General features: G+C 44.7%; 1 protein-coding gene across 8 annotated transcripts; it reads left to right on the top strand.

Annotated features, from left to right (window-relative positions):
* The first annotated feature begins 28956 nt into the window (after positions 1-28956).
* LOC129199619 (metalloprotease TIKI1-like) lies at positions 28957-126679 on the top strand. 8 transcript variants are annotated; one of them, XR_008574700.1, is made up of 8 exons: positions 28957-29583; positions 38376-38936; positions 83501-83647; positions 85806-85980; positions 101460-101550; positions 106689-106949; positions 110665-111278; positions 119330-119375. XR_008574700.1 is itself a non-coding variant. In XM_054810393.1 (7 exons), the coding sequence occupies exons 1-7, from the start codon at positions 29071-29073 to the stop codon at positions 126513-126515; spliced, it is 1752 nt and encodes a 583-aa protein (XP_054666368.1). In that variant the 5' UTR covers positions 28957-29070; the 3' UTR covers positions 126516-126679. The 8 variants fall into 8 exon arrangements, 7 of the variants coding, with proteins under 7 accessions (XP_054666368.1, XP_054666366.1, XP_054666365.1 ...); XM_054810393.1 differs by lacking the exons at positions 110665-111278; positions 119330-119375 and adding an exon at positions 126512-126679; XM_054810391.1 differs by lacking the exon at positions 119330-119375 and having other exon boundaries at positions 83537-83647; positions 110665-111398.
* Positions 126680-144179: the final 17500 nt, after the last annotated feature.

Raw genomic sequence — 144179 nt, 5'->3', positions numbered from 1 at the left:
GACACAGAAGGAGAAAGCATGAGGTTTATTGCCATGTGGGAAGCTGCAAATGAATGAGGGAATAACGAGTCCTTAGGGTGAAGCCTGTGAACAGTGACATAACCTGAACAAAGCAAGGGACGAGCTGAGGAGCCAAAAATGGCAATGCCCATTGAAACTTAGCATGCAAAAAATGACCAGGCTGAACTTCAGCAGTTACCAGAGGGTTGTTCACTCATCAGAAAACCCTTGGGTCGGTATTGCAATGCAGATGCCCTAGACACAACAGGGTAGACCACCCTGAAAGGGAGCATGACTAGGGTCTGTATGCAAAGATGGGCTTGGCATAGCTGTGACACAAAAGGGCAGAGGTGTGCTAGGATGGAAATAACAGGCCACTGCAGGCTTCCCATAACGTGGAAGGGGGTTATATCTGCCTTTTGAGATACACAGGTCTGGGAAAACTCTGGCTCTGCTTGCTGCTGCTGAAAGGATGCACAAACTTAGAAGGCAGGAGATAATGGGAGCAATGCTATTTTGTCCCCAGCTTTTACTTTTTACTGTCCTGCTGCCTCTCATCTTTTCCCATCAGGGCTCAGCAGTAAGAGCTATCCTGCTTACAGAATGTACCCTAAGATCAAGCAGGATCTGCAGGCTGATGGATGTCATTGTGTCCCCCTAGAGGAGAGCTGGGCTCAGGCCTACTATGGCTCATCCAAATGATGGTTTTGATCCTGGTCTAGTAGCTGGATGAGGTAGGTGGGCTCCCACTGAGAGCAATGGTGTCTGCCTTGCCAGTTGAAGGAGAGACCTATAAAAAGGTTTATGAGTAACTGTGGGAGTTGGCAGAAGCTACTGTAGGTGGAAAAGACATCAGTCCCTGGGTGGAGTTAAATCCAAACCTAGAAGGACAGGGACTGAAAAGCACTGTTTGTAGACTGGGAGAAGGGCAGGGGAAAAAGTATAGCAGCCTGACCTTCTGGGAAGCCAAGACTGCATAAATTGCAGTCTTAGCTCCAGCAGACATTCAGCTGCCTCCATGCAAGCAATGAAAATAGAGAATTAACTGCTGGATCCGTCGTAGAGATTCAGAGTAAAACAGAGACATCCTGCAAATATTCACTAAAAACAAATGCAGGCTGTCGATGCAAATACAGCTTCCATTGTCAGAAACAAAGCAGGAGAGCCCAGCAACTGCTCCAAAGATGTTGGCAAAAATGATGCAGCTGAAGCCAGGTTATCTTTCTAAAGCATGTTATTGATTTGTTGTCCCCTGAAAATGAGATTTTCTTCCAGAAGTCCACCTCCAGCCAGGAGCCTTCCCTCAGCACACAGGGAGCAGGCACTGGTCTCAGCAGGCACCTGGCTGTGAGGGTAATTGAATAGTGCAGCAGAGCAGGTTTGGGACTCACCAGCACTCGAGGGCTTTAAAATGAGATTAGACAGTTCTTTAAAAAAATCAGCTATAATCTAGCCTCTAAGGAAAATGCTATTGCTGGATGAAATTTTTCTGGCTGTTTAACAGGCAAGGAGGTAGAGCAAACATATCATCTCTGCTGCCCAGTGTGGTATTGGCAAGTCTTGACTATGTGCTTGGAGGCCTGGTGATCACCACAGGTAGGAAGGAGAATTAATTAATGTCATAGGCCACTCACATTCTGTTATTAAAACTTCCTTAGAGTAAAGTTTCATTAAAGCTTCCTTAGGGTAAAGTTTCCAAGTGCAAGAGAGAAGGTCAGATGAGAACTGGACTTGGTAAAACCCTCCTCTGTACTTAGAGAGGTTATCAATGGTCCTCCACACCATCACACGAGATGTGAGCTCTTTCCACTCAGGAAAGGGCAAGTAACTCTCTTCCTTCCCAGTTGGTGAAGCTAACTAGTTGGTAGTATGTTTTGTGCGTATGACCAGAACTTGGCATCAGACTTGTGAGTTTGCCCTTTATTGCTGATAAGCTAGGATCAGATAACTCATTGGAAGAGGAATTATCATGGTAGATGTTGGGGAATTTTTTTGGTACCCTTCAAGGCAAATTAAATACGTTTGTGCATAAATATGAAAGAAAATTTTAATGAACAATGCACTAGGCAGAGTCCTATAGCAATGAGCAATTCTACACGGAGTTTACAAAAACGCACCACAAGCAGATTCCTTGTATCGACTTGCACCAGCACCAATCCTGAGAGCAGTCACATGGGGCACCTTAGCTCAGCTCTAGGTCCATCTCCCAGCCCAGCTCTGCTGCCCAAAGGTGGCCCCTGAGCTTGGGCCTGAGCTCAGGGAGTGCTCCCATTCCAGGATGGCAACGAGACAATGCTGAGGCTGTTTCTTAGCTCATTACCAAAGGAAACTTCACTCCCTTGCAAGGAGTCCTTCTGTCTCTGGCCTTCCTGCTTCCAGCCAGTTTAACCCCTTCTCGTAGCTGGACCTTCTTGTCCTCCATGCTGCATCATTCTTTGGTCACAAATTACCACTGCTAAATTAGATTAGATTTTTCCCTTCATAGCTCAAACCAGCTGATAAGGGGACTTGTTAGACCCTTAAAGAATATTCCTGAGTGGCATTTTAAATATGGGGACAGAGATTCTGAAATGACTTTTGTGTCAAGAGAAGAGCCATGTTTTGACCGGTACTGTCAAGAAGACGGGCTGCAGCCATTCACAGTTTCAGGCCTGGTTTGGAAAAGGGGAGCTAAGGCCAGACTGTCGCAATTGTTTGGGAGGCACTAGACACAGCACGTGCAAATCAGCAGAGGCTGTGACATGTCATGTGCCCCCACCTCTGACCCCTGCGGTGTAAAATGGCACTGACATAAGCCTCAGAGAGGCTGTGTGCATTGCCCAAGGTCACACAGGACGTGTGTCTTAGCTGGAAATGGTGTCCTAGTCCCCTGGGACACCACATCTTAACAATACCAGCCTTCCAGATACCCTTAGCCTGGCTTTTCTCTGCTTAGGCAATAGTGCATGTTCCCATTTCCACTGTAATTAATTAGCAGGAAATAATTTATTCTCTGAGAGAAAAACCATCTTTCTCAGCCTTCTGTGTGTTTAGACAACTGTCAATCTCCTGAATAAATTGATACAATGACTATGCCGAATTTTTAAATCCGTATGGAAAATAACCATTACAGTTTTTATATGTGCGTGTGTGTCTATTAACTCAACACCTCCCCAAGTAATACGGGAGCTGTTGGCCCTGAAGAGGCACTGGACTTCCAGGTGGTGAGAGAGAGAGCTGCTGGTGGCTTGCTGGCTTCACATGTTTCTCTACCACCTTGCAGGTGAGGAAATTCTGTTATGGAGCGTGCTATCCGGGGCCATACTCTCATCCTCCCATGGGCAAGGGCAATGTAGCCCATGGTGTCCCCAGGCAAGGAACTGATCTGCCAGGAGGGGGTTTGAAGAGCACAGGACAGAGCCCTGCCCACGCAGCCATCCCTGTGGTACACAGAATACATCTGCTTTTACATGCTGTTACCTTCTTCATGGCTATGCTGTTTTAAAAGCTGTTGCATCTTCATTCTGTCAAAGGTGTGGTATGCCTGTGCTGATCCTGGTTTGCTGTGCTGTCATGCCAGTCTCCAGTAAAGGCCAGAGCTGATGGTTTCTATGACCACTAAGCTCTTGCTCTGCAGGCTCCATTGCCTGTGAGCTGCTGTCGCACTAACCATAAAAAAATTCAGTGGAACAGGTGGTGCCATCTACTGGGAATCAGGATTTTTGCTGCTGTTTGATTCACAGACAAGACCATGGAATCTAATCTAGTGCATCAGTCAGACTCTCTTCCAGGCTTTATCTGGCACCTGTGCAGCAGGATGGTCATGGGCAGGAGGCGAAAGAGTCAGGATCTGAATTCAGTCTGTCTGCATAGAAATTTCTGTGGGACTCTGGTGAGGCATCTCCCTACCACAAATTACTGATGCAAGAGCCCATGAAAAGGCCAGAAAGAACTGCTTCTGGCTTTTCGACCTGGGGGGAGAAAATACTCATGCTGCTGTGGCAGAGTGGAGATTAAATGCCCTGCAGCTGTGACAAATAGATGCAGGGTGTTGTGGAGGGCTGATAGCAGGGGAAAGCATTGAGTTTGCAAAAGAGCTTTTGGACAGATTCTCTGTTGTGTTTTTACTGAAAGTGTTTTCCAAAAAGCTTGGTAGAACACCCTTATAAAACAGGGTATCATTTTGTCACTAACCTCTGCCTCAGCGCCTAATGCGTCCAAAGGGAGCTCTGGACCCTGGAGCCTGGGGAGAAACCTTTTTGGAGTCTCCCTGTCCAAACACCTGAGTTATTGGATGTGGCCACAGTTTTGGTTATGAAACAGATTGGTTCAGACTGCTCAGCAGCCCCAGTGTCCTTCTGAGCAGCAACTTCTCTTTGCAGTTCAATGAGATACATGTTTTCTAGTCCATAATACACATAGCCAAACATTGAGTCAGGCTTTGCTGCAGCACACTGGCATTTTGTCAGATCCCTAGGTAGATAGAAACTTGAACAAACCATTTGCTGCTGGCCTCAGTCTGTCTCCATTTAATTCAGTGGGAGTTTAATCTCTGATTTCTATGGGAGAATTATGATAAATATCTTAGAAAAATCCCTTCTGAACTTTCTCTTTTTGTAATATTCGGCGCCTCCCTCCCTCCTCCATGTATTGCTACCAGCTTTTGTCTAACAAACAAGAAAACAATTAATTCCTAATATTTTAAATGCATTCTCCATAAGTGATTTTAGATGAAGTATATGTTGTATTAAAGCTGCAGCCCTCTGTTTTGCTCTCTATAAAAAGTCACAAACTAATCAGGCTGGCCTAGGCACAGGAATTCATCAAGGCCACACAAATGCTTAAATGCCCTGCCAAATAGACCTGAGACATTTTCAGAACAACAGATTAATATATGGTTTGGATCCTGACTGGATCTGCAAGGCAGATACAGCATGGAGGTATGAAGGATCTCTCCAAACTCTAGCTTAGCAAACTTATGTTTAAGTGAAATACAGTCCTGTTAATGGGGGGGACTTGAGAGCAGACCTTTCCAAGATGCTCTGCTGTGAACTGGGATGTGTGAGCTTCTTGCCATGTTCAGTGTCCCTTTGCCAGAGCAGGACCTTGAAGCTGGATTTCCTCATCAATGCGCTCTTGTTTAAAAATGGACCATTCATCCTCCTCTCTGTTTTGCACGGTTTGTTAGGCTCGGCATTTTTTTAATCCAGCTGTCTATCCTTCCTGCTCTTACCTGTGCCTGAAATAGGTCCCTGATGTCAAAAAGGCTGTTTTGTGTTTGGGTAGGAAAAAGAAAATGAAAAACCACATTAAATTTCTCTGACTCCAAGAGGTCTTCTTTATTCTGAGACAAGCTTCACACATTCAATGGCCAAGATAAAACCTGAGCTGTCTCCTGGTCTGTAAATCTTCATTCTTGTGACTTTTTTATGTATATGTGGGAAAAAAGCCCTTTCAAAATGTCTTACCTCAAAATCCCAGCCTGAAACACTACTGTTTCTGGAAGAAGCCACAAGCATCTGTAGGAAAATTGCCTTTGGATCTCTTTTGCAACTGTTTGATGTGAATGGCTGCTTAATGGGAATTCCCGTGCTGCCAGGCCATTCTGAGAGCTTTAGGAATTTTTATACCTAAGACTGGTTTATACCTAAGACTGGTTTTCCTCAAAAATACTGAGACTTGTAGCCTCGACCCCTCCCCTTAGGAGCATCCAAACGCATACTCCCGTGCATGTAAACCCCTTTAATGTTCTTCCTGTTCTTGATCCTCGACTTTGAGAGGGTTTAAGTGCCCCTTTGAAAGAAAGACCTGGGAAAAATTCTTGATTTTGAGAAGAAATGTAATGCTTCCAGTCTTACAAAGCAGAAATATACTGCTCTTCTGAAAATCATGCGTAAGAGGGAGAGGAGACAGGGGTGAGAGGAAGTTAAGGGGGTGAGAAGTCTGGGAAGTGGGGACGTGACACTTAAAATTATTTCCTGCTTAACCATGATGTCAGTCTGTGTGTCACAAAGCCTCTTTAGATAGAATTTTAAGTGAAAACATGTCTGAATAATTTGTGTGCTTTCTTTCAAGAGGATAAGTAGTGTCAGGAAAAAAAATATTTTTTTTTCTGCTAGAAGTGTTTTATTTTAGAACTGTGAGGCCTGATACCATTCTTATTTACATGGCTTTCAACATTCATTAAAATACTTTCACCGGCTCTAACAAAGTTGCTCCTGATTTGCACCAGAGTCCACCATCCCACTCAAAGGAGAGTAAGAAGACTTAGAGGGGAGGGAGCCCAGCACGGAACAAGAATGTCCCCACAGGCTTCAGAGCTGGAGCTTAAAGCAATGTAAAGCATATGTCATATCACTTGCCCTGTGTGCCAGTGACCTCAGAAACTCTGGTTTATACACCTTCACCCTTCGTTTGCTAAAAGGAAAGGGAAAAGATTGTCATGGTACATTAACATGAAGGCTGTGCGTGCAAGTGGCTCCAGAGAGATTTATAACCATGGAGCTTTCTTTACAAATAGCCCTTGAAATAGTGCTTTGGGAGGGGAGAAGTCAAACCCTTCTCTAGCACCAGATGGAATAAGCAGCTGAGATTTTTTTTCTCCTCTTTTTGTGATCCAAGAAGAGTAGATCTGGACTTATCTGAGTTGCCTCACAGAGGCAGTGGTAATACTTACCTGCTGACATTGGCTTGTTCCTATGTATCCCTGGATGATTTGCTAGGGGCAGAGGGGGATATTCCCTCCTCCTTCCCCTCTGTGAGGAACAACTTTTACTATATGTTGCTAGCGGGCAGTGGATCAGCTCTGAAAAAGATGGTATAGGTTATTAGGAGCAACGGAGAGACTTGTACCGGTTTCAACTGCTTTTGGGCCAATGACCCAATTCAGCCCAGTATAGGCTGAATTTTGCATGCGTATTGAAGCCCTGGCAGTGTGGAAGCAACAGTGCTTTTCAGCAGCAGCCTGGTTATAAGCATGTGCTAACAAAGCCCATGTGCCCTAACTCGAATGATTAACTCTGCATCTCCCCAGGCCATGCGGACCATATGCCTTTGCTGGCTCTGGGAACACAGTATTCATCTCCCTTACCTCTCCTGACTCTGCCTGAGATGTGACTCTTAACGCTGCTTTCATGAAGGCTTTTGCTGAAGGTGGCCTTGTTGGAGAGTGAGCTCCGCTCTGCCACGCATGGGGGTCACCAGGAGCTGCTGACACGTGCACAGACCAGGCTTTTTGCCACAGGAGCCCCCTCATCTGGTGACATAAGGAATATCAAGCAGAGAGCTGAGTGCACGACCCTGTTTCAACAACATGCTTTATCGTGGCAAATGACAGCACAGGTTGCACACACTCCCTGCTGCTACTGCTGACTCTGGGTGGCACCTGTGCCCTCTCTGACAGACAAGGCTTCTCTGGAACCAGCTCACTGCTGGCACCACTTTGGGGAAAACATGATGAAGAGAGAGTGCAACGACAACATAAACACTATATCTGAGTCGCACAGAAAAAGTCATGCAGGAATTGCATGATCAAAGGAGCAGTAGGCTGACAGTAATCTAATACACACCTCGGAAGTGTTCTCCCTTCGGCTGGTGAGTAACTCTACATACTTGATGTGGTACAACAGAGGGGAAGGGAGGCTGGTGACATGTATCTGCTGTGCCTCCCCAAGTACACTTTCCTGGAACCAGAAACACTGTTCACCAAGCCTACGTGAAGCTGTGTCAGACTAGCAACATTTCCATGCTGTACCTGTAAATTATGCTGTGCCTTCTGGTACCTCTGCACAGTAAGTGTCTGCATAATTTAAAAAGCAGTAGGGAGATCCCAGCTTAAACCCTTCCCTGCTCCTTCTTCTCCATATGACATCTTTTGGTGGAGCCCCGTGCAGTCCTGCCCATTCCCCAGCTGGCCATGCTCAGAGCACCCTGGAGACCCTGGGATGTGATTTCTGGCAGAATTGGGTGAGATGGGTGCCTTGGAACTTGAACTCAGGCTGGAAGCATCATGGGACCAATTTGTAAGTATTGTGTTCAAGTGGCAAATAAGCTTTATTTCAAATGCAGTGGCTTATGGCATCCTTTGGCTGTGAAGATACCTGGCTATGAAACTCCACCTCCATGTGAAGCCTCTCTTCTTCCACTGAGTGCTTATTTCTGTCTCCCTGTAGCTCTGTCCATGCACCAATGTCTCTGCCACCTCCCCCATCTTCAGGTCAGCTGGTGGTCCTTCATGCCCTCCAGTGGGGGCAAGAGGGAGGCAGACACAGCTGTAAAGATGCAGTAACTCCCTCTCATAACTGCAAAATGACTTCAAGGATCTTTCCCATCCTCCTTCTTTGGCAGTGAGGGCAGCACTAAATGGAAATCAGTAAAGGACCAAATGGCAGAGACCTGGTTGCCCACCACCATGCACTGAGTATATTCCATATGGAAGGAGTTTGAGTGCTTCAGCTTGTCCTCTGTGACATCTCTGTGATGAACAGGTGAAGTCTGATGGTCAACAAATGTTCAAATGCTTATTGAAAATTCCAGGAAAAAGAGATCAGATTACTTGGTCCTTGCCAAAAGGAGATTATCCAACAGTTCTCTGAAATGGTTTAATTTCTGCATGGTAGCATGAATGCAGGTTGTGCAGGGCTGAAGATTAGCTTCACTTCGGCTGATGGTGGCCTTTGGCTATGCCCAGTTGTGTCAAGAAGGGTACGTATACCTTTGAGAGGTATCTGTCTGAAATGGATGTACTGCATGTTTGAAGGAGAAAGGGCAAGATGGATCACTTCTCTGAACGACACACTGGCTATTTCAGTGAGGACCAAAGTGGCCTGCTTTTGACCCTTGCAAGCCAGGAAGGGCAAGAGTTGAGTTTACATCTGAGTCTGCTATGTGAGTGTCATGGGTGTGGGGAAGGTCAGCCACCTACCACTTGGAGAGCACAAATGGCAGGAGGCATGCTGTATGAGGCTCCTGAGATGGTCAGTGTCCCTGCAGCTAGTGAGTATCATTGTTCCCTGCCACAGACAAATAGTTTTCATGAGATTTTTTGCCTTCAGAAGTTTTTTGGTGCAGGATTTGATAGCTCCCATGGAGGTAAATAGGACTTTGTGTACTTATTCTACATATTGTCTTCCCAAGCCCAGAGTCACATAGTCCTTGGTGACAACTACAGTTTTCACAAAGCAGGCACTGTTAACACCTGTGATTACAAACAAGAATGTGAAAAATGGATTCATCAAGTACTCAAAAACATACAAAACAGATTCCACATCTATTTATTTTTCTATCTGATATTTTTAGGCCTGTCCCATGATTTTTCAGGAACCAGAACTGATGGTGCAGATACTGTCAATGCTAAGCTAAAGAGTTTAATGCTTTTAGTACCACTGCCAGGCCAGTGGTGTGTGTCACCCCAGCTGCAGCCTTTAGTGTAGCTGCCCCTTGACTACACAGACCCTTGTACATGCTCTCCAACGGGCTAGTTGAATCTCTTCACTGAATGAAAAAGCCAGTTTAGCAGCTGTGACTTTGATTTCAAATACAGCCCTCAGTGTGGGTAATAGTCAAAGGTATCTTTTGAACAGCTAAAACAAAGTTCCCCATGCTTCAGAAATGGCTTCAGGGATTTTCCTTTCAAAGGAGCAACATCTACCGTGCAGCCAATTGCAAAACTCCACCATCCTAACTGAGAGTCCCACTTTGCTTTCCATAGGACACTGATGCTGTGGCTGGCCAAAAGTAAAAGGTATAAATTTATTTGCAGTGGATGGAGAAATTTCTTTCTTTTTGCAACATCTGCGAGTGATCAGCATCAGGATTCTGTCTGATTGCTGGATAGCTAGCAAATCCAAGTTGAAACATCTGTGCGTCAGATATGCATCGTTGATGATCCATCTGCAAAACACATCAGATGTCAGTTGATTGACTTGCACTTGATTGGGCTGTGTAAGCAACCAGTAGGAAAACAGAAACTGCATAGCACAGTGAGAGTTGTTCCCCCTCACCCCTCCTTCCTTTTAGCTCTACATTTTTGTTCCTCCGCTCACGTTTTTGCAGTTGTTTTTCTTACATGGTGCAGTTATGGTGTTGAATATGGATAGGAGAGTGAAAGCCCACGTTTCAAAAAGGTGGGAACACAGCTGTCCCTGCCAAAAATAACTGTATTTGTGATTACCATCACCAAAAGCATAAATGAAACATGTAATGAAATCTTCCAGAAACTGCTTTGGGATCTCAGCAGGCATACTGGGGAGTGTTTTGGTGCGTTTCTGTAACAGAGATTTGAACACTTTTGGGTGTCTTCTTCTTTGACTTTTAAATCATGTTGAATCACAGTTGTGATACCAGAGTTTCTCATTTGAAGCTGAAGTCGTATTTGCTGTCTTGCTAATCCCTAATGGCATTTACTGGTCACCCTCACTCCTCATTGCTTCCTGCTGCCCACTTCCCCAGGTAACATGCATGTGCAGTTTTTGCACTCTTCATTGGAAATACTCTTGCTCTTCTGGCTGCTTCTTTAGTGGCCTCTGGAAGTGCAGACATGCATGACGATGATTAAGAAGACTCTCGCTGTTAGTTTTTTAATGTGATGTGCAAGGTGATGCGGCCTGGTTTATGACTTTGTATATTTGTCATAGCAACCACTATATCACTCGGTACTGCAAAGTCAGCCTGGACTTGGGGCTTATCTCTGCCCTTCCAGCAAATAGTGAAGGATTCAGCCATTCTCACTTCAGTAGCTCGTCTCCTAACAGTGCCTGAGAGGACAAAATAAAAATCTGTCTCACTTACCTCCACATTGCTTCTGCATCGCTGTGGGAAGCGATAGCAGTGTATTGCTGTGAGGTCTTCAGGCAGATGTGGTCACCCAGACATGTTACAGGTAGCAGCTAGTAAGTTAGAAGATGAGAGCTTTATACAGACATCTTTCTGACTCTGACTGCTGTTGGTGTGCCATGTCTGAAGAGCCAGCAACCAAATCCTCTGCTGAGATCATGTCATGCTCTAGTTCTTTATGCAGTTCTGAGAGCAATGGGAATGCATTCTTTCTGCACAGGCAGTATTGGTAAAACCCCAACATTTCTGAGACAGAGGGAGATGAAGGCTTGCTTTAACAGCCTTGTGGGACTCTGTGGCTATTATAGCCAACAGAAGGGATCTGCCACACAGTTTAAAATCAGAGCCATCACCCCTTTAATGATCTTCCCTCTGCAACTTGAGGATAGCTTGTTAGCACAGTAGTTCAAACTTCCCAGTATGACTGTGATGTCTGGGTAAGTGCTTTGCAGACTGCCTTTTAATCCTGGTAGGAGCAGAGCAGTCATTCAGCAGCTGGCTGGCTTAGCAAATGAATCCCCTCTTCTGTAGTCATCCCCTGCATGAGATCACAGGTGTCTACATGGGAAAGGAAATCTTCTCATCAAAGGATGTGGCTCAGGTAAGTATGCATGAGCTGGTTTATTTGTATGTAAGCTGGAGTGTGAAGTGTCCTTTGGAGGAAAGGTCTTTCTGCATCAAAAAAACCCAACAGAAAAACACAAATGGGGAGAAAAGTGTGGATCTCATCTATGTATACAAATATGTGAAGGGAGGGTGCAAATAAGTTGGAGCTAGTCTCTTTTCAGTGGTGCCGAGTGACAGGACCAGAGACAGTGGGTACAGGGCACAGGAAGCTCGCTCTGAACATCAGGAAACACTTTTTCACTGTGAGGGTGACAGAGCACTGGCACAAGTTGCCCAGGGAGGTGGTGGATCTCCCTCCCTGGAGATATTCGAAAGCCTGGTCCTGGGTAAGTGTCTCTGCTGGACCAGGGGAGTTGGACCAGATGACCTTCAGAGGTCCTTTCAACTTCAGCCAGTCTATGATTCTGTGACAGTGAATGAGGGGATCTCTTCAGACAAGTCTGATGTGAGCATGCTGTCCACGCAGGTATTACAAGCAGAGTCCACCAGCTCAGTGGCACATGGCAGTGAAATGCCTTAGCCATAATACCGTATTAGTAGCAATGCTTACTTTTGTGCAGCTGCTCTCTGTTGGGGACATGGAAGCACATTAACATTGGCTTAGACAGGTGCACTCTTCGCTGGGTAAGAAACTGGCTGAAAGGCCAAGCACAGAGAGTAGTGGTGAATGGAGTTAAATCCAGTTGGTGGCCGGTCACAAGTGGTGTTCCGTAAGGCTCAGTCTTGGGGCCGGTCTTGTTTAGTATCTTTATTAATGATCTGGATGAGGGGATTGAATGCACCCTCAGTAAGTTTGCAGATGACACTAAGTTGGGAGGGACTGTCGATCTGCTTGAAGGGTAGGAAGGCTCTGCAGAGGGATCTGGACAGGCTGGATCAATGGGCCAAGGCCAACTGTATGAGGTTCAACAAGGCTCAGTTCTGGGTCCTGCACTTGGGTCACAACAACCCCAGGCAGTGCTACAGGCCTGGGGAAGAGTGGCTGGAAAGCTGCCTGGTGGAAAAGGACCTGGGGGTGTTGGTTGACAGCCGGCTGAATATGATCCAGCAGTGTGCCTGGGTGGCCAAGAAGGCCAACAGCATCCTGGCTTGTACCAGAAATAGTGTGGCCAGCAGGACTAGGGAAGTGATTGTGACCCTGTACTCAGCTCTGGTGAGGCTGCACCTTGAGTCCTGTGTTCAGTTTTGGGCCCCTCACTACAAGAAGGACATTGAGGTGCTGGAGCATGTCCAGAGAAGGGCAACGAAGCTGGTGAAGGGTCTGGAGCACAAGGCTTATGAAGAGCCACTGAGGGAACTGGGGTTGTTTAGTCTGGAGAAGAGGAGGCTGAGGAGAGACCTCCTCGCTCTCTACAACTACCTGAAAAGAGGTTGTGGTGAGGTGGGTGTTGGTCTCTTCTCCCAAGCAACAAGTGATAGGACAAGAAGAAGCGGCCTCCAATTGCTCCAGGGGAGGTTTAGGTTGGATATTAGGAAAAATTTCTTCACTGAAAGGGTGGTCAGACATTGGAAGAGGCTCCCCAGAGAGGTGGTTGAGTCACCATCCCTGGAGATGTTCAAAAAGCATGTAGACATGGCACTTTGGGAGATGGTCTAGTAGACATGGTGGTGTTGGGTTGACGGTTGGACTTGATGATCCTAGACGTCTTTTCCAACCTTAAAGATTCTATGATTCTGTGATTAACAACAACCCACATTTAACAACCATGGAAAAATGAAGCACTGGAAAGTTGATATGAGGTCATCTAGATCTAAGACAGCTTCATAGGCCAACGCACTAGGCAATACCACTTAGTGCATGAGGTGGGTTTGGAATGCTGTCCTTGGGAACAAAGCATCAATGCATTCCAGCATTTTCTCCCAGAAAAACTCTGAGACATGTTCAGTTTGCTACTGCCCTTTATGCCTGGGGACTGTTTGACTTGTACCTGACAAAGGTGAAAAGCACCTGAAAGCGTGCCCGGCTCAGGTCTAATAAATCACATAAAAATAAAAGAGGAACAGAACTGGAAATGAATAATCAGCAGTAGTAACAACCTGTTACAATCTATTAAACTTGAAACACAAGCAAAGATTTGGTCAGTTTTGTTTCAGACCTAAGTAATTATGAGGTATAAACTAAATGAAAAGCCAGCAAGAACATTTCCCTTCCCACTGGGGAAATGTGCTCCAGATGCTTGCAGTCTGTTGGTAACGAACAGCAGTGCGATGGACCGGATGGGTTTTGAAATGATGCCTCAAACTGATCTAACAATTAAGTAATGATAAAATGTCCAGCAACTGGCTAGGTGGAAATAACAAATGGAAGATTGTCATCCAGGCCTCAGAGATGGCTCTCACTGTGCTTCATTTGGGGGGGAATTTTTGGAGGCCAGACCCAAAACCAGCCCCTAAAGTTGAATGATTCATTCTTTAGATGTACTGATAGACACAGAGGGAATTTTCCAGTGTCTGTCCGGTCTAAATCCTACTCACTGTTTTGAGCATGCAGCACTGGAAATGAAGATCAGCAACATTACTGCTGAGACAGTTTGCTGCCTGTGGAAGTCAACCTTGGCTTTGTGAGAGTTCTTGGGATTTTCTCCGGCAACAATAATCTACTCTTTAGGAAGAACACAGACACTGAGAAGAACAGTGCAAAGCATCTAAAACCATGCTGATCCAAAAGTGAATTTGGACTTAGAGCACATGTTACGTGAGATACCAATGCCATTTTGGAGGGATCTTCTGCCTTCTGCTGCCACAGCAGAGATAGTTTGGGATTTTGGTGCCAGGGTCAACCTAGGCTGTGCATAACCAGTTGCATAGCAAGACCCTACCTGAGATCCTATGTTCTCACTGTTGGTATTAACAGACTACCTTTAAGGTAACCATGCCTCAGAATTAGCAGAGGCTTTATGGCTAGAAGACATGCAAATGTGCACATGGAACAGCATGGTGACTTTAGCTGAAGAAAAGCCCTATTACCACTGAGCTGACCACTAGAGCATGGATGTCCCACGTCTCCAGAGGTTTCTGTGGTGACTGATCTCTGCTGCTCTCATCTGTGTTATTCATGCTTGTAGGGGTGCAAGGTGGGAAACTTTTTGGTACTATAGTTATCACCTAATGATTTTGCTGTTAAAAAATGTCAGTTCCCTGGGGGAATGCTGGGAAGACACTGGAATATTTAGTGACATAAGACAGAGAGTTTGTCTTGCCTAGCTTTTACCAACTGAAAGTCAACCTTCTTGTGTGAGCTGCTATGAGTGTCTGGGCTTCTTTGTACACAGCACAGAGACAGTGCCATAAGATGATTCCTCTCAGCCAAAGATTTACTCCTTAAACCAGAGGAATTTCTTCTCAGTCCTTGTCCTTGCTAAATGAAACGGGCATTATTAGCTCTAGTGAAAACTACATGAGCTCCAACAGGCCTGCCATCTCCTCTTCCTGGCTAGGTTTGCTTGAAGAACTGCTTAGATCATGGCAGAGTTTTCTTATGAGGTGGGAAGGAAGTTTCACGATATCTCTGAGGGAAAAAAAAATTGTCTAACTTTGCTGCAAGGATATATTCTCTGAATTGGAACCAGGGATGGTAAAAGGTTCTCTGCTCAGTAGTGAAATCCAGCGTCAGAGAAAGTGAACGTGCAAGCTGCAAGCAGCTCTGCACAATGTTTCAACTGAATGAACACAGAAATCCACAATCCTTGCTTTGAAGCAGTCATCACAGAAAGGGACGTAGTAGGCAGAGAGGGGCAGCCTTCTGTCCTCAAGGACTTTGAAAGCAGCAGTTTTCTTCAGTGCCTTTAGGAAAAGGCTCAGGAAAACTGGAGACATGCAGGGATTCACCTGCCTTCTGCTGTGCCAGTGCACAATGTTCCATGAACTGCTGAGAAAGTGCAATTGCCATTAGATTTCCAGTAGCATTGGCCCATCTTCTTTCAGGGTGGAGAGGCCTTTAGGGGCAGGAGCTAATTCACAGTGAAAACTAGGCATAACACAGCCAGAATACTGAATATAGCAGTGGGAATTTCTGTATGAAGAAACAGAAGGGTGTTCAACTCAGACTAAATGGATTTACTTTCCTGGATTTACTCATTTTATTTAAGCCAAGCAAAAAACCAGCTTTCTAAGACTGTGCTATCCTCATGTCTTTGTGTAATCAGTGCAAAAGGACATCTTAATTTAAGCTGAAGCTACTGTGTTTGTGAGAAAGACCTCAATATAGATTTGGATCAGGCAATAATTCAGCAATGTTGATTTCAAGTACAATATCTGCAGGGAGAGGTGATCTATCACAGCTGGTGATGCAGCTAGGGTGAAAGGCAAATGTCTAGATGCATAGGCTTTCAAGGTAGTTAGGTGAGTAAATATATCTTGTTTACTGGAACACAAGAGGAAGCTAGTACAGGTAGTTTCTGCATATTTCTTACTATCGGCTGTAACCAGAACATTCTCTCTCTTGCTAGTATTTTAGTGAGTTTACTACAGAAACAATGTTATCATATAAATAAGAGGCAGGTCTTGGATCCTAAAGCTCCAAGGAAATCCTAAAGCTCCGAGGAAACTTTCCTATCCTTTCTGTCGGGCTCCCCAGTTTTGAGGGTAGCTTGTCTCTGTTAGGTCTGTAAGAAACCTGCCGTAAGAAAGTCTTAGTCATCAACTCTTGGTTCTGCTTTTGCCAACACTGAATAAGAATGTTTGTGACAGTGGTGGCTGCCATAGATGTATTGGCGTCCTTGATTGCAATGTTTTACCTTGCAGGCACTTTTCATCCTCATTCAGCATGGCTCCATGATCCTGGCCAACAAAGCCTCGCATGGATCATAGAGACAGGTCCAGAAGTAGCATAGCTGCTTCAGCACAGTGCCACATGGACACAATACACAACCTGGTCCCTGTATTGAGCTTTGCAGCCCTACCAGCCTTTGAACTAACTTTGTTATCTCAGCACAACACTACTTGGAATGGCATATTCATCCCACTGTATATCAAGAATCCTAAACTCCTGTGGCTTTCAAGCAAACTTGAACACCAGTGTGTTGAGCTGCATCCCTCAAATTTTCTGAAAACACATAAAAATATGATCCAATTTCTTTCACAGGGTGTGGTCTGTTGGTTAGAGCAAGGTGACCAATCCCAAAGGCTAGTTAGACTGTTGTGACACATCAGGTAGTTTGCAAATACTCGTTGCCTCAGCTTTCCACTACCTGCAGCAAGACCTGCCTTCAGAAGCCAGAACAGCTGTGTGAGGACAGACAGGTGGTCTAAGTAATTATGAAAATGCTTTTGGAGACCAGAGCCTGATCTGGGGTGTACAGGCACTGCTGTACTATTAGCAGAGAAGGCGCAAACCCACACTAAGTCTCCAACCTTATATTGCAAGTTTTCTTGAAGGTGATCAGAGTGAACAGGCCCATGGAAATCTGCTGTAGTCCAGCAAGAAACTGACCTCTGGGTAGGTGTTGGGGAGCGAGAAGGGTGCATTAAAGCCAGGGAAACTTGACCCACAGGCAGGAAGTGACAAGGTATAACTGTGTCCCCAGGAGCGATGGGGAGAATCCCAGGAAGTGGAGTGTAAATTATTCCGTTTCCTCTGCTGGGGTTTGGCCAAGGATTAACACCCCTGTTTGCTTAGGAGAGGTCCTGTGGTGCTTTTAATATCTGCAAGGGCCCACGTGCTGCTGCTGTCTGACGCAAACACGCCGAAAAATCACTTCCAAGCAAGTGTCATGAATCAACACCAGCCCAGGCTCCAAATAGCCAGCCCTTCAGCCTTTACTGAGGGTCTCTCTGTAATTTATGGAGGCCCCAGGGGCACGCTTCATGAGGAAGTGTGATCTCCTCCCTGCGTTTACGGTTACAGCCTGCAAGCCATTTTTAGAACCATCCTGGAACTTGTCCTGTGCCAGCACAGGAAGAACATGTCCTGGCAAAACTGAGCCTCGTCATGGTCTCCACTAAAGGCATATTACATATTAGCCGATCCTGATAGAGTGGAGGGAGTTTCCTTGCAGGATGATTTTTAGCACAGCCTTGGAATTGTTACTGCTGAATTAGCCCTTGTGGTTCTAGCATCGCCACCTTGCAGATGAATTCGTCATGGGGGGATGAGGGGACACACAATCACCTTTTGCTATTCTGACACACCTAGGATTCACCATCAAAATCAGAGTGGTGGCATCTTCCCTGCTCTGCTCCCAAGGCACTGGCCTCATCCTCTGTGCCCTACCTGCCACCCCTCATCAGAAGTCTAACCTTTCAGTGATGAGGTTTTTTAAAAGTGATTATCTTAGATGGAAAGGTTGACTTGATGTAAGCATATGGTAAGGACACATAACTGATGCTCCAGTATCCACTGCAGTTTAGGCAGTCTGCAGCTAAACCCTACCAGTGAGTAGTCACTTCAGGGGCCCATAGCCGCCAGCCTGGGACTAGAATTGATTTTGCTGTGTGTGCAAGACACTGAGCCCAAATTCACAAGCCCTGCCAGGCATGAGTTGGCATTCTGGAAGTGTTGCCAGGCAGGATGAAAGAGCAAGAGGTTGGGAGAAAGAAGCCCTTATTAGGAGAGCATCTTGGGGGTATGCTAAGTGCAAACAGGCAGAAAACTTCTCCTTTGACAGCTAGGTCCAGGAAAGCAATCATGTGGGTTATGTGAAAGATAAGAAGGCAATGCAAATGCTGGAGGCACAGCAGATGCAGCAAGACTGCTGAACCAGTGTGCACAGCAGTCAGAGGGTAAAAGAGGTGGTGAATAAAGCCACGTGCTGGTGCCACAGGTTTTGTTACATGCAGAAAAACTCTTGCACACTAGACCCAAAATGCAGGAGGGGTATGTCGGGGTTATTCCCCTTTCCTATTAGGAACTGAAATTCTGCTATGATGCATTTGCCTGGATTCTCATTCAGGCAGAAGCTGTATACAGTCTAGAGTACGGAACCATCCGGTCTGGTTCCCTATTCCAGCCTATATATGGCTTTTAGAGGCCCAAATTTGCAGGATAGGTAATTGTGTTGGGTTTGCGTGGCAAGGTTTTGGTAGTTGGGAGGGCTACAGGGGTGGCTTCTGTGAGAAGCTGCTAGACGCTTCCCCTGTGTCTGACAGAGCCAATGCCAGCCAGCTCCAAGACAGACCCACCGCTGGCCAAGGCCGAGCCAATCAGCGCCTCCGTGATAAACATATTTAAGAAGAAAAAAAAAACAGTTAGAGAGAGCTTTTGCAGCCAGAGAGAGGAGTGAAAAGATATAAGAAACTCTGCAGACACCAAGGTCAGTGCAGATGGAGGGGGAGGAGATGCTCCAGGCGCCGGAGCAGAGATCCCCCTGCAGCCCGTGGTGAAGACCATGGTGAAGCAGGCTGTCCCCCTGCAGCCCATGGAGGAAGGATGAGGGGGTGTAGAGATTCCACCTGCAGCCCGTGGAGGACCCCATGCCGGAGCAGCTGGAGGCACCTGAAGGAGGCTGTGGATCCGTGGGAAACCCACACTGGAGCAAGCTCCTGGCAGGACCTGTGGACCCATGGAAAGAGGAGCCCACGCCAGGGCAGGTTTGCTGGCAGGACTTGTGACCTCGTGGGGGACCCACGCTGGAGCAGTTTGCTCCTGAAGGACTGTAGCCTGTGGGAGAGACTCACGTTGGAGCAGTTTGTGAAGGACTGTCTCCCATGACAGGGACTCCATGCTGGAGCAGGGGAACGATGAGAGGAGTCCTCCCCCTGAGGATGAAGAAGCGGCAGAGACAACGTGTGATGAACTGACCGTAACCCCCATTCCCCATCCCCCTGTGCTGCTGAGCGGGGAGGAGGTTGAAGCCGGGAGTGAAGTTGAGCCCGGGGAAGATGGGAGGGGTGGGGGGAGGTGTTTTAAGAGTTGATTTTATTTCTCATTCCTCTACTCTGTTTTGCTTAGTAATAAATTAGATGAATTCCCTCTCTAAGTTCAGTCTGTTTTGCTCGTGACGATAATTAGTGAGTGATCTCTCCCTGTCCTTATCTCAACCCACAAGCTTTTCATTATACTTTTTTCTCCCCTGACTAGTGAAGGAGGGCAGTGATAGTGCGGCTCTGGTGGGCACCTGGCCTCCAGCCAGGGTCAACCCACCACAGTAATGAAAAGGTTCAGTTTTAACGAGTTACTCATTGTCAGATATTTGTAGAAATGATGCAACCTCTTCCTGCCCTCACTTCCCCATCTATCTGATCATCTGACTTGAGAATGACCAGGATATATCTCACAAGACTTGGTACTGAGCTGAAAATATTTTATTAAATTTTTAGACAGTTAGGAAATGCTGTTGTCTTTGATGCCATTTCTCCCTAAAATCTTGCTATCTTTAGAACACAGTCTCTGTATTGTTGATATTAAAACATTTTCTGTCCCCTTCAGTTGCATGAATGTCACTCCATCTCATTGCTGTACCTGTCCAGAGACAGCCTGACACATCTAGCTACTGATCACTCTTGCTTTGATGTCATATTGCTTGACAATGGAAAGAGCCACAAGCAAGAAGAGAGCAGAGGAAACAAACATTCTCTAACTGGATTAAAAATGCTATCTGTAACTTTTCTTAATGCTCTATACTGAACTGTCTGGTATTTATAAATCAGTCATATAGGACCAGGAAGTTAGATTCTAGAAAAACCTGGTACCTCCCTTATTCCTTTTAGTAGAACTGGGCAAGATTGCTTCCTGTGCAGAACCTAGCTGGTTTTATTTGAGCGTATGGCGCTCCTGCCTTCTGTGCAGAGCTGTAAGAGCTAGCTCACCATGGCACTGAATGCTTGGTACCAGCCTGCGTGCTTTGTATGGAGTATATACATTGCCCTGCTACTGGCCTGTGATGTTGGCACCTATTGAGCAGGAGGACCCAGCGGCAGAGTGTTCATAACATCTAACAGATATTGGGGCACCTAGTGAGGCCTGAAGCCCACTAAAGTGGCCTGAATCTCGTGAAGATGGATAAGGGGGAAGAGACCAGCCTACAAAAAGTATGGTCCTGTGCTTTAGGATGCACCCACAGAAATCATGATGCCATTTTCTGGTCAGAGTGTCTTTATGGATCAGAAGAGGAGTAGGGGCAAAGAACAATAAATCCCAAATCCCTATATCTGCAGAGAAAGAAGACTGGAGTCAATGTGGAGTGCTCCCTAAAATCCCTCTCAATATCTTGTGCAGATCTTGCCTGTGCATGTGTACACACTTGGGCTGCAAACCTGTGCAGTCTGAGTCAGGAAAGTAGCTCCGACCCTTTGTGCACAGTTTCAAGAAAACTGATGAGATAAGCCTCTGGATGGCTTCTGTCACTGATAAAAGCCGATGCCGTCGCCTGGGGAGAATAAGCTAGCAGCAGCTAGCTCGACTATGACTCAGCTGTGGAGATGAAGAGGCCAGGGAGATTCATGGAAGTCCTGCTTTCAACCTTCTTGCATTTTCCAGCTATGGGATAAGTGTCCATGGCTGGCTGAAGGGAGGCTAGATAAGGTCCACAGGTCCTTCTGCTTTGACTTCGTATGTTAGAATTAGGCTTTTCCGTCTGGAATCTCACCATGAAGTGTGAAAGCTCATGGTTCATTCTAGCAAATGCCTCTGAGGTTTAAAAAATGAGGCTTTGGTTTAAAGTAGTTGCAGATAGTCATGGCAACTCAGTAGGAGCCCTGTCCACCATTGCAAGGCAAAGAAATAGGGTGGAGTAGCTTTAGTGCATGGACCTGGATTGCTAATGGTTTGGTGCCAGGTCCTGGCTTGCTAATGATGGCTCGGTACCAGGTCTTTGGCTTGACGTGATGGGGGGAAATCCTTGGGGAAGAACTGTCTCCCCAGGAACTTCCCTCCTAAATGGTATTACATGTATTCAGTATTAACCACATAGAGCAATGGAGGGTTCAGCTTCCTTTGATTGTTCTTGGTTTTTGCACAACAGGATGTTTGACTAGATCTCAGCCTCAAAGTGGAGATCTGGTTCAGCTGTGGTACTGTCCATCTGCTTCAAGTTAAGCACTCATTCAAGAATCCTCCTGGTCTGGAGCTTGAACATGCTCCTGCTGCTTCCATGTCCCTGGCAACTCATTTACTTGAAAGACACCACAATGATGAAAAAAAAAATGGTTTGTGTCATCATAGTGGGCGCAGAGGAGGTGATTGGGCCTCTATTTGTAGCACATCTTTAACACAGGATTTAGGGAGTAATCTTGTGGTCACTAAGTCCTGGATAGAGCCTGGAGAGAGTGAAAATCAGCTCCAGACTGACTGATAAAGTTACACATCATCCTCAGCAGAAATGGTCACCCTACCCAATAAGGGTTGGACATTCTTCCAGCTCCTCGAGATCACCTGTTCTGCAAAGCTAGGTGCAACAGACATGACTAAAGGGCAGTTATTAGCCTCCCCCCAACCAAAATGCTGTTTCAGCAAATAAATTCAACATTAAAAATTGCAAGCACTGTATGTCAAGCTAGAGTTGTGCCATTTCTTGGAACAAGTAGAAAGCTCTTTTATTGGTGCTTTTTTTTTTTTTTAAATCCTGATGAGAAATTGAAGTAATTTTCCTTAATATTTAGTGGGGAGAAATAAAATTCCCAGTTGACTGAAAGCAAAGCAAGTGCTGACTAAAAGAAAATTACCAATGAAAATAGAGCTAGAATAGAAACTTAATTTCAGCTCTGCTGCACTGATGGGCTGACAAGAAAGAATAATTTCTACAGTCGAGTAAATGATAATCACTGACAGGCTCATATGGTCTATGCGGTCTCCTGAGAGAGCTCAAGGCTAATCCAAAATTGTATGAAACACTTTCAGTATGCTGTTTCTCTAATTTTCCTGGGATGTTTTGCAGTGCGTGAAGCAAACTGTGTATGTAAATCTTCACAGGATCTCAGCTTTAAAAGCCTTGAGGCAGGGACAGTCATTTGCTGTGCAGGTCTGTATAGCAAATAACGTAGCAGGATCACTACTGGCTTACTGCCATGCAAGGACATGTTCAAGTGCTTCTCAGAAGTCAGGTCTGAATGGGTTGGCACATGCACAGCAATTCTGTGGTGCCACCAATGCCTGACCTGAGCTACCACCAGTCTGAGGAAAAATCCGGCCGCACTGAAGCTGGTATCAAAATTATGTGGTTTCCCTTGTGCTGGAACTTCACTTCCGTGATGCACTCTGTGGGTCTGGTTCTGCCTTAGTAACTGCAGGGAGATATTCACCATGTATATATCTGTTTTTACAAAAAAAAGGCACCTTATACACTGCTAAGACTTTTTCTAACAAGTTAGTGTTGTCTACACTGTCTTCAACCCTAAAAGCTTTGTTAATATTTTTTTAGAGCCAGTTAGAAAACCAGGACAAAATAAGTTTTTTCTCTTGGAAAATTCCTCCTCTCTTTGTGGAAACCTTTAATTAGAGTTGCTAAAAAATCAGGATAGCTTTTCTCCCCCAAAGATGTCCTGAAAAAAATCATGCACATTTAATGGATACGCTGAATTCAATGCATTTCTACCTGTTTTACTTTTCCTGCAGTTCCACAGCAAAGTCATCCTGATATTTCCTGGAAGACATTAGAAATCTACCTATGTAAACTGAAGGTTTTACACATTGTGGATCCCTGCTAGGGGGCTCAGACTTTCCAGCTGCTTCCCAGATGGATGTCTACGTGCACAGGACCAGGATCCACCTGGGTTTCCAGGACTAATTGCTCCTGCATCTTTCCTCCAACCGAGCGAAGGGCTTGAGAAAGAAGTGGGAAGAGAAGAGAGACTGTTGCATTCCTCCTTTCCAATGCCTACGCATCTGTTTTGCAGCCAGTGGGGCTGAGATCCATGTATAGGTAAGTGATGGAGCTACAGTTTGCAGTGCAAGAGAGACAGACTAGCCTTCAGGGACCTACATTTCCCTTCCAGCCCTGCAGAGTAGGTTTGGCCAACATGCTTACTGTCCGGCATTCAGTTTCATGACACAGCCATGCTCAACACAGAGGAGCACCAAAGTATCGGGTAAGATGATAAGCCATGGGTTGATCAGGATGGAACATCCCTTTTGGTGGAGAAAATCAGTTAGTTTCACTCAGACTACTTAAGCTTCACCATGGAGCTGTGGTCTGTTTCTGCCTCTCCAGCTGCAGTATGATGACAATGCAACTCAGCCACCCTTTTAAAACACCTCAAGATATACAATACTTTCTATCTGCATGAGATATGGAGTCCCTATTTCCTGAATTTAATAAAAAAATGCATTAATTGTATTTATTTTGACAACTCTGCATTTTTCCTCCTAACATTATGAATTAATAGCTGAATAGAATCATAGAATAGTTCGGGTTGGAAGGGACCTTTAACAGTCATCTTGTTCAACTGCCCTGCAATGAGCAGGGACATCTTCAGCTAGATCAGGTTGCTCAGAGCCCTGTCCAACCTGACCTTGAATGCTTCCAGGGATGGGGCATCTACCACCTCTCTGGGCAACCTGTTCCAGTGTTTCACGACCCTCATTGTAAAAAATGTCTTCCTAATATCTAGTCTGAATCTTTTAGTTTAAAACCATTACCCCTTGTCCTATCACAACAGACCTTGCTAAAATGTCTGTCCCCATCTTTCTTGTAAGACCCCTTTAAGTATTGAAAGGCTGCAATAAGGTCTGCCTGGAGCCTTCTCTTCTCCAGGCCAAATAAGCCAAACTCTCTCAGCCTGTCTTCATAGGAGAAGTGTTCCACACCTCTGATAATTTTCATGGCCCTCCTCTGGACCCATTCCAACAGGTCCATGTCTTTCTTGTAGTGAGGGCTCCAGAGCTGGACGCAGTACTCCAGGTGGGGTTTCATGAGAATGGAGTAGAGGGGCAGAATCACCTCCCTCGACCTGCTGGTCACGCTTCTTTAGATGCAGCCCAGGATGTGGTTGGCTTTCTGGGCTGTGAGCTCACATTGCCGGGTCATGTCCAGCATTTTGCCCACCAGTACCACTAAGTCCTTCTCAACTGCTCTCAATTCTGTCATCCTCCAGCCTGTACTGGTCCCAGGGGTTGCCCTGACCCATGTGCAGGACCTTGCACTTGGACTGGTTGAACCTCATGAGGTTCACACGGGCCCACTTCTCAAGCTTGTCCAGATCCCTCTAGATGGCATCCTGTGCCTCAGGTGTGTCAACTGCACCACTCAGCTGGTGTCATCTGCAAACTTGCTGAGGGTGCACTCAATACTGCAATGTCATTGATGAAGAAATTAAATAGTACTGGTCCCAATAGGGACTCTCAAGGAACACCACTTGTCACTGATCTCCATCTGGACATTGAACCATTGACCACCACCCTCTGGATCTAACCATCCAGCCAGTTCCTCATTCATTGAACAGTCATTAAATCCCTCTCTCTCCAATTTAGAGAGAAGGATGTTGTGGGGGACTGTGTCAATGGTCTTACAGAAGTCCACACAGATGACATCCATAGCTCTTCCCTTGTCCTCCAATGTAGCTGCTTCATCGTAGAAGGCCAATAGGTCGGTCAGGCAGGACTCGCCCTTGGTGAAGCCACGCTGGCTGTCTTGAATTATCTCCTTGTACTCCTTAGCATAGTTTGCAGGAGGATCTGTTCCATGATCTTCCCAGGCACAGAGGTGAGGCTGACAGGTCGGTAGTTCCCAGGGTTGTCCTTTCTACCCTTTTTAAAAATGAGTGCAATGTTTCCCTTTTTCCAGTCACCGGGGACTTCACCTAACTATAACTCACACTATTTTTACTATTTCGTTAGCATTTTATTCTCACCTTTTAAACAGTTTGCATTTTGATTGCACTTTTATGAAGAATACTTTCAGATTGGGGAAAGGGGCTTCTAAACTGTCCTTTAACTCTTCCCAGCCTGGCTTCAAACGATCCTCTCCTTTATTTCTAAAGTGCTGGGGCCTAGTGCAATTCAGAGCTCCCTGTTCTGGTCATGTACTTTCTCTTCACCTCCTTTCAATGCCTAAGAGATTTATTTTTGTTTAGCTTTCTGTCTCCATTCAAATTGAGATTACTATTCTTAAGATGTGTTTAGAGAACAGAATTCCACTCTTTACTCTTTATTTTTGGCTTCTGGCTGACTATGCTTGATAATTACATGTAACCACTTCACTTAGTAATATATTCCCCATATTTCCCTTCCAGCTGACCTAACACTTTCATACAGTAACATACTACAAAGTTCACTAACCCTTTTTATCTAGAGGCATAATTGGGGCTCTGTGTTCCTGAATCTCTGAAGTCCACATCAATCCTTCTAAGCAAACTTCCTTTCAAATGCAGATAAAGTAGAGTACTTTTTCACAACTTGATGAAGAAAGCTCCTTTGCCCCCTTTATTATCTACTTTATGATATCTGTTTCATAATTTTAAATGGTGAGAAATCCTCATGCTTTATTTTCATGGTGTTTAAAATCTATGTTGAATTCAAAACCAGCCCAATCATGTGTGATAGTGGGTGAATCACAGCTGACCTGCCTCTTAACGGAGTGTGAATATATTCTGTCCCAAACTCTGTGCAAACCTCTTTTGTGGCAGCTTCTTTTACTCAAGGCTTGGTGTGTTTGGCTGTATGAGGTGGGCTTCTTTCCCATTGAGGGCTAATCTTAGGTAGTGAAGGCACATGCAGAAGCTGGAGGTCTGTCAGGAGTGCGTGCACTGCACGCGCACTGCACTGCATGTGCACACGGAGGCACGCCAGCTAAATTACCATGTGCAGGAGTTTTGGACTGTGATCCTCTGCAGATCTGTCAGCAGTAACACCCACTTGAGGAGACTTATGCCTCTGACAGCCTCTCAGCCATTTCCACATAACTGCTCCTATGGCCTGGGAAACTGACTCAAGCTAAACATCAGCTAACAAAAAAAAAAGTAGCTATTTTTTACACACGGCCCAGGTCACTACTTGGCCCCACCTGTAAGCACACCTAAAAGTGTGGGATGTGAGTCTGAACAACTGCCTGTGCATGACAGCTGCTTAAACTACCTGCTCAAACTCTGCTGTTGTAAGACATGGCTGTGGAGCCTGCCCCTTCAGTTACCTTGAATTAACTACCAACCAGACAACTCAGGTCACAGACTCTCTGTGGTCTAAGGCCCCGATTCACAAAAGCATTTAAGTGTGCACTTCAGTTTACCCTTTCTGTGCAATATACCTAAACACATGCTTTAGCCTTAAGAACATGCTGAAGTCCTCTTGAAACCATTTTGCAAGGGACGAGGGTAAACAAATCCCAGCCACTCTACAGGTGGAACTTTATTAAATAAAAATGTTGGGCTTATCTCTTAGGTTTCTGTTAATAGGTCTAGGATGTGGCTTTCTACTGAAATGTTGCAGTGAAAGTATAAAGTACTTTGAAAGTCTCTATAAAACACTCCCTTTGCCCCTACTTGTTCCCTATTTTCCACTAGCAATTCACCACAAAGAATGCATTTCCCACCAATTCAAAAATAAAGCCAAGCAGCATCTTAATCTGTATTGCCTGTATGCCTATGAGCTGCATGTTTCAGAAAGTGTTATGTATCTTGCTACTTTAGAACCAATGCAACTAAAAATGGTCACACAGAAGGTACCTAATCAGTCTGGCAGCACATCTCTGTGCTGTGAAAGATTTATTCTTATTCTCTATAGCTTGATCTAGGTATTGTATGAATGCTATCTGGCTTCCATGCCGAGAAATACATACGACCAAACGTGAGTCCGTCTGGCTTACTGCATTCCAGGGCAGAAAAATTTTGTTGCTATGTTTTACACCTGTCTGCTAAGAGTGATGTTTCTTTGGAAAAGCCGCTTACCTGTCTCTGACTGGTGGGCAAACTCACTGTTTGAACCCCCAGTGTCTAATCAGGGATTTTTTTTTTTTTTGAGAGGAGGATGAAGAAAGATGTCCCATCCTTACTTCTTGCTCCGATAGGTATAGGAATATCTGGAGTGTTGGCAAATTGCAGGTAGCATTTTCCCCTGCTGTAAAAAAGCACTAATAATTAAAATAGGGATTATAACTACTATATATTGCATAAATGCCATATGCTTTGTCAGATAATGCTTTTTGTTCTAAATGGTTGTCATGATCTAACAAAAGAAGATGCATTTCATACATTACCAGTATCATTCTCTGCATCAAAATCTACAGTATTCAGAAATAGTAATGCACATAACAGAAGGCAAGACAATGAAGGGTTTTGGCTCTGGCTACCTTCTTCTGGAGGCAGTTACTTTGCACCACAAAACTATGGTCTCCTAGCAAAAGTAAGGAATTTCACCTTCACTTTCTTTGAGTTGGTAGGAAGTTTGTCATTGACTCTGAACCAGAATTTAACCTTAGGGACAGAGATTTGGATGTCTGGGATTGAAAAAGATCAGTTCAAAAGTAAGAATAGGGTAAAGCTAAAGAAATAATGACTATCTGAGTCTGCAAAGAGCCTGAAACATTTGGTCTGCAGCTTGCCTGTTGCTTTGTGCATGGTATTTTCACACACACACAGAGTTTCAGAATCAATGGTCAACATAATAAAGAAACTATAGTAGTCTTTTAAGACCATCTTTGTGCATCCAGTGTACCCAGCCCAGGGGTAGGTCAAGTCCACTAGCTATTAAAAAAGGCAGAAGCGTCCCCATTCATTCTCACAGGACAGTGAGCGTAACAGTGACTACTAAGTAGAGATGGTAAAAATACTATTAGTGAACGCTGAGAAAAGATAGAGAAATGCATTGTGGAGAAAGGTCTGCTTTAAGAGCAGCACCTGATTCTGCTACTTGAACAAGCAGATGCTGGTTCAGAGACTGGCAAAACTTTTTGCCCTTCACTTGACCTATGTTGTCTTTTTATTTGCACCTTCAACAGATTTTGGCTGTTTCTGTGTTTGGAAGTCCATAAGTGAAAAAACTGGGGATGGTGCAGGACAGAACGTACCATGCAATAGCACCATACGCCATGGTGGGCAGTGGACAGTTGGTGTTCTAACTTTAAAGGTTCTCTTAGCTTAAGCCCTAAAAGTGCTAGCAGTTTTGCTATATGTGAATCACATATGTCATATTCAGATTGTAAGGAAGACCCTAGTATGAATATTTTGAGAGCTATGAAAGCTCATTCTTTTAATTTCCACCAGACTAAAAGCTGGCATATTTCTGGCTTTGTCCAATGTATTGAAGACTGTGATTAATAGCAATATGTACTTTTGTGATGTTTTAAATACTAGTAGCCTCAGCAAATATAGCTGAATTTTACAATTAAAGATGGTGATATGTTCTTCAGTGCATTTTTGATCTTAAATAGATCACACTGCTTGTGCAAAGCACACTGGATGCACAATTTTGGCATAGGCGTCTTGAAACAAGAAAACGAGTCAAAAGTAATACTTCCTCGAACTGAAGTTGACGGCCAATAAAGAGACTTGGGAAGAATCACGATATTCAATTTTATATTCACTTCAGGAGAGCTGCAGGCTGGGCAGAGACCGGCAGGCTGGGCAGGGGGCAGGCAGGAGCAGGGAAGCAGAGGCAGGCAGGGCAGGGCAGGGCCAGGCTGGGAAGGGCAGGGCCCGGCCGGGCAGAGGGCAGGCGGGGCAGGGCAGGGAACGGGCCGGGCCGGGGGCACTGCCTTCCCTGCGGGCCCCGGGCGCGGGGGGCGCAGCCACCCCAATCCCCCGGGGCCAGGCCGGGGTCCCGCCGCTATGCGCCGCGCCCGCCGTCTGCCTCAGCCAGGCGGCGGCGGGGCCCGAGGGGACCCCCCCGCTGCCGCCCCATCGCCCGCCCCCGGTGCGGCGGGCCCCGCGCCCTCCCCTTCCTCCCCCCGCCCGGCACGGGACCCTTTAAGAGGAGGGGGCAGCGGCTGGAGCGCTTGGCCAGGGGACGAGGCCGCTCCTGCGAGGGCTCTGGGATTGGATCGACGGCCTAGGAAAAAAAAAAAAAAAAAAAGGAGGAGGGGGGAAAAAAGGCAAAAGAGAGGGAATTTAAAAAAAGAAAAAAACAAACCCAAAAACAAACCCACAAGGGAGGTGTGGAAGCAGGAGAAGAGGGGAAAACATAGAAAAAAAAGAAAAGCCGTTCCGAAATTGTGCCAAGCCTGGGAGCGCGCAGGGATGGTGCACCACGGCTGGCTTTGCCTGCTGCAGGGCTCCCTCCTCCTGCTGGCCAGAGCGCGGCAGAGCCGCGGCCCCGCCGGCGCTTGCCCGCTCCGCGGAAAGGTAAGTGTCGGCGCGGGGGGGCTGTGCCGCCCGCCGCAGCGCAACGCAACGCACCGCACCGGCCGCCGGGGCCAGCGGCGCGGGGGCTGCTGCGGCCCCGCGGGAGTTGAGCGGCGCGGGGGGGCACGGCGCGGCGGTCTCTTGCCCTCGGGGGGTAGTGGCGAGAGGGTGGGGTGCGCGGGGCCGCCCCGGGCCGCGACTGAGCTCGGTCTGCGGCGGTCGCGGGGTGCGGAGCTCGGGCGGCGGCCGCCCGGGCGCGAAGGGCAGGCGGGAGCGGGGCGGGGAGGGTGGTTTCTCGGGGCTGTGTGCCAGGTAGGACGACCGCCGCTGGGTGCTGACGGAGGAGCCTGACGGAGGAGGAAGACCGCGGGATGAGCCCCAGCAGGACCTTTTGCCTGCGCCGTGCGGGACGAGCTACGCCGCTCGCAACGGGACAGGCTCGCCTGGCGTGACGTGCTGCCAGCATCCCTTGCCTAACTGCTGAACGCCGAGCGTGGTGGAGCAGGTTCGGACCAGCAAATGGCTGAGCCACTGAAGTGGAAACACGGTTTTAAGTTGTGTTAGGTTTTGTGCGTCCTCTACTTCATCAGCCTGACAGTAGTAACTAGGAGCCGCGTGGGCTGACCTGGCTCCAGTGGGTGGTAAGCGCAGCTGAGGGTCTCTGCTGCAAGTTGGGGATGATGTTCTGGCCACTGTGAAGCTTGTGGGCAGGGTGTCATTTCGATTAAAAATCAGACAGTGAGAAAGAACAGTTCTCTCTGAAGCTTCCGAGATAAAAAGTACCAAAAATCATGTAGGAAAGGCCTTCCTGATACTTTTTGTTAACGCATCTGTTAGTGCTAACAGACCATCCGTGCTGTCTGTTGGCATCTGCTTGGATCTGGAAGCAGCCTGACCCGAGGTGCTGTGCACCCCAGACACTCCTGGGACATGTGTCTCACCATTTGTGTTCATCTCCTGCCCCAAGCAGGGATACCTCCTCCAGCACAGCTATGAAGGGAACTGGAAGCCCTGAGAAGTAAGCACAGACCTGCTGCACTGGGGAGGTGCCAAAGGCAGTGGGCTCGCTGCAGGGTAGGTGTGCAAGGGTGGGTGTGAGAAAGCTTTGCAACTATGAAGGTCTGCTCCATGACCTTCCTTTCTCTCACCTGCCCACGCACCTACCCGTAGCCCCTGGTCAGGGGCCCTGTTGCCTGCAGCTGTAGAGGCTGAGATGTAAGGCACTGCCAATTAAACCGTATGTGAAGCTGCATGTGCCTCACTAGAAGTGTCTGTCTGAGCTTGGATTAGGCAGACTTTAACCCTACCTTGGGGAAGGGTGCCTTACCAATTTGCTTTGTGCCTGCAACCAATTTGTCAGCTGGATTTATAGGTGGCCAGCCATGGCACTGCCATAAAGCCAGGTCAAGCCTCTGGAGTGGGTGCCCCCTTCCCCTTGAGGGCATGAAGTGCAAAAGCTGTGAGCTGGCGTGAATCTATTGCAAGGAGCTAGTGAAAGCCAGACGGAGGAAGGGGATAGCCCCTGTGAGCCTGAGCAGCAGAAGTGGTACTTGTGGAAAAGGGTAATTCACTGATTTGGTGAGACACCAGGGGGTTTTCCTCAGGAGCCATTGACTGGACTTCTACCAGTTAGCAGCAAAACTGTAGGTGAAACGTGTTAATGGTGTCTCATTATGTGCTGATTACTCTGTCATTAAAATGTGAGACCACCTGTAGTTCTGGTATTGGCAGGCTGTTTCTTAGGGTCATTAGGACAGTGGTCACAACCATACTGTCTAGAAATGGCAATGTCTGCCTTATTTGCAAAGCTGTTGAGTGTATCCTTATGAATATTTACACCAACCTCTTGGGATGGAATATTCCTCCTTGTCCCTGCATCATCAGGGAAGGCTTTTTTGTTTGTTTTTATCTTAATTCTTTATGGGATCTCTTTTCTTAGCTGTCTAGATTAGAGGTATACCTTTCTTCTTTTTGTCAGGTTGCCTAAAGCTTCTGTCATGAAAGAAATATGTGAATTAGTGCCTGAAAGAGAGAAGCTGCTATTTTAAGGAATGAACATACAATACTTCAGAGGGCTTTCTCATCATCACTCCAAATTATAGTTAAAGCTGCAACCAATAATGTGTCCCATCATTTTAATTTTTTTTTTAATAGGAAAAAAGAAAGGCTTTGAAAACAGTTAATCTAAAATAAAGTTTGCTGGAATCCTTTGGGTTATATTCCAGTTACTAAGTAATGTGGTCTGGTGGTGCTTTCTTTTGGTCTAACATTGGAGTGTATTGGTAAATTTAAAGCCAGAATCCAGGCATTAACAGCAGAATGCTTGTGGTTGTAGCTGGTTAGTATTATATGATGTGTTGTTCCTGACAGGGGGCCAATTAATTTAAATGGCTACCTTTATATATGCACTTCAGCAGAGCAAGTAATCTGTCTGCTCTCAACCCTTGGCTTTTTAGTTAAGAATTTGACTTTTATTTTTCATTTCTGGCAAATGAAACTGAATGTGTGTTCTTTTAATATGTAGTCAGTACAGTGTTTATTCCCAGGCGAGTTCTGCTTACAGTCTTAAGCTGACTTTGAGAGCGTCAGTAATGCAGGTGGGCAAAAGCTCAAGAGAATGGCTATTGAAAATGTGCCTAGCATTACTGCATGCATTACCGTAGATGCGTGGGGCACTTTACATGGTGAGTAAAGGCACAATCTTTGCCTCAATTAGGTATAAATGAACATGACAAGATATGACTTGAGGGTAGATAAGAGGGAGGGAGAAAGCCATATAGGGAGGGTTATAGGGCTGCCTGCCTGGGTGAAATATTGCATGCCACATGCTCTGGCTTCTGTAGCAAGCAAAAAAAAATTAAGAGAATATTGTGGATTGAGAAACAGTGCGATATTGGGCTGAGGTTTGGAAGATGTGGCTGTGGGGCCAAGTGAGTATGAGGGTTAGGGGTCCTGAAAGACACTGAAGCCACAGAGGGCACCGGCCTGCACAGCGAATTATATGCTTGGAAAATGTATAGTCTACATAAATGAGACAGAAGGTGGAACAAAGCAGAAGTGATGCAGAAGTGTGGTGGGTTGACCCTGGCTGGGGGCTAGGTGCCCACCAGAGCCGGTCGATCACTCCCCTCATTCACTAGACAGGGGAGAAAAAAGTATAATGAAAAGCTTGTGGGTCGAGATAAGGACAGGGAGAGATCACTCACTAATTATCGTCACGAGCAAAACAGACTGAACTTAGAGAGGGAATTCATCTAATTTATTACTAAGCAAAACAGAGTAGAGGAATGAGAAATAAAATCAACTCTTAAAACACCTCCCCCCACCCCTCCCATCTTCCCCGGGCTCAACTTCACTCCCGGCTTCAACCTTCCCCCCCCTCAGCAGCACAGGGGGACAGGGAATGGGGGTTACGGTCAGTTCATCACATGTTGTCTCTGCTGCTTCTTCATCCTCAGGGGGAGGACTCCTCTCATCATTCCCCTGCTCCAGCATGGAGTCCCTGTCACGGGAGACAGTCCTTCACGAACTGCTCCAACGTGAGACTCTTCCGTGGGGTGCAGACCTTCAGGAGCAAACTGCTCCAGCGTGGGTCCCCCACGGGGTCACAAGTCCTGCCAGCAAACCTGCCCTGGCGTGGGCTCCTCTCTCCATGGGTCCACAGGTCCCTGCCAGGAGCTTGCTCCAGTGTGGGTTTCCCATGGGCCACAGCTTCCTTCAGGTGCCTCCACCTGCTCCGGCATGGGGTCCTCCACGGGCTGCAGGTGGAATCTCTACACCCCCTCATCCTTCCTCCATGGGCTGGAGGGGGACAGCCTGCTTCACCATGGTCTTCACCACGGGCTGCAGGGGGATCTCTGCTCCGGCGCCTGGAGCACCTCCTCCCCCTCCATCTGCACTGACCTTGGTGTCTGCAGAGTTTCTTATATCTTTTCACTCCTCTCTCTGGCTGCAAAAGCTCTCTCTAACTGTTTTTTTTTTCTTCTTAAATATGTTTATCACGGAGGCGCTGATTGGCTCGGCCTTGGCCAGCGGTGGGTCTGTCTTGGAGCTGGCTGGCATTGGCTCTGTCAGACACAGGGGGAGCTTCTAGCAGCTTCTCACAGAAGCCACCCCTGTAGCCCCTCCCGCTACCAAAACCTTGCCACGCAAACCCAACACAAGAAGGAAGCAGACCAGGTGTAGGTTTCCCATGTTTGGAGTTCACATCCAGTTCCTCAGTCTTTATACAGCAGTTTTCCATCCCTTTTGAGCCTCCATTTTCCATATCACCACAAACTTTCCTCTTGGATTTTTTTGGTTTTTAAACTCACATGCTCTTCTAGATGTTCAGAGTGCTGCCCCTAGATGCATTCTTTGTTCCTCCTGTTTTTTTGCTGCATTATTTTCTGGATGTTTACCACAATTTTACCCTTGACAGTCAGTACATCATTTGGCCCAATATGAGCTAGTTTCTCAGAAGAAAGATGACACTTTCTCTGATGCTCTTTGGCACCACTGTTCCAGCAGAATCATTGCTGCCTCACCTGAAATGATGTGTGGTGTCTGACAAACGCAGTAGTATTTGTGTACTTGAAGACTACTGGTTGCATCCTATGGTGGACCTATAAATGCTGCTGGAAAAGCAAGCTGCTGAGGGTACTTAAAATGAACAGAATCTGAGGCTTGGTTTTTTTGAAATTGTAAAAAAGAAACCTATTGGAAAGATAATGAAAATAGCTCCGAGTCAGAACCTGTATTCTGCTGAAGCAGGTAGAAGGAAGGCAAGAGGAGGTCATGGGAGTTTCCAGTGCCACCTGTGGACAGCCAGCTATGTGATCAGGGGGCAGATGTTGAAATATGGGACTAGCATGCTCTGGTTTCAGCTACTGATCTACAATACATCGCTTCACTCTTCCTTTCTTCAGGGCTTTTTTGTTCTTGCCTAGACTCACCCTCAGCTCCTGAGGAAAACCCCTTGATGTGCACTATTCTTTTTCAGGATTTCTGCAATGCCTGACACTGTTATTACCTCATTTTGGCAAAGTGTTGCCTGGCCTTAAGTGCCCCCATTGCATCTTATGTCGGGCAGTGGAGTTTGTCCCCTGTGCAGCCCTGGTTGGGAAGGGAGGCTTTCCCAGTCTCAAGGCAGGGAGTGGATCCCATAGGTCCCAGTGCGTTATCTGTGTGGCAGTGTCAGCTTGAGCAGCTCCTTTTCCTTCTCCCTCATTCCGCTGCTGGCTGTGGAAAAGCATTTATCTTTCTCGTTTTTTGTTCCAAGCAATTTTTTGGCTGGGCTGATACTGAATCAGTTCACAGCCAGCTGTTGTTTACCTGGGGAGGTGAGTTAGGGATGAAGGCACTGTGCCATAGTGCTGAGCATTCAGCAATACCTTGATCTGGGACTATGTAGTGGGAGGTTAAACTTGAGGCACAGAAGAGGTGTGGTATGGCTAGGGTCACACTGCCTCAGATCTTGTTGCAGCAGCAAATTAGGAGACCTGTGTTTTCATGCAGGACTGCCACTCTCTTCCTTAGGCTGCCCCTCCATTTTTTCCCCTTGCTCCTACTTTTTCCCATCACGAGTAATGCATTGAATATCACCTGTAAATTGGACAGTGGAGACAGAAATATGCATCTTGATCTATACGTGAACCTGACTTTTTGTTGTTACGCTGCTGGAAGTGAAATTCCTGGAGCTACACAACCCAGCTGTCGTAAGCCTCCAGGACACCACTTTGACTGTAATTTATGCTGGTTTTAAAGCACACCCTTTCTGATGTAACAGCTGTGTAGAAGGATCCTACTGCAAAGGAAAATTGGGTTGTAGCACCTTTATCTACTGCATGCTGTCAGGGAAGTGAGGTGAGAGAGAGGCGCTGCCAGTGACGGCATATACTGCGATGCTGAACGAGCCTGCACAGACGTGCTCAGGCACACAGAGGACTTTGCCCCATCCCCTCTCACGCGAAGCAGTACTGGGCTGTTTGCAGGGGTCTGGCAGGGAGGCAGAGCAGTGCTGTGATGCCAGTTTCCACCTCCTGAAGGAAAAGTAGATGCCAAAGGAGTGCCAAAGCATGTCCTGAGCAACTGTAATGCTGCCTTTTGGAGGGGAAGTGAGCTTTATGAACTCTCGTTACAGCATCAGCAGGTGATGATACCCAACTGCTGGTGCCCAGGAACTGACTTTGCAGGGTCTGGGGAGGTTTCTCACCAATGGTGGGAAACTGAGGCCAGTTCTCCAAACGTTCATGCTGGCTCCAAGCAATTCTGAGAAGGGAGGTCTGAATGGCGCTTGGGGTGGGTTGCCAAGTTCATGACTGTGCCTGTTGGGGTGGAAGTGCCAGCAAGAGTGCCCAGCCACTCCGCTTTCTAACGTCTCGGTCTCTAGGACTGTGTGAGAAGTTTTGCTAGGTCTCAGCCTGCTTTCTTCTGCTTGTGCTGCAGGGTCTTTAAAGGAACACTTTATTTACTCTGTGCCTGATGGCCTGTGTGATTTCCTCAGTGGTACCACTAATAGTTGGCAGTATTACTCTGCTTTCAGTATCTGATTGTGAAAGCTGGGGTGGGGAGGGATTTGCAGAGCAAAAAAAGTGAGAGTGCGATGCCAAACACCTTTCTAGCTGGGCTGTGTGCAGTAATTCAGAGCAGCACTGATGAGCTGCGTTAAAGACTGGTACCATCCATCAGGGCTTGAGCCTTCTGGCTGGGTTTATTCAGGAGCTGAATTGAAGTTTTAAGCTGGCTGGTGACCACTTGTTCCTTACGATTCCTTGCAGTTGTGGCTCTTCTTGTGTACTGCCACGTACATGATCAGACTTGTGCGAAGTGAAGGAGTGTTGACCTCCTGACCTCTGCCTGTCCCAGGTGCCTCTTCTGTCTTTTTGCTTGCTTGTAGATAGAAAGCAGCACTTCTGGTCCTTCCTCCTTGCCAACTGACAACTACTTCTAGTTAATTTCTCACCACAGTGATGTATCCTTCCATTTTTCCCTCATGACTAATGACAGGAGGGAACCCTGTCTCATTTTTGCTCTTGTTTTTGCATATTCATTTTCCTATGTTCTTCCTGGGTCTATGCCAGATTCATACTCAGCTGTTGCCCTGTATCTTCTTTACTTCTCAGTGCTGTATCATATTTGTTCTCCCTCCTCTTCTTTAGGAGAGTTTTTATGGTCTGTAATTCAGGAGTGCATTCCAGGACTGTCCTATAGGATCCAAAGTTGTAGCCTGGTGTTACCAAGGTCTGAGGTATCCTTCAGACTTTCAGTGTGCTGCAGAAGTGTCAGGAGAGCTCTCTGGAGTATACTTGGTTTGTCGGTCTGTGCTGGTGAGCTGGACTGGTGGTAGCACTTTGCTGAAGTGCTGCCTGATCTATGGCCTGGGTTTGATGTAGTGAGCTGCTGGAGAAGGTTGTTCAGGATGAGCCACTGCAGAGTAATCTTTAAGATTAACCTTTCTGACCCTGGGTCTTTAGTGTCAGAAATTTATAGGCAATGTGCTCCCAATAAATTCCTCCAAGCAGCCTGTTCTACATTTGGCAGTCAGGCAGGCTTCTTAGATCAGCACACATGTACACTTAGCCTCAGAGCTGAGGTTAGAGCTATCTGCTGGCTAAAGGCTGACCAGATGTTTGAGTGCATCTGGAAGCCTGTCCTGTTACTTACGCATGCAAAGGCTACCTCTTCCTGTCTGCGCAGAAAGATAGAAACTGTTTTGTGTTCATCACTGCAGTAAGGACCACCGTCCCAGCGGTGTGCATGCTGCAGGTGATGGAGATCGTGCCTGCTGCTGGTGTAAAGTGACTTGGCAGGATCCAAGCAGGAACCATTCTGCCCCATCTACTCTCCTGTCCTGCAGGATTGCTTAGGGCTTGAGCACAGCCCTGCACTCTGGTATTCCTGGGGATGCTGTGAGTCACATTTTGCAGTGGAACAAATCTGACTTTGACTTCCTAATGGCTATGGTTTTTGAGAGATTTTAAAAGCTAATCTAAATAAAGAAGTTTTTTCCTCCTGTGTGTTTAAAAGAATATGCCCTGGAACCGAGGCCGAGTTTGGCCTGCAGAATTTCTTCCCCTGTTTTCCAAGGTATTGCATGTGCTTCTCTCCTCCTTAAGAAAGAGAACTGGGCTATGAGGGGTCTTGACTGTGTGTCTGTCTGCCACATGCTACATCCCTGTAAAACTGTATTTCTACCTGCTCCAGCAAGTCTGCCCGCCAGCTGTGTTTTGTCTTACTCATTTGTTTGGTGTCCTGCTCAGAGTGGAAAGTTCTCTTGAGATGCTGCAGCACCCTCTGACTAAGTGTCACAGCAGTTTCTTTAATGAAAGGTGCCTTGCTGTGCTGAAGTGAGAGGTGTCAAGGTGAAGGTGATTGAAACCCTGCTGTCCTGCTCTGCTTCAGCAAAGTGATGCCAGCTTTGGACTCGATAAAAGGTGGAAGCTGGGTAAGCATTTTGCCTGGAGCATAGCCTGCTTGGGCTGTGCTCTGCTGCTGGTTTTGGCGGACACCTGGGTGATGAGCTGGGGTGACATTAGTATTGAGAAGACCCAGCATTACTTTTTATGAGGAAAAGTCCAGGGCCAATCTTCTTGTGTTTTTAATTAATGAAAATTGAATTTTGACCTCAAGAGCTGAGAAAAAGGATGATCAAAGAGTTTGTGTGAGCAAAGCTGTTTTAGGAAAGGTCCATCCTGACAAGCTGCTGAGCCAGGTGACCTGCTGGCTTGCCACCGTGTTTTCCGTAAGCCCTGTACTGCAGTGGCCTGGCGTGAATGTCTGTACTTACTCAGCTGTGTCTCCCTCTCCCCCAGCAAAGTGAGCTCAACTCCTTCCTGTGGACCATCAAGAGGGATCCCCCATCATACTTCTTTGGCACCATCCATGTCCCGTACACACGTGTCTGGGATTTCATCCCAGAGAACTCCAAGAAGGCCTTCCAGCAGAGTCACATCGTGTACTTTGAGCTGGACCTCACTGACCCCTACACCATCTCAGCTCTCACCAGCTGCCAGCTCCTGCCGCAGGGGGAGAACCTCCAGGATGTGCTGCCCCGCGACATCTACCACCGGCTGAAGCGGCACCTGGAGTATGTCAAGCTCATGATGCCATCCTGGATGACGCCAGACCAGCGGGGCAAAGGGCTGTATGCGGACTACCTCTTCAACGCCATTGCTGGCAACTGGGAGCGGAAGAGGCCGGTGTGGGTGATGCTGATGGTGAACTCTCTGACGGAGGTAGACATCAAGTCGCGAGGTGTGCCCGTCCTGGATCTGTACCTGGCCCAGGAGGCGGAGCGGCTGAGGAAGCAGACGGGTGCTGTGGAGAAAGTGGAGGAGCAGTGCCACCCGCTCAATGGGCTGAACTTCTCCCAGGTGAGACAGCGTGGTGTGCAGGGTGCGAGACTGGCTGCTCGGGTGGATATCCCTGCAGCAAGAGCACGGGCTGGAGTGTGCTCTCTACCCTGAGACTCACATTTGCTCCCTGCAGCTCGTGGCTCTGCCTGTGCCCTTGGGAGAGTTTGGTAGCTGTAGGAGTTCACGCCATGTCGTAAATTCATTTAGACCTGGCCTGGGGAGACCACTCTGCTCTTCCCTGGGCAGCCCTGGGCAGGCTCCACCCTGAGAGACACTGGACCTTTGGATGTCTGCTCTCTGACCCTGGCTGGGCTGCTGGCAGGACCCTGGGGCAGGCTGAGGCTCGGTGTCTAAACTTGCAACAGCTAGTTAAGAAAGGTGTGATCACTTAGAGGAAGCAGGGCCGCTCTGAGTAAAGCTGAGAAGTAACCGCTAGTTGGAAAAATATCCCAGTGGACCTCTCAGTGCCCTCAGAAATAGAGGCCCATTCTCTGCATTGAGAAAAGTGTGTTTTGGGTTTGTTTGCTTTGGGGTTTGGTGGTGTTTTTTCCTCCCTTCAGACCAGATGAGCATCAGCACAACAGAGCCCGTTGCAGGGAGCTCCACAGACTTGTGCAGGCCTTTGTGCAAGTACCTTTGTGTTTGCAAACCAGCTTGAGTTTAGCACGTGTTGTTCATGCAGTGTTGCACCAGGCAAGCAGAACAACCTCTTTGTTGTCCGTATGTTGGATGGGGTGGTCATGGGCTCTCCTCCCTGAACTAAGTACAGCAGGGAGCAGTGTCTGTTGCTGTCTCTGCCTGCCTGGTGGAATCACAGGCAGGCGTAAGGTTTCTCTCTGGCCTGGGGTACCTTTGCTGCAGGAAGGTGCTAGTTTGGGGAGAGGAAGTGGTATTTGCTTAAGAATAGGTGAGACCTGCTGTTGCAGCATGCCCTGGTAGCCCAAGGTGGGAGGACCTTTGGTCATGAGGCTGGGGAGTTTCAACTGATACCTGACCCTTTCCCTTGCATCCTGAAGTCTGTCCTGTCACTGATGCAGTGTTTCCCATGCTGGAAGGGAAGGAGCAGAAGAGGAGATGCAGCCCAGCAAGGGTAGGGACAGCAGTTTGGGGCAGATATCAGAAGTGCTGCCATCTTGGCCAGTCTTGGGGGGCCACGGTGCGGGGCATATCATGGCAGCCCAAGGTGCATCACTTGTGCAGTCCTTAACTGCAGGCAGGGCATCTGCACTCCTCTTTCCCCTTGTTTGGAGCCGGGCAGCCTCATTCACATCTCCAGTCTTGTGCTTAACTCGGCTTTGAATCCTTGCGGTGTTGCTGTTTGCTCGCAGCCACCACAGGAATGGGCTGGGAAGTCTCATCTCCTCCACCTCTTATCTGGCTGAGGCTTTATTAGCATCCTTGCCTGTATTTTTCTTTTGCTGACACTGCCCCTCTGGTTTAGCTTGATAGAAAGGGGGGGAGGGGGGATATGCACTTTCTCTGCTGCCTTGTAAGAAAGAGATCGAGAGGCTGAAAAATAAAGATTGCAAATCATGTCCCCATTAAGCTCATGCAACTGTTGATGCTTACTTTAGGCCTTCATCCAGTTTTCTTCAAAGAGCAGCTGTTGCTGTGCTGTTTTGCAGATGGAATAAATACCACGTGAACTAAGAAGTTGTGTGGGGTGGGGGGACACAACTGCAACATCCAGAGTTGCCCAGCCTGGTGACATTTATTGTGAGAGCCCAGTTGAGAGGGTAAGGGTAACCAGAACTGCAGAAGCTTAGCTCTAGTCAGGAAAATCACAGCCCACAATGACCCCACGGTGGTTGGATGTGCATCATGTGAGCTGCTGCTCTTCCCATGCCTGCTCAGTTCCAAGGGGAAGGAACATGCTGTCCTTGTGGGGAGCAGGTCTGGAGCAGCTACTGTACCGCAAATTCACACCCTCACTTCTGCCCACTACTAGATTTCCAGTACAGGCAGCTTGAGGAGAAGGAGAACCAGAGGCAGATGTTTTTTATGTTTCTAAGCCAATTTCATGATTGTCTCAGAACCTGACTTGTGAATTCTTATAGCTGGGAATTCTATAAATTTTAGAGCTTTTTCTCAGTTTGTTCAGGCAGTTGAGTTAATTATGTGTTTAATATAAACCAAAGACTTTGAAATGGACTCTTTGAAAATTATTTCCTTTGGTATTGTGCTGCTGTCTGGTAACCCTCAACATCAGACCACTTCTGTGTCTGCCTTTCAAGTGAGCAAACACACAGGGACAAGTTACAAACTTCTGCTGGGGAAAATGGGGACACAAAACCATAAGGAGTGGTCTAATCCTGTGCAAGAAATGCTTTTTTTGTTGCAGCATATGATATACTTGGCAGAGAAGCAAGTTTAGTGCTCTCAGTTTATGTTTCTGCATAGGGTTTGCTCTTGCTTTCACTTACGACATGGTTGTACTACCTAGTGAGGAGGACTCTCAGGCAACTTACAAGCAATACGTTGTTATTAGCTAGGTCCGTCTTTTGATCCCTGTCTTTTGATCCATACTATCAGACAGGTCTGGTTGGTGGGGGTATGTTATTGCAGGTCAAGGTCTGGAACAATTTATCATTGATTGTCTCCATGGGGTTGCACAATGCTCAGTAACTGTGAAATGCAGACAAACCCAAGCTAGAGATTTCCTTCATCTCCTTGTGAGGAGAGAGAGGAAAAAAAATAAACAAAACCCCCAGACATACAACAGCTAACACTGTCTGCCGTGGGGCTCTTTTTCTTTGGCTGTATGTGTTCCAGTTTCCTCTTATCTTTTATGATTCTTTTATTTTACCTGCCAAATGTCTCTGTTCTTGCTCAACTCAGCATAGCTGCCCACGTAGCCAGGCCATGAAAGTATCATTTCTATATGGTACACAATTATGTGTTCACAATCTGTGAAATACTTTACTGCCTCCTCAATCCCCCTCTCTTGTTTTAAGATCTATGCAACTTGAGGGAGTATGGAAAGATTAGTCTGTCTCCATGCCTGGGCCATGGTGTTTATTTTGCTGTTTCATGCTGTTTCTATCCTAGTTTTTCTTAAAGACTTTCTTCTCCCACTCCACCTTCTTTCATGGGTAGTGCCTCTCTTGTTGCAATACCCTATAAGGATGCAGCCCTCATTCCTAGCAGCATCTGGGCTTCTAGAAGATAAAAGGCTTTGTAGCTGTAGACAATCTGCCACTGCTGACTTCCAGCACTAGAGTCAGTCCCTCAGACCTCCCAACTGTTCAAGTTATGCATGCGCTTACATGTTTGCTGGATTGGAGGCATTAGTGCTCCAGCCTGAAGCCTGTGCAGCTTCGCTGTTGGCTCCAGGTGTTGTGTCACAAACATCAGTTTGGTACTGGCTCAGAAAATGAGCTAGCCTTGGCCTGTACCGTGCCATGCACCTGTAAACAGGCTGTGCTTTGGCACACTCGAGTGCTGTCCACACTGTGTTTCTCACAGACCAGTTTGAACTTGAACGCAAGGAGTTTGGACTTGTGCCTATGCTCTGCGTGGGAGCGAGGCTTAAGCGTGTAAACGTTGTCCAGCCATCACCACTTCCTGGCCAGTTTGGCTTCTCCAAGCTTGGACTCTTGATAGAAGACCCTACCTGTTAGCGGTTCTTGATTTAAAAATTGTTTTCCCTGCTTGGCTTTCCTATGTCCAGACCTTGCCACAGCACTCTTCCTACCTGAGCATCTGAATACATGGCCACATCGTCAAAAGTAGTCTTCAGAGCTGCTTGGGTGGCAGTAGAAAGCAGGGAGCCACTAAGGACTGACTGCTCCTGAAATCCTGGCTCCATCTCTGGGACTGAGGACTTGCAAGTCTTTCGCATCTTTCGGCCACTTCTCATGCAGCTAGTTGCAGATTGAAAATGAAGGAAAAGCTTCTAGGATTGATAACTTTGCATTAATTAGGACATGAATTGTTCATGTTTCTACTCAGAGCAACCTCTGCAAGCAACAAAGGGCTGAGAGATTCCTGCTTTTCTCTATAGGGTTCCCAGCTCTTCCAAGTTCTGAACCACTAACATGACTCTGTGAGAGCTATAGACTCCTGCTTAGCAACATCTGTTTTCTTGCTTAATCTATGTACCGGCTTGGGTGAAAGGGCCATCCTTGATAGCCCTGGTATAAAACTATTTAGGAGTGCCCACATCTGTAGGGAAAGTAGGAAGCCAAGACACCACTGCCTTGTTATGTGTGGAGGGAGGAGTTGGTTGGTTTGGTTTTTTCCCTTTCTAAGGAAATTAAACAGCAGTGATTGCTTGAAATTAGGCCCAAAAGATATGATAAGAAATTGGAGAGAATTGTGCTAGTCTCCTCATTTCAAACAAAGGGCTTTTTTGTTATATCGAGTTGATCAATTATAATCTTTGTCTTTAATTTCCGGGGTGATGAAGTCAGAGCTGGCAGTGTTTCCATTCACAAGACCCTGGTTCCGATTTACTGCTTTGACAACAGCAGTGACAGAGAACCTCAGGGAAAGGAAGAGCAAGGAGAGGCATGTGGTGGGAGCTCTGCAAGGAGCAGTTCAGATCCGAACTTGGAGCAAAGCGAAGAGCAGTAGCTTGATGAAAAAACTGACAGAGGAGCAGAGCGCTCACTGCTGAACAAGTTGGACGGGACACTACTTGTGGTAACCTGATTGCATCTTCTGCCCCGAGGGTGTAACTTCAAGATGTACGCTCAGGAACAGCCCTCCCTTCTGATGGGAACATCAGGGTTTTCTGCACATGAACTGGAGCTGAAACAACTGAATTGATCCTATTTGCATCTTTGGCTGCTGGAGTCTGTGACCTAGATTTGTTTTTGTTTTCATTTGTGTGTAGACACACCTGCAGCCTCCATGTCTAGACATCAGGGATGTGGAATGGGCTGGCTGGTGGGAACCAAAATAGCTAAGACTTCGCATTTCTATTGTCATAATTAGAGTTTAATTAAGATCTTATTAACTACCTGGGGAGTTCAGGGTTCTTCCCTCTGAGAGTAAAAGGGGAATTCAGTTGTCTATCTGCTGTCTCTGCATTCAGAAGGGTGGAGACTTTGTTTCAAACAGCGTGGACTCTGCAGTAGGGCTTTGAAATCCCAAACTGTGGATTTTGCTGCGGCACTGGTTTGCACTGGTCACGTATGCCATTATAAGCGCCTTGCATTTGCACTCTGCACGCCTATCAACTAGCTGGATTTTCCCATTAAAAATGCCCTTTGCTCAGCATATTACGCAGCAGAAACAGAAGATGTCAGGCGGTAAATGTGGCTTCATTTCACCTCGCAGCTCCCACGGATGGCCCCTTGCCCATGGCTGGCTCCCGATGTTAGAGTGAGTGTGCCAACACACTTTCCTCTTCTCCCAGTTAGTGAGGGATGGGCGATGAGTTGTGTACACTGCTCTGAGAGTGCTCGTGACTGGGTTATCCTGCTTTCCTCCAACAACTCAGCACTGGGCTGGTGGGCTGATTGACAGACACACTCCGTGACACTTGAGATCCTCTCGCTTTAGATGAAAATACTGTTGCTTCAGAGGAGCGTAGCCCTGTCAAGCATGCTGAGTGGGGTCCTGGGCATCAGAGGCTGCTCGAGGGAGTGCACAGAAGCTCCAGGCTGGATGCTTTTTGGAGCAACTCAACCATCAGCGAGGAGTGTGGAGCAGGGAGAGGATATGGGCTTGGTTCGTTCAGCTGGTCAGACAGTCAGGTGCCTCCATGCTAAGCTTTGGTCTGCACATTCTCAGGTCTTGGTGCAGACTTACGGTGATCAGTCACGGTGGCTTGACACTTTGGCTCCATCTGATGCCTGATCCTGAGGGCTCACTACTTATTGCCCATTGCTAAACCCACAGTGTGCGACCACAGCTGCCAGCTTTTCCCTTGGATAGCAAGGTTTCAACTGGTCTGGACAGCATAAAGGCACAGGCCTGCAGAGTTGTAGAAGACAACTTCCTTTCTGATCTAAGAACACTGCTGTCACCCTCCCGTCCAGCAGCTGTAGGATGGTTCCTTTTTCACCCAGACTGGGTTGTCAGGTCCATGGGGATCCCACTTGGCTCCTGCCTCGCGGTGGTGGGTTTTCTGTCCCATGGCACTGGTTCCAAAACCTAATTTTTAGTTTTCTTAAAAAACGTGGACACATTCAGGCTGAGAATACAGCCCAACTTCAGCTTTCAACTGGTTGGTTTTGTGAGGGTTTGTATTCCACCAAAGAGCCTCCGCTATCGACTTAATCTACCTTGTGCGGGTGCTGTAACTGTAATCAGTTTGTCTTTTAATGTTCTTTTTGTTAAATGAAGCAAAAGAAACCCATTGAGCCTTTCCCAGCAGGGCACATTTTTTATGTGTTAGCTGTTCCCTCAGCTCTTCCAGGCCTGGCAGCATCTGTCCCGCATCGTGACAGTCACGCGTGTGCTTGGCACAGTGGTATTGTCACTATCCTCGTCTGTCCTTGTTTATGCGTCTGAGTTTGTCTGTGGCCCGCTCAGGCACAGTGGATTTCTGAGAGCTCATACTTGGAGGATTCAAAGTCCTTTTTACTCTCACTGTTTCCCAGGAAAGAGAGAGTGTTACCCTTGTTGTTGTGGTCCACTCCCTGTCTGCTCTATCTGCAAGGCAGCAGGCAATCTTTGCTTTAACAAGACATCCAAATTACACAGCACCTCTGCTCTCTTCCCTTAATTATTTTGCTCCTCTGACGTTTGTTTTATCTGCAAAATCCATTAATGATAGAGTTGGAATTCGGTGTTTGCATGCCCTCTGGGTTGTTGATATGTATGTTGAATGCTGCACGGCAAAGAACTTCCCCTGCAGAGGTCTTCAGTAGCTTACACAGTTGTTTCTCATCTGTTTCCCATATCTTCAGCATGTGATGTGTCGGTTTTGTATTTCTCTAAATTCCTACTGCCATACACTCTATTCAGAAGTGCATTCACTGATGCTATTGCCTTTACCGAGTAAACTTGAAAGCTTGTAAAAAACTATCAGTATTTTTGGAAAAGGTATGGTTTCCATTATCCTTGTTGACTTGCAATTTTCTGTAATCCTATAATTATTTCCTATAATCTTCATGAAGGCTTTTATTAGCTCATTAGAAAGGTTGATTGCAAGTAGGATAAGGAGGCTGAAACACAATTTTAAGATGTATATTGCTTTAGCTGGCCTAATGCAGAGAGGGACCAGGAGGAACAATTCTTCATTATTTTTGATAACAGAGGAAAGATTGAGAATATTGTAATTATTATATAATAATAAAATTATTATCAGGCAGCAGGCTTAGCAGGTAGGTGCACATCTACGTAAGACGTCATTCATTTGCAGCATGCCTGGATGAAAGATACTTGGACACCAAGATGTGTGAACAGTGTCAAAGGGATTAGACAGATGGATGAAGGATAGTCACAGCAGGGAGTCTCGCACATGTCCCAGATGCCATCTCTAGCTCGAGACATCCCTCAGCCCCTAACAGCTTGAATTGAGGGCAGGTGCCAGGGGAAGAGCCGCTCTGTGAGTGCTCTGCTGTTGTTGGAGATAGGGTGCTGGGCTTCTGCCCCACTGGGCAGGTGTGGGAAGGTTGTTCCCAAAACATAACAGAGGCAGCGTTTCATGGAGGGGTGGCCAAAGTGAGCAGCTGAAACAAAGGGCGTGACTTCTGTCTGGAGATACTGAGCTATGCTGCAGTGCCAGTGGGGACAGAGTGTGTGCATGCCCCTGGGCCTGGCTGGGTGTCCGGTGTGGGACTCGCCTGGTGCCGGGCCTCATGACAGTGCCAGAAGCTGCCTGCCCACTCTCCTTCCTCCTGCTCATCCTGCTCGCTTTTGGAAGAGAGATGCCAGGGCAGGCTGGACTTCTGGGTTAGTGTTGCCATCTCTTCTGCCTGTGCTGTGCCCTCGGAAAGCAGCACCTCTTCGTGCTGGGTTGCCAGGTGAGATGGTGCTCCCAGGGGTGCAACAGCCCTTTTCCTTCCAAAGCCTGACCCTGGCACACGCAACGGTCCTATGCGCAGCACCTGCAGTCCGGGTTACGCTCCGGATCACGGTGCCTCTGTCCAGTCTCCTGGAGCATGCAGTCTGTGCAGGTGGGTGCTTGGAGGCTCAAACTGTAAAGTTGGTGCTCAGACACAATAGCTTTCAAGCTCCATTGGCTTGCTGGGAACAGGAGGTGGGCTTGGAAGTTCATAAGGAACAGGTCAGCCAACCTAAGCTTGGCAGTGTCCCTGCTAGAGCACTCAGACATCCACGTTTCCTTCCTTTTCATGAGGCTTATCTTTTTTGAGCATGCAGAGGTCAAATGTGAACACACAAGCATGTGGAGAGCAGTTGGTTGTGCAGTCTGAAACCAGGGAGAGGTTTATGAAGGGATCCATCCATGGAACTTAAGAACAGTCCTGTCAATTAAAACCAAATGTGTGCAATTTACTGTGATTGCAATCCTGTGATATAACTGTGTAAGGGAAGATTTAGGTAGCTGGACTTGGACATTTCTTGGTCTCTTTACTCTGCTCTAACAAGATTAGCAGGATTGCTAGCTTTGGCCAGAGCTCAGATTAAACTTTGGCAAAAAAATACACACTGATTCAGAACTTGACTTACACAAAGCCTCTGGTACATGCATTACAGAAACATTCTAGCAAATAATTATTTTCTTAAATGGCAGCTTTTATGTGTTTTTCTGTTGACCTATTTTGCCTTCTGAACATGTTTCTTTTTGCACAGAGGCTGCAACATTGGTGGACTCAGTGCTAGACTCTGATTTTCATCTTATTTGCTTAAACCCTTCATTTCTGTGTGGATTACTTATAGTTTATCAGTGTGTCCCTCAAAAAGTACCATGTGAGAAAAATATTTATACATCTTTGTGGACCATCAGGCTGTCAAAGCTCAAATCAACTGGGTTTGCAACTGTGCATCAGATCTGGCTGATTTTGGTGCAAATGAATCGGTGCTACCAGGTGCTACTTGATCCACACAACAAGCATCGTCCCATGGATGTTCCTCTCTCCCAAAGGTAAAAGCTGAGGTGCTGGCTGATTTCACTGGGTATGTCTGGTGGTGAGGTATGCTCTCACTGGCCACTTGCAATAGCTGTGGTGAGAAACCCTGCTGAGGTGTGTGGCTCATGGGGAGAGTGTCCCATGTTCCTTGTCTCTGACTTGAGAGTGTCCCACGTATGGATAGCTCCCTCCACCTTTCAGAAGTGGCACTCGTTGGCTTACTGGAATGTCATGCAGGACAAGCCATCCTATGCCCACCAAGGACATGGATTTCATGGTGTGCTCCTCTTGGCTGAACAAGGAGCCTGGTCTGAGCATGGCTGAAGCCTATTTTCGCTCATGCTTGAGGCAAGGCAGCACAGGACTGCATCACTACAGCTCCCTGGCTTTGGTTTTCTGGCACCTTGTGGCATTTTGAAGAGCTTCCTGCAAGCCTAGAGGAAGTGTATGGACTTCTTGTGAGAACCAATTATATAAATAACACCAGAAGCTCTGAACTAGCAGGAGAGCTGCAGCCTGGCAGTGATGTGCTGCTGGATGCGTCCCAGTGCAGGATGTTACAGAGGACCCTGCTACTGACACTACAGTCCTGGATTCTTCTGATTCAGTGTAGGCCAAATTTTTGGTTGTTTCAAGTAAAAGCTTTACCTTTGCTGGGGTTCCTGGATTAACTGCTTTAAGATTTTTAACTGCTGAGAAAATTTAAATTTTCATCTGGACATTGTCCTAAGCATCTCCTCACCTCTCTACCTGCAAACCTTTCATCAGACCATTGAGACCTGGCTCCCTGGTACACCTGAAGAAACAGGGTGAAGAAGGTTTTCTTACTGCTTTGGGCTTCTCTTCTACTTGTTTTGCAGGGGGGAGCTGGCTAAATAACTCAGGTGCTCAAACTCCACTGGTGTTTTCCCTGTTTTATCCCTCTGCTGTGCACCCAGAAGGACAGGTAAGTTATGTCAGAATCCAGTGGTAAAGAAGGTTAAAGCAGCTGAGCTTTCCACAGTTGCACAGGATCAGCACAGAACTAACTCTCCTAGGTCTTTCTCTAGACATCTCAGGGCTGTGCAGCTTTGGAAAGTCTTGACGCTGTGGCTGCTAGCATGCTTGATCAGTGCTGTCCCAGCAGAGAACACATGCTCTTAGCCGGTGCTAGACAGACAGAGGTTTGCTGCTGATGTTCTGAGCTCAGTTTTGAAGCTCTTACCTTATTCTGGCCAAAGCAACCCATTCTGCTGGGAATGTGCAGCAGTTTGGCCACCTGCATGTATTGATTAACCTCATCTTTGTGATATCCCATGCCTATAATCATACAGGTGCTTCCCCTGACTTCTGTGTATGCCTGGGAAAATTCCTGCCAGTGGAGTTTTCAGGGTATCCCCCAAAGTGCAAAAATACCAAATTCCTCTGTAGCTCTTTGAGAGAGGAACTGAAGTCCTGTCACTGTTGGTACGTCTGGTAAAATGATCTCTGGGGATTTTTAGGGCTGAGATTTCTGTACTCAAATCAGTTGCAGACATCCTGAGGTGAGGTATATCTATACTGTCCTTGAGACCATGGTGGGTACCTGGTAGTCTACCTTTCAGTCTTGCATTGTGAGAGGTGATAAAGCAGACCCATTCCTCCCAGTCTGGCTGCTTGCTCCCAGCCTCTTTCCAGTCCATGCTCTGTGACAGCTCGAGCGTTTCAACAAATTGCACTGGGCACTGCATTTCCAGTTTCCCAAGTGCCTGCACAAAGGCCTGACCCTGCAAAATGCAGGCATGTAAGGAGTGATTGGGAGCTGCTGATGGAGGCATCGCTGCTGAAATAATTCATACAGTATGGCCTAAGTCTGGGCTCCTGGAATGTCTCTGCTGCTCAGCTGGTGTACAGTAACTTGTTAGGCTAGGGTAATTTGATCACGAGTTTCATCCCTGTATGAATTTATAAGGCCTGTTTATTAAGATAAATGAGTTATTGTTACAGCTGGAGTCCAGTGGGATGAGTTGCATGTTTGGAATATTTAAAAATGAAGTAGCTACAGCCATGCTTTCTAGGAAGGATGATACGGAGAAAGAAGAGAGGGTGACACCACATATCTTTTTATTTGCTGTGAAGCTGTTGGTAAGTCAAAACAGAAGACATGGAAAGCTCAAAGTGGTAGCTAATCAACAGCAACACAGGGAATGGAAATACTTGTTATCAGTATTGCACAATGCCTGGCTGAGCAGCTCCTTGAAAATCTGCCAGAGGAGAAGAAAGAGAAAAATTACACTTCCATTTCAGATATGTTTTTGCAGCACTGGAAGAAACCTGTTCACCTACAACACATGTGAATTACAAACTATCCAGAAGGTATCACAGCTGGCTTGGAGTAATGCAATTTCAGACCTCATCCAGGTTAATAAAAATGAATTAATCACTGAACAGAAAAGATGTTTGCTTAGGTACAAGTAGTCATGGCTGAACTTAATTTGGTATGTGAAAGGGGAATATATAGGCCCAAGCAATAATATGTATGATTGGTGCTTTAAGGAGGCCCAATTTTCCCAAACTGAAAATAATTATAGGCCAAATAAAGCGGGAGGAAAAACTTAAGCATAAAAATGTCAATGATAATTGGGAGTTGTTCAAGAATCCTATATTAGATCCCTGAGAAACCACAATTCTGCATTTGGAAAGATGAGTTCTTTAGTTAAAAAAAGCCATTTTGGTTAACAGAGGAGATGAAAGCAGCAATAAAAATCCCATAATACAATGAATGGAAGAATAGAGAAAGCGACGTGGGCAAGTAATCTGCAAGGAAATGCAGTCAATTGATGAGAGAATTGAAGGGCACCAATGAAAAGCCTTTGGGCAGCGGATTTGGAACAGTAAAAAGGGATTTTTAAAATGTATCAGGGATTCATGAAATCCTAGCAGTGGCTCAGGCTCCATACTGAACAGTGTTGCAAAATTGTTGCTTATGAAATAGAAACGGCAGAAATAACCAGTAACTATTTCTTGGTGTTTGGAAGGGAGAAGACTGTGTATTCATAGTTTGGTCATAAGGGAATATTTTCTGCTCTAATAAGAAATTACTTCCAGTAATTAGGAAAAATGTTAAATGTCAGTGTTTTTAAATGTACAAAAAATTAACAATGGTTAACTTACAGTCCAGAATATCTAGAGACTAATCCAAGGAGCTCTTTGAATCACTAATGTAGGCACTTGAAAAACTTCAGAGGATTAGAAAAAAATCTCCTGTATCAGCATTATTCTGGGACAATGAGTGGGTAGCTTGTCAGGCTACCCAAACTTCAGTTTGCTGAAAGCATAAAAATGCTGATAGGCTCTGCGGCTGGTAAAGGGCTGAGACGAGGCAGGATGATGGTAGCCAATTTCCCTTGAATGGGAAACTGGCCTTGTCAGACAAACGTGATCACACTTCTTGATAAGAGTATGATTTTTGGTGATAAAAGTCATCATGTTGACATAGTTATGCATAGATTTGAAGGCTTCTGACTTTGTTCCTGGTGATACTGTGATATAGGAGTACACAGTAGACAAAATCAAAGTGGTGTATTGTAAGCAGCCCAGGGGAAGTGATCATTCTCATAAAATGGCTGTAGATGGAGAGTCATCCCCTGCCAGGGAGCTGGGAAGCTAGGAGATGCACATAAAGAAGTACTTAAGGTATCTGCTCCTGGCCCTGCATTACCCAGTGGCTTTGTCAGTGATGTAAATACCAAATAATTGTTTGCACAAACATGGAGATCCTGCAGATGGAGGGGAGATAACAGGTCAGTTGTGGGAGCAGAGCTGAGTCACCTGGAAAGCTGGGCTTGCCTAGTGCTGTTAAATGCAAGGGTGTACCATCTAGGAGCAAAGCATGGAGGGCAAGCTAGCAAGGGTGGAGACCTTATCTGGAGTGCATTGATGGTGCAAAGGGCTTGAAAGATAACTAGCTAACATGACTGCAAAGCCCAGTACTGCAGCTGAGAGGGAGATTGCAGTCCTCAGGTGAGCAGGGGAGAAATGCGCTGGGGAGCCCAGTGCTTAGTCCTGGTGTCAGCACTTCAGAGAGTGTTGAAGAATTGGAGCAAGGTCAAAAAAAAAGCTACACAATTAATTTCGGACCTGAAAAGCATGCCTGTATAACAGGAGAGTAAAGAAACTTGATCTACAAAGTTGTTCGTAGAGAAACTGACAAGCCATTTCATGAGCATGTTCAGGTCTGAGGAAGAGAGACAATGCAGCAAAAGCCCCAAGTCCAGTGGCCTAGCTGCTGTGGATGCCCACTCTCAGAATCAATACAATTTGTTTCTAGTGAAGGTAGAAATAGCCAGTTGAACAAATTTCCCTAGGACCTGGTGGAATTGCCATCATTCAAGCTTTAAATCGCCACCAAATAGCTCTCTGAAACAGAAAAGATTGCTAGGTAGTGTTCAAGGGCTGCTGATTCATGCATGGAATCAAAGTACATTTTGTTCTGTCTTATAAAATACCAATTTGGTATCTGCAATTAAGGCTAGACAAGCAGTTTCAAGCAGCTTCCAGATTCTCTTTTTTTTCCTAGATCTTTTCTGTAGATCAGGTTGAAGCTTCGTTAGTTTGTTGTCAGTGCCAATGTGACTTTCTCTATGTGAATCTGAAACCAGACCTTTGTGGGGTTTTGTTTGTTTATTTTTGTTGGGGTTTTTTTTGACAGTGAGACATAAGGACAAGAAATTATTCTAAAACAGAGGTACTGTGATGTTAGCACAAGGGTGGGCAGGAGTTGAGGGGCAGCTGCAGGTCAAAGCTTTGTGCTTTCTGCTGCACATCCTCTGCAAATGGGCTGAGCATTTAGCACTGAAGCAACACTACCAAGCAGAGAGGCCTATTGTGCACTTGAGGTACTGGAGGCCTTTGCTAGCCAGTTCCAAATGCCATCAGGCATCAGCCAGATGTGTGTGCATATGTGAGAGGGACCAAAAGACTTGGAGGACTGCGTTCAGTGCTGTAATACCTGCAGAGGACGATCCCTAAGGAGCAGGCACCAGCTCTTCTGGGCTCTGTTTACCTGCTTAACAAGGAATGAAGTGGGACCATAAAGCCATAATGCTGCCTGGAAGCCACATTCCTGCTCAGGCTAGTCAGGAGGGAGTCGTTAGAGTTCGGTGCTTCCTTCATCTCACTAAGCCTCCACGGTTTACGTCTATTCCAGGAGACTGTAAAGGGCAGGGACTGCTGTCCCTGCCTGGTGCAGGGCAGGGGATGGTCCCCAGGCTGTGGCTGCTGTGGGGATGCATGGCAGGCGGGCACTGAGCACCCTGCCCTGCAAGCATACAGTATGGCACTGCTCCCTTCATGTTCACAAAAGCCCTTGCCATACCCTGTGCTGTCAAGCAGAAGGCTGGGATTTAAGTAAGTGGTGACAACCCTTGCCATTGGCTCCATCAGCTTGCCATTGATTTGTGGCACCAAGCACAGGGAGCACCAGGCAAATAAAGAGTTTAAAAAGCACACGTGTTGCCAGATCCCTTTAGTCTGAGGCTGTCCTGGAATGCAGGAGGCTTTCCTGGATGCTCCTATGAAGATGGCTTGAGTAAGTCCCCAGAGTAATGTTTTGTGGTGGTTACTGGGACAGCAACAGTGGCACGGAGCCTGTAATGCAGACAGATGGGAAACTGAGGCATCAGTGACGCTGGTAAGTAGCAGAAGTTGCTGCATTTGTTCATGCTGTCTGGGAAAGCTACAGTGTGTCTGCACAGTAGCATTGTAAGGAATCCTCTGGGAATAATCTAGTTTCCTTTGCCTAAAATTTGGTTGTTATTTTAAGCTAGTCCAGTTGGACATTAAGAGCTAAAATTTCCAGACTGGATTCTTCAGTCTGCACTGAATTCTGGCCAGCTGGCCAAAGCAAGAGTTAGAGCTCATTACCGCCATTGTAAAACTGTTTCCAAGGTGCCATTGTGGTGCCACTGTTACAGATAGCATCATGCATAGGTGGGGATGTCTCTTCTGTCCTCCCCATGTTCAGTGAGGATTGAGAACCTGGCCAAATGCCTTGCTCAGGCAATTTTCAGGCTGGTAGCATTTCAAGGCCATTATGGGGTTTTGAAGACCTGTATTGAACCTGTCCTGGTGGATTAGGGAAGCCGGGTCACCTGCATAGCAGCTCGTTGTCTGTGGCTGCTGGAGTGTAATGTTTTCATAACTTCCAGAAGTCATGGGCTCACTGGGGGAAGTTCTTGAGAGAAAGCACTGTTTTATTTTTCCACTGCCATCATATGTGATTATGCACATGCAGTAGCTAAGCAGACATCTAAAATTTCGAGGAATTGCATCATTTGACAGCTGTGTGACTGTGAGACAGGAGAAATAGAGGTGTTTTCAGACACAATTGCCTTTAAGAGATGAGTGCTGGTCTATAATTGATGCTTTTATATATCCTTCTGCCAGTGATGTCTCTCTGGAAGGAGCCACCCTGCAGGCTTTTTGCTGAGCTCAGTGCTGGTGGCTGTGGTTTGGAAGGGGGTGTGCAGGACTGTATGCTGGCATAAAGCAGGTTCCCAGGCATGCAGTGGAGTGATGGTGGTGACTCAGTGGTATCTGCCTAGCCTGCACAGCTGTGATCCCACATGCCACACACTTTTCTGTTCTTGCCCTTAAGATAGGTGCTGGAGATCTCTTGAGAGGGTGTTTGTCCACGTCTGTAGACAATGATAAAGTTGCTGTACAGCTGCTGCATGGTACTAGATCTCCCTGAATAAGGGAGTTTGCCATGTGATGCAGAGCCAGAGTGGTGGATCCACAATGTGTCCCCCAAGCCAGAATAGGCTTGGCTTAGGAAACACTGTGAAAAAGCAGTCCTGCAGCTCTCAGGCAATCCTTGGAGGGTCCTACATAGCCAGACAGAAGGTGGGCTGCTTCAGATCTATTCTAAATTTTTCAGGGAAACTGCCCTAGCCTGTGGTGCCATTTTCCTTTTCCTCCTCTGTGACTATCCTTGGTGAAGCTCAGAGCTTGGCAAAGAGCTCCCTCTGCATGCAGACCAAGTTGGCCAAGGGTGAAGCAGGTAGACCGTTGAAATTGGAAAGGTACGGATAGTCTTGCCTTAATGGATTTTGTGAAAAGTCAGCTGATGTTTCTTGATGCAAAGTTTGTGTAAGTCAGGAAAGGATCTCCTGCAGACATCAGTGGACTTCTGCTTCAGTCCCTTTTGAAGAAACGGGAAAAGTCATAGGAATAAATTCTGATGTTAGACCTCTTCATGCAAACATGGGACCCATTGGCCTCAGGGAGAGTACCTCTCTCTGAAAAACACAACTGGTGTACACTGAGTTCACAGCTGCTCCTCTGTGGAGGTGGTGGGGCTGACCTTCAGTTTTTATACCTCCCTGCACACTGCTCTCCTGACATGTGTCCCTGCCAGGGAAAACACCAATTTCCTATATCAAGCATGTTATTCTGTAGTGTAACATTGCAGGATAGTAGTTCTGTAGTCACATGCCATGGTCACACTAGCTTACATCCTGAAAACTGCTTGTTCAAATGCCAGTGGTTGCAAATCAGCATTGATTCACTGATTTTATTAGAAATATTCAAGCTTTTCACACTCAACTCTTTCTTCTTAGTCTTTATATGAGTACCCCTGAATAAAGTGCCTGAGTTTTGAATGGAGACTGAATGACTGTGTTGCATGGGCTACAACCAGCCGAAACGATCTCAGATCATTAGGAAACTGTTACAAGTGACCCTCCTGTCTTGCTGCTGTTTCAGGTCTATCAGCTTTTCCCTGTTGTCCGTAAAACTTCACTCCTCCAGTTTATGTGGTCAAGAGCCTTAGACATAGCATTAAGAAAAATGCTGTACAGTCAGTTCTTTCCCTTGGCCTGTGTTTTCTTCTCCTTCCTCTCTCCCCATCTTAACATAAATGCAGTCTAGGGCAGACTTTGCTGCTGATGCAGGAGCTAAATGAAATGTTACTTTGCACTGACGTGGTTGTATGCACAGCACCAGCCCCCAAGGTGTGTGTGCAGCAGGAGAAAGGGAGAGATAAAGGCATGGGGATTTGAGTTACTCCCAGTCTCTGCCTCAGGCTGTCATTCTGCACTTCATCCCACACCCAGGGCTTGGTTTTCTAAAAACTTTAAAACAGGTCTGGCTTGCCTGGCACCCTGGTACTGTGGCACTATATATGATCCTGTGACTGTCACTTTCCCCTCTGCCTCTGAACTCCACGGGCATTGGGAAATTCAGCACTGTTCCCCTTCAGCGTGAGCAGACTTTTTTTTTTTTCTCTTCTTTTCCCCCCAAATACCAGGCTCAAGCCCTTTTTTGGAGTAAGCACAAGGGGGCAGAGCTAGAACTGAGTTTTAACTGCATTCCTGCCTGGCTCCTTTTTCCAGTTTAATATCGACACTTGGCCTGAAATTTGGGGTTTTTTTCGTTTTATTTCTTTTTTCCTGGTATACACAGACACATTTATTCCCAAGACAGTTAGACAAGTCTAATGTGAACCAGTGGAGTGCCTGAGGACTGACTCTGAGCAAGCAAGCACTTTGGCCTCCACCACGGTTCATGCTTAAAAAGAAAGGCAACCATTTAACAAACTTTCCTGGACTGGTGGGTGACAGGCATCAGCTCTGCAAAAGCATTGCTGCTCATGCCAAGACGCTTCAGCTCCATGCTGGAGCACCACAAGCCTCCTGGGAGTCGGCGTCTTTTGGAGGTTTCTTCCTCCAGCATCAGGCACAAGTGCCTGTTACATCCTGGCAGATGGGTGCAGAGCTGGGGGCAGCAGGTCTTCCTGCTGTGCTCCTGCCAGCAGCGTGCATGGACCAGGTGGTGGTCCTATCTGCTGAGAGATGACCAAGAAGGAAGCCTACATTCCTGCCAGTCCAACTGCCCATTTCCCACAACCCTGTCACACGCACCCTCTGGGCAGGACTGTGTTCCTGGCTGGATTCACATATCTGCATGCTCTGCAGATTGCACAGCCAGAGCTGCAGGGAGGCATCAAGAGGATGCAGGGAGGGGTGAGATAAAGTTTTCACTCACTGATGGCCCCTTGTGAAGTAAAAAGGAATGCTCTTTCCTCCAGCTGGGAAACAGAGGACAGAGCATGAGCAGGTGAAATGAGTCCACCAGGGCATGTGCTGTATATACACAATGCCATCCCACAGAGGGTTGAAGAGCTTCCCAGGTTCTGCAGTGGTGGGAGCGGCACAGATACCTATCAACTTCTATCTGGTAGAGGAAGCAAAACTGTAACTTGTCGCAAGGCTGGGAACAAGGCAGTCGCTCTCGTGCTGCTGCATTTCCTGCCCAGCTGAGGTTCCTGGTTTCTGTGCTCAACTGCCTTTCTCGAGGACTTCCACAATGAGCCAGAGGTTGTCCACATTGCCTTTTTGTACCAGGGGTAACACAGTGCTTCTGTTCAGAGCCTGTCTGCAGGCTTTTGATAAAGAGTACGCTCCTTCCCTCCTTCACTCCATGTCACCTGTGCCAGGCGCAGGTGCAGCACTGCTGAATTAGGAGGAACATCTGCTTTGAAGCTGGGATCTCACACATGATTGAGGAAGATCCTCTTCAGCCCCAGCATCTCTGCTTGCAAATGCCTGTCTCTACACTGCCAGAGCGTGAGTGTGTGCTTTGGCACTGCTGGTCTGTTTCAGCTCCGGTTTGTTTTCTGTTCCCACTGCTTCTTGATCCAGCCTGGCTCCCACAGAAACTAGTCAATTTATCATCCGGGGTCTAGCCATAGGTCATGTAATGGAAACCTGGAGACCCACCAATGTGTGAGTCTTCACTTTAGGTATTGTAGGTATTATGTGGGGCTTTCAAACATCCTGTAGATAACTTACTCTGTTTATAATTGCATTTGCCCTGGTCAAGATGTTTTCTTCCATCCACTTCAGTCCCTAGAGGAGAGTAATTGCAGATTAGTTAGCTGATAACAAGAACTTTATCTTGGCCACTGAAGGTTCTAGCAGAGAATTTTATTGATCGGCTTTCATAGCTGAGAGTGAATACTGTTGGGAAAGCATCTTTCTGAAAGCTGTGCTGCATTTACTTTTAACGAGGACAGAAACTGTACTTGCCTCAGACTGATTTGAGTAGAAGCAGTTGTCCCTTATCTCTGCTATGATTTCTAATAAGAGTGGCAGGGGAAAATTAAGGTACTATCTTATTGCTAAGACTCACTGGAATAAAAATCAGGTAAAGTCTCTAGGTCTCACATAGTGGTGCCTGAAGCCAATCCATTTCTCAACCTTAGCTCCTACCAGGAAGATGATCTTATTTTCAGTCACATGCCATCTTATTTATTGAGGAGCGGCAGAACTGGTAGGAAAAGCACTGTCCCAGCGTGAGTCGAACAGCAAAGGGACTGCTGGGTTGGGTTTCAAAACTGCACAGCATGAGCATGGGAAGATGGGTTGTGAAATGGTTGGTGCAGGAGTGGAGAAGGCCAAAGTCAAATTTCTCAAGGACACATTACTAAGCCTCACAGGTATTGCAGAGTCATTGAGCAAGTGAGAGAGTGCGCAGGGAAAATAGCACAAGAGACCAGCTCTTAGTTTTGGCATGACTGCTTTCCTGTCTACCTCTCCAGGCTATGCCAGTGGCAGTCACTTAGCGTGTCCTGTAAAGGTCTGGTTGCTCTTAAGTGTTTACACTTCGTGCATATCTGCTCATACTTTTTTTTATCTGATTTTTCAAGCAATGTGTAACCTTGCAGAATTTAGCTCCAAGGCTTTTCAAAGTGGCTGGTCTTGGCTGACCCCAGGCTCTGCCACTGAAATGTTGTAGATGTGAGTCATTTGTTGTGCTGTGCATCATCTGGCAAATGGAGTGGCAACTACAGAAAGCAATGCTTAACTGCACAATTAAAGACACAGGGTACAGCTTTTGAGATAGGTGCTTGATGTTCTCCATCACTCTTCATATATTCTTTAAGGTTTCAGATGTCCCAGTCTTTTGAGGGCCCCTATGGAGAGCCTCAAAACTTGTCCTGATCAGACAGAGAGGACACCACATGGCTTTGCTAGCCAATGTCTCCCTGTGCTAATTTGTAGCTAGGTGGGCTTTGTAGATGCAGTGCATCAGGAGAGGGGTGTGCTGGGAAGAAGCAGTCTGGTTGTGCTGTTGAGAAACAGGAATGGAGCATACAGCAGAAACAGACACAGGAGGAGCTCATTATGGGTTGTATTTGAGTGTAAGCTTTTAATGCTATACAGCACTGGAGAAGTGTGCCAAAGATTGTCTAGCATTGCATCGATAATTATTCACACTGTGGCCTATGACAGCAGAGAGTCCTCTTACTGTGTAGTTGGCAAAAGCCCTTCTCACCTTTTCATTCTCTTGTTCTGAGCTGAAACAACCTGTCTGGCTGTCCCTGATATGCAGCCTGCTGCTTTGTGGACTCTGTTGAATTTAGAGTGCAATTCTGTGCTCCATCTAATCAGATGTGGCAAGGGACGCTCCTGTTCTGCATTGCAGATCAATTCCCCTTTCCGGGGCTAGGACTGTTTACAACTGCAAATCGTGCAACAAGACAAATTTTATTCACTTACGTTCTTTCCAGTGAGCAGTGAAACATGAAGTTCCTGGAGAGAGGGTGAACATAGCAGTTCCCACTGTCCCAGCTCAGCCTGACACTTTAATGACAGCTTTGCATTCACTGCTTAACTATAAAAATTAGGAGTCATGGTTCCAGCTAGAGTTCACCCACCAGGTACTTAGGGAATGAACATAAGAAGCACAGCATGTATAAATTTACTTCCCCCTGCATGATCTCCCAGTTTCTGGTTATCAGAGGCGTAGGGACGTCCTGAGCTCCATTATTGCTGAGGTATGGTGAATGCGTTACAGCTATTCTGCTGAACTTGGCTAGCACAGAGCAGATGCTGACCAGGCAGGCACAGAGATGAAGGAATTGCTTTGTTTTACTACCTTGTAATAAGAATTAGAGGAAGCTAGGAACAGGTAATGTTTCTGGATCCACATATCAAAAGCACTCTGGGTTTGGAGGTTCAAAATATGTACTGGATTTTTTAGCTGGAGGAGAACTCCTGAGAGGAGGTCTTAAGCAGAACACAGTGTGTGTCTACAGCAGACAACTGCAGGATGCACCATACCACTGGGTTGCACGGTAGTCTAGCACTTATGGCTTCAAAGTCCTTGCTGGCTTGTCATTCCCAAATCTAGGGATTGGATTACTCAGAAGACTTTGCAACCATCCAGCCCAGCCCTGCTGCTGCTTTTGTAAAGAGCCACACTTCAGTGGCTTACAAACCAGAGAAGGGTCCAATGGTGACAGAGGCAGCATGGTGAAAAATACATGCAGGAAAATGCAGTCAGGAGGAAGGAAGGAAGAAGGGATGACACTTTTATCAGTGGTGTACTGTTAAAATAGATCATCTTATCTTCTACAAGAGAATGAGATGTGTAACAGACTGAGCCTTTCATCTTTTGTCTCCATTAATCTTTCAAACTGGAAGTGGAAAACTTCATTAGAAATGAGAAAACAGCCCATGAAAAGGGGCTGGTTTGGATCTGCGTCTACATCAGCAGAGTTTCCATTCAGCCGTCTTCCTTGTAATATGATTTTTGTGGCTGCTCATCTGGACTTGCGGATAAGCAGTGTTACATGTTCAAACAGGTCAAAGCATGTGAATGGGGTCAGCTGAATTAAGTAAGTGTTGGCCTTTTCTCAAATGTATTCCAGGTTTAGTATCCTCTAAGGTCACTGTGGTTTAGCTTTTACTTTGTTGCAGGCAAGCAGTGTAGTATTTCACTAGGCAGCTGGGATGCAATGTGGTTGCACAAGAGCAGCAAGTAGGCTTTGAACTCCCAGCAGCCAGCGAGCTGGTAGCACAGCTGGTGCATCCAGCCAAGGCCTGGCTAGCATCTTGTCTGGATTTAGATGGGAGGGAAAGTTGAACAAGATGCAGTCCCATAAAGGAGTGACTAGGAGTGTAACAAATGCTATTGGATAAGTAGCTCACTGAAATAGGTTCAGAGCTGACATACCCAGCTTAACTGTTCAAATATAATCTAGGCTGGCCCAGGCCGCACGCTGCAGTGTAGCATGTTTTGCAAGTGCCCTGCCTATGCAAAATGCATCTTCCCCTGAAAAGAGAAGAGCACAGAGCAACCATGCTGTTGTAGTACTGGGGTATGTGAGGTGGGAGAGGAGAGATCAGATGCTCCAAACACGTACTCTAGGTGTCAGGACACCTGGTTGCATGGTCTCTTTTCCCTTACCTCTCTCTGTGTTTGTTTCCTCAGAGTGATTAGTTCTGACACATACGAGAGAGTTGCCACCAGATAAAAATGAAAGGAGGCTGAGCCCTGAGGACGTGTGCAAGGACGCCAAGCAGAGCTTGCAAGACAAGGTCCAGAATAGAGGCAGGCTTTGGTAATCAGGAGGAGATAGAGAGCCTTACTTGCAAGTGGTGGCTGGAGGCAAGTTTCTGCAAACAGGTCCTGTGAGCTAGAGGGGAAGCAGATGCTGTTGTGCTCCTGCAGACTTCCATGTATGTTGTTCAGGATGACAACGTGGTGTAGTGCCCTCCACATCTCATGCATGCCTGTTTTCTGGGCCAGCTCTGTGGTAGCACTGTAATTCTTCCTTGGCAGTTCTTAGAGGGCTTTAACTAGGTTTGCTGTGAGGATTTGATGTGGACTGTTTTCTTCCATAAGTTTTGTCAAAAGGCCAGGGAGTCCTCAGTTTGAAAAAAAAAAAAAAAACAACTGTCAAATGTAGTCTTGATAATGGGTCAAAAGAGACAATTTCTAGGACTGTTGTTTGGGGTTTTTTGGCAAAAGCATTCTTTTCCTTTGAAGGATGCCATGGCATGGTATGTGATGGAAAAAGGGCCTGGTGTCTCCAGGCTGAAACCTTACAATAGGAGGACTTGGCTTTAATTCTGAACCCTGCCACTGCCTTCCTGCCTCTTCTGTGCTTCCTTTTGTAACGCCAGGATTAACAATACTGTGCAGAGCTGTTATGAAGATGTTGCAATGAATACACTCTTCCAGTGTTTGGAAATAACAGTAGTAAAAGTTCACAGGAACAGAGTGGGTAGTAGCGTGCTGCTTCTGCTGTTGGCTTTCCGAAATGGGTATAGCCTGTCCACATGCTTTAGGCACACTCTAGGTTCAGTGTTTTAAGGACTCCTTAGAAGCTGATTCTTTCCTACCTGAGAATCTGGTTTCCTGATGTGCTGGTTTGGGCTGGGATAGATTTAATTTTCTTCATAGTAGCTAGGATGGGTCTGTGTTTTGGATTTGTGCTGAAAACAGTGTTGATAACACAGGGATGTTTTCGTTACTGCTGAGCAGTGCTTACACAGAGCCAAGGCCTTTTCTGCTTCTCACACCACCCCACAAGTGAGTAGCTGGGGGTGCACAAGGAGTTTCTTCTCACGCCCCCCAACTGACCAAAGGGACCAAAGGTCAACAAGGCCAAGTGCAAGGTCCTGCACGTGGGTCGGGGCAATCCCAAGCATAACTACAGGCTGGGTGGAGAATGGATTGAGAGCAGCCCTGAGGAGAAGGACTTGGGAGTATTGATTGATGAGAAGCTCAACATGAGCCGGCAGTGTGCGCTTGCAGCCCAGAAAGCCAACCGTGTCCTGGGCTGCATCAAAAGAAGTGTGACCAGCAGGTCGAGGGAGGTGATCCTGCCCCTCTACTCCAATCTTGTGAGACCCCACCTGGAGTACTGCGTCCAGCTCTGGGGGCCCCAGTACAAGAAAGACATGGAGCTGTTGGAGCGAGTCCAGAGGAGGGCCACGAAGCTAATCAGAGGGCTCGAGCACCTCTTCTATGAGGACAGGCTGAAGAAGTTGGGGTTGTTCAGCCTGGAGAAGAGAAGGCTTCAGGGAGATCTAATTGCAGCTTACCAGTACCTGAAGGGGCCTACAGGAAAGCTGGTGAGGGACTGTTTGTCAGGGAGTGTAGTGACAGGACAAGGGGTAATGGGTTTAAGCTGAAGGAGGGTCGCTTTAGATTAGATGTTAGAAAGAAATTCTTCACTGTGAGGGTGGTGAGGCACTGGCACAGGTTGCCCAGAGAGGTCGTGGATGCCCCATCCCTGGAAGTGTTCAAGGCCAGGTTGGATGGGGCTTTGGGCAACGTGGTCTAGTGGAGGGTGTCCCTGCCCATGGCAGGGGGGGTTGGAACTGGATGATCTTTGAGGTCCCTTCCAACCCAAACCATTCTATGATTCTATGACATTCCACACCATATGACGTCATGCTCAGCATAGAAAGGTGGGGGAAGAAGAAGGAAGGGGGGACGTTCAGAGTGATGGCATTTGTCTTCCCAAGTAACTGTTACGTGTGATGGAGCCCTGCTTTCCTGGAGATGGCTGAACACCTGCCTGCCCATGGGAAGTGGTGAACGAATTCCTTGTTTTGCTTTGCTTGCACACTTGGCTTTTGCTTTACCCATTCAACTGTCTTTATCTCAATCCATGAGGTGTCTCACTTTCACTTTTCTGATTCTCTCCCCCATCCCACCGTGGGGGAAGTGAGTGAGCGGTTGCATGGTGCTTAGCTGTCGGCTGGGGTTAAACCATGGCACATGAGTGGTAACAATCCATTTCAGTAGCCTTTTAGAGAGGTGGAAGTGGGATTGCTACTGCAAAGCAAGCTGAGGAGACGTATGAGGTAGTCTGAGCTTTGAGTGAAGGTGGATTGAGCCCCCCAGTAAGTTTAGATTTTTCATATGTGGTGAAGCTGTGTTAATAAAATAGATTTCAAATTTTTTTTTTCAGGAGCTAAGAATGTCTTTTTGGAATGGTGAAAAATAGAAAATGTGCATCAAGATTACAACAGGTGTGCTTTTGTGGATAGGCACAAAATCTGTTCTGTAAGCAACAACCAAATAATTGCCTAGGAGAAAAGGAAATACCAGGATGCTTGCTTACTCTTTCCACTATTCTGTTAATGTATCTGTTAACCTTAGGTGATGCTGCTCTTGTTGTGATGTTTTCTATTTTAAAAAATATTTTCACATTAAATGATTTAGTGAAGGTGGATTTTGTTAATTTATGTTGGTTTAATTTTAGCACCGATTTTGTTAGGATTGACAGTGACCCAGCTGTACCATGTATTACTGTATTTTGCCTCTTAATAGATCTCTGTTCCTCTAGCAGGAATTAGATTGTCATATTTGAGAAGATTATCTTCTAAAACATAATTACTTTAGAGCATAGTGCTGCACCAGAGTGACTCTCTACATACTTCTGGGGGGCAAAGGTAGGTGATGTATCAGGATTTCTCTATTTTCAGGGCTCTGATCAGTGTAAATTGAATTAGCTTGGAGAATGGCCCGGTATTTCACAGTTCTGTCACCAATGGACATGTTGAAAAATAGCAGGAGGGTGCATGCCGTCAGATTAGGGGGAGGTCTGGCAGATGCTACTGTATGGCCTGAACCTAATGTTCCTGAGTGCTTTGTCTCCCATGGTTAAATGAGTGATGTTGTGTCATGGTAACTTTTAGTTCAAGCCTATGTGCTGTGTTGGTGGGTTTGTGCTTAGTGCAGGGAGTGATGCCCAGTGACTGCTGGTGGTGTAGCACATGCAAAGCTGGAGAGAGGAGTATCTGACAGTGTGTGCTGAGCACTAGCTTGGTAAATCACTGCAGAAATCACCTGAGAAGTAACTTGGAAGTGCTTCTGAAAATCCTGTGTGTATTCCTGTAGGCTTCTTGCAGTGTGAAGGCAGAACATACCCTTTGCTTCTGGATGTGATGTTTGCCAAATATGTAATATATGTTGGCTGAAGTAGATTTTGGAAAGTGCTAAGTGGATTAGAAGAACAAGTCCTGTTAGTCTCAATGGGATTTGGAGTCCTACGTCCTCTGTCTGTATCTGAAAATCTTTGCTCATTAGGGCTGTCTGGGATAGACCAAAATCTGCATAGTACTGGATTTTGTAGGAGCTATTTAAAGCACCCTTGTTCTTTTCAGTGACAGAGTTTGTAAGAGGATGTTAGGTCTGAATCTCCTCACAGTTACTTTGCCTGTGTTGTGACAGTCCCATCATCAGTGGCACTGCAGAAAGAGCTGTGAACAAGTTATTTTTTCCAGCTGTTAGGAAAGTGCAGTGTATCTGCTCAGATTTCAGGGACTGAGAAGACTTTTTGCTTCTTGTTGTTTGGCTTTGCTCTCAGCTGTGTTGCTATGTAACAAGGATGCAAAGGAAAAACGTCAGCATGCTTTTTGGCCTAGAGCAGAGGGTCATGAATTGCTTTCCAAGTGCTTTGCTGAGTATCTTTTCCATGGATTACACTTAGAGCAGAGACAGCAGGATAGACGAAGACAGGTACAAACAAACATCTTCCTGTGATCCTGGGTATTGGGTTGGTTTTTCATTTGTTTTTCTTTTTGAAAACATTGTCCTGGTGCAATTCAGATCAAGGGGAATTTGAACACTTTGCACATACTGTTCACATGTTCTGTTATGATGTAGCATCGTCCTTACAGGAAATAAAACAGGAGGGAGCCTGAATTGGAGAAGACAAGCCATGTCCTTGTGTTCTGCAGCTTAAATGGTCCTTCAGCACAGTCCTGGTAGCTTATGCTTATTCTTTCTCCCCACTGGATTGTTCATAGCCCCGGGCCAAAGAATCATATTTTCTCAGCTATGGCTTTTAATGTTGCAAATGGGTGGGAACGGGTTTCTTTTCCCATTAGAATTTTCCAGGCTACGGAAAGATACCTCTCTTTTGAATTGCAGTGTATGGCTGTAAGCTCAATTTTATGAGAATATGAGACCTAGAAGGACTTCGACTTAGCTGAAAATCCTTTCGATAGCTCCAAAATGACTTATTTTTAAATTGTTATCCCATTATATTTGTTTGTAAAAGTTAAAGTTTGTTTTAGAGGTACTGACTCCCAATGATTTGAATTGGGCTGAAAGAGGCACAGGATTTTTGAAATGCAGTCTCTTTATGTACAGAAGCTTAATCGTAAGTTCACTTTGGAGAACCAGTTTTGAAAAACCTCACTATGACTTTCAGAAAGCTGGCTAGATATACCTTGTGCTGACTTCCTGGGCTTGTGCTGCAACGCTAATGGCTTTGATTTCCTTCTGCCCAACATTTCCCATAGCACCTGCTTGCTTGCTATCTTGGCAGTCATTAAAAGATCCAGCTGTTGCATGTAAATTTCTTCTGGGCTTTCAAGTCATTGGTTATGTGAAGCAGTAGGGAAAGACTTGGTCTGAAAGTCAGTACTGGGTTTTATCATCTACACTGAAATAAGATTTCTGGATATCTTTGGAAGTTGCAAGCAATTTTGGGGAGAATTTGAGGTCTGTGTAAATGCTATGGCACGGAATCCTTTTCTATCTGTTTTTATCTCCCATAATTATGTGAACTTTTATGATTCAGGGAAAGGTAAGAGCGGCTGGTACCATTCCAGTCAAGGGGAACAAGCACACGTGGTAAGACTAGGCACACTGCAACACCTTGGCAGCAAGTCCCATGTGCTACCAAGATTTAAACTTGGTTTTTGCTTCTGCTCTGCAGCCTCTGCTGCAAGTCCTCCCCACCAGGAACCTTGCTCCCTGCAGCCCGCTGATTGCTGCTGACAGCGTCAAGCTTCTGGCCACCGAGCTTCTTGCATGTGGGAGCTGGCTTTGTGGCAGCATGGCAAATTGTGAGCAAACTGCTGGTTACTGTTATTCCTTCTGCTGTTCAGCCTGCTGACCAGATTCCATGCAGCATGGCAACCCTGGCATCCAGGCGCTTGCGTGGTGCACACATTCTCATCTTGCTTTTTAGCTCTCCAAGTAAAAACCTCAGGCAACCTCTGCTAGGAATGCAGCTTCAGACGCTGCTGATGCTGCTGCAGTTGTAGCTTTTTATGTGTGTGCATCTAAGTGTAAGCAGCTGTTGCTCTGCCTCAGCAGCATTAGGACTGGCTGTCAGTGCTGGGTGTGTTGCCTAAGTCTCAGAGGGAAGGTGAATGCGCTATATCCATCTCTGTTGGAGCCGTCCTGTGCTGGGGAGCAGCCTCAGCTGCTCTGTACAACTGCTCTGAAATTGCATTCAGACTTCCCTCAGTGTTACATGTTTGCGTGCAAGTGGGGCGTGTGTGTGCATGCGAGCATGCTAAGGTGAAGCAGCAGTATGATGGGAGGTGAGATGAGTGAAGAGGATCTGAGAAAGACACAGAGTCAAGGGGCAGGGTTTGGCAGAGAGGTGATTTATCAGGAAGGATTGGAGTACTGGGAAATCATAACTTTTCGTGTGAGACTTGTTTTTTTTTTCCTTCTGCCGTAAAGACTTGTGGGTGGGACCCATGTGTGGCAGAGACCAATGCAGTCCCTTTTGCTGCAGTCACACTTTCAGAAACCTTTTCTGGTTGCTAGAAATATGTTGTGAGTGTGTCTCTGCTGTAGGAAGAAACTGGGTGGCCTGTGAGCTCTGTGGATATGCATGAATGGTTTCTGTTCAGTAACTAAATTAACAGCTAATTTAACGACACTTGGTATGTTAAGTAGGTTTATAAACAAACTGATTTATTTAATTAATTTAATAGAATTGAAATTGAAGGACCAATTAACTGCCTGCAGTTGGCAGTTATTAAAATTCCTGACTGAGCTGATTTGCAGATTGCTTCTGTGGGTACTGAGCTCATATGATGTGGATGAGTTTATTGTTATCAGGTGTCATAATCCAGAGAAAATGCTAACCACCACTATGCAGACAGTCTCCAAGATGAAATTATTCTGTCATGTAACAAACAGAAACATTTCAGATCTTCTGGGTTTGCTGAGTTTAACGAATTTACCAGGGAAAGTATGCTTTTCCATAGCCTGTCTTCTCAGAAATTAACCTCTGGGAGGATTGTCTTATTATTTTGTACACTGACTTTCTCTCTGCATACATTTATTTTCCCCATACTTGATGGCTCTTAATTACTGTGGGTACAATATTCTGTTTTTAGCTAATTTAAGTTTTGTATTACAGCAGCATCTGGAACTTTTTAAATAGGGAGACACAAATATACAAAAAAGACTAGAGATTTGAGCAACCTGTCAATACAACTGTTGGCTTCACTTCAGTGCTCAGTTTTCCAGTGCTGGAAAGGTCCAATATTCTGGTATCACTTGAAACATGAAAGTTCTAGGCAAAGTAGCTAGGCCTGGAAGATGGGGAATGTTGCAGAGATAACTGGGAAATTAAGGCAACAAACTTTTTAAAAAGAGAAAATCCTCATGTATTACGTCAGTTCAAAATGGAGACGGACTTGAACAATTCAGTTGATACCATAGCAGAAAATGCCAGTTCGAGGCACCTTGCTTGGTTTTGGCCTGTGCTGTCTAATACAGTTTATAAAAACAGAGCTTACTTCCTTTTTGCCCTCGATTGGCTGCACATAGGTAATACCTAGTATTTTACTTACATTACTGTCTGAAATGAGCCATTTTTTGAGCGTCCTTTCCTTAAGAGTATAGCCTGAGGAGGATGGTAATCAGATGATGGTTTAGGTGTCAAAGGCTGAAAAACTACAACATGTGTGTTCCAACACAGAAATGTACAGTAGAAAACATCAGCAGGCTACATCAAGGCATCCCCTATGCACTGGGTCCTAAAGACAAGAGACAGCCAGGCTATTGGGGAAACCGCTTGAGTGGCTCACAGGGAGTTAGAAGGTGTGGTGGGAGCTCGGTGGCAGGAGGACCAGGTGTGCTCTGCATCCAGGCTCTGCTGTGCACACTCAGCCTTTCCTAACAGCAGTGTATCTGTCTCCAGCTATTGTTTTCTTACCTGAAGAAGCAGTTACTGTAGCATGTGAGCATTTGGTTATGACAGCTAAAAAGACTTGCTGAAGCTATGGAAACCTAATTCATCTACATGTCCCAAAGCAGAAGAAATACACCAAAATGATGCCTGGGAAATGAGGCTAATGGTGTCTTAAATCCAGTGGTGGAGACTGTAGCACAGTTTAGTAGCACAGGGTGGTACATGCACTCTAGCTAAAGTCTGTGTTTGGCATGAGTTGCTATATGGAAAGAGGAGCAGCAAATATTTTGGGAGCTCTATCCTAAACAGCTGTAGCAGTGTATCTGAGATTGTGATATTTCACATCTGCAGAGGAAGAGGAGGACCTTTGCAATTAGAAGCGTTAGTGCCAGCAGCCAGCCCATGGTCCAAGTTTCTGGTAGTTCCTGGTGAGCTGTTTCAGCAGGCTTGATGCATCTGTCTGGTCACCCTTTGTGAAAAGGGAACCTGACAGTAGTGTTTGGGCAGTTTGGAGCTTTTTTCCCTTCTACTACAGTGTGTGCTTTCTGCAAAGGCTGCTTTTGTGTGTTAGCTGTAGCGCTTGCCAACACCTTTGAAAGGCACCCCATTCTCCATTACAGGGTTTTTAAAGAACAGGGCTGAGGATGAGGGCCCTCATGACAAAAGCAGAGGTATTTTCTTGTGTCAGCAGTTAGGAATTTAAAAGCTTAAAAAACTTTACAGAAGCAGACGTGGGACTTCCCTTCTACTGCCCCCTTCATCCCGCCTCGCATAGCCTGTAAATGTCTAGCTGCCACTCAAAACCATGGAAAAGTTTCAGAGGACTTTCTAGATTCAACAAAAACAGTTATTGCTGCCGCTGATGCTTTGTTGCTTATGTTCACTTCCAAATGAAGAAAATTGACTGTACAGATTTGTGCTCATTTAAATCCAGCACTTTTTATTTGACTTGTTAAACAAAGAATCTGCTTCTAGGGTAGATAAAGCCATGCTGTCTAATGAGTGTGATAAGAAAATGGAGTGGGCAGAAGCAAGAAGTGTTTCAAAATGGATTTTCTGGTGGCCTGATTTTTGAGAACTCTCTCCCAGCAGGTCTGCACTGGTGCAAAGTCCCTTGTGATGCAGAAATACTCATTGCAGCATTTTTCAGCAGGGGAGCAAAAGCTGTGGAGGTAGGAAAGGAAAAGAAAAAGAAAGAAGCTCTTGAGAGAACAGCTTTGGAGTATCTGAGGATGGTGGAAAGGCTGAAGCAAGCAAATTTTTTAGTTAAAATGTTATGGACCATCAGGAAAATAATAGAACTGGTGTTGGTTTAGCCAGCAAGTTATTGATGAGGGGAGTGTGAAAGGATACCTGGTAAAACTAACCATTTCAAAACCAGCAGGACCAGATGACACACAGCCAAGGCTTCTAAAGGAACTAACACAGGATACCATGAACTGATAAGCCAGCCTTTTTGAACATTCATGGAGAACAAGTGAGATCCAAGAAAACTGGACTAGGTATATATAGTAACAGTGTTTAACAAGATAAAAGCATGTCCTTGAAAATTGTTAGGCAGAAAGTTTGAATTAAAACCATTTTGAAATGCAACAAAAGGTCAAACATGGCAGCACTTATATCAAACAGTGTTTTTCAGCTTTTTTAAACTGAAATTGCATTAGCCCTTTCTGGTAGCGGAGAATTGCAGGCCATCTTGTGCAGTGCTGTTGCAAAGATTCTATCAGCAGAGAAAAAATATGCTAGGCTTAAAGTGTTAATTATTTTTATTTCATGATTGCTTGGGTCTGGTTTTTGGTGACTGCTTTTAAAATGTGCAGTCATTTCATGGACCATCATCTGATGTCCTTGGATGACTGGTCTGTCTGACCACATTTTAAATAAACTCTGAGCTGCACCATATACATCCTTGACACAAGGTACTGAGGGTTGACCCAGTGGATTTTGAGTATTATGAGGTCATTCAAGATAAAAGATTGTCCTGACAAAACTTTGATGGCTTCTGGAGCAGAATTATGTGATCGCTGAGTAAACTGAAAACATGGGGCTGGATTAACTAGACCATAAGTAAAATTGTCTGTATGTTCCTTCCTGGATGCAAAATAAAGACGCTAATAATATTTTTTTTAAGGGCCTCTACAGAGGGGTTATACAGTCCCACCAGAGTCTGGATATCTCTAGCAGACAGACCTAGAAGGGAATTATGATTTGGATTTACATTTATTTGGTTATCTTTCTTGCAAAAAGAGAACTTGGAGAAGTCCCATGACCCAGAGCTGGGATGGCTTGTCAGTTTCCATAACCAAGGATATGGAATGAGGGAGTTATTTGCAAGGGTGTACAGCCTTCAAGTTTTGTTTTACTTGGTTTGAAATGTTTAGTAACGTGTATACAATTGGACATACTAGCTGTGAGCCTGGTGTATGACTCAGGTTTGCACCTCTTAACCAGCGGTGCTGCTATTTTTATGTTTGTAAACTCACATTCTCCTGATGTGCACATGATACAAGCAGGAGACTTGACAGGTAGCAGTGCTGTCTGCTTCATCTGAAAGGTCGCCTGGAAGGGATTGTACAAGGAGGTTGCAGTAGAGGCTGCAAAGGATTGGGGTTCTGGGTTTGGTACTAAGCTTTGATGCTGACCAGAGGACATACCAAGAGAGTGAGTTGTCTCCCTTGGCTCTCACTCTCACCATTTAAGGATGGATGTGGAAGCGCTTCCTTCCTCATCGCTTCATGTCAGCTGGCAGAGCATCAATAGTGTCATGTTAGAAGAATCTTATACATCAGCATTGCAACTTGAATTTTATACTGAAACATGGACACCTATTGCCCTTGAGTCTGGGAGGTATGGACAGCCTGATTATAAAAAGAAAATGTGATGGCAGTTGGCATGTGAGGTCAAGCACTGAGCATGTGATCATCAGGAATGGATCCTACCCTTCTCCTCCCCACCTTCGGAGCAGTAGAAAACTGGGAGCATTGAATTGTGTTCTGGGTGTGCTTGTCAGGTCTGCAGCCCACCAAGGGCATGTTCACCGACTCTGGAACCTATTTGGGTACTCACGCAATCATGCCAGCAGGTCATGCACAAACAAGCAGAAAGGAAAGACTAAGTCTGGAAGAGGGGGCTTTGAATGGTAAAAGACACAAATTTATATAGAACTCAAGTTTGTGTAGTAGGAAGAGGGGCTTCAGCCAATGTATCAGAAGCAGCTCAGTGTGCTCATATACTGTGAAATCCTATTTTTGAGTGCAAGAGGAAGAATAGAAACAATGAAGTCAGATGCTAGCAAGACTGTTATACTTAATTTGCAGCACTGCTCAGCTGGAAGACTGTAGCTGGTTAGGACTGAAATTTTTTGGACAGTAGTATGCATGCACATGACAAAAGGCTTTAATGTCCTCTATCCTTGGAATTCACGTGTGTACCCACAGTAGTTTATAGATCTCCACTGAGCTCACAGAGATCACAGTGGGGTTGATGTGCAAAACTTTCAGGGACTTCTGAAACCTCTTGGGAAACTTAAATTCCCTTTTTGCATGAATTCCAAATTGCTCAGCAGGCTCTGGAGGTTTGACCCCATTTCATTTTTTTTAGATTTATACAAGAGTTTGAAATGCTGTTCTGAGGGATGGTGATTTCACTCCTTGTTTAATCTGTAAGAAACAGATGTTCTTCTATGTAAGGCACCCTAACAAAATGTTTGTTTGGTGAGAATTTATTTTTCAGCACCAAGTGTGTTTAACAACATAGTAAGTATGACATGTTCTGAACAGGAAATCTCTATTGTACTGGTAGGTTTGTGTTTAGTTGTATTTAATCATGAACGGTGCAGAGCCTGGAAAACTGGCATCATTAAGAGCAACTCATGTCTCATATTGGACCCTGATATTGATGAATGTTTTTGGATGAGCGTTCTTAGGGCAATGTCTGGAAAGATTCCTACACCAGCAGGGCTCTTGTGGACTTTTCTTCCAAGCTGCAATATTTCTCTGTCTGAAAAAAATTAGGGAAGAGGTAATACTGATATTTCCCTATCTTCAGTGAGTTCCCTGTACTGCTTGTGTGTCAGGAGGCAAAAAAACCAAAAGATGAGCTCGAGTAAAAAAGTAAGCTGATGCCCCTGGGAAGGGAGTAGCTACTAGAAATGAAAGGGCGGTTTAGAGCTAGGGTCACTTTGAAGGGGAAATGAGCATCAGTTTGGAAGCAGAATCCTGATAGGGTGTGGTGGAAAAACACACCAGCATCAGGATGCATTGTGTATTGTGGCATGCTGGTGTCGTCTTGGAGAGGGGCGGGGTTGAGCTGCCATTGAGCTGTGACACGAGCTGGTCCAGTGGGGTCCGTTGCTGTTAATGACTGTGGCAAAAGAGTGTTGCTTCCCTATTTGGGGATCACACATTGCAGGGTAGCAAATGCCAGATGTTCTTTTCTAAGGAGGCAACTTTGTCTCATAATAATTTCTAGTTAGAAAGGTTAGAGATGAAGACTGATCAGAAATACCAACAGAGCTGAATTTTTCCCAAGATGATAAAATGAGGAATTTATAGGAGTTCATGAATTCTAAGAGATTGTTTCTTCTGTCTGTTGGATTTTGACACGTTTCTCAATGCCAGTTTTATTTTCCTTTTATATGAGTTTGGGGGTAGCATTTTAATCCTTTCATGTAAATGAATATTTAAAAAAAAACTGTAGGAGCTTTATGGGGGGAATACGTAGCATACTTGGAGGGATGGGTACCTTCTTGTTGTTATCAATTCTATGTCACAATCCAGAGCGAGGTAATCTCTGAATTCTTTGATCCTTAATCCAGTGTCACAACACTGCATAGACACATGGCTTGTGGACCTGCATCTCAGATTTTATCTGAAGACACGAGCATAAGGATCTTCAGTAGATGTTGCCTGACGTAGAGAAGATGCATATTAGTAACGTTGTGTAACTGTAATGATGCAGGAGGGAGGCATCCTTCTGCAGAATTTTGGGGTGGATAATAGTAATGAAACTTAACCCAAGACTTTGTATGTGGTGTGTTCTCATTCAAACTTAAGTTTTCGGACTAGACTTTTTGGAGTGCAAGCCTCATGCCTGTGCTGTACAGGCGTTCTTGAGGGTTTGTTGTCCTAAAAAAAGGAACTAAGTCATTTGTGAGTCCCTGGGAAAGGTCCTGTCAGTCTAAAAGTACAGCTTGTCAGAATTTACCCAGCTTGGGGAGGATGCCACTTGAATTTTGTTGCCCAGATTACCTGCTTATTGTTTTGTTTCTGTCACAGTTGTACAGTATTGTTTGTCTGTTATTTCTAAAACTGGATTTGGAGAATGATGATTCACATCCTATTATGCCTTTAAAAATCCTTTGCACAATTCTGAGTCCACCAGAGCTTTTTGCTTTGGTGCTGTAAGTTACAGACCTTAAGCCAATATTTTCTTGCATTTCTCTATACGTGGAGTTGCTGGTTGAGTTGCTACCAGTTGCACTGCAGCTTTTCCACAAAACTTCTGAAAAAGCATTGCCCTACCTAGCCCAGGAAAACTACCCAGGTGTTCCCTTCCAAGGCCGAAGTATAACATGCCTATGAGATAAAACTTGCCATGCTTTGTTCTTGTTTTACCACCACATTTCATCACACCCCAGAACCTTCCTGCTTATCTTAGGTCATTTTAATCTTGACAGTCAGACTTTTGTAATCCTGGTGACTTTCTGAAAATGATGAGCTCTTGGCAGATACCTCCGCTTTTCTCAGGGGTCCTTGAGCAAATGTTTATCTGGTTCACTTACCCTGACAGTGAGTATGTGTGACCATGTGCTGAAACTGCTGTGGGGAGGATGACCTGCCCTGGCCTTTAACAAAATTATTTGACTATCTAGGGCTCAAAAGGGCTAAAGAAGACTGGGTTAGCTCATTGCTGGGACTGCTGTCTGCCCTCCTCACTGACATGATTAAGAAATCTCTGTTCAGTTTGTCTGAAGGATATGAGTTCAGAGATACTCCATGACTTTCTTGCCTGACAAAATCTTTAGATAGTTTTTCTGTGATGCTTTTTGTTCCGATCCATTCCAAGTGGCAGAATTGGTAGATGCCTGTTACAAAGCTACTGCAATACAATTTGAGCTAACATCCTTCTGAATTCATACTTTGAACTGCAGTTACTTTTTGGTAATTTAAAATCTTTTTTTAAAAGGTAGTCAGCAGGAGAAGGAAAATAATAAAGACCTATTATACAGCAAATAAGTCTTGGGGTGAGCAGGGGAAATAAGAATCCTTTCTTCTGGCTTTGAGTGCGTTGAAACTGGCACAGAAGTCCACAGGTTAAAATCTTCCATACTTTGAGAGCAATAGCTTACCTGATCTGTGAGATTTCTTGCAAATCAGTTGAACTTAGACAGTCACTTAAAATTCCTGAGGGGTCCTTGTTGGCATGCAGCAATCCCTTTCAAGAACAAAACTGAAAGAGAAAAGCAAAACAAAACCCACAAATATATCTAACAATAAACAACCTATTTTTCAGAAGTGCCAAACACCCAGCAGTTCCCTGATTGTGTTGGCAGCAGGTGGGTTTTCATGGGTCTGAAAATCAGAGTATTGTAGATTTTTCCACAAGGGCAGCTTGGTGTGTTGGCTAAAGCGGGACCACTGGTCATGTCCTAATGTGGACAGCCAAGGAGGTGAGGGGAGGTGCCATCTGGCAGTGGAGCCAGCTGGCTTATTCCAAGAACATCCTCTCAGGGCATTCACACAGCACAGCTGGTGGCTTGTAAATTCCCATCCTACCTTGGGGTACGCTAGTTTTTCTATGTGGCTGAGCTCACAGTTACTATGAAGAGCAATGTGTTAGGCCTGTGTTTCACTATGTGAAAATTTTGTCAGCTATTCCTCTTGGAAGGCTTTTGCACTGGGAACTTCCAGCCTCTGATCTGCCTGAAACCAGCTAGGGACCATTTCAGCAGTTTTTGTTTGAGGTTTTTCTTGGCAAGTCTACCACTAATATAAACTTTCCCTTTCACCCCTGTACCTTGAAAAGGTCATCTTGCTCTGCTGTGCTCCATTTGGAGGCTTCTCTTATAGAAGCTCCGAGTTGCTTTTGACATAAACATTGGTTCAAAGTTGTTGTTCTGTTTGGAACAGCAGCCAAAGTCCTGGCCTAATTGTTCTGTTGAGTGGAAAAATGTTTTATCAATGATGAGTGTTTTATATGGAACATGCTTTCCCAGCTGGCAGAACTTCAAGAAAATCCAAAGTATCTTGTTGCATGGTTACCAGAAGGCATATGATAACTGTATGAGCTTGTTCATCACATTGCAAGGCTAGATTGTTTATTAACTTTATAGCGTTGATTTGCTCATGCTTACATGAATTATGCAAGTAATACACATTGATTTTACAGAAAGAGGGAGAACCAGTCAAGCCAATGAGAAGTTTATTTTCTGAATTATTCCATTCCACCAAAAAAGGTGCACAGGAACTGGTGAGAGTTCTTTCAAACTTCAGTATTCTGTATTTCTAAGACATCCTACTTCTAGGAATCTTCCAAACTGCTGCCAAATTTAGTCCTAAGCTATGCATGGACTGTGCTAGAGAGGACAAGTGAAAAAATAATCAATGCAGGCAAGAGGGGACCTGTAAGACCTTTTCTTTCATCTAGCAGCACTCCAAAGAGCATCTGTGGTTGAGTGGGGGGAAAAAAAAAAAAAAAAAAAAAAAAAAAAAGAGGCCAAATCCCAGGTCATCAATACCAAGTTTGTTTAGTTTCATTGATAGTGTTTTAGGAAGATAAAAAGTACTGCTAAATGTTGTCCTTGCAGATGTGGAGATAGGTTGGGCTTTGGCTGTGTTATTAGCTTACTCCTTACAGTGGCAGACACAGTGATATCTTCATCATTCCTACATTTCTGCAGTCTGGAAAGCCAAATTGTTCCTTTCTAAGGGAATTTTCCTGCCAAGTTGTTTAAAAGTTTGTGAGTTTGGTTTTTTTTTAAAGTGTTTGCTTTGTTAACCTCAGTATTTTAGTTTTGCTTCCACTAAATGTAAGAGTATCCAGTGGAAAAGAAGGAAGAGGAGATGGACTAAAGCAACTCATATTTTAGTAGAGGGGTGTTTTTTTTTAAAAAAAAAACCAAAACCCACACAAAACAAACAAACAAAACAGTAACTGCAGATGTTGAATTTTAAAAGTGTAGCCCGTCTTAGCACAAGGAACCCTAGTTTCAGATTTTTCGCTTTACAATTCTGTTATTCTTTTAATATGATTTTGAGGTGGCTCTGTTAAGTGTCTTGTAAAATAAATAATTATGCAAAAGAAAGAAACCCTTACTACTAGCATACTATTTAGACAGTCCTGTAAATTGGAAAGTGGGCATACCCAAAGAGAAATATGGATTGCTGGTAATTCTTTTGCATTTTGTTAATTGTTCCCAAGTCTGATCTTGACCTGAGTTTAGGAGCTACGTGGCAATGCAAATCCAAAACAAGCTGGACATTACTAAATGAAGAAATGCTGAGTAGGAGACAGGCAGGAGTTCTATGTGTAATATGTTGAAAGTCCATATTTTTGCTTTGAACTTTGGTTCAAGACTGTAGAAACCTGAAAACTAGGGCTAGTCCCTAGTTCTGTTTGATGGGGTAAAAATGTATCTGATAAAGGTTTGATTTGTGGAGGTTTTAAAAACAAACTTTGATAACGTTTGCAAAATCCTTAATAAAGATAGAATCAAAAAAAAAAAAACCATCCTTTTCTAGTAACATGCAAACATGCATCGCCGGTTCATTTCCAGCACAGAGAGAAAATTTTCTGCACAAGGATGAACTTCAGAAAAGCTTGAGGCATTCCTGCAGCATGAGGAGGAATCCCAGTGAGCTGGGGTTAGATGGAGAGCTGTCAGGGACCAGGTGCAGCAGCAGGTTCCCAGCCCCGCTTTAGCCCTATAGAAAGATGGGAGGAAGTCCCTGCAAGGTCATGGAGGTGTCCAGCTGTGAACTGCAAACTGACCTGTGAAATGGGAACAATCTATTCCACTGTGGGTCTTATTCCACGTTCAGCACATAGCGGGGTGTTTATTTCTCCTGCTATCAGTGGAAACATAAAAGGCTGTAAATTAGTGTTAAGTTACTCAGACAAAAAGCTTTGTATTAATGCAGTCTGTTACAATAAATGAGTTGCATTTCTTCTAGCAGTGCTGTATGCAGTGTTCCTCTGATTCAGCATTATCTACCATCCTCCTTCATCAAGAGGAGGATGATAAATTCTTTCACTGCTTCAGAAGTGCCTGATAAATTATTGGAAGTCCTTTGTTTTTATAGCTCGTAGTTGGAGAAGGATTGGCTTGTATATTCCCATATAAATCTCAGATAACAATCAAAAACTTCAGAGTGTCTTTTTGTTCAGTATTGGAAAGACACACTGCAAGAATCTGGCACCAGATGTGTCAGGTTGAGTTTGTTGCCAACAGACCAAAGACCAAATTCTTTGCTGCCATTACCTCTACCAGCATCTGCGTGTCTGAATTAAGGCAAACAGAGTATCATCTAAGTGCCTTGGATGATTGCGCTAGAGAAGAGGTGCTCCCTCTGCTTGCCATGTTGGCTTTTGAGAGCAAAAGCCATAAATAAAACCAAGCCCATAGGAAATGTGTGGGTCATAGGTAACTTAGAAGGATTCCCATTTCCTTTTGTTTCAGTGACTTGTTGTACTGTTCATCTCTTGTCCTCTGGCTGAGTCCCTCAAATAATCTGTGTCTTCTAGTCACCTGAATCCAATTTTTCTCACAAAAGTGGTCCCTGTTTGGGAAGCTGATTCATTTTTCTCTCTTCTTTACAAAAGCTTGTTGCAGGGGCCACAGGGAGCATCTCATCTGGTGCAACAGCCCTGCGAGTGACTTAGGCTCCTCTGAAGGCTGCAAATGGTGGGTTAAATCTCCTATTGGTATCCTCAGCCCCTGCCAAAATCAGACGTCTCCTGCCTGTGCGTGCAGGCTGGTGTTTGCAGGGCTCTCCTCATGGCAGGTGCGTTCAGGCTTCCAGGCTCTGAGAATACCAGTCCCATCTTTATGCCTTGAAGGCAGCTGAGGCACAGACACCAGACATCTAAGGCACTGCGTCGCATTGGAGCGAGGAATCCCACTTTCTTCTCAGCACTTAGCCTGCTGGACCATTACCATGACAAAGGAGGATTATTGACTTTCACAGTCACGATGCCTTTGATTTGAGGCTCACTTTGATTTGGGGCAGTACTGTTCGCTGGCCTAGAGAAGCAATGTTCTCCTCCAGGTGAAGAGCAAGGAGAGAAACATGCTTTAGAGAAGGAGGAGGAAGAGGGAAAGAATTGGCTGAAGAGGCTGAATGGAAGCCCTAATGGATGCAGTTAGTCTCTGGGAAGGACCCAAAAGCAACCCATGATTCCTTAAGACAATTAAAAGCAAATTGTCTGGCTGAGCGATCCTAGAGCAAGGAAGATGCTCCCCCAGACTATAATTCAAGGGGCTGAATGGACCTCAAAAACTGAGAGCGGGGAGAAAAAAAAAACAGAAGATGAGGCAAAAGATGGAACAGATGTGAGCGCTTTTGTTGCGAAGACTTGGAGGCTAGCGGGATGGCGATAGGCTAATTTGAGGCGCATAATGCCAGGTTCCTTTCATATGCAGAATAGCACTTTGATCCAATGTGGATGAAAGTGCTGAAAAGTGGAGTGGATGGTGGGGGTCTTTTGTCTTTGACAAAAAAGGCATCTGCCGGGCTCTAACCCCCTTTTCCCCACCCCCTTAGCCTAGCAGGCCACTCCAACAATGCTGGCAAAGGGGCCAAGTGTCTCATGACAGCTGAAGAAATCTCCAGGAGGAGAATGAGGCTTGCAGCAATATGTATACCAGAGAGCTTAATCGATTTTTTCCACAGTACAAAAAGGGAGAGGGTTGGGGGAAGACAGAGAGATCACAGTGGAAATGGGAGGTGGGAGGAAAAAAATCCCTTTCTAATAAACTTGTTACTTTTGTTCTCCAAATACATCTTTTCAGGAGATGCTTTGATGCTAGTATGAATACACTTAATGGAGCAGAGTAGGGTAGAGTTGCTGGAGGGGGAGGTGTGAAGTAAGGAAGAATAGTTTTGCAAGGAGGATGAATGTGGAGTGATTTCTGTGGATTCCAACACAGATTCCAACTGTGTAATTGTTCAGTAGGGGTGCCATGATCCCTCTCCAGCAGATGCCACCATTCTGTTCAGACCAGCTGATGTGGAGACTATTTTTGGCAATAGCATCTCCTGCCCTCCAGCTGTGCAAAGTCTGATGACACGAGTTACTGTAACTCATTAAGGAGGACTAATTGTCAAAGACATTGATACTCTTTTGATTTCTGTCCATTTGTTGTATCTTGACTTTTCTTGCTCCCAGTGCTTGGGGTGTAGTTGAGAATGGTGCAGTGGGACTTGGGCTGCTGCTGCTCTCATCAAAGAAGCTCAGACCACCTCTGTCCCTTACAACGCCAAGGTGAAAGTCCCCTCTGAGGGTGGGCTTCAGGTGATTCTTCTGTCACTTCTCTCTCAGGTGCTATGTCCAGTGATAGGATGCAGGTTTAAATCCAAATGGGGAAAGATGTTGCTCATGGGGAAGTCTGACCTGGCAGGGAACAGCCCTCTGTAGTCCTCTATGCCAAAGAAAAACAGCCCATGCAGCATCACGCAAACCAACCAACTGGGCTGTGAGGTCCATGGCAGCCTGCTGGATGCTCCATCCCCAGGCAGTCATGGTCAGGATGGGGTGTAGGAGTCTTGGGCAGTGAGCTTGGACACTTTGTTCTTCGAGCTGAAATATGAACCACCTCATTGTGAAAGGTCTTTTGTGCTTCATCAGCTGGGCAGGCAAGGCCCTCAGCTGCTGCTGTCCTGAGATTTCTTCATGAGTCCCAGTATCAACTCTCCCACCTTCACAACGGAAAGATGTACTCTTAGCAAAGACCAGAGGACTGCCAAAGCTGCCTCACCTCAACAGCTTTGTGTCATGCTAGCAGTTAGAGATGTGAAGGGGGCAGGGGGATATGAGTTGCCTCTATACCTGTGTAAACAAGTGTGATAATCCTCCATAAATGCAGGCAGAAAATGTGCTCTTGAGGCAGATTTATTTAGCCGTTTGCAGTTTACTGTGTGCGAGTTTCTTATGGCCAGTGGATGGGCACGAGGAAGGAAGATGCCTGTGTGGCTCAACCTGGCTGCTACTATCCAGGCCAAGTCTGTTTGGAGGAGAGACTGAATCTGTTTCACCTGAAGCACACTGCAAGGCAGGAGGGAAGACGTGCATGGAGCAGAGGGTAGCACGCAGAGCAAGCGACAGCAGGAGTGCAAGCTGTGGGAGTACAGCGGAGAGAGGAAGATTTGCTTTGTTCTCATGACTCGCCCAGCAGGCTGGTGTTTTCTCCACAGAAGCCGGTTACCCTCCACTGGTTTGTGTTCGGATGAACATCAAACAGTAACGATTGCAAAGCCTCTTTGATGTACTTACCCTGCATTGAGGCAGAGCTACCTGACCGGCTCAGGAGACTGTCACAGGTCTTATTCCTGCTCTGTGGACAGGGACTGTCTGGTCATTGTTTCAAAGGCTGCAGAGTCTAGAAAGGGACATATTGCTTTAATGGTACCTTGTCCAAGCGGAAGCTGCAATGGTAGTTAAATAACTTACAAAATAAGCCATTCCCATGGAAGTGCTTTTGGCTGGACTGACTGTTACATATGAGTTTTTCCTGGCATGACCTAGCAGGTCCTGGCTGTAGAAACCCTGCATTTTCAGCATCGATTTGGCTTGTCTCACAGTGAATCTTGTCTGGTCATTAACATCCATTAGGGATTCTCTCTGTGGGAAGTGAAGCCAAACAAATGAAAAATGATGGTTTCGTAGTGCAATAAACCCCAGCCTGCATGGAAGCTTTTGTTCAGGCATAAAGTGCTTTCAATTAGTTTTTGTTTAATTTACTTCCAAATTAAACAGAGGTCCTTTGCAAGATGGCCACTGGTTAGTTTAATGTAACTTTCCTGAGTGTTTACCTGCAGGTATTCTTTTAATCAGGTGCAGTTTGTACCAACAAAGTGAATTCTTGCACTTTTTAAAAACATGAGATGGGATTGAATGTTGCTATTCATGAACACCCTTCCAGAACTAAGATATATGCTTTCGTATTTGTTTAAATACACAGTGGTTTGGGTCCAGATGGGCAGCTCTAGCCATAGTGGGAACAGTGTGATTTCAAGCTTGGTGGGACCTGCACCTTTCTGTAGGAGACGGATTGTTGTGGTGGGAGAGGGCAAATTGCACCTGTTTGTTCCCACATCTGCCCTGCCCTGTAATCCCAAGATTTAGTTCACATAATCTCAGTAAATTAAGCGTATGCTTACTCATGTGTGAGTTTCATGGTGTTGGCAAATACCTCCAGCTCCAGAGCACTTTTGATGGTGTTCGAGGCAAGCATCAGGCTGCAGAGAGTCACCAGAGCTTGGAAAATAACCCTCCCAAGAGTAACTTTTGAAATGTGTTTCAAGACCTCAGCAATATCTTTCAGCTTACTTCCTTTAGAAATTAAAAAAAAATAATAAGCTAGTAGGTAGTAGGAAAGCTTGTTACAGTTGTCTAGTCTTGGTGTGCAAACCAGCAGTAGCTCGAGTAAGCGCTGTGATAGGAGAGGTGGCAGTGTTTTACTTGCCGCATACTGATGGAGAGCTGCTGTCTGCATGGGTGAGTAACCAGTTCCATGCCCCACCAGTGTGCCCACTGGTGTCCTATGCTCAGCCTGGGCAGTTTCTGTTCCAAGTCCTTCCTTGGCTCCCTGCTTTTCCAGGGCTCGGTGGGTGCCTGCTGCAGCAGCTGGAGCAGCAAGGGAGAGGTACAGAGGTGCTGCATCATCTGTTTGGCTCCAAAGGCCCCTGTCAAGTGTGGCTCCAGACTGTTCTCTTGTGCCTTTTAAGTGGCTGTCATCATCATGGGGTGTGCATTGCCCCAGGCGGGAGGCAGCTGGAGCTGCAGCTCTCTCTGGGTCAGGCCCTGAGGCCACTGCCCTGGGAGAGCCGTGCTGTGCTGGAGGTGGGGAAGCAGCAACACCTGGAGGAGACCTCTGCTGATCTTCTCCATTTCCGGTCAAGGAAGAGGTTCCCTGGGGGTAGGAGCTGTGGCAGCCACGCTGGTTCAGCTTGAGGCGAAGGGAATGGGAGTGTTTGCATTCCCAGGTGAAAGCTGAGGAGGAGGAGGGAGCATGGGCAGCTGCAGCCCCTGTTGCCTGCAGAGACAGTCAGCCTGGGGAGAGTGTGGGGCTGCTGCCCTCAGACTTTGCCTGGGGGAGGGTGGCTGCCCGAGTCCCCTTGCAGCTGCCATACATCCCCAGCCTGCTCCAGAGAGCCATTCCTGCCTGAAATAAACAGGGTGTGTGGGAGAAGGAGGCACAAAGCAGGAAATGATAGTGTTAATGTTCCTTGTGGATGAAGAAGAAAGGGCAAACAAGGAGAAGCCGTGCTTAATTTAGGTAGATGGCTGAGGAGCTGTGGGGATAGGGGGACATCAGGCCCTAGGGTTCTGTATGGTCAGGCAAACTGTTGTCTAGGGGAGTAATATTGCTCCCATTTCAGTCTCTCCATTGTGTCTTCCATTTAATGACGTCATGGGCGAAACCTCCTGGAGTGGCTTGTCGAGCGTCAGTTCCCTACAAGCAGGCCCATGGGACCCGAGGTGTGAGTATCTGCAGACCTGGAATCGGGGCGGGTTGGCGACACGTGGACTGGTGCACTCGGAGCGGGAGCAGCTTCAGAGAGCCCTCAGCAGGCAGCTGTATGTCTGTGACCTTCCCAAGGGGCGAGACAAGAACTCACCAGGAACTCTGTCTTTTCCTCCCTCTCCCCCTCCCTCAGGTGGTCTTTGCTTTGAATCAGACTCTCTTGCAGCAGGAGAGCCTCCGAGCAGGCAGTTTCCAGATCCCCTATACGACAGAAGACCTTATCAAGCATTACAACTGTGGGGACCTCAGCTCCATCATCTTCAACCATGACACTTCTCAAGTGAGTCTTGCCACTGCAGCCCTTATACTACGCACATGTCCCCATAGTGCTAACCCCTGTCTTGCTCAAGCTCATGTCTCCTCAGGCAGGCCCTTTGCAGGCAAGGGCCAAAGGCACGGCGCTGGCTTTCCGCGTCCTGTCCCAGTCTGCACCACCTCACCCCTGTCTTGCTGCATGCAAGCAGCGAAGGTGCACCTGGCTTTCCGTTTTGGACGAGTGCTGTGTTTGCTTTAGCATCAAAGCTCTATGAGTTAATCCTTTGTTTTCTTAAGGATCCTGTGGAATTACGCTAGCTTAGGTATGAGCGAACTTAGCACCAACAGAGAGCAGAAGCAGGCTCTTTTGTGCAGATAGCGACAGAGAAATGCACTCGTGACTTGGACGCTTGTGTAAGGCTGGGCAGGTTGCAAGCTTTTTAATGTCCCCTATCAGTATGATTGTGTACTATGGGCAAGGCCTAAAGAAGAGAAATGGAGTGAAACAAAGAAAAGATAGATTTAGACTGAATGTTAAGGAAAAGAAAACCTTCTGAGGCCTCACAGACGTGGTTTATGGAGACAGTTTCCTAAGCAGCACAGTGGAATGCAATGCTCTGATCTTTAAACCACGAGAAAATGCCCAGCAGGGACCAATTTGGCCTGTTTGGGCTGTTAGATTAGCTAACCTCAGACTGAGACATCAGGCCTCTCTATTCTTGTAAGTGAGGTACTGCCTGGCAATTTGTGCACATTGGTGAAAACGTAGGCTCTAGCCATCTCAGTGCTGAACAAGCGAGTGTTGGTACCTGGGCTTTCCCTGCTGAATAACCATTTTCCTATGGCCTTTTGATATATACGGTGCAGTGCTGCAGAGCTGGAAATACTGTCATACTAACCCTTGCTTCTCCGGCACTGAGCTTTGCGCGCGTGTTGTTCACCTTGCTGTCCTGCACACACTGCTTAGCTCTTACACAGTGCACTTCATTCATAGATTTCAAAGGGCTTCTTGAAGGAGGCCAGCACTGTGAGAGCATACAGATGCTTGCATCACTATTCTGCTGAGGTGTTACAGACTGCAGACAGCTGGTGTTGCATAGAGGTCCTTGGAGAGAACAGCTCTTGCAGAGACATGCATGTCTCTGAGGGAGCCCTTTACTTACATGAGGGGCACCACCACAGGGTGCTGGCCCTCACAGCAGAGCTGAGTAGTGATAGCCTGCCACACTATCAGCTTACATTTTTAAACAGAACTTCTCTGTAAATTGTATTTGACCCCATGTTTGCCCAGTAGATGACCCACTGTCGGCTAAAAACCCTTTGGAAACAGTCAGTAATAATCTCCAAGTGGCTCCAGAGCCTCTTCAGCTGCTGCAGCCTTGCAAGAGAAAGCACCTGACTTAGAGGCTCTGCTCCCCAGAAACCACCACTTGCAGGCCCTTTCCTTAGCCGGCCCTTTCCTTAGCAGACCCCATAGCTGCAGTGTCCAAAGCTACTTGTCAGGAAGGCAGCATAGCTGCAACTCCAGACCCGTGTTTCTCTCCACCAGCAAGAGGTCACGGTAGTGTGCAGCCACAGATGTCCTGAGGGCTCGAGGAGAGGAAACCAGTATTTTAAAAGATACCTTGAGGACAGGGGAACTGGAGGTGGTAATACTTTCTTTCCTGACAAAATCTGGCCCTGTTTCTTTTGGAAAGTTTGGGGATGTTTTTGTTAACTAGTTCAAATTGCACAGTTATTCTTTGACAGCCTGAGGCCTCTGATGCCAGTCAAACTCTCTTAGAAGAGTGTAATTATCATTATAGTTATGTCATACCTATGGCAGTTTTAAGGAAGAGGTATTTAGCTAAAGATAGCCAGGGGCAAATATTTACTTAATTCAGCTGAGCAATCAGGATTTGTGATCTAGAGTGTGGCAAACTGAGAGTATTTGTTGCCTTTGCATCAAGAAAAAATCAGCTGGCTGGTTTATGAAATGACATATTGAGAGAAATGAGGCGCTATGCATTATTAGAAGTTTGCTTAGTCATTTTTAGCTTTCTTTGGGTTTTGTTCTACTAGATGTGCCTTGAGGGACAAGGTGGTTACCACATTCAATAATGGAGCAAAACGCCTGTGCATGATGGCTGTCTGTGAAATAAATGCCCCTTTCATGAAGACTTTTTTTTTTTCCCCTACCTTAGGTCCCAAATTTCATTAATGCTACACTTCCAGCCCACGAACGCCTTACTGCCCAAGAGATAGACAGCTACTTCCGTCAGGAGCTCATCTACAAACGAAACGAACGAATGGGCAGGAGGGTGAAGGACCTGCTGGAAGAGTACCCTGACAAGAGTTTCTTCTTTGCATTTGGAGCTGGTATGTGATTGAGGTGTTCTTCAACCTGAACACATTCTTCCCACATCCATTATAAGCTTTTTACAGATTCTTGCCTCAGTTTAAAGAAGGATCAGTACTTTTACCATGGTGGACACAGACCACAGCTTTGCCCCACTAGCTGTATCCTATTAGGAAAACTTTTTCAGTGTAAGAGACTATTTTTCTTCAGTATGCAAAGAGCTCACAGTGTATGCATTGATTGCAATATTTATTAGTTACAGACTTACTTGTTATATGCATAGCCAAAGATACTAAACCAACTACACAAAAGGAAGTGCTCTTAGACATACATGCTTATACTCTGGCCAACCAGGGCAGAAGGGTAGCAGAAATAGGGAGCTGAAGTGACAGGTAGCAACTCAGAAGTGGCACCAGCATTTGAATAAACCTTTCAAGAACACATCCAAAATAATAACATGCCAAACTGCGTCAATCTAAGTGACTCAATAAATGCAAGGGGAGAGAGAAGGCACACTTTCACCTTTCTCTTCCTGCTGCAGCTCCTTATGTCTTTCACTGCTCTTTAACACCCACACTTCAGTCTAGGGCTGGGTGGAGGGTGTAAACAGGATTGCTTTGCCATGACTCCCATCCTTTGTTTTACCTCCAGGGAAGGGAAGAAGTGAGGATGAGTGTTTGAAAAGACAGGTGCTAATTTCCAGAGAAGTATCGCATCCCCTCCACCATGAACCATATGGGCCTTGGGAAAGGGGGAGAACTGAAACTGGTTTCAGAATCCATGTGACGTTTTCCAGTCTCAGTGGCGACTGCTTTAGTGAGGATGGAAGATCTAGACAAGGCAAGGAAAATATTTACTTAGACACTCTAAAAGTGTTGGTATTCAAAGTCTGTGAGAATCTCCTTACAGCAGCAGGGAGTTGTGGTTACAAACTTACCATAACAAGGGTCCTGTGTGTGTGGGCAGGGTGGAAGGTGGCTGATAATGTTTGTTCAGGCGTGCCTGAAGATTGTAACGTGCTATCTTCCTGCACTAGCCAGGAACGTGCCAGTCCCTGTCATGAAGGACAGTGAAGCAGATGCAGGTTATGTAAATTTTGGTCGTGTCTGTCTGTAAGCTAAGACCAGGGCTTTGCTGTACTCCACTGCTGATGTTCTGATCTCACTTGTCCCTGCCGGACTGATGTTCCTGACTGGTGCGTATGTCAGCCCTGAGTGCCAGTTGCATCAGCTGCAGGTAGCTAGTCTTCTGTCAGGAGGTTAGTCACAGAGGTTGGGGCTCCAGTAACTGAGTTGCAACTGAGCAATGAGCGGTTTTGTCTGGAGTAGAGTTAATTTTCTTCATAGCAGCTAGTATGGGGCTGTGTTTTGGATTTGTGCTGGAAACAGTGTTGATAACACAGGGGTGTTTTCATTACTGCTGAGCAGTGCTTACACAGAGCCAAGACCTTTTCTGCTTCTCACACCTGGTGAGTAGGCTGGGGATGCACAAGAAGCTGGGAGAGGACACAGCCAGGACAGCTGACCCAGACTGGCCAAAGGGATATTCCATACCATATAACATCATGGTCTGTATATAACTGGGTAAGCTGGACAAGAGGTAGGATTGTGCCTCAGGAACTAGCTGAACATCGACTTTGGGTGGTGAAAAATTGTACTGTGCATCACTTGTTTTGTATATTCTATCAACATCATCACCATAATCTTACTTTTCTGTCCTATTAAACTGTGTTTATCGCAACCAACAAGTTATACTTTTTTTTTTTTTACCTTTTTGATTCTCTTCCTTATCCCACTGTCGGGGGAGTGAGTGAACAGCTGTGTGGTTGTTTTAGCTGCTGTCCAGGTTAAATCACAACAGCAGCCCATGCAAATGGATGGATGTGGATGCAGGTGTCACTGTGAGTCTATACTGTCCCAAGAGCAGGATCCTTTGAGAGAAAAGAGCCTCTTCCCCTCCTTGCAAACACACCCTGCATCCCAGCAGTTGCATTGGACAAATCACATGTCTTTAAGATGCCTTTGTGTCATTTGTCTCCCTTCCCATCAATTTCCTTCTCTTCCCTTCTTCTGCCCTGGACTGTCTTCATGGTTATTAGTGTGCACAGCTCTGCCCCAGAGCCCAGAAGCACTGCAGGAGCAGGACAGATTCCTGTACTTCCCAATCTCTCTGGTTCTCAACCTTCATGACAATCCTAAAACCCTTCCCAGGCTTTCTGGATTGTTCCTTTCCTCTTTCCTCTTATTTTCCTTTTCCCAATTGCTCCCTTCTTTGTCCCCTGATTGCCTCTTCCACTAGAGCAGAGTTAGGAATCACCCAACACTGCTATACTGCAGCACTGCCTGGAGCCTTGGGCCTATATGAACACCCTTGATCTGAGGCTTATGGGCACATGGCTTGATCTCCGAGCACCAGGCATGCTCTTCTCATGCTCTTCCATCATACTTTTGAATCCAGACAGGTTCCTAGGGCACTCTAGATTGACTTTGAAATTGTCTCTAATTACACTCTGGCTTTGGTACCAGTGCAGCCTCTGTTCTACTGTGCTCTTCCAAATAGGTCTGCTCAAAGGACAGTGCCAGCATCCCACTTTTAGCAGCACAATTCATTGTTATCCTCTTGTTTGACTGCATGGTGTTGGTTTTGGTTTTTTTAATTTGTTTCATATTAATTATCTAAATGAGAAGTAACATCACAGGATGTAATGCAGAAAACAGATCCATTTCTACACAGTTCTGAGGTTTTCTGAGAGCACACTACAAATATGAGTGCAGATTTTTTTTGTTTTCCATCAAGCTAATTTAGCCTTTTGCTTATCCAGATTGCTGTATGTGATAGATAGTTATGCGGAAGATTTATTTTTATGCTGGCAAACAGTGAAGATGAACAAATGTTTTGTGTTCAGTTTTAAAGCATTATTTGAGTATTGCGCTGTTGTTACTTACTGGAAAAGGGTTGCAGGAAGGTGCTCACACAGGGTGGGCTGGAATGAGCTATGGAAGAAGAGAAGTGAGAGAAAGGCTATAGGAATGGAACTAAATCATCACTGCATATTGGTTTTCCCTCTTCTGGCCACCAGTGAAAAGAGTATCTCCCAGCAGTGACTGACAAACTGCAGGAGGAGGTTGTGTTAAAATGGTAGTAGGGTGTCAAAGGGTATCCAGGTTAGAAGGGGGAAAAGACTTTTAGTTGTTTTTTTTCCAGATTTTTTCACCCTGTGTTTTTTAGTTTAAAATGACTAGGCTTTTTGTAAGGGAAGTTCAATTTTTTCCATTGACCAAACAACATTGAAAAAAACACTATCATCAATTATATCCAAACAAGGTCATAGTTTGTGGGTGGCTGTGGTGTTATGAATACCCCCTCTTGTTATTTAAACTCTTTGTGTTTTTATTTTAAATGGGGGAAAATCAGAAAGTATTGATGATTTATTGTATATTCCAAGTGGATTGATGTGGTTTAGATATGTGTCATACATGGTTCAAAAATAAAGCTCCTGTTACTTTCCAGGTCTTAATACAGCTGCATGACTATAGACGTTGATTTCTTACATGGAATGACGTGTGGTAGTTTGGACAGTACTAGATTTGATCATTAGATCTAGTGTATTTTATGCTCTTACTACATTTTAACAGATCAGACAAACTCCCCCTATATTGTCGAAAACCTTTCACATTCAGTGCTCATTTCTGGAACTATTTTTATTTGGAAGTAATTTAAGTTGCACAGAAGTGGAGAGGAAAAAAACTAACAGATTTTGCTGAAACTATCCAAAAAGCTTTGCTTCTGGGTACAATGCAAACATAGAACATTTCAAGCCAGTGTAAGTCTGTTTGAGGGAATTAGAGGAAAGTATGGGAAGAGAGGGATGGTAATGCCAGAGGCATTCCTCTAGGTTCAGTAAGGATTTTGTCTTAATTGTGGACAGGCCCTTTTGTATGGCAGCACTAGAGTTACAAGCCAGACCTACTTCCTGTTGCCGGTGGAAGAACTTGTGAAGCAAAGCCAGCTATAATCTTTCACAAGCAGTATTCCTTCTGTATGCATCTTTAATTTCTCTGAACTGTAAGTGGAGCCTTCAAGATCTGAATGCTAAGCCAAAGTAAGTGATGGCACATGTGATTCCATAGACAGCAGCTAGATAACACTATATGTTTCTGGTTTGTCTAAGAGGTGCATATTGACATGTAGAGGGCTACGTTGTCCTACTGTGCTGTGGAGAGCTTTACCACTTGCACATGTCTTACAAGGATGTTGCTGGCTGGCTGAAGCTTCACAGAATCACAGGATAGTTGAGGCTGACAGACACCACTGGATATCATCTGGTCCACCCCCCTGCTCAGAGCAGGATCATATAGAGCAGTTTTCCTAGGATTGAGGTTCTGAGAATTTGCAAGGATGGAGACTCGAGAACCTCTCTGGGCAACCTATTCTACTGTTTAGCCACTCTCACAGTACAGAAGCTTTTTCTTATGTTGAAGTGGGATTTTCTGTATACCAATTTGTGTTCATTGCCTCTTGTCCTTTCACGGGGCACCACTGAGAAAAATTCTGCTCCATCTCTTTTACAACCTCTCTCAGGTATTTATACACCAATTATAACCCCTCAAGACTTCGGTTCTCCAGGCTGAACAGTTCCAGCTCTCTCAGCCTCTCCTTGTATGACAGATGTTCTAATTTAGAAATGATTTACAGGATAATTTGCTCCATCACCTTCCCCAGGAGTAGATGTGTGACTGACCAGTCTGTAGTTCCCCAGATCCTTCTTCTTGCCCTTCTTGAAGACAGGAGTGATGCTTTCTTCCAGTGCTGACAGCGACCTTCCCCTATTGTGACAACCTTTTAAAAGATAATCAAGAGTGGCCTCTCAGTGACATTGGCAAGCTCCCACAGTTCCTCTGGGTTGTACATGTCTGGTCTGTTTGAATGTTCCTCAACCTGATCCTTCTCCACCCAGGGTGAACCTTCTTTGCCCTGGACTTTCCATCTAGTCATAGGAACCTGAGATTCTTTAAGGCTGGTTTTACCAGTAAAGAAGGTGACAATGGCATCGAGTACCTTGGCTTTTTCCATATTCTTTGTCATCAGGTTTCCTGCCCCCCTTCAGCATGGGATGACATTTATCTAGTCTACATTTTACTGCGGAGTTATCAGTAGAAGCATTCCTTGTTTCCCTTGATGTTTCTCACCATATTTGACTCTAGATGGGCTTTCCTTCTGCATGGTCACTTTTATTCCAGGATGAGCATAGCTTGCTTGCTTTAGCTTGCTTACGGTTTCTGTTGAAGGGGCTAAAGAATAAGAGAGGGGGAAAAAAAAAGTGTGGGTTTTTTTTTTTTTTGTGCAGGAGGAAGCATACCTAGTGGCATGAGATCCTGACTTTATTATGACAGGCAATCAGGTGAAGCCAGAGTTTCTAGGAGCCAAGTTTAAATTCCCTCCAGTCTCTCCTGCCTCTTTGAACAGCTGAGAAACTCCAGAAGTGCCAGCTCATGAATAAGAAGTACAGAGGGATCTAAGATGCCTTATATCCCTGTGGATGAAATGACTGACTTCACTGAGAGATGCTGGCTGATGTGACAACTTCAGAAGTTGGTCCTCTCAATCTTGTAAACACTGGCAAATTCCTTTTTCTCTCAGAGCTCTTTTTTCTTTGCTGTTCCTGAAAAAGGCATCATTCTGAGGCTTTAAAGGATAGTGGATGTTGGCAAGCCACCATTAACACTAAGAATTAAAGAAGGATGATGGTGAAAACTTCTTCAGCTACCATTTCTTCTAATTACTAAAGGAAATGATGAATGTGTTTCTTTAGCATTACTCAGACTGTACGGATTCAAACCTCTAGGGGTTGGCTGTTTTTTCCCCAGCTTTTACTCCCCCACCCCTTGCAAGGCCTCCCAGAAAGGAGAGCTGTTATGATCAGACTGATGAACCAATATCCGAATTAGCAATCCAGCTAAGAGCTCCAGATGTTAGTTGTCTTCCTCCCAGCAGCTGAGTCAACTGATACTCGCTAAACTAAAATTAACTCTCAGATGGTTGATGTGTGATCCAGCAACACGCAGAATAAGGATTTGGACATCATTGTAGAAACACGATTGACCCTGTCTGAGCTGAAGATAGGTGTGTAACCCGTTGTCTTAGTCACCTGGACAAGGAAAAGAGAGAACATGCTGCCACCTATGGTTACCCTACAGTCTGCCATTGACTACCAAATGGCTTCCTCCAACTTCTCTATGTTTTGAGGCAGTCCTTGGGATGTGGGGGACTGGTCAGCTATGTGTAAGCCTTAGGTGCTGTGTTGGGTTTGCGTGGCAGGGTTTTGGTAGCGGGGGGGCTACAGGGGTGGCTTCTGTGAGAAGCTGCTAGAAGCTCCCCCTGTGTCTGACAGAGCCAATGCCAGCCGGCTCTAAGACGGGCCTGCCACTGGCCAAGGCCAAGCCCATCAGTGTCTCTGTGATGACATATTTAAGAAGCAGAAAAACACTTAGAGAGGGAGAGCTTTTGCAGCCAGAGAGAGGAGTGAGAAGATGTAAGAAACTCTGCAGACACCAAGGTCAGTGCAGATGGAGGGGGAGGAGGAGCTCCAGGCGCCGGAGCAGAGATCCCCCTGCAGCCCGTGGTGAAGACCGTGGTGAAGCAGGCTGTCCCCCTGCAGCCCATGGAGGAAGGATGAGGGGGTGTAGAGATTCCACCTGCAGCCCGTGGAGGACCCCACGCCGGAGCAGGTGGAGGCACCTGAAGGAGGCTGTGGCCTGTGGGAAGCCCACACTGGAGCAAGTTCCAGGCCGGACCGGTGGACCCGTGAAGAGGGGAGCCCACACCAGGGCAGGTGTGCTGGCAGGACTTGTGACCCCGTGGGGGACCCCACGCTGGAGCAGTTTGCTCCTGAAGGTCTGCACCCCGTGAGAGGGACTCCATGCTGGAGCAGGGGAATGATGAGAGGAGTCCTCCCCTTGAGGATGAAGAAGAGGCAGAAACACCGTGAGATGAACTGACCATAACCCCCACTCCCCGTCCCCCTGTGCCGCTCAGGGGGGGGAAGGTTGAAGCCGGGAGTGAAGTTGAGCCCGGGGAAGATGGGAGGGGTGGGGGGAAGTGTTTTAAGAGTTGATTTTATTTTCTCATTCCTCTACTCTGTTTTGCCTAGTAATAAATTAGATGAATTCCCTCTCTAAGTTTGGTCTGTTTTGCTCGTGACAACAATTAGTGAGTGATCTCTCCCTGTCCTTATCTCGACCTACAAGCATTTTGTTATGCCTTTTCTCCCCTGTCTAGTGAATGAGGGGAGTGAGAGAGCGGCTCTGGTGGGCACCTGGCCTCCAGCCAGGGTCAACCCACCACAGGTGCTAAGTGCATTGGATCCACAGCCATGTCTGTTACCTTTTTCCTTGCCCCTTGTGTCATAAAAAGCAAAGTAAAAAGATTTCTAGGGGGAACTGGAGTTGTGCTCAATCTCTGTCCTGAATGGTGTGTTAGGTGGTATTGTTTCCATGTAGAGCTGTTTGCTCTTACTTCTTGAAATTTGCTGTTTCATCTGGCATTTTTGGATGGGAAATTATGCAAGAGGAATAAGGTTTATTGTCTCTGGAAAAGGAAAGATTGGAGAAAGAACCTGTAACCTGTGCTTGTAAACTAATCAACAGTGCTAAGGCCATGATGTTTCTGCCCATGTTCTGTAGGTGTTTATACCTGTAAAACAAACCCAAACAAAAAACCTGCCATGGGAATATGAAAGTTGCTCAGGTAAATGGGATATCAATTTGCCCTTGAAATTCAGTGGGAATTCAGAACCCAGCATGGAAACTTTGAACTTGTCATCAGCACATTTGGGACTGGAGATGTGGGTGTGCACAGGGGAATGTAAATTTATCTGTGTTTATATAAAGGATTTGAAACATGTAATGAGGAAGTTCATGAAAAATCCACAAGAAGCTGAATCTTGGCAGATCCTGGAAGAGGACAGAAAGGGGACTGGGAAGGAAGATAACATAATGATAAAACAAATTATGTGATTCTTGTGGGCTCACTTCACTTCTCCCTGGGCACAAAGGGCTTGCTGATTGCCTGCTTGCTGCTTCTCTCTCTGGAATGCAGCATCATTTTAGCCTCTTTGGGTGGGAGGAAAGTCTGAGTCCCTGAAGGTGTGCCTGTACCTCTGTAATCTGAGAATGCCAGATACAACCCAGCAGCTTTGAGACTATTTTCCTTAGTAGCCTCTTTGAGCCTGCAGAATGCTAATGGCAGGGTTTATTAGAACAACAACCCCCGAAGGGGACAGATAATGTTGTGCAGAGGCAGGACCCACATCCAAAGCCCCAGGGTTCACATGAAGGGCACTCCTCCTGACATCTCTGACACATGAAATGAGGAAAGCTTTGCATTTCTGTGTTAGAGGCAGAAATGTCTGTTCCAACATATCAGCGCAACTGTCAAAATCAGCCAGGTCAAACAACTGTGGGGTGCTTCTGCTCAGGTACTGACAGTCTGGTGACCATCGGCTTCTTATCAATCAGTGCTCGGGTTTACCCACTGCTGCCTTTACTGGGTAGCTGCAGTAGGAAAACTTTCATCTTGTGATGTATGTTTTAAGCTAGTGGGATTTCAAGTCCTTAATACCTTTTTTCTGGAAAGGAAGCAGCTATGTGGAATGGGAGCAGGTCCAGCGGCAGAGGTGGCTGTGAGTACTGCAGCTCAGACGTAGCACTGGTATTTCCTTCCCTTACTGGTAACATAACGCTGGCTACTAGCACAGTCACCTACTTGAAAATCTCCTTTCCTAATGAGCCTAGCGCTTCAACAGTGGAAAACTCTCAGTAAATGCCAGTGCAAATGAAGACCCAGTGGCTAAGGCTACCTGAACAGAAGCTGTTTCTTTTAGCTCAGTTTTCACAAAATAAGCGATAACTTTTTTCTTATGTTAACTTTGCTGTAAATTTGGCCTTATAATCAGTGGAAAACCTTTTTCTAGCTTCAGTCTGTGTAGTTATCAGGAGGTTTGACTTTGCCCAAAGGTAAAAATGGGAATCCCGGGGACCAAAAACACTCAGGTCATACATTTAAGCTGAGGGCTCTCTCTGTGCTTGCTATGGTATGACTGCCTCCAATATGACTTGCCAAGCTCTGCCAGTAAGACATGGCTAGGGTTATCTTTCTCTGCTCTCTTAGTACTATATGGGAGCAGAACAAGGTCATTTTGTTTTATGTGTGAAAAATGGATTTTGCCTGTCACTCACAGAACATGAGCTGTCCCTTATTCTTGTGCCAAAAGGTTAAACTAAGTAGAGATTTGGGGATAGGGAGGAGCATCCTTTTCTTTCCACAGGTTTTCTTCTGTTTCACTCAGTTCCTTTCAGGGAATAACAGACCGTGAAGTGGGATGAACAAAATTCCTCTGTAAGGGTTCTTGCCTGTGGGGATCACTGTGGGTGGGGGTACCACACAAGTACTTTCAGTGTCTCCGTTCTTAGCCATTATGTCCTAGGAGCTGTGTCTTCTGGGAATTCGTTTTTAGCTTTGTCAGGTACCTGATGTCAATAAGAATCACTTTGTCCACCTCATGGGCTGATGAACGCTGCAGTGATCTGGACCTGTAGGAGGAGTAGGATGTCTGTTTTGCAGTTTGGTTTCCACCCAATGAAATGATTTAAGACAGGACTCTGCATTCTCTAGGTCACTGGCTGGATCTGCCACACACTGAACTTCCAGCTCTTCACTGCAGATACCTGTGGGACTGACTTGGACTATGCATGTCCCTGCTCTCCAGGCCATCAGAAATTCTCCTTTGCTTTTGTTTGCATCCTTTCAGGGAGCACTGGCAGTTTTGAACCCTTCTCAATGGATTTATTGGCTCACAGACTGCTATTGGCAGATACTTTGATTGCTAAAAGGGTGGGAGAACCACCCTGCTATGGGAGGCACATAGAGAGGGATGAGCTGTCCTTTGTGCTTCACAGTTAAGTGATAATTTTTGCTGAAGTTTCTCTTTTTTTATTCATGGCTAGCATACTCAGCAGCCTCATGTCATGCCTTTTTTACAGGCCAGTAACTCTAATTCAGTCACCTACAGGTGTCCTGTTCACTCTTTTTATCTATATATAATTCTTGGAACAGTCTAAGAATGATAGCAAATGATAATTTCCATGGGAATTTCCAGGAAGTTTGTAAACAATTGTAGGATCTGTACCTCTGTATTCTTGAAAATACTTGTTTCAGTGACCCATAGAGTCTCTGGCACCAGAAAACCATCTAAGCACTCCCAGCCAAGTCAGAGATAAACATCCTGCTTTATGATGTCCCCAGTGGCTACAATTGTTTGTGCCATTTTGTGGTTGCACTGTTACGATCACGTGCTGTAGCTGGTCCCACCACTTCTCAGAGGTCAGCAGGCCAGATCAGGTTTCCTAACAAACAGTTTTGTTTCTTTACATGTACATCCAGTGATTCATTGTCTTGGGATATTTGTAGATGGTGAGGTCCTGGCATGCTTCTGGGTCAGATGGGAAGTACCGTCTTTCTCTTAGTGAAAACACAGCAGACATAAAGAACTATGTGGGCTTGGGGGTTTCCTTTTACATGACTGTAAGAGAAGGTCAAGGAAGTTTGTCTATCAGCTTGCAATCATGGATTTTGTTGAAATTCAGAGACAAACACGGTTTTCTTCAGTATGACAATCTTGCTTTATATGAAAAATAAAAATTCAGGAACAGAAGCAGAACTTCTGTTGTGCAGTACTTCCTTGTCCATTTTCCTAGATGCAGAAAATTTTCAGCCTTACAGTGGCTCAAATTTGGGTTCAGAAGCCTCTGCTGAAACCCACAGTCCAAGTACAGTTGCCTATATGAAAACACCTCTGCGTGCACTGGCAGTAAAAGCTGCAAGCAGGAGACATGCATTTCATGGCAATAGTAGTAGCCTGTATTCTGCAAGATTGAGTATTGCTACTGGGGAAGGTCAGGAGTGCTCAATGCGTGTCTGAGTGCATGGACTAGTCTGCAAGTGCACATTAGTCAAACAGCATTGTTTGAGCATATTGCTTGTTGCGGTCCCTGCATGCCATCTCCTTTCAGTGCAGATTAAAGGCTGGGGTCTTATCTGCTCTCCAGTAGAGTGCATGGCTGAGCTGGTGCACACAACAGCTTCTTAGTTTCTCTTTGAGCTTGAACACAGAGGAGTAGAGATTCATGGCTCCCCACCCCCTGCCAGAGTAAATTGACCTCTCAGAGGCATCTCTTCACCTAGTGGTGTGAAGATAATGAAGGGTTGTGTACAGAAAGAAAAGAGCAGGCTTTCTGATGGGACAGGGCCTGGGGCTTTTCTTTTCGGGGCATTCAAGTGTGTTAGGCTAAAATAGAAAACAGGTGAAAGAGGCCTATTCCCTGTCATGTGACGTTGGACTAAGTCTCCCTTGCAGCATAACTGTTTGATCTTAAACCTTGCAGAGTGAATCTTTTTCATGTTTCTTACAGTTGCTTTTTGGTCTCTCACACACAACCAAGCTCTTTCTGTGACGGTTCCCAGAAAAAAGGCAAAAGTGCTGACCCTAGAGAGGCTCTTGGTTGGGGTCCTGTACTCAAACCCTCACCCTTCTGTCTTTTTTTTCATTTTGCACCTAGCTCAGGTTGAGCCTGTAGGTCCTCTGGGCCCCAGACCAGCTCTGTCTCATGGAGCATGCATGGCCCACCTTTTGGATAGCAAACACTGACATCTCCTAATCCTTTTATGCACCTAGCCCGAGTGGCTCTGATCACGTCTTATGAACAATCTAATATCGTGTGTCTGTGTTTGTATGCATCTGTTTTACATGTATCTATTCATTTGGTCTGTTCTCTTTTGCACAATATTGGCACACCATTTTTCTTTCACATGCAGACATAACTCATTGCGTTGGCAACAATGAGCAAAGGCTCCCTGTGAAGGCCTGTACGTGTGACTGTGATATAAAAGATATTGTTGTCACTCCATCAAATTAAAAAGAAGATTAAGGCCTAGCTTCAGGAAATCTCTCAAGCAGGATGACTGATTGAAATGGGATTCATCCATGTGCTACAGTAATTTCCTACATACCAGTCTAAATCACTGCTCTGAGCAAGGGTAACTGAAGATCGATGGGTGATAGTGCATCTGATGGTGTGATGTGAGCAGCTTTTCAGTAGCTCACTCTTAAAATGTGTGAGACTGTAAGCTATTAAACAGCAGTGAAGAAAATTATTTTAACACTATAGCTTGCCCTATAGATTGCTTATTTTTATGTCTTGACCCTTTCCTCCTGAAGGATTTGGATTAAGAAAATACGAGTTCAGAGACTTAACACTGCTTTTCACTGTTGAGGATGGCACTCAGCTCATCCAGCAGTGCCTGTGTGAGATGTGTATCTAGTCTGAACTTGCTATATACACTGCCCCTATCCTCATCAATAGAGAGGTGCTGCTGTAAAAGTCTAAGTTGTCCTACCTCACTCTCATTTAAAAAAGGATGGGTCACCCTTTGGAAGTGCTCCTTTCTCTGCTGTCTGGAGGCAGGGGGGGAGGAGTGAATCCTCTCTCCCCTTCCCTTTGTACGTATGTCTCCTTTCTGTTAAAGGTGAGAGATAGCAACAAGGTCTGGCACCTTATATACCTAAAGTTGGCCTTCCAGTGGCTAATTTTACTCAATTATGATGTTTAATTACAGTCATTCCTGTTCCCTGCTGTGTCTCATCTTTTCACTGACATGAGGAAATTCTCGATTAACTGTACCTGGGGCTGAACCATTGGCAAGCAACAGATACCAACAGTATTAGGTTAGGTCCACATAATGGTCAAGCTTTACTCTCTGTGAAGGCAAAAATTAGGCCGAGGAGCTAGGAGAAAATCCACTTACTAGGTGAAAAATATGGTACCCAATGGATGTGCGTTGCAGTGTTTGGTTAAAAAGTTTAATTTGAGCTAGATCTGTTTGTGTTCTTAGGCTCCTGGGGAAACTCCATCTTGATAATGTCTATGCTCAAATGATGCCATCCAGCTGTCATGCCTTGAGCTGGTCGTTCATGAGCCCTTTGCAGGAGAAACTGAAATTTTATGCTCCAATCCACTGAATTAATTTTGGAGTGAAAAATAATAAATCCCTTGGGTTTAGTTCCGTGTTAATCTCATCACTTTTGGACTTCCCTTTTTATCTCCTTGCTTTTCCTGGCTACTAGAATCATTCTGGTGGGTTTATTCCCATGTATTTATGAAGAATATTAGCAGAAAACAGCTTTTCTGAAGTTACTTATTAGTTTTAGTACTGCTTCCATCTACAGAGGCAAAGGAGCACTTTAAGAAGTTGTTTGCTCAAGCCTAATTTTAATTAATGTAGGCTGTTAAACAAGTATTTTCAAGGAAGCTAGATCTATGAGGGACTGTGCAAGGCCTCTGTTGTCAATCTGCTTCTCAGCAACCTTGTCTGACGAGGTGTTAGAGCGATGGTGGAAGTCAGCATGCAGAGCATGCAGTCCTTCAGGAGTAACTTCTGCACCCTTTGAGCGGTCACGTATTCACTGTGATGCCAAATTATGGGCTGACCAGCCACCACATCTGTCTGAACATGCAGAGGAGACATAAATCACAGAACTAGCGCAGAGCTAGCAAAGTCCTTTTGAAACTTTTGTCAACATGACTGAAATGGAGTTTTTGTCCCCAGTGGCTTATAGTGAAGGAATGAAAGGGGTTGATCTGTCATTGGCTTTCAGAGCTATTTTCCATTCTCTGCAGTTGGATGATGCAGAACATGGAAAATAAGGAGGTGATTGGTGACAGCCAACGTGGCTTCACTAGGGGCAAATCGTGCCTGAAAAACTTGGTGGCCTTCTATGATGGGGTTTCAGCGTCCATGGATAAGGGGAGGGCAACTGACGTCATCCACCTGGACTTGTGCAAGGCATTTGACACTATCCCGCACGACATCCTTGTCTCTAAATTGGAGAGACATGGATTCAATGGATGGACCACTCGGTGGATAAGGAATTGGCTGGATGGTGACACTCGAAGAGTTGTGGTCAACGGCTCAATGTCCAAGTGGAGAACGGTGACGAGTGGTGTTCCTCAGGGGTCGGTACTGGGACCAGCACTGTTCAACATCTTTGTCAGCGACATGGACAATGGGATCGAGTGCACCCTCAGCAAGTTTGCCGATGACACCAAGCTGTGTGGTGTGGTTGACACGCTGGAGGGAAGGGATGCCATCCAGAGGGACCTTGACAGGCTGGAGAGGTGGGCCCATGCAAACCTCATGAAGTTCAACAAGGCCAGGTGCAAGGTCCTGCACATGGGTCGGGGCAATCCCAAGCACAACTACAGGCTGGGTGGAGAATGGATTGAGAGCAGCCCTGAGGAGAAGGACTTGGGGGTGTTGATTGACGAGAAGCTCAACATGAGCCAGCAGTGTGCGCTTGCAGCCCAGAAAGCCAACCGTGTCCTGGGCTGCATCAAAAGAAGTGTGACCAGCAGGTCGAGGGAGGTGATCCTGCCCCTCTACTCTGCTCTGGCGAGACCCCACCTGGAGAACTGCATCCAGCTCTGGGGTCCCCAGTACAAGAAAGACATGGAGCTGTTGGAGCGAGTCCAGAGGAGGGCCACGAAGCTAATCAGAGGGCTCGAGCACCTCTCCTATGAGGACAGGCTGAGAGAGTTGGGATTGTTCAGCCTGGAGAAAAGAAGGCTTCAGGGAGATCTAATTGCGGCCTTCCAGTTTCTGAAGGGGCCTACAGAAAAGCTGGTGAGGGACTGTTTATGAGGGAGTGTAGTGACAGGACAAGGGGTAATGGGTTTAAGCTGAAGGAGGGTCACTTTAGATTAGATGTTAGAAAGAAATTCTTCACTGTGAGGGTGGTGAGGCACTGGCACAGGTTGCCCAGAGAGGTCGTGGATGCCCCATCCCTGGAAGTGTTCAAGGCCAGGTTGGATGGGGCTTTGGGCAACGTGGTCTAGTGGAGGGTGTCCCTGCCCGTGGCAGGGGGGTTGGAACTAAACGATCTTTGAGGTCCCTTCCAACCCTAACTGTTCTATGATTTTATGATTCTTAATAATTTAAAAGCTGTTAATGATGTTGACTGGCATCTCAGTGCCTTTATGATGGCAGAGAACGTTAAAATGATGTACACACTGCGGCCAGATTCTGACCTGATTTGCACCACCACTACCAGTTATAGAGTCAGTGCTGCTCCTGAACGGGTGTCTCCCAACTTCATCTCTTATTGCCCCAAGAAATCCACAGATAATGCAACAACGTGCGGGACCAGAGTCATTTTAATCACATCTGGATTTTAGAAAGGCAGAATGTGGTGATCGAAGTGACTTTGGGAAAGTTCAGCAATCATTTGTTAGAGATCCTGTGTTTCTGGTGCATGCTGGTGGGGAGTGATAAAGCACTGCCTGCTCTGGGTGTGACACACCTCTTGTGGTGAGGAAGGACTTTGTTGTTCTTCTCTCTCTTTCCCTGTGCTCGTTGAGTTCTGATGTCATTTTTCTCTTAACTGCAGGTCACTTCATGGGCAACAACACACTGATTGATGTTTTGAGGAAAGAAGGGTACGAGGTAGAACACACTCCAGCTGGACAAGCCATCAACAAGTAATGCATGCTTTTATCTAGCTGAGCAGCCATTGGGAGAGTGGGTTTGTAAACACTCATGAAGAGGTAGTAGCAGCTGGAACTATACCTAGCAGTGAGCTGGGCTCCCTCTCTCCTCCCCAGCAGTTTGTTTTTCTCTTCCATGAGCCAGTTTGGAAACAGGATTTTATTTGGTTTGGTTATTTGGTGTTTTGTTTGGGAGATTATTTTGTTTTGTTTTGGTTTGTTTTTTTTTAAACAAAATAAAAATATTTCCTCCCCTGTAAGTTTTTAACTCTTAAGCTAATAGCCACAGAGTATGCATACTTGGTTCATCAGATCTGGATGCCGTCTCATACCACGCAGGCCTCCAGGCTCCTCCTTCCTCCCTTTGTAAGTGTTTGACTGCCCTGCCTTTTAACACTTACCTTCTCTTACACTGCTATTTTTGATTCTTTCTGATTACTCTCTCTCAGCCTGGAATCACACTGCCCAGTGTCCACCCAGCCTCTTTGCAAACTGTCCCCATGACTGATTGCTCTCACGTCCCCTGCTCTCCTCCGCATTTTTATGCTAAGGTACTTGCTGTTCTGGTCCATCTTGCAGCTGTTCTCTGGGATATACCCTTACTGCCTCTTTTTATCTCTCACTGGGTGCCTTTATCCATCTCCATGGTTTCAGTAACTACAGAATGCCAAACCATCTCCTCCATACTCTGCTGAGAATTACATGTGCTCTTGTTTCATATCTTCCTGGGCAGTATTCTTGCCACCAGCTTAGGGTCTGCAATCCTTGTCTCCCCTTTCTCCAGACTTTTGCCAAACATGTGCTTCTGGGTCTCTCAGATATCCCCATTTTTCCTAATAGCCATTGCTAAAAGACCACAGTGAATAAAAGGTTTGATCTCAGTTATGGTACTGTTTCCCTTTTATCCTCTGTGCCAGGCATGCTGTCCCACACTGCTTGCGTCTCTGTTGCTCCTCCTCCACATTTCTGATACTGGGCTTTCGGGCAGGACCATCAACTTCTGTGCAGGGGGCACAAGTGCAGAGTCTTGGTCTGTGCCAGGGGCTCCATAGATGTGGTGCAAACTAATAACATGGTTTTTGCATACTCTGGTTGCTTCACCTTTCTCTTTGCACCACTTTTGCTGCCTTTTTCAGACCATGAGATTCAAACTGTGGCAGGTCATGTTTTAGTTATGATTCTTTACATAGACATACATCATTAACTCTGCTTGCACTGAAACAAACTAAGCTAAGACTCATCCCCATGAGTACATGAATGTTACCCCTAAGCCTGTTGCCACCAATGGGCAGGTTGTCTGACATGGAGAAGCCCCCTGTGCTTAAGCACAGGACTTAATGAACCTGTAACACTTAAGTCATGCTAGACAAGCCAGTGTATCACTGTTTATGGGGATAATCAAAAACCTGCCTGCACTGATATTTTTGTGTTTTTTTTTTTTTTTCCCCCAGAACACCCTTAGCTCAGTTATTTCCAAAAATAGCCATAGCAGCTTCTGAAAGCTTAAAGAAAGAGAACTTAATACAAACTTGAGAATAAACAAAATCCAGTACTGCTCTGTAAAGGTGTAGCTGTAAGGAAATCAAGGGCAGACAACTGTGGAAAGGAGAGCTAGATCTTCACCTGTCAGGAAGGTAGGTATCAATGATACTCAGTGGAGATAGGCACCCCATTCTCTGACCATATGAAGGGAGTTCATTGTCCAGCCAGTGATTCTTGTGCCTTTGAAAACCCTCAGTTTGGCATTGGTTGCATCTCCAACCTTTCATCCTTTTCATTGGGACTACTGGACAGCATATCTTTCGTGGAGTTTTGATTTTAAAGCTGAGTGAAGAAGCTAAATAAGACGACACTTTAGTATTTTCTTTGAGAAAAAGCGTTAACATTTCTGGATGACTTGGAAACAGATTTAAAAATATGAAAGGAGTTTAAAGAAAAATGTGAATTCTGAAGGAGAAGAGCATTTGAGGTGAGGGAAAGACCTGTGGCAAGAGTATGTCAGAGTCCTGGGGGTTGGATGGAAGGTTTCACTTGATTGCTATCCAGGGCTTATTCTAGAAGCAAATACCAAGGCAATCTGTGTCAACAAACCAAGTCCAGCCCACGTAAATGGGGAACCATACCCCAATACTGTCCTAGACAGCAGTGCTGCACACAGTCCAGTCAGCACCCATGGACTATTTCACAACACAAAATTGAGAGATGAAAAAACTGGAAGTGGTAGAACTGAGACAGAGCAATCAAATGGCTTTTCTACTCTCAGATACAGTAGGGGATATTAACTGAGCAATCCTAAAACAGGAGGATGATGAAGTCTACAATTGTCTCCCGTCCCCGTAATGTGAGATTGTGCAGCAGCAGCACAGTCTGCTGCTTCCTGTGCTCTGGCTAAACAGAAAGTCCCTTCTGAGGTATCTTGTAGAGGTATCTGTGTGTAGGAACACAGAAAGACATGTGATCATTGTGTGTGTTTTCCTGTAACAGGCAAACTGTTGGGTGCAGTCACACAGCTCCACCTGCAGACAGCGCTGCCTCAGGTGTCCTGCTTATCTGCAGGGGGAAGGGGATAAATGTCCTTAGTGGAGTGTGGAGACAGGAGGGCTCCTTCTCTGAGGTGTCACCAAAGCAAGGAAGCCAAAAGAGGTGCTCCAACCACACAGCAGCGCTAAGGACAGTTTATAAATAGTGCCACAAGTTCAATCAAGCTCCTACTGTCTTATTTTGGGCTTTAACTGTTGTTCCTGATTTTAGAATGCATATATGTTTGTAAAATATTCATCACATAATCACAGCTGTAATTAAGGTGCTTCCTGACTCCTCCCTTAGCTGCTTGTGCTGGGAGAGGGAACTGGCCTTGGGGAAGAAGGATGTGCTTTTGCATCTGTATGCCTTGGTATGTGGTTGCTCAGTCAGTTGCTGGAAGAATTACCTGCAGGAAGTGTGCAAATGAGGTTATGTGTTTGAGTGTCTGTTGTTAACGGTGTTCTGAGGCTGCAGGTATCAGAATAAATAGCTCACCATGCTGAATGGAGGTCATCCTGGCTGTTCCTGTGGCAGTGCTGAGCTCCAGCATGGTATGGCCATGAGTTTGATAGAAGACACGGCAGGCAGCAAGGCATTCTAATCTACAAAGGAGGGCTGGTGCCCACTCTGTGCCTTTCACAATTAAGGAACAGACAGTTCCTTAGTGAAGGTAAATTGAGGAAAAGGGAACCATAAGCAGTAGGCCTTCAGAGATCAAGTCAGGTCACTGGAGAGAACTTGGGAGGGATTACTGTGTAAGTCGGAGATAGAGTGAGTGATGTGAAGATGTGGAGGAGAGCTGAAGGGTCATGACACTTCAGAGGTGATGAAGTGAGAGTGTTACAATCACAAGGATTTTGAAAGAGATCAATAGCCCAAGACCCATTCTGTTCCAGTCACATAAAGTTCACCACATAAGTCTGTAATTTTCCCTGCAGGAAATAAGATCAAATTCTTTTCATTTTCCATCTACTCTCTCCCTCAGGTTCCAGTCCACAGCTTCATTTCTCCGTCTTCTCAACAGACCCTTTTTATCCTCCATCAAAGAGGTGTGCCCACAGCGATGGGCTAGCTTGAAAACTGCAGCCATGCTGAAACACGTCCCCTTCTGGACCTCCTCCTTTCGATGCCATTGCAAGGCAGAAAGGACACACTATAGTTCTGGGAAGGTTTCATCGATAGAAGCCAGGTTTCTGCACAGTGATCTGTGGTCTTCTGTTACCTTTCTGAATTTCAGCCCAAGCTAGTCTCCAATTTTGTCTTGTTACAGGACTGCTGCATCTCTTTATGAAGTAGCCATAAAGATCAATCAGATACTTGTGTCGTGCTTTGTGTATCCACAGAGTGCGTTGAGTTTGTGAGTTTGGCCAAGATGCTCATGAACAAGTAAAGAGAGGGAATAGCTTTACTCCAAACAACGAGGAGAAGTGTGGACAAGCAAAGCCATGGTGGATAGGTGACTGCAGACTGCCTGCCTTGGAGTATAGATGAGGAGATGTTGCTTGCTCTAAGTATAATGAAACAGAGCTTGAGTAATCAGGGTGGAGCTATGAAGCTGGGTAAGCATAGCCCTTAGAACTTTTTCTGGCGACTTAACTGAGTAGTCCCTTGGGCTTCCAAGATTTGCCTTGTGAGAGAGTTTGTATATGCACATAGTCTCACTGCAGTATCTCACTTGCTGGAGCTGCTTTGAAATTCCAAATAATGCTGCCAGCCTAACACAGGACAGTGGCAGGACAGTGTAATCTTCTTTTGCAGATCATCATGGAGACAGTAAATGCTTACACTAGAAGTCAATGCCACAATAGTGAATTGAGCTCTGGTCTCTTTATGTGTCAGACATGTCCCCTGACATGATGTTTTATAAAGGCTATGCATTCACTGCTCTGTATCATTTGCCTTCATGAAAGAGAAAATGAGATGATGGTGAACCTGGCACTGCCACAGCTAGTCTCCTTCCAGTTGCTGCAGACTAGATGGCCCAAAGGATTGTTTAATTGTATATAGAGCCGTTCCCTTCAAAGACGATAATTTGCAAGATGCGTTTCTGCACCCATGACCATAGTCTGTGGACTAGGTCATTACTTACCTTCTGCACCAGTAGAGAGTTGTTGACCTAGGACTGGCTCCGTTAGTTAGTGGGCCTTAGTTGTCCTGTCCCTGCCCTGTCCCCGCCCTGTCCCCCTGCCCCCGAAGTTAGTTGGCTCTGGGCAGGAATTGCTGAAAGGAATAATCTGGTCTGTGTTCTGCAGTATGATGTCAGACTAGAGGAGTGTGCTTTGACCTTTTCTGACTTTGGGAGTGATTCCTTTTTTGTTTCTTCCTAGATGCACAAGGTTATTCCCAAGAGTTATTACACCCTGAGCCAGACTACATTCTTTCCTCAGTTCCAGATTATCTCATTTCCAAAGCTTTTTTCATTAAAGAGAACTAGTTTGATCAGAATATTGACTTACGGAAGAGGGGGCAGGAATACAAGGCAGAGAAATAAGCGTCCAGCCAATATGTCAGGGAGAAACACCTGTTTTATATGTGCCTTGATGGTGTCTGTACCAGGATTCTGCCACAAAGCCCTTTCAAATATTATCTGTGTTCCCTCCTTCTTCCAGCAGAAAAACCCCCAAAACTCTGTTAGCCCTTTCATCATCATCACCAGCACACAGCCCCTATGTCGTGTCCCAGGAGCTCCCACTGCCATTGCACCCCCAGGAGGAGGAGGAAGAGGAAGAGTTCCTGCCTCACCTGTTGCTCCCTCACAGCATCAATGTGCTGGAGAAAGTAGACAAGAAGTACAAAAAGAAGAAGAAGAAGCAACAGAAGAAGCAAAGACTGCGACAGTTTAACGATCTCTGGGTTCGCCTTGAAGAAAGGTAGGTAACAGCTGGGCAGGGAGGAGGGTTTTTCATGCATACTGGACTTTGACTTAGACTAATTCAGTACGCCAAACTTCTGCAGGGGCTAGATACATGCTGAGGGCAGGATCTGACCTTCTCCCTCACCGTGATTCTTGCTGAAACATTTACTCAAGGCTGCTTGTGCTTTTAGTGACAAAATAACTTCTTCCACATGGTCAGGTTTGTGGAAAATTAGACATAATACAAGTGGAAGCCTTGTCTAGATCATCTTGCATTTGGGCTTGAGGAATTGTGAGCATATGGTAGTCCTGTTTATCACATAAGTCTGGGTCCAGTGGTAGATGGTACAGATCAAAGCCTTGGACATTTATCCAAGAGCTGCTGCATATGTGGAAAGTGTCATATCTGGCATATGTGCTCCTTGCATTTGGACGGTATTTATGCAGTACTTCCAGTGTCTCTGTTCTTCCAGTCTTAAAAAGCATGTGAGCCCCATGGCATTACTGGAGATCTGGAAAGAGGTATGACAGCCTAATGGATAATGGGGTTAACGTAAAAAATGGAGTGTGTTGTGGGGCAAAGGTTCACACATAGCCCCTAGTTTTCATCCAGAAGAGCTTACTCACCTACAAGAACTACAGCAGTCTGCAAAAAAAAGCCAACTTCTCCCTCAGTAGCTATCAGTAGCTATACTTAAGCTTGTAGCTGAATGTGTACCTTAATGTTTCCCTCCTGTCAGATAACACACAGACCTCAGTCTGTTCTCTTTTGTACTTTGTGTCTCTGTTTGTATCTCTGCCATACTCAGGTTGAAAGCATTTTATTTCTGTGGTATTGTAAATAACCAGACAGGTCAGGATGATGAAGAAAAGCCTGCAGTTCTTGAAATAAAGCCTCTACATTCTTTTCTTTTTTTTTCTTCCTCTGGGTAATATTTCTTCCTGCTCCCCAGGGTACCGAGTATATCAGGGTTCTCCTATGTCGCTCCTGTCACCTCCCTGGGTCCCAGCTGTACCACTGCTTTGAGTAATACATTGCTCAGGCTGGCTGCAAGCAAGTGCAGCAGCTGTTGTTCTGTTCCATGCATTCAGCCATTGTCAGACTTTTTAGACCAGACTCCTTTTCCTGTTTTCTAGAGTAGTTTTGTGCTCTCTCTGCTACTCCTTTTAACCTAAGTGTGAGTAGTTTAGAGAGAAAGGGAGACAAATGCATATGGAAATTTGCATGCCCACTGACAGACCTACACACAGTCCAAAATTCCCCAGTAAAACAAATCTTTAATATTGATTGCATTTGATTTTGTCTTTTAATGTACAATTTACTTTCTATTAATGTAGTTGATACCCACTGTTTGTGAATGGGTTTTTGGAGCTTCTGTTGTCAGTCTGTTTAGTTGAAACGCTAAGGAATGTTTTGAGGTGTTTATGATCTCAAGCTCCCACCTTGCCTGCACACTGATATGTTCAGTTTTTCACACACAGTTGTTCAGATGAAGCTCAGGGAAGTCAATGGATGCCCTGATGTGAGATACACATGCACTTGCAGCATCAGTGCCTTCAGAAGAAGAGGGAGGATATGCTACTGTGACTAAATCGGAGGTATATTAGGGCAACATACTGGATTGTAAGTACTGCAAGGCAATAGTGAGGTAAAAACAAAGCTGATGACAGTTAGGAAACTACTGCATAAATACAGGAGCAGCAAATGCCTCCTTTCCTTTTCTTCTTTTGTAATGTTTCCTTTCTTCCTCTACTAATTAACTCATCCTTTGTGCTAGAAACTTACCCGGGTGCTAGGTGACAAGTTCTTTTTGGGGTCGAGTCCTTAGTAGCAGCGAGCTTGAACGGCTGGAGACAGAGCTGTTTGCATGACAGTCCTGGGAAAGAGAAGTGATGCTTATTGCAACTGATTGCTGCGCCCTTACTGCAGAGGGAAAGCCACGAGTGTCAGAGAGGTAGCTGTCATTCACGCACAGCCCCCACGCGTGCTTTGGGTTTAGTCTTTGTAAAGCAGGGGCACTCACCACCCTCCCTGACCGACACCCGCGTGTGCAAGCAGTCCGTGCCGCGGACTGCCTGGGCAGGCGTGGGCTGAGCTGACAGCCCCACCTGGTGGCACAGCCGGCACGCGTCCCCACCGAAATCCAGCCCTTCTGTTCACACGTGTGCAAGGCACATGCCACTGGGAGCCTCAGCCCTTCCTGTAAGCGTTCCCCGGGGTGCTCAGGCACAGGTAAAGCTGTCAGGTTTCTTATGCGTGGGCCATTCACAGCTTTCCTCCTGTGAGCCTGAAATGTGAAAGGTGCAGCTCAAGTGATTTAATACAGTCTTGTAGTGGGCTTGGCAGAATTACTTTGGTTTGTGCTCATGTATGCATCAGCTGTCAGCTGTGTTTCCCTGATGTGCTGCCAGCTGGCTTATCTCCAGTTACTGTTCAAACCTTCTGTGGGGGCCTTTGGGTATGGAAGGGTAAGTGTTTTTAAAAAGGATACTAATTTCCTTCAATTTCCCAAAGCATTTTTGCTTAAATGCAGCTGACCAAAGTAAGGAGAGAATGGTGCACAGCAGCTGGGGAGTGGGTGCAGGTTTTCTATTTGGCAGGTAGATTTGCTTTTAATTTTGTCCAAATTTGTCTTCTGGTGCCATACAGCACCATGAGGCCCTGGGGTGTACGTCAGCCTTACAGCTATGGGGTCAAGCATGGCTTTCAATCCATTGCCAAAGAGAACACCACCTGTGACACCTTCTGACTCTTGAACTGCTGTGGTGTAGGAGCTCCCCCAATACAGGACAGTTGGTGTTAGCAGCCTGGAGCATACAAATTTCTCTTCTCCATCACATATTGCCCTAATAGGAGTTCAGCATCATGCAGGCTCTGACTCAGTTCTTGTTCATCACCATCTCAGAGTCCTTGCTACCACTGGGAGATACTCTGGGATGGTGATATTTTTTTCCCCAGTGACTCTAGGATGTGTTTCTGTAAGTGGCTTTTCCTCTCCTTAAAGCATGTCATTTAAACCCTTTGTAATTCCTGATCTGTGGAAGGGAACATGCAGTATAGGAACAAGTCTGGTCCAGGCTAAGATGCACGTACAGAAGCATGGCTGGGGAAGATGGATCCAGCTGAAAGCAGGTGCCTCACTCCTGCTGTGCTCAGCAAGTGTGGCCGCAGTGACACTCTTTTGCAACAAAGTTTGTTTTGGTGTTCTTGTGTATTTTCTGCTTAGCTGAAAGGCTGGCTGGAGGGCAGTAGGAATATGGTTGTGTTACCCACCTGACTAACTGTGTGGGAGCAATGGGCAGGCTGGCTGGGTAGACCTGAATACAGGGCGGGTGTTTTGGTGCTGTCTCCACCCTCCTCAATGTCTTCCCTGTTCGTGCTCAAGACTGCTTCGCAGTTTGGCTGGGAAGCGTCCTCGTCCATGTGGGCTTTGTAAAGCTAATGATGACAGTTTCGGTAACTACTGCATAAATATGGCAGCAAATGCCTCCTTTCCTTTTCTTCTTTCGTAATGTTTCATAACGTGGGAGCTGCCCACACCTGTGAGGAAGGGATGAGGCAGCACTCTGCCATTAGGAGACACAGTCCTTTGGTGAGCATGGAACCAGTACAAGCGAACCTTCCCAGGAGCCCAGAAGACTGACAGTGGGTCACAGAGGCTGACCATCTCCTGCTCTGTGGGCATCAGGCAGTTCTGGGTCTGGACTGACGTTCTTCTCTTGCCTTGCAGTGCTACAGACCCTCCTCCCCGGATCCGCATCATTAACGGCTACATCACGGTTGAACCCCAGCCCCGGGGCCACGGACGGTCTAGTCACACTTGCGCAGACACTGGCAGCGCTCACCAGCATCCCCATTCTCTCTTCCTCCTGCTACTGACTTTGACTTTGCATATGATAAGTCTGCATTGAAATCACAGGGGGAGCCAAGCTGCAGGGCTCTCGCCTTAAAAAGCAAAAAAGAAACTTATGTGAAAAAACCCCACAAAAATAGAAGACTGAGTGGGACACCTGTTCTTTTGGGTGTTCTTAAACTGCCTCCTTTTCCTGAATCTGGATCATTAACACTATTAACTTGTTTGACCTGCCCAATACAGGAGAAGATATTTTAATGAGAGTGTTATTTATCCTTCTCTTGCAGAAGAATGATTTCATGTTATCCCATAATGCTTTGGGGAGATTATAATGTCGCTATAACATAGCTGTTTAGCTGTATGAGCCCAACTAAATTACATTTTTTTCACCTTCAGTGCCTTGTAAGAAGATTTACACACCACTAACTTTATTTTTTTCTGTTTATTAGAACAGAATATTTTGGTTATATGAGCACCGCTGGGAAAGAAAGGTTGGTATTTTATGTGTCCACTGGTAATGCTTTTAATTCTTGCTTGCTAGGGCTCCAGATTATATATAAAGGTTTATGACAACACCTTCTAAACAGAATAAAACTGTAAAGACTTGTGAACAGAATGTTTCTGCCGTCTGTTTGGTGCTGTTGTAAGATGGGTATACCTGAACCTCCAGTGGCCAATGTACTGAGCCTGGTACCTTGGAAACACAGCAGTCACCTGCCCCAGTGAGACAACAAACCCTCAGGTTTCCCTTCCTATGCATGTATACGAGCTTCGCTATGTTTTTCACTGCCTATAAAAAGTACCTCCTTTTCTCATCCTACTGCATGTTGGAGGAGGAGTGGTGAACAGTTCCAGCTTTCCTAACAGGCTATTCATCTCTCAATCTCAAATTTCAGTCCCCCTTCAGAAGGACTGAATCTGAACAAAGCCTCAGTTTGCTGAGGAAAACAGAGAAAGGAGAGGCTAAACATTGCAGTTTGCAGCAGCACATCAGGGAACGGAGTATATCTGGGCTGGGATAGAAGACAGCACCATCTCATTGTATATTCCTTTTTATAGAGAGTACTAAAAACCTCAGGGTCCCAAATATGTTCTGGCCTCCTTGGCTTTACACAGCAGCCAGGCTAGTGATGTGCTCTCCCCTGTGTCTCTCTCTAGTTGATCTTTCACTGGTGTAAACTGTCCTACACCTGGTGGGTCCGCAGCTATTTTCCTTGGCCTAAATATGACCTGGGGGGAGCAGATCAGATGGGGGATAGCTTCGTTTCAAATATGCACAGCAGGCCTGATAAACTGAGCGTATACTTGTGTTTTTACCAGTGTAACCGAGGAGGCTATCAAAACCATTATGTCAGAGTGTCAGTGTATTCTAATGGCTAAGGTCTGCTCAGGTACCAGCATTCTGTGGGCCACAGAGTTTCAGGAAAGCAAGTATTCCCATTATGCGCCTGGAAGACTTCACTGTCCCTCTGTCTGTCCCTCTGAAGCATCTGGAGGAGATTTTGTTGCCTTGCAGTTGGGATTCAGTCAGGCTTGTGATGAGTGGCAGACTTGATTGAGAAATCAGGGTGAAGGTCCAGGTACTTCTTTCTTCAGTGCAAGGGCTGAAATCTCCTGGTCTCTCCTGAGCTAGGTGCCTCCACGTCCTTTAAGTGCTATAACAAAGCGTTCTTTGTTTTATCTGAATATCCTGGTCTCCCTTTTCCATTCTCTTTCCTTTGTACTTACTAATTATCCTGTGCACTTTGCTGTTCCCCTCCTTGACAAATTGTTTTCATAAGACATCTCTTCAATATTCTCTGTGAACAGATCTGTTTTGAGATGACTGGGACTCTTGCCATGGGTTCCTTGTGGTCAAGTTTTCTCTTTCTCTGTTGGGAGGCTGATGTTTGCGAAGTTATTGGACGAAGTGAAAAACCAACCCACTTCAAAATGTACTGGTTTAATAATATAATTCCACACACCCCTGAGATTAAATTGTAATGTTGGAGAATATAGGTTATAAGCATCACTGATGTTCAGCAGTGTATTGTGAATTCTTGTGAATATTTGTTGCTTGACTAAACTTGGCTAATGGACTACTGTGTTATGACATACATGCTTTTTAATTATTATAAAACTTCACATTTATGTATATAGCTAGGAGAAAAAGGCAGACAAACATCCTCCTTAGAAAACAGGTTTGCTCATAAATTCCTGTTTCCTGCGATAGTCAGCACATGCACTTTATTTCTACTTGCTGATAAAATGGACCAGGCATTAGACACCATTTATTTTGAACTTTGTTGACCTTCCAACAGCTACCTCCTGCAATTTCACAGCTTTTCCTTTCTGCTGGTGCTTGCTTTTTATGCATTGAAGCTTTATTTTGTGGTATGATATTTGTTTAGCAACTAGGATTGCTTGCAAAGCATTGCAGGAGGTATGACTTCACTCAGTGTGCTTTCGTACACAGTAATGTGCTTTCATACTCAGTAACATGCTTTTATCTGACACAGCTTTTCTGTGAACTGTGAATGCCCCTTAGCAAGCTGGCAATCCAGTGCTGGTTTACTTTCAAACCCTTTCAGATTAGGATGTGAAAAATAAAATTACTGAAAGAAAAAAAAAATCTTGTTCTTCAGATAGGGTCTAAAAATGTTCACATCCCTCCAGAGTGATAATTATAGCAATGTGAGAGGGGATGCATAAATTCATTACCTCATTTTAACCTCTGACACACTTTAAAGACCTTGCATGGTTTTGTTATTTTAAAGGTGCAGTAGCATAAAGAACACAGACTAATGGAAAAAACATTGTTTAGTGATTCACATTTATTTCTTTTCACTTTGAAACTTTGGAAAGAGGGTGGTTTTTCTGGTTTTAACTATTTATGTCGCAAAATTATACTTCTAAAAACAGATTAGAGAGGAAAAGTGCAGGAGTTACAGGTGGCAGGTAAATAAATAGAAATTAAGAAATCTAAGCATTTTGTTTCTTTTTTTTCTCTGTGCTCCTCTTGTACCCTCTGCAGCAAGGCTTCAGGGGTAAATACGGTGCTGTTCAACTGGGGGCAAAAAAGCCAAGCACTGAAAGAGCAGAGCCCTCTCTTCAAACACCAGGGTAGTCTTGTGGCTGGTCTGTTCTCTTCCAGGTAGACTTGAAGCTGCAATTACTCCATAACTAAGATAACAAGCTGGTATAGTTCAGTGAGTTGATATGGCCCCTTTTGATCAGCTGTTTTAAACACTGTGACACAGTCGGCATGTAGAAATCAGGCTGAAATCTCTTACTTAGATAACCAAAGAATGTGCTTTAGAAGGTTTATTTCTCCAGTGACTTGCTGTCTAGAAAATGTGAACAAAGCATGCTATTTACCCTTTATCACAAAAAAATAAAATCTAAGCCATGAAAATTAATAAAGGACAGGTTACCTTGTTATATCCGTGATGAAACTGATTACCATTTTCTACCCTTCTGCTGTGTTTCATCCAGACTGCTATCCTGTAACCACCTGAATGCATGTGAGGTTTATTCGGGTCAGGTCTCATGCTGGAATTAATTTCCTTTCAGGATCACAGTCCTGTTATGGTGCAGGGTTGTCCTTATCGAGAAGACTGTATGTATCAGTAAAGGCTGTAAAGGGTCGCTATCACAATACATTAACACTCCTGCCTGCAAGCAGGCCACAGCTAGACTGAGTGGGTTAAACAGTGTAAAATTAGAAGGAGACAGTGTTGCTGGGTGTTTCCTGTGCTTCAGGATAGTAACAGCCATCCAGCATTTATGTTCAAGATTGTTCAGAAGATACTTTTGGTGTAGGCAGAGAATTGAGGCTCTTGGCTTTGATCCCCTGAATCTTTCTGAGGTGTGTGTCTTTCCATATGGATAATTCCAGCAGTGTTCACTGTACCTTATCCAAGAGCTGGATTTTCCCGTGCTCAAGCAACCAGCTATTTCCTGTTGGTGTCCAGGGAACTGGGTGTTGAACAGTTCAGAAAACCTCCACCCTACAAACACTCTGACCATGACTAAATTACCTCTGATTATACAACTTGTATCTCAAGTCACTTAATCCTTCAGGTCACAAAACCCATGGAGAGTTTATTTTCTCCTACACTGCAAAAAGTGAAAGCTTTGTATTTTAAAATGTCACTTGTATGTGTGTTGATATCATTTGTCTGTAGATGCATAAATAATTGAGTAATCAGGATGACAAATACTTTGCTGTCACAGCTCGCTCTCTGGTGCTTGTGACAAATGACTACAGGTCTTTTGTGCATTATCTTTTTTATTTTGTTTATTTTAACATCCTTCCTTCAAGTCACTGTAAGTTTATGCAGCTGAAGACAAGAAACAGTATTTGCCTTTGTTTCCTGACAAACGTTACTATTTGTGCGTTGTCGCAGTTCTCCCTACTCCTCCTCTCCACACCCCACATCCTGGCTCTGAATTAGTTGGTGCAATTTTAGGCAGTACCAGCAGAAGGTCAGGGGACCTGCTTTCTCCTTGTAGACACCCAGTGGGGAACTGCCTCTGGGGTCCCCACAAAACAAGGAGCAGAGCTAATGCCTTTGTGCTGTCAGGTAGCTCTGAGGTTAAAATAGTGGGTAAGATCTGTTTTCAGTTCTCTTTTCTGCTGGAGGAGATTTGAAGCCACAGCTCTTCCAGGTGCAGTCTAGGACCCACTGAGAAGTTAACTGAGGGGAGACAGTTCCTCTCTGTTTAGTGTGCATGGAATATATAAATGTTTCTTAAGCAATGGGTGAGCATGACTTAAGAGGTTAAGAGCTGATTACCAGCATCTGCCAGGGATAGGTGTGATCAGCCACTGGAAGGCTGCCTTCCTGCAGCCATTTCTGTACTGTGTATTTGATAGTCATTGGATTCAACATGTAAACATTCCTGGGACACGTTTGAGGTTATCCAGTGGTGGCAGAGTATCTCAAAAGATGGATGCAACACAGCCCTCTGAATGATTCAAACCTTGCATACTCTCAGTACTTATCATCCAGGGTTAGCGCACATGACAAAATGTACACTGGGGATATCAACCTTGTCCAAGATGGTTTTGCCTACTGTATGTCTTCCCAGTACAGCACAGTGGGCCAGGTTGAGGCCAGTCTGAGTAACTGCTGGTGGAGCCTGAGTCCTTGAGGACTGAGAGCTCCCTTTGTGAAGTTGCACCGGGTGGTATAGACATACTCAGAGAGACAAAGCAGCTCTGACCCTATGATTAATAGAGAAATAGAGCTCTTAACAAAGACACACTGAACACTTCAGATAAAAAGCCCCATAGAGTGTTCATCTCTTTCTTCCCCCTTCTGGAAACCAAAGCTTTGAAGTTTTTTAAAGCCCCTCATTAATTTACTGAGTATTCACTGTGATCTTATGAACATTTGTGTAGAGTTCAGTGGAAGGAGGTAGCCCCTTCTAAAGAAATGGTAGAAATCAGATATTTTGATTATGTTCATATTAGCAATAGAAGAAAACAGACCCCTGTCTTTTCAAGTTGCATTGCAATACATGTGCTGCTGCACGCAGTCACACGTTATGTTACTGTGATTGTCCATCTGGTACGTGGCTTTTGAAAACATCCCAGGAAATGCATTTCGTATGTCTGATTAGAACATACTGGAATGTTATAAACAGGTACGAACTCACTGGCCTGCCCCAGAGTTTACTAGCAAGCAAGGCAATTTTCTGAAACCTTCTGATGGTGGGTGCCAGGCCTCAGTTCCATGTGGAAGGCACATGAAGTTTTGGGCTGGACTTTTTTAATATACTGGGTAACTATTTGCCAATATAGCTTCAAGGATATAAACTCACACCTAAATTGATCAAATGGACAAAGGCTATTAAAAGAATTGGAGCAAAAATGCCACAGGCAACGAGAATCTTGAATACCAGGCTCCTATCCTGTCATGAAAGGTAAAAAGATGTGTAACATAAGTACAGCAGTTACACATCTGTACTTAGCAAGCCACATAAAACAGCCATTTGTCTTGGGGCTTTAATGTTTCCAAACACATTGCTACTGTGCAAAGACCCAACCCACTCAGAAGAACTTAGGCATTTTTCTATAACTAAGTAGGCAACCCATATCCAGGCTTCTGTGACACGTGCATGTACACAGGATGGTTTCCCCACATTAGACTTACGCTGAAATGTTAGTTTCTTAAATGCCACACAGCACTATTTCTTTTCTGCAGTGTTGTGTACTTCCTCTGTAGCTTACGTTGCTCGTCAGTAAGTTTCTGCTGCCTATGGCATTAGAATATAATAATGAAAATAGTGCTTTGCAAAGGAACTCGTTCTCTAGAAGATGACTTGGGACCAGTGTCACTTTGGTGACATTTCTTCATATTCACAATGATACAAGAAAATATGAAGTCTTTGTCAGCAGAAATCACCAGTCGTGGCCTAGGATCGATTCATATTTTGCTGAAGAATATTGGGCTAACAGGGACCCTCTTCAAGCTTGCTGAGGCTCTTTCAAGCTTGATGCTTGAATTGCCTGGAGGTGTGGGAATTTAAACAGAATAAAAGTACTCCAGTCAGCTGAATTCACAGCATTGTTTCTTGACTGATCATTGTGGGTACAGTTGTTCCGTTATCTGTTTGGGAGGTAAAGCCGTAACGCTTGAGTTGTTTTACATGGTAAGGCTCAGGTTTGAGGAAAATCAATTGTGTTGAGAATTCTGAAAATGTCACTTGTGGTTAACCCAAGAACTCAATAGCTAGAAAGGAAATTAGGCAAATAAAGCAGTTTACAGAAGAGCTGACAACCTCTGTCTCAACAGTTTAGCACCTAGACAGCAGGAAAAGAAGCTGATAATCCAGGAAACATTTAGGTGTACCACCGTGAACAAACACACAATAATTTGCCCAAGAAGCCAGGTGTCAGTGATGAACTACAGTACAGAGATTGGTTTACAGCCTAAAAAAATGACAAAAATACCCTTTCTGAAATTTCAGTGGTGGCTGCTAATAACAAACTGAATATTCTTCAAATACCCAATTCTTTACTGAATTTGTTATCTGTTTAGTCTCAGTGATTTCCTCTGGTAATATGTTCAAGATCTGACTTGGAATTTCCTACACCTGAATTTCATTAAAACTCAAATTTGTTTTGTAATTTCTTCAGGCTTGCAATTTGGGGACCGCAATTCTTGATGTATTAGTTCTGTTTTTTTAAATTCAGATTAAGTGTCCTGTAGATCCAGAGGTGTTTAAAGCCAGTCTGTTCATTATATGGAAAACCAAAATGCATTCAAGGTCTCTGAAGCATCTCTGTCTTGCTGCACATATCCTGCCAGACCTCTCTGGGTAATCTGTTACTTCATGACCCCTTGTATCCAAAAGAATTAGGGTTCAATCCAGACTGACTGGTAGACTAGCAAATTAACGATGAAGGACATTTCAGTGTATTTTATATCCTCTGATATGATGAGGCCAGCCTTCAACTTGGGAGATCAAGAGCTGAGTTAGAATTTAGGCTTGAAACACATGGATGCATGTTAAGGTGTATTATAAGCAGCCACCACCTCTCGCAGCTCCAGAGCCTGGGGCTTTCCTCCTGCCTGGCAGCTGGTGCCTCGTGGCTCAGAGACCCAGAGATCTCTGTCCCAGACTGATGGTCTGATGCCGCTTTCCCATTTGCAGGTTCAACCAGTAGCGAAGCTGAGCACGTGTCCATCCCAGAGACAGACAGACATGTGCACGCACACGCACACACACAGAGGATGCTGACACAGCCAGTCACACACACTGCCACAGATGAAAGCGTGTGCACTCCCCCTGCCCCTCAGTTCATAAGCACACACACAGCTGTGGCTTGCACGGGCATGGCCCACACCTCTGTCCAACCACTACCCCCACCCAGATCCTGAACCCTTTTACACGCTTCATGGGTCTCCTGCTCACCATCTCGTCCAGCTAACAGATCCAGCACTCACACACTCATCTCACCGGTACCCCACACTCACAGGTTCCCCCAGTTACCAGCACAGACCCTCTGCTTATTTGGTACCTCTGCCCAGACCTCCTACTCAAGCTGGTACTGCTTGAGGTTTGCCCATGCAGTGCACCCCAGTCCTGCACACAGCAAATTTGCAGAAGACACAGACCCTCTTCTGCCCCATGGCAACAGGTGCCAGGCACATGCACCTGTGACTTGAGGTCCCACACCAGCTGCTGGAGACAAGCCCCTCTCCAGCTTTGTTTTCCCCACAGTTTCCTCACAATTACTGGTTTTCGGGACACAGAGTGTTCCCATCCCAGTGGCTGCTGGCCAAGACCCCCACCTGTTGCAGTTAAGAAAAGATTTAAGAAGAAGATAGGGCCAACTTTAGTGATCATGCACAGGGCATGGTCAGACAAGCCTACTGACCGGCAATATCTTATATGCAACTGGCCCCTTTCATACCACTTTCTGTCTATTCCCCCCTTTGTTCCTCCCCAATCCCCTTCCCCATTCCTTTGTGAATTTTGCATAGTCCCTCAGATCCTCCTTGAATATCTCAAATCCTCACAGTCCTCTGTTTTTGTCCTTTCTTATCAGATACAAATTCCAGGTGGCCATCTCCAAAGCTGTGCCCGGGAGTTTCTTTCAATCATCCATCAATTAGTAACTGGACACTTTTAATCCTTGGCATCATCTCTTTTATCTGTTGTCTACCAGGTTTGTGTTCTTGCTTATCACTTCCCCTTTTATTTATTATCCCCTTTGCACTGAAAAGGTCCTTGATCAGATAACCTTAATGAGGCAGACGTTCTTACCTTCCACATACCTGTACAATACCTACTGCATAGGAAATTCTCTGAGCAAAATGATGGAAAGACAAGTGATTTCTTTTGTTGGCAACCTGTATTTGTGTCACAGCAAGAGCGCAGTCCAGAGCACAAAATGCATCAAACTCACATTTTAAAAGTTCCTTTGCTGTCCAAGTCCATGGTGCTAAAACCAAGAAACAAAACTGTATCCCTATCTTTGTAAATACAGCATAGAAAGACAAACTGCAGGTGATGCTGTAAAGATGGTGTTGTGGTTCAACCCCAGTGGGTAACTAAGCACCATGCAGCCACTTGCTCACTCCTCCCCCCAACAAGGGGATGGGGAGGAGAATGGAAAAAAAACTCCTGGGTTGAGATAAAGACAGTTTAATAGGATAACAAAGGAAGAGAATTAGAATAATAGTAATAACAATAATAGCAAGAAATATAAGCATAAATATATATAAAACAAGTGATTAACAAATGCAATTACCCCATGCAGGAGGGAAAAAAACCAACGATGTCCAGTCTGTTTCTGAGCAGTGATCCCGCCTCTCAGCTAGCTTCCTCAGTTATATATGGAGCATGACGTTCTGTGTTAGGGAATATCCCTTTAGCCAGTCTGGCTCAGCTGTCCTGGCTGTGCTGTCCCAGCTTCTTGTGCACCTGGGAGGGCATAAGAAGCTGAAAAGTCCTTGACTTAGTGTAGACACAACAACTACCTAGCAACAACTAAAACATCAGTGTGTTATTAACATTGTTCTCATCCTAAATCCAAAACAAAGCACTATACCAGGTATTAGAAAGAAAATTAACTTTATCTCAGCCGAAACCAGACCAGACAGCTTGTCTGACCTCCTGATGCAGCTGTAGCTACCAGCACCTTGCACTGAGCCAAAATGGGCTGTATCAAGGTGGCGTGAAACAGGAAGCTAATGACAGCATCTCTGGATCTCTATTTGTAGGTTACTCGTAGCTTGTGAACCATCTATGGCTTGCTGGGAGTGTGGCTGCTAGCTGGCTCCCAGAGCAGATACCGGGTTAAGTCTCTCCAGGGACAGGGAGTGAGTTCTGATCCTATAAAAAAAAAAGCTGAGGGATTTTCACCAGCACCTCATACAGCTGTAGTTTGCCATGCAAGCATTTGCTGGTTTGGTCTGCAGGCACCACAGGAACAGCATATGGGATGTGCCTGCTGGAGGCAGGTATCTATATATATCTTGGACTTTGGGACCTGTTAGTCTCCAGCCATAACAATACATTTTGTTGGCTGTGGAAATAACACCAGCTGAGCATATTCTGCCTTCTCCCTTCCCACCAATTTTTCTCTTGGCAACAAATGGCAAGGTAAAGATTGTGTTCCTGTCCTAATTGTGTACAGAGCTGTGATATAAAACTAGTGAATATGGTGTTTGCCCTGACCAGATTGTTGTAGTTCAGCAGACAAGCCCTGTCAGTATAATCTGCTGCTCAGAGAACAGATTCTAGTGTAGTATTGAAGCCTAGATAAAAGCTTTGGGGTCCCAGATATCTTCCCAAGTCTTAGTAGTTGGTCCACAGTCAGGGCAAGGGAAACATTCTAACCAGCTTAGACAACTGATTGTTCTGAAGATCCAAGGTGTGCTGGTTTTGGCTGGGATAGAGTTCATTTTCTTCATAGTAGTTAGTATGGGGATATGTTTTGGATTTGTGCTGGAAACAGTGTTGATAACACAGGGATGTTTTTGTTACTGCTGAGCAGTGCTTACACAGAGCCAAGGCCTTTTCTGCTTCTCACACCGCCCCAGGAGTGAGTAGGCTGGGGGTGCACAAGGAGTTGGGAGGGGACACAGCCGGGACAGCTGACCCCAACTGACCAAAGGGATATTCCATACCATATGACGTCATGCTCAGCATATAAAGCTGGGGGGAAAAGAAGGAAGCAAGGGATGTTCAGGCAGACTACAGCTGTATGAGGTGCTGGTGAAAATCCCTCAGCTTTTTTTTGATAGGATCAGAACTCACTCCCTGTCCCTGGAGAGACTTAACCCTGTATCTGCTCTGGGAGCCAGCTAGCAGCCACACTCCCAGCAAGCCATAGATGGTTCACAAGCTACGAGTAACCTTCATGGCATTTGTCTTCCCAAGTCACCGTTATGTATGATGGAGCCCTGCTTTCCTGGAGATGGCTGAATACCTACCTGCCAATGAGAAGTGGGGAAAGAATTCCATATCTTGCTTTGCTTGTACACGTGGCTTTTACTTTACTTATTAAACTGTCTTTATTTCAATCCATGAGGTGTCTCACTTTTCTAATTCTTTCCCCTATCCTGCCATAGGGGAAGTGAGCGAATGGCTGCATGGTGCTCAGCTGCTGGCTGGGGTAAAACCAAAACACAGGGGAAGGCTGGACCCACAAAGTAGAAGAAATAAACATCCCTTTCAGCCACAGCTTGATTGTGATCTGGCCAGTGCTAACCCTCTTCATAAAGCCTGTAGACATTTGCTGGTCCAAGGGCCTTGCTGTCACACTGTTGAAGAAAGATGGTCATTAGAGAAGCTGGGTCACAGATGACGAGGGAGGAAGGGGAGAAAATGGACTGACTGGTACCTCACCAGATGAGGTGGGTCAGAGTTGTGCTGATCTCTGCATGCCAGTGCCAAGTGACTTTGTAATGTTATCCTCTGCAAAACAGCATCCTCCCATTCTCCATCATCCTAAAGCGTGCACATCAACCCTGTGATCTCTTCATTCCCTGCTTGAAGCTCTGGGCACACTCTATGCACGTCCTGCTTTCTTATGTTCCTCCTACTTAATCAAGCCATCCATCCATCCATTCCCATTCAGTAACAACCTTGTTCTGCAGGGCAGTAAGTCTCCTCCTCTCTGCCAGGACCAGAGAATTTCTGGCTTCTTGGACTGTGGCCATCACCATAGACTGATACTGGAGAAAGAAACTCTGCATGTCTCCATGTAGACTTTCTAGGATTTGTAGGTTAAATGGTGGTGGGTGCTTTGCTATTCCTTTTAGCTAGTCCAAACTAGCTTAATTACTCATGTGGATAAGAAACTTGTTCATCTAAAACACATCACTTCTGAGTTGATACCGTTCCTTTAACCTGATTTCCCAAGGCTCCTGACTGTTGGTTTTTTACTAAGCCTAAACAGGATTGACTAACAGGACTGACCACTAACAGTACTCAGGCATTGAGAAAAAACAAGCAAATACATGATATGTGCCTTTTGTGGTAATGCCTGCCTGATTTCTGGGATATGTCATCTTGACCTAAGATATGAAGACCTTTTTATAGGCATTGATTATGAGTGATTCAGATGTTTAGCCATTCACAAAGATGCCAGAATATGCAATATCCCTCATCTAACACTAGATGTTGCCCATGTGCTTTAGAACAGCTAACCTGAGTACAAGCTATGGGCATCTTATTCCAGAATTATTTCAAACAGCAGTACAAATAAATCCCTGTCTCACTTTATCTGGCAGTTATTTCTTATTTTTCTCACCACTCTTTAGGCCTGGCTAGTCCCATATGAATGGTGACTTGGAAGGAAATTCTTAACTGTCTTCTTAAAATATCCTTTCTGGTTTTTGTTACCTCTATAGGAAGCAGTGCTACTCTGACTGGAAATATGCACACTGCAGGTGAATATGCCAAATTGTTATTAAGCCTCCAAAATATTCTCACTGTTTTCTATACCATACAGAGCATCCGTTGTGCTATGTCTGTTGTTCTGTTTGTCATGTTATTCTCTCTGGGATAAGAAAATGTATATGGTTAAAGCACTGAAATGGGAAGTTGGAGTACTTTGTTTAGATCCTTGCTTGGGCACAGGTCTTTGTCTTGGATGAGTAGTTTTGCTCTGTTTGTGCCTTTTCTTAAGAAGAGACCTATGGGTCCTTCCTTCCCACATGAGGGTGTTACTTTCTTAAATATATCTCTAAGTGCTTGGATGGGGGTGATAAAAATCATGTGGGAGAAAAGTGTACGAAGAGCCTAAACCATTAGAGGCATCATCTGTATTAAAAAACGAAGTCTATCTCAGAATATTCAGCTCTCCAGAGTTACCATGTATTTGGGGGAATTAATGGCCAGTGTACAGTCTTGGAAGCCAATTTCCCTGAATCCTGGCCAGACCACTGCTTTTCTTCTTGTGGGGGATACCTTAAAGTGAAGTCTTATCCACCTGCAAAACCTTCGAAGTGCCTTTATCATCATGCTTTCACAGAAAATAAAACCACATGTGCTCTGAATTCCAACCTGACCATAAGGAGGCATCAGGCTGGCTGTATACTCATCACCCTGCTTTAGAAGACTCCAGGCTATTCCTGCCTCTCCCCCTGTGAGAGAAAGCCAGTTCCAAACCAGGCCTACTGCCTTTCTTGAAGATAAATCACGTTCTTCCTAATATGCTGACAAAAAGTATCAGCTGTGTTTCTTTGATTTTACTGCTCTTCTTCTTGAATTTTATATCGCTCTTGGTTTTTATATCAGGTATTCACCCAGTGGAATCATAGACTGCATCTTGATTCTGTATGTCATGCAGCATTTCAAAAACAGCCTGGCTGGGTGGTAAATCTATGCACACTGTCAGAAATGCTCAAGGCCTGAACAGATGGCAATTAACAGGCAAAACATATCTATGCAGTGCATGTCTTCCTGTCCAATGCTGTCTTCTTGACTGGTGTGCCTTCTCCAGGGCCTTTGAATTTCAGAGGTCTGGGGCCCAGAGGGGTTCTGCCTTCCAGATGCAGGGTTAAACTTTTTCCTCCATCTCAAAGCAAAAGACAAGGCTGCAGTATTTGGCCACACAAATGTCATCTTCAGCACACCTCTGATAGGCCCACATTATCTACACCGAAGCCTCTCAAGATGAAAGAAAAGATGGAAAGCCTTTTTTGGTTTTCAGAAACCTGAAAATATAGCTGTTATTGAAAAAAGGCCTCCACAATTAATTTTATGGAGTTGGTTTTTGTTGGATTAATGCATTAATTTAATTCTCATGGTAAACACTGGTATTCTGTCACAGGCATGTGGTCTCCACAAGCAGGTTCCTAGATCTGTGTTTAGTCATAGGTCTTCAAAGCCACGCAGTGCCTCATCTGCCAAGGGAAGGCAGACCTGCCTGTAACCGAGGGACCTGGGAGCTGGGCCCTGCCCCAAACCCCTCTGCTCTCCAGAGTCTCTGTCGTCAACTGGCACGGGCAGATTCTGCTCTGCTTCCTCTGGCGGTACCCAACACTCACTTCTTCATCAGCCCTCACCCAGCACTCACACGCAGCCCCTCACTGGAAACATTCATGGCGGACAGCTCAGCCTTGCTCTGCCATGGTTGGAGTTTCCCGGTGCAGCTGCCACCCCAGGCTGCCGTCGGGCCACCCACCATGTCAGGTGCCAGAACCTGCTGCGCCGCTAGGGGGCGCCGATGCCTGCGGGGCGGGGTTTGTTGCCAGGCAGCCTAAGATGCGTGCCTCTGATTGGTTGAAGGCAACAGGTGCGTGATGATGATACGGGAGTATGGTTTATCGTTGCTGTAGTATACCGGATCCTCTGCGAGGGCTTTTGGGAAGTGCTGGGCACCATTGCCTGACAATGGTCAGACTGGGTTGTGCCTGGGGCGCCTGTCCCGGCAGTATGGGAGTGAAGCGGCATGGGGGGACCTTGCCCTGGGACACCCCTCCCACCCGTACCTCAGGCCTCCGGGCCTGGCTGTTGCAGAAAGGAGATAACTGATGTTTCTGTTGTGAGAGAGCCCTGCTGATATCCTCAGTGGAGTGCCCCCAGGGAACTGTAGGCCTCATTCTTCCTGTACGTGTAACTGGGAGGCTCAACTTCCCCTCTGACAAGAAGCAAGTGGGACACCTACACCTGGGTTACAGACACAGTCAAGGTGATGAGGCTGATTACCCTGGTGCTTTCATCTCCTTGCTTGCATATGTAGGCAGCTAGGCTGTCCGCCCCCACCCCCTACTCCCCCACTCCAGTTTTTGCATGCTCCAATTTTTTCTAACTTTCAAGCACTACCTGCTGATTATTTTGATTCATCTCATCCACAGAAAGAGGTCCTTAACAAAGTAAAATCAATGACTTATTAATCAAGATTCTCTCACAGATCATTCTGTTCTTCTGGACTGGGCTATGAGGGGCTTCTCTGTAGTCAGAAGAAACATAACTGGAAAATATACAATTGTAGACTTCATTTGCTTGAAGAGAAAAGAAAGAAGATTTTACATTTAACTGCCACAAAATTGAACAGCAAAAGTGTTTGAACTATTGTTGTGGGTTAGCCCTGGCAGGCAGCTGAGCCACACAGCCACTTGCACAGTCCTCTGCAGTGGGATAGGGGAGAGAGTTGGAAGGGTAAAAGTGAGAAAACTCCTGGGTCGAGATAAAGATAGTTTAATAGGGAAAGAAAAAGCTGTGTATCCAAGCAAAGCAAAACGAGGAATTCATTCACTGCTTCCCATCGGCAGGCAGGTGTTCAGAGAGGAGCAGGAAAGCAGGGCTTCATCACATGTGATGGTTACTTGGGAAGACAAACACCATAACTCCAAATGCCTCCCTTTCTTCTTCTTTCCCCCAGCTTTTATTGCTGAGCATGACATCATACAGTATAGGACATCCCTTTGGTCCGTTGGGGTCAGCTGTGCCAGCTGCATCCCCTCCCAACTTCTTGTGCACTCCCAACCTGCTTGCAGGTGGAGAAGTGTGAAAAACAGACAAGGCTTTGACGTTGCACAAGTACTGCTCAGCAATATCTAAAACATATCTATGTTATCAACACCATTTTCAGCACAAATACAATACATAGCACCATGCAAGCTACCGTGAAGAAAATTAACTCTATGCAGGCAAAACAGTGCAACTATGGAGAAAGATAGTATCTAGGCATTTAAAGTTGTACAGATTAGATCTGCAGTTGCCAAACCTTTGTTATTTTTTATTTAACAGACAATGTGTGTTTGATTTGTAGGTAATGATGTCCAAGAAGCTCTCCCTGCCACCCTTCTCCTCTTAGTCATCCATAAGTGAGAAGAGCAGGAGTGACAAAGATTCGAATGAGGAGCTACATAGTACTGTCAATAATACCAGCAAGCCAAGGGCTGTATGGTTGTATGGCTCCCAAACACACAGCAATGAACCCAAGTGTTTTCAGGTTTGTGCGTAACACAGAACTACAAGACAGAACAAAGACGACACAGCAAGCTGTAAGTGTGGAACCCTTGGATGTTAAAGGCTTTAGTAGGGTTTAGAAGATCTTCTGTGGGACCTGCTGCATTTATAGTCTAAAAGTTTAGGGCAAATGTTGTCAGAACTGTTCTTTTAAAACTGATGATGACTCACTGGAGGAATATTCTGTGCCAAGGTCTGAGTGAGGATGACGTGGTGTTGTCTACTGGGAACTTTGCTGTACTTACTGACAATGATCAGTAGAACTAGTGATTTTTGTATGTATAATGTTCAGCAACACACTGATGTCTTCTATAGTATTTCCTAACAGAATGTCTGTAATGAATTTATAAGATAAATGTGTGTTAGCTAAGGAATTTTTTATTTTAAAGGAATTTTCAATTGGACCCAGCAGGCTCAGATGAAAATGTGTTTGTATTACCATTTAAATGGCTTCTGATCTTATCTGCCACAAATGAACATTCTTTGCAAGATACTAAGAGCTTATTTTCCATACATGCATATGCTCAACAACAATGTATTCCACATACTACACTTCAATTGCAGTGTATTGCTAATGTAATTAATGACTGAAATGGTGCCAGCTAATCTATTCATAACAGTTTGTATGAATTGGAAACTTTACATTTCTGTTTTGTGTAGGCAAAAACATTGTTGTGTCTGATAAAGGGACAGTGGACCAATAACCTTTACATCACAGCACAAATATTTATTGCTTGTACTAAGAAATAGTTGCAAACAAGAAGAAGCTATTGCCCTATATGCACTAGGCAGTAGAGGAGGTGACACTCTCTTTGCATAGTGCCTTATACAGGTGTTTATAAGTACAGTGTTCAGAACTGGAAATCTTGGTTCCTGAGTCAGTACTCTCTGGAGGTTTAACAGATCAGATTTGCACAATAATTGAGCATGTTATTTTTATTCTGAAAGTGATTATGACTAATTAAATGTGTCCTCAAGTCTGCAATGTTACAGACCTCTGCCAAGTCTGTTCCTTGTTACTGACGCATTGCTGTTTTGTCTGTGTTGATGGGTTGAGAGGTGGCTGGAGCAGCCTGCTCAGGAATATGCAGCACCTGGCTGTGTATAGGGTAATGAAGAGAAAACAACCTCAAAGGGCTGTGTAAGAATGGAATGTTCTGCTCTTGGTAGCCCTATGTGGTGCAGAAACCTGTAAGACTTCTGCAGCTAGTCTCAAAAGCTGCTCTTACGGTGAGGACATTGAATACACAGAAGCATAGGACAGACCTGGGTTTTTGTACTCTCCCAGCTGCCAACAGTTCTTGGCTTTGGCACTTTTTCTCTGAACAAGATATTGTTTCTGTGTACTTGGTAACCTCTTATAGATGTCTCTTCCATAAACTTGTTCAACCTCCCCTTGAACCCATGTAAGCTTAGCATCTGCAATATGTTTTGGCAAATGTTTCCACAGATCTACTTATTCCTATGTGAAAAACCATATCCTCTCATTCATTTTTAACCAAGCTCTTGCTAGCTTCATTTGTCCTTGGAAATAGCTAAACTGTTTTCAGATGAAAATTTCCACAAGTAATTTCATCTTGGGCGAAGAGACTATGTAGGATATGCTCTGACAGCAGTGTACTGTATTAGCTTTGGAAACATTACTGCACTTGCTAGTACAGTCTAAGGGGGTGACATTAGAAATTCAACTATAGTAGGTCAGAGGTTAGCAAAGGTTAACTGTCAAAGCGTTTGCTGTAACTCTTACTTTTCATTTGTGCTGCTGCTAGTGTCTGACTTTCAAATAATTTTCACAGCAGTACTCGTACAGTGCTACCGCAGCTTAGATATCTCCAAGGGAAAGTTTTTGTCAAACGCAGGTAATAGTAAAGTTACAAGTTAACTGAAAACAAAAGTTTATAATGGAATTGTTAAACAGTACCAATTCCAGTTACATTTGTTTCCTCCATTTATGATGTTTCCTTGGTTTTATGTTTTTGTAAACAAATATTTATTTTCTGTTACTAATATGGATTAAATGCTGCATATCATTCCTGTGTATTGAACCAGTTTTCTGCTTCTTGTGTTTCTCTGCAAGTTTATGTATTTTGCTTTATTTTTAATGTGCAACTGCTAAGAACAAATAGGATAAGACCTCCAACACTTCCTGAACAGCCTATTCCTGCTTTAAAGCCAAATGTTTATAAACCATCTTCCTCTCTCTCAGCTCATGTATTTGAAGATGCAGAAGATGTAATTAAAGCTAATATTACTGATCCTCTGAAAATTAAGTTACATGTAAAAATAAAAAACTTGTCTTTATATGACTGATCAGTCCCTAAATTGTCAATTCAATATAATAGATTAATCTGAAGTGAGTTATTTTTCAAAACATATGTTCAGTTTATACATCTGAACTTGTGTTTCTCTCTTGTAGTTCTTAAATGGAAGTACTACTATCCATCCTATGTCTAACCGCCTTGCTAAAAAAAGGCATAAATCTTTATTTATGTTTTACTGCTCAGTTAGTTTCTTCATATGTTATTTTAGTTAGGTAACATTATGAAAATGCTGTTTATTAGGAAAGATTATTTTTTTAAATACATAGAGTAGCATATGAAGTGAAAGTCAAAACTGCAGTCTTCATAGATAATTCAGCAGAAAGTTTGTTATTGTTTGAGGAAATGCATACCTCTTTGAGGACTTAAGCAAGACAGGGTCCCATAAAATTGTACTTTAATTGACCTGGCCACAAACTGGTCAACTATTGGTCTGCACATCATCCATTGAGCTGTAGTGCTACACATTTCAAACACTGAACTGGGGTACTGTTTTTAAAAATATAGTTAATGAGTTTTCTTTCAACTGTTGGTGGGGCCTCTGCAATATTGTGCTTTCAGAGCTTTTGGTGTGTGTTTCTCCCTGATTTCATTACGATTAAAGTATAAACATAGTGTTCTTTATAAATTGCACAATGCTAACTGTTGAGATGGTTAATTATCTAAATTCTGAGCTAATTAATTATGTAAATAAAACCTGTATAGTAGGCCAAACCATGCACCAATTTAGTCTCTGAAAGGACTGAATATTAAATACTTCAGAGTGTCTGTGTGCTTTAGGTTTATCAAATGGCAACAAGACTTTCTCATAATATTTTAACCAATCTTCAAACCTGATGTGGATGAGAGAAAACTACACCCTGATCCCCTCAGTTAAGAAACAAGATCCTAATATATATTGACATTGTTGTTAGATGATCTCATAGTTGCAAAGGCATGTTTTTTGCTTTATTCTTTCATTTTATCACAGCATTCTGTATGTGTATTATATTATTATTTACATTAGATTTTAAATGTCAAAATGAGTTCTGCAATTAAATTTGCTCCAGCCTCTGTTTTAATTAGAGCTGGGAAAGGAAACTAAATATTGCTATGGTTATATATCTGTACATAACTATACTGAAGACTGCACTAGATTGCTTTAAGAAACATATTTCTAAGTGGTCTGGTAAAAACTATGGGGAGATCATGTTCTTCACTCACCAAGTTTATTATCATGGTCTGGGCTAACAAGAGCTTTCAGGTTCTCTGGTTCTGAAATTCTCTTAAGAGATGGAGACATTTATGGTATGAGTTAATCTTTACTATGAATCCAAATGACAGCATTTTTGGTGGGCAACCCTATGAGTGGGAGCACAGCCTGGAAACTTTGCAGAGCCGTGACTCTGACTATGTCTTTCCTTGTACCTACAACTATGCAACACCGAGTCCTCTTAGTGCACATTCACCTTCTGAATTGCAGAGGACCTTCAGAAGTAGCATTATGCCTGTCTTCTGCCTGTTCCAATGTTCAGAATCCTCCTCTTCCTGGAGATGAAGCTTTCAGAACTTCTGCTTGTGGTGGAGAGGTACCAGAGTAAGGCTGAAGCTCTTCCTCTATGCTTATCTGATGAGAGTGCTGAGAGTCCAAAGATGAGATTCAGACAGTTTGAATCTTCTCTCAGGCCTGAGATTTTCTATTGCCAGTGCTTCTGAAGCCTGGAACCGACCTGAATGAAGTGTAGTCAGTGGAAAATCAATGACTGATTGCATATGAGGCTGATGCCTAAATTAAATAGTCTTAGCACTTGAATATCCTGAGGGTTCTCCTACTTTCTGCCTTGTTTCCTCCCTTTCTTCATTTGTAGCTCTAGTCCCAGAGTCCATAATAAATTATGTTAATTGTCATGTAATCTAGTTTTGTTTTCTATGATTTCAGAGTATTTCTCATCCTCAAAATCCTCCTGGGGATTTCTCTCTACCTCATTGTCGTGGTTTTACCCCAGCCGGCAGCTAAGCACCACGCAGCCGCTCACTCGCTCCCCCCCCATCGGGATGGGGGAGAGAATTGGAAAAGTTAAAGTGAGAAAACTCGTGGGTTGAGATAAAGACATTTTAATAGGTAAAGCAAAAGCCGCGCGCACAAGCAAAGCAAAGCAAGGAATTCATTCACCACTCCCTATGGGCAGGCAGGTGTTCAGCCATCTCCAGGGAAGCAGGGCCCTGTCACGCGTAACGGTTACTTGGGAAGCCAAACGCCATCACTCCGAACGCCGCCGCCTCCCCTTCTCTTCCCCCCAAGCTCCTTATAAACTGAGCATGACGTCATATGGTATGGAATATCCCTTTGGTCAGTTTGGGTCACCTGTGCTGTCTGTGTCTCCTCCCAACTTCTTGTGCACCCCCAGCCATCCCACTGGCAGGGCAGTGCAAGAAGCAGAAAAGGCCTTGGCCCTGTGTAAACACTGCTCAACAATAAGTCCATAGAACAAAAACATCTCTATATTATCAACACTGTCTCCAGCACAAATCCAAAACATATCCTCACACTAGCTACTATGAAGAAAATCAACCCTCTCAGCTAAAATCAGGACACTCAATCCTCTTAGACACTTGTAATCCTCCATGTGAGGGCAGTGTCATAGTTTTGTCATTCCTTTGTGTGCCCTGTAATTTATTTAATTAATCTTGTAATAATCATGTTATATCTTATACATTCCAGAATTGCTGAAATCCTGAATCTTTCTATCATTCAGTTTTTAACAATGCCAGGATTGTGTCTTATGTCTGTGACTATACAAGTTGTCTAACATTGATCTCGGACTTATGCTACCACTATAAATAGTAGTAATTAGATTAATGCAATATTTTTAATAAAAAATATTTTGAAAGTTATTCAAAGCTCAGGAAGGATAGGTCATTTGGCATGCATTTAATATAATGATGATGCTATGTCTTTGGTACAGTCCAAAGGACTGGGAGGATATCACAGAAAAATAAAACCAACTTTCCTTCAGTTTTATTCTGTATTCAAGAGTGTTTACTGCTGGAGATATATCCAAAAGGGTCTTTCACCTTAGCAAAGTACAGGATTGCTTATATGCTTGCCATTTACATCTGAATAATGACTAACGGGAGAACCATAGAACTTTTTATGCCCTAGTGGAAAATTCAGAATCCGAGAGGTTTGGAAGACCTTTGCCTGCCTACACTTTTTCTTCAAAAACACATTTAGCAGTCCAGTTCTGGAGGTTCTTTATGCACATGTTATACATTAAAACTGCCATCATCTACTTTTGGGAACAAAATTAATTTATCTAATTTTGGAGATGCTCAGCACTGTATGATTCCAAATAGTGCTCTGAAGGTCTTAGCTTTCATCTTGTCCCTACTGGGCTTCAGAAGCTACATATTTTTCTGCCTGTTTTTGGCAGCAATACCCATTTGGATGAACACTTCAGAGAGTGCCTAAGAGACTGTATCTCCCGTGGAAGGGGGTAGAGGAAAACGAAACCATACGTCCCATTTTTATTGTAGATTTAAGTCTTCCAGTGTTTGAAGAACTCTTGAAAACATCACTGCATGACAGTGAAGGTCCATTACAGATTCAATTTCTTCTTCATTTGGAGGGGTTCAAGCACCCATTAATGGGAAGAGTATGAGTGCTCAGCTGAATAGTTACGAGGATTTTCCTGTGAAGGGTGGGGGCCTACATGGATGAGAATCTATTCATCGAAATAGGACAAGGGTCTTCAATGCAGTTTCACAAATAGCTTAAGCCAACGTAAGTCCAGGCTGGAGCCCAAATGAGTGGATGTCCTGCTTATAACTGTGCTGTCTCATTGCCCCCTTACAGACCTGTGGCAACGAATAGACCAGGCCAGGGGCGTGGGTGGGTAAGAATAACTTTACTGATACTGTGATTAATTACAGAGGCTAAAGTAGAAACTCATAGTAGATACTAATTTAGCCTCAACTAAACATTATAATTCTCTCTTTTTGTAGTAAGACAGAACCTGGAGTGTTCCAAAGCTGAAAAGACATAAAGAGTTTGATGTTCAAAGTACACTTTTTTGGGTTATAGAGCCTTTTTGAACAGAAAGCATGGGCATATATATGAAAAAATTTGCAAGACAGGTAACTGAATGTGGTTAATGGCATTTATGGATGCCAATAATTCTGGAATCCTTAGATTCTAGATCCTTACTGTTTCCCTGCTGAAGTTAAAATCCCTTTAGCATAGCACAATAGTTTGCTGTAGCAAGATTTGAATATTTCGAGATTCATGCCATTAGAAATAAAATATATAGCTTTCTACCAGCTGCTGACATTGTAGTGTGGAACATTAAACAAACAAACAAACAAACAATATGTTTACAGGGGAAAAAAGTAATTTAATTTCTGTGGAATTGAAGGTCAAAGTTTTGAAATATGAGCATTTAAATATAGTCACCTAGTTTCATAATGCGGCATCTTAGAGAGAACATGACTTTCAAATGTGCTGAATCTCACTAGAAGCGTACATATCATCAAATCTAGTCTAGACATGGTAGGGCATGTTCATCCCTTCACACTGCCAGTTTCAAAAATTAATATGAAGGTTGATCTTTGGTAATAAAATTTACAACCCAGAAACTTGCTAAGTAGGCTGGACTGATTAAGATTCTTGTGAGAAAAACGTTGCTAGTGTGGTTGCTGAAATATTACTGGTAAGAGATATTGTTCACTTGCATGAGTATTTGCTCGAGTGCTGACATCAATGCAAATAACAGGATTGGTTAGTCTGTGTACAAACCTTGAGACTTAATTGGTTCAATTTTGAAATCTGACTTTGTCTCTTTATCTTGCTGTCACATCTGAAAGCAATATGTGCCAAATAGAGATTTGCTAAAAAAATGTGTGCTTCAGCTCCTAGAACTGGAAGATTTCCTGTGTTCCTGGATTGAAATGTCATTTTTTTCCAAGAAATTTATCTTCTAAACATTTTTCTTTGTGCCCTGTCTGTCACAATCTTTTGTGGACAATCCTTGGTATGGTACCAAGGAGCAAAAAGGCTCACTTGTACTCACTTGTGAGAAACAAGTCTCTGGATGGCAGCAAAGCATAGCAAAATTGCTGCTGTGTCACTGGAAGAATCTCCTGAAGCTGATTTTGAGCTTATTTAGCACACTAGTAAACATAGATAATTCTTTTGGCCTCAGTGGAGCTGCTCTTTATTTCTTGCTTTTTAACCAACATCTGATGCACATCTTCTAAAGTTTGTCCACAGAAACAGACTTAGAAACAGGTGGAAGTTTTGCTGCTGACTTATGTGGGATTGTGCCATCAGCATTTAGCTTGCACTAGACATTAATTCCTTCGTTTACACCTTAAAAATATGCTCAAAACCATATATAGAAAGTTATTTTTTTCATAGAGGATTAACTAAATATCATTTAATATCTTCTTTTTTTTTTTTTTGGTCTTACAGCCATTTTTCAAGTGTGACTTTTACTTCCCACTTCTGGGCCTGCAGACAACTGCTTCCTAGTCAGCAGCAGGGGAACCCACATAGCGCTGTTGAAGAGCTGTTATTTACGATGTAGTAGATGTGCTTCCTTGAGATGTGTCATCTGAATAGATCCCATGATTTGCTCTTCTTCCCTGTTATCAGAGTTTGAGAAGGACTTGGAGGCGTGCTGGGGCAGCTATCATCTTTACCCTGTTGAAAAGGAAGAAGTAATGCTCGCTGGATCTCAGCTCAGGTGTGTTCCCCTGGTGAGCACATCTGGCTGGAAGGTAGTGGCAGAGCATTAGAACAACTCACAGAATCCATAATCGCTAGGGAGTTGGTGAGAGATTTCCACTCATGTCAACAATCTCTTAGATATGAGCGATTATTCTTTCAGTAACAAACTTTTTGGATGAATTCTGGTTTTATATTGTTTTTTTCTGTAAAGATTTTATGTATACCTATTAGAAATTCTTTATCTCTGATACTTTAAATAAGCATTGATATTGATTGGCACATCCCCAGTCTAAAGTTTATTTGTCCATCTAAATTCATTGTGTCAGTAGACAATTACTGGTAGCTCTTTACAAATATGCTACCTTGGTCCCCAGATTTTTAGTTTGGTTTTCTTACCTAAAATTTTTCATTTTTTAAGATTTCATAAGTACATAATAGTAAAAAAACCTTAAAAGAAAGAGGTCTACAATCATATTTCAAGATATCAACCAATTAGTAATTTCCTCAGTTAATGCTGAAGCTTACTTTAGGAGTAGGTTACTCCAGACTATATTTTCAGTGTTACTTTCCTCTTCTTTTCAAATGTGGGGTACAGATCAGTGCTGCAGAAAGCAAGATATTAGAAATTAGTCCCTAATCTGAAATGGTAAAAGAGGCTCATATGTGCTAATGCTAATAAGATAAAACCAATATGAAACCCAGTTGTGTCTGGAATTGCTCTCTTCAGAATTGCTTAGAGCTGTGTATACATATTATAGTTGGGTTTTACTTCATGTATTTTATATTGCATGATAAAAATTCACCAGGTAGCTACTCTTCAGTCACCAGTGGGAAATCAGCTTCCAAACAGGCTCTCACATATGGAAGGCCCATAGCAGATTTGTTCATAATAGGTTATAGTTTCTCATTAAATTAATGCATTACTAGTATAACAATTACACAAAAGAACATCCCATTACCTTTTTTTTTTATGTATTATTTTTTCTGTATGTGACTTTACCTTGCTCAGAACTTGGGAACTGAGATGTTCTTTTTTCATGTTCTTGCTTGTTTGCATGCTACAAGGGAATACAAGGCTAAATGAATCATTAGCACTGCAACAAACATAAAGTTACTTTTGCCAAACTGAATACCAGTGTTGCATAACAGAGCATAAAAGTGCAACCTGACATTTCACCATTTATCATATAAACAACTTTCAGTAACAAAAAAGAACTGCAAAAAGTGTGACTGAATTCAGCTTTCATCATGCTTTTATAGCTACTCTTGAACTCTTTGCTCTCTTATTCTCACCATCCTAATGCATTTTCACAAAAGGATGGCTTGATGCTGATTCATGCAGTAGCCTGCAATGCCTCTTTCTTCTGGGGGAAAAAGGCCCACTGCAATAATGCTGTTGTGAAGTGGAGAAAAGAGAGAAGAAACTTTTTTTTAATTTTCCTGTAAATATCTGTATAATCTTCTTCAAGACTACACAAGCTAACTGACATTCCTTCTATCAGCCTGCTCATGTTGAGAGGACGCTAAGAGGTGATTCTCTGAATAGTTAAGGAAAAGTTAAGAAGAAATCAACTTTATTAGCAAACAGGAAGTGTTAGTTAGATACTAAGAAAAAAAGTCGTCTTTATGGAGAAGGTGATGAAATTCCACCCAGAAAAGTGGAATTTTCCTTCCCCTAAGTTTTTTTGTTATTTTTGTTGTTGTTATTAATTATAAATTATAATAATAATGAAGACATCATTGTTAAGAATAAAAATAATTAATAACAACAACAATAATATAGTAGACAAATATCTGTTTGGAATGTCTAGCTTTTCTGAGCTTTGTTCAGAACATGTTTTGGTTGGGTGATTTCTATAGCCATGTGTTTCTGTTTCTAACTACACAGAAAGTGCATGTCAGAAGTTTTTCTGCCTGCATATGGGATCATATTCTCCAGCTACATGAAGTTTCTGAAGAGTTTTAACATGAATCCTGTACCAGTGCTGGGCAGTTGTGAGGTAATACAAGTCCCTGCCTATGTAAAGAAATGACTGGATGTCATCTATCTGGACTTCTGTAAGACCTTTGACATCGTTCCTCGCAACATCCTTCTCTCTAAATTGGCGAGATAGGGATTTGATGAGTGAACTGTTCAGTGGATGAGGAATTGGTTGGATGGTTGGATCCAGAGGGTAGTGGTCAAGGTCCAGATGGAGACTGGTGACAAGTGGTGTCCCTCGGGGGTCCCTACTGGGAGCAGTACTGTTTAATTTCTTCATCAACGATACAGACAGCAGGACTGAGTGCACCCTCAGCCAGTTTGGAGATGACACCAAGCTGAGTGGTGTGGTTGATACGCCTGAGGGACAGGATGCCATTCAAAGTGATCTGGACAAGCTTGAGAAGTGGGTCCAGGTGAGCTTCATGAGGTTCAACAAGTCCAAGTGCAAGGTCCTGCACATGGGTCAGGGCAACCCTTGGTATCAATGCAGGCTGAGAGATGAAGGAATTGAGAGCAGTGGAGAAGAAATTGGGGGTACTGGTGGACAAAATGCTGGACTTGAGCTGGCAATGTGCACTTGCAGCCCAGAAAGGCAACCTGGCTTATCCTGGGCTGCATCAAAAGAAGTGTGACCAGCAGGTCCAGGGAGGTGATTCTGCCCCTCTACTCCACTCTTGTGAGACCCCACCTGGAGTACTGCGTCCAGCTCTGGAGTCCTCACTACAAGAAAGACATGGACCTGTTGGAATGGGTCCAGAGGAGGGCCACGAAAATTATCAGAGGGATGGAACACTTCTCCTATGAAGACAGGCTGAGAAAGTTGGGGTTGTTTGCCCTGGAGGAGAGAAGGCTCCAAGGAGCCTCTTAAAATGTTCTTACAAGAAAGATGGGGACAAACTTTTTATCAGGGCCTGTTGTGATAGGACAAGGGGAAATGGTTTTAAACTAAAAGAGGGTATATTCAGACTAAATATAAGAAACACATTTTTCATGATGAGGATAGTGAAACACCGGAACAGGTTGCCCAGAGAGGTGGTAGATGCCTCATTCCAGGAAACATTGAAGGTCAGGTTGGATGGGGCTCTGAGCAATCTGATCTAGTTGAAGATGCCCCTGCTCATTGCAGGGGGGGTTGGATGAGATGACCTTTGAAGGTCCCTTCCAACCCAAATTATTCTATGATTCTATGATTTGCCACTGAGGTTGCTCTGCAGCTGGAGTTTGTTGCGTTTGTTGTGAAGATTTTGGTATACTGCTCACAGGGACAGGAAAGTTGGATATTTCTGTTGTGTGATGTTGCTACTGGGCAGAATGTAGCTTATATTCTAAATCAAAGGATACAATAACTGTGGGTTTCTAAGCTTTAGCTTATGTGATTTCCTTTCACATTTTTGCACAGCTCGAAGCTTTTTAAATTTTTCAAATTGTGTTCTATTTTTCCATTTTTTAGTAAGTCACAATACCCTGTTATACGATTTCTTGTTAATTAACTTGTGTCTGGTTTCTACTTTAATTCCAGTTTGAAGTGATTCTTCAGTTGGGAATAAAAATAAAAGTGAAGTTAAGAAAATTAAATAAATAATTAATTTCTGTACCTCCGTGAAATGTTGAGTAGCACACAATTCTTTTGAAGAGACCTCAAAAGATTGTGTCTTGATTCAAGAGATAATGGAATGCATTAGAGAAAGCATGTGCAGAGCTGAAACTGAACCAGCTGCTTTTGGATTCTCTTGCTAAATGGGAAGCACTCCAAATAGAAAAGACATAGGTTGATTAAATTCACTGATTCTTGAGTGAAGTACTATGCAACAATGTATAATGAAGTCAGTAGTATGAAATTATGTTCTATTATGTGTATAAAATTGAAAAGCAGGAATCTTTTTTCTTTGAAAATATCACCAAGGGTTTTACATCCTGAGCCAAATAGAGATTACCTTTCAAGATAATGCTGCTTAGATTTCTCTCTGAGCTAACTGGTGTTCCTACATCATGACTAGTACCATACAATGATTTAGGCCTGAGTAAGAGAGGTTACTCTGTGGGGGTCCAGTGCCCCACTCCAAGCAGGGACAACTTTGAAAGTCGATAAGGTTGCTTAGGGATTTGTCAAAGTTTTGAATATTTTGAGAGATGGAGGTCCACAGCCTGTCTGGTGCACTATTGCAATGATTGCCCATGCTGGCCATGAAAGATTTTTTTCCTAAAAAAATATTATAATTATCTAATTGTAATTTGCTTTTTTGCAGTTGTGCTTCTTATCCTTGTCTTTTTGATTTGCCCCTCTACAATGAGATTCTATACTTTACCTTTAGGCAGCTGAAGAGAGTCAGATCTTCCCTTTTCCTTCTCTTCTCCAGGCTGAACAAACTCAGTTCTCTCAGCTTTTCCTCACGTGTTGTGAGTGCTCCAGCCCCATCATGCTGTTGATCTCCACTGGGCTATCTCCAATATGTAAAATTTGTCTTGTTTTGAGGAGCCCTAAACTGGAAACAGTCATTCAGATGTGCTCTTGCAAGCATTAATGGACCAGAAGAATCACTTCCCTTGCACAGCTGCCTGCACTCTTGCTAACACACTCCAGTATGCAGTTAATTTTTACTGCTGAAAGGGCACATTGCTGACTCATGAACAATTTGTTGTCCACCAAGACCCCTGTATTCTTTTCTGCAGATATTCTTTTTAACAACTGGTGTACAGCCAGTCCTTTTGCATGAGGTATTCTGTCCCACATGTAGGGTTTATTTGCATTTGTTGAACTTCAGAGATTGCTGACAGTTCATCTGTCCGGCCGGTCGGGATCTCTCTAAAATGGGGCTGTGCCTTCCGGTGTATCAACTACTCCCCTTACAATTAGCTGCCATCTGCAAACAGGATGCACTCTCCCATCATCCTGGTCATTAATAACGACGTTAAGCTGTATTCCCCCCTCATATAAAACTTCAAGATGCACATATAGATTGCTGTAAATTGAGTGTTAAAGAGAAGTAATATTTATTCCAGTGGCTTAGATTGTAAATTCAGTGTTTCTTGATACTTCAGTGCTTCATACTCACAGGGGAAGGAGGGGAGGCGGGGAGGAGATGCACAAAACCTGTAGTGCTTCCTGTAGGGCTTATTTCACTTTCCTAAGGGTATCATTCTTTTGCAGAGTTGTTCCATTTACAATAACTTCCGGCTGCCTTTTGTCCCGTTGTGCATTTTGACAGACCGGGCTTCTGTAGCAGTGAGTTTTGCAGATAGATTACACAGGTTTCTACAGAAGCACTATCCCTTATCTTTTAAATTAACCCAAATAATATTACCCATTTCCCAGTTACTATGCTTTTTTACTCTGCAATGGCATTTCTGACCACTTACAAATACTGTTAGTGTCTGTTTGGTCAGCACCTTGTACTGATCACATGATTGTACAGGACTTTACCACAATAAGACCCTTATTTTCAAATAAGGTCTTGGGTACTGTTACACCACAGGAATTTATTACTATAATGTGACAGTTTGTGAAGTCTCAATAGTTGTAATCTTCATTTTTGTGTTGATATTCCTTCTTCCTTAAAACTAGGAACTGCCTTCACTTTATAGTTTTGGGACAAACCACGGCATCTCCCAGCATATGGGGTGATCTCATCTAGCTGCAGCACGGAGAAGCCCATAGTTTTCAAGCTCCCAACCCCTTTTTCTGTAATGACCGTGAGAAAAATTTCCCATCACTTGCTGCATCTGCATCCACCTGAAATACCCAGCATTTCATCTGCTTTAGGATATTTATTATAAATTTTTCCTCAGAATTTACAGTAGTTTATGTAATTGTCTTTGATTCTGCTTGTGGAAACACAGCTAATAGAAAAAGAGGGAATTTAATTATTTTTCTGACTCATGTCCCTTACACATCTCCTAAAATAGTGTGCTATTGCATGTCTCCACATTGCTGTTAGTCTCTCCTGCTTTCTGAGATCAAATCTCAGAAAGATGATGCATTTTTGCACTGCAAACTGACTGAGGGTGCACTCAATCCCCTCATCCAGATCATTGATAAAGATATTAAAGAGAACTGGCCCCAGTACTGAGCCCTGGGGAGCACCACTTGTGACTCTTTGGGCCTGGCCATCCAGCCAGTTTTTTACCCAGTGAGGAGTACACCCATCCAAGCTGTCAGCAGCCAGTTTCTCCAGGAGAATTTTGTGGGAAACAGCGTGAAAGGCTTTACTAAAGTCCAGGTAAACAACATCCACCAGCCTTTCCCTCATCCACTAAATGGGTCACCTGGTCATAGAAGGAGATCAGGTTGGTCAAGCAGGACCTGCCTTTCATAAACCCACATTGACTGGGCCTGATCGTCTGGTTGTCCTGTATGTGGCACGTGATGGCACTCAAGATGATCTGCTCCATAACCTTCCCTGGCGCCAAAGACAGACTGACAGGTCTACAGGAAAACATAGTGCCACAGCTCAACAAGGCTGGAAAAGATGCAAGAAAAGCAAAATTGAAAATAGAAATTTGAATGATTAAGATAATGTGTATCTTGAAACATACCAACACATATGGATTTCTAAGGGTTGGGGTTTTTTGGGGTTTTTTTTGTTATTTGTGGAGAATTAATTCTGGAGAGCAGAGAACTTGCCAACTTGTCACACTTGGAAAGCCAAGTTTTTTCTAATTTTTCTCCAAAATGTAAAAAAAAAAAAAAAAAAAACAAAAAACCCAAAATCCAAAACCACCTACCCATAACAAAAACCCCCCAAACCAAACACAAAAAGACCTCCAACAACACATACTTTGCTCAGTTTCCCCCAAACCAATAATTTTTTAAAATTAGAAGTACTCTCAGTTCTCAATGCCTTTTTAAAGGGCTGAGTTTTCTAGGTGGTCAAGACTGTAAACAAAGCTGTATTATATCTGCTGCTTTAATCTTCCAGGTGACAGTTATTACCGACACGAGAAAAGCCTTTTTGGAAACTGAGACATTGTGCAGTTTTGGACAAATAGTTCATGCTGCTTTGACTAATGTGAAAAAAATCACTATCCTTGGCTTGACTTGTTGAGCTCAATGCATTCAAATGTGCTTAGCAAATTCAGGATATTTCTAGGGAAGTGTCTGGCAAAGCTTCTCTGGAGTCAGTTCTCAAAAAGGTACTTTTATCAGAGAGATGTTTGGGTTTGATCTTTGTGGTTTTCACAGTTTTGGATCACAAAATATTAATACCACACTGATATTGTGATTATTGTAGCCAAAGAAATAGAAAGCAAAACCCCACTTTTTGTATTGTACTCGAAGCAGTTATGACGGACATTTGCAGAGACTGCTATTGCAGTCTAGATTTAATCTGTAGTTGCACAGTGTTACTCTAATAAGCAGTTACTAGTTAGAGCAATTTTTTTGCTTTTTGCAGTTGCTAGAACAACAGACCACCTATAATACCTCTAAGTCTAAGTCACAGTTGTGTTTTGGACTGGGAAGTTCCTATGTGAATTGACATTATTGCAAGTGAGCAAAAGCAAGACGCATGCAACAATGTGGTGCTTACTCAGTTCAAGAGAACAAAAGTAGCTGTAATTTTCCACTGTGTGTTCTGACAAAAGAAAATGGAAAAAATAGCAATCTTTTTAGTGTCAGTTTAGATAAAAAGAGAGTGTTTCAGTCATCAAAAGATTTTGCTACTCATATAATTTGTAAAACCTAACCATTTCAAGATTATAACTAAGACTACTTGGGGATTCTCAAACTGGCTTTTGTGGCAGTTGGTAGAAGATCATATGGAATGCAAGAGAGCCATCTTCTCCAGGAAAGTGAAAAATTACACCAAAGAGTGGGTGTGACCTGCTGAATGACAGCACTAGATGGAAAATATAGTGCATCGCAACTCTTACTGTAATTCAGTGTAACTCAGTATTTGCAGTTTGTAAGTACTTTGTAAATATGCTACTTAATACAATTATATTTTGACATTTACTCTACATGTGGTATTTCAAAATAGTATGAGAATGTTTTTTATTATTATTGCCACTTATCAAAGTTTACTATTATTGTCATTTAGAAAACAGATCTTATTTTTAACTGAATTATGAACTCCTGGAAATTTTGACTGAAACTCCTCATCCCCAAGCAGTCCAGATTCAATTGCAAGACTGCTATTTGCCCTACAAAGTGTAGGAAAATAGGAGAAAGTTTTCATGAATGATATTTTAGAAATGCTGCCACCTGAGGTTAAAAAAAAAAAAAAAAGTAAATGGTGTCCTTTTTAGTATGTTAATTTGTACCACTAACAAAATAAAATCTGTCTTTGTATATTGTATCATGAAGGAAAGTTACAGAGAAACTATTGGAGATGCATAAAATACAAGCTTCCAACTGAAGCATTCTGTCTTTAAGCTGGAATGACCCTTCTGGAATAACATTTTTTATTAGTGAAGTCCATTATATTTGCCTTTGTTGTTAATACTCTTTATTTTTAATGAATAATCAAGGCACAACATTCACAAGGTATTAAGTAGAAAAATGTCTCTTTATAACGAACTTGGAAATTAACTTTAAGCTAGCTTAGGCAAAGGACTAGCCCAAGGAAATGTAGAAGACTGGCTCACTGAAGTGGAAGAAGCAATGCACGCTTCTCCTGCGTGCCTGACAAGCATTGCTGTTGCTGATTATCAGACCAGAACAACTTTTGCTAGCTGTACGTTTAAATACATAATTTAAAATGTCCTAAGCTTACATAGAGGTGTGTAATCCATCCAGTCTTTAATACCTGCATCATTGTCATATTAGATGAACAATTTATAAATATCTTCAGCTTAAGTTTATGATTTCATTCAGACTAAACAAGTTAAACCTGTATTTGTAAAAACTAGCCTTATGTATAGTAAGAAATGTCATGCTTCTACATATGGGCATTTAAACTCAAGCTGAAGATGTTTTTGAGTATAGCACTATTCTCAGCTCTGTGCCTGTGTGTATCCCTGTGCATGCCATTCCTGTGGTTTGGCATATATAACTGCTGGACCAGCTCAACACTTTAGTTCCCTTTTTACTGAAGAAATTCTCAATGATGACCAGAACATTGCCATTCTTAACTGCTTGAACAACACAGAAGAAATGAAATAGGGTTCGCAAACTCAACTTGTTGGACATCCCTTAATTGACAGACTGGGACCTACTTGAACGTAGCGGATTTTTTTGTTTTCGCTTTTCACCCCAAAATGGCAGTACTGTGTAGACCGCGAATGCACAAACTCATGCATAGGTTTCACAAGTCTACCATTCTTTGGGAAAGTTAATGTACTCTTTAATAGTAGAATTCTGTAACATTGGAAATAGTGGAATTCACTGAGTGGAATAACCTGGTTCTGCAGATAAACAGCTTGATATATTACTTGTAACAATAAAGTACTTATGCATAAAACTTTCCTCCCCGCTACCCCATGTACAGTAATAATTCTCAAGTGCAAACCAGACATTTGTTTT

Source organism: Grus americana, chromosome Z, assembly GCF_028858705.1.
Source record: "Grus americana isolate bGruAme1 chromosome Z, bGruAme1.mat, whole genome shotgun sequence".
Classification (NCBI taxonomy): Eukaryota; Metazoa; Chordata; class Aves; order Gruiformes; family Gruidae; genus Grus; species Grus americana.
The sequence above is the reverse complement of the archived record's forward strand: the minus strand, read 5'-3'. Positions and strand labels throughout refer to the sequence as shown.

Excerpts from the sequence above, each read along its gene's own strand:
- LOC129199619 (XM_054810388.1), top strand. The coding sequence starts at position 29,071 with ATGCGCCGCGCCCGCCGTCTGCCTCAGCCAGGCGGCGGCGGGGCCCGA. Across the intron at positions 38,937-83,500 it reads ATGGGCTGAACTTCTCCCAG|GTGGTCTTTGCTTTGAATCA; the intron begins GTGAGACAGCGT and ends CCCCTCCCTCAG. Across the intron at positions 101,551-106,688 it reads GCTGGACAAGCCATCAACAA|CAGAAAAACCCCCAAAACTC; the intron begins GTAATGCATGCT and ends TCCTTCTTCCAG.